Consider the following 144,179-nt stretch of genomic DNA (forward strand, 5'->3'; position numbering starts at 1 on the left):
GTGGTTGACTTGAGGCTAAATTTAATTTCAGTTGGAAGGCTAGATGATGAAGACTATGATAGCAGATTTCATAGAGGGCAATGGAAGCTCAGTAAGGGTTCTCTTGTTATAGCTAGTGGAAAGAAATGTCATATTTTGTATAGGTTGCAGGCCAAAGCTTATGGTGAGCAATTAAATGCTACAGAAAAGTTGTGGCATAGGTGACTGGGACACATGAGCGAGAAGGAGCTGCAAGCTCTTTCCACGAGAGAGGTATTGCTAGACCTCAGAGGTATACATCTGAACCCTTGTATTGATTGTTTGGTTGGTAAACAACGTAGAGTTTCATTTGCTAGTCTTGCTTTATCTAGAAAAATGCATGCCTTAGACCATGTTAATACAGATGTATGTGGTCCTTTGAGGACAAAAACTCCTAGTGGTTCTGTTGATGTTCTTGGTATAAGTTGTGCACTTTATTTTGTCACTTTTATAGATGATTTTTCCAAGAAAGTTTGGGCCTATGCTTTGAAGACCATAAATTAGATTATTAATGTCTTTAAAGAGTTTCATGCTAGGGTTGAAAGGGAGATAGAAAGACAATTAAAATGCATAAGATCATATAATGGTGGTGAGTATACAGGATTATTTAATGATTATTGTAGGTCACATGAGATCCAACATGAGATGACAGTTCCTAGTACACCTCAGCATAATGCAATTGTAGAGAGGATGAACCGTACCATAATGGAAAAGATCAGATGTATGCTTTCATAGGCCAAGCTACCCAAAAGGTTTTAGGATGAGGCTTTGAGGACTGCAGTTGATGTGATCAACTTATCACTATGTATGGCCCTAGATGGTGATGTTGCAGAGCATGTATGGTCATGGAAAGATATTTCCTACAGACATTTGAGAGTGTTTGGTTGTTATGCATTTGCATATATTCCAGACAATGAGAGGTCCAAGCTGGATGGTAAGACTAAAGAATGTATTTTCCTTGGCTACTCACATGATCATTTTGGTTACAGGCTTTGGGATCCAGAAAAGCAGAAGGTGTTTAGAAGCAGAGACGTAGTCTTCTTTGAGGATCAAACTTTTGAAGATTTGAAGAAGAAGGCACCAGCCAATACTTCTGCAGAAGGATTAGCATATTGTGACCCAATTACTCCTCCAGTATATTAGGGTGATGGGGGAGATGTGCAGGAAGATAGTGTAGTGCCTGGTGTTAATATACATGCAGGACATGTTGAGCAAGAAGAAGTTGGAGAGCAACTTCCCGCAGAACCTCAATTGAGAAGATCTTCTAGACAACGTCAACCATCCAGAAGATACTCTATAGATGAGTATGTGATGCTTACGGATGCAGGTGAACCAGAGAGTTACTAGGAAGCAGTTGAAAGTGAGTAGAAAGAGAAGTGGTTAGTTGCCATGCAGGAAGAGATGGATGTTCTTCAAAAGAACCACACTTATGATTTAGTGCTACTACCAAATGGAATGAAGGCCTTGAAGAACAAGTGGGTTTTCAGGTTGAAGACTCAAGAATATTGTTCTCAACCAAAGTACAAAGCTAGATTGGTTGTGAAAGGCTTTGGTCAAAAGAAAGGTATTGACTTTGAAGAGATTTTTTCTCCTATTATTAAAATATTTTCTATTCATGTTGCTCTTGGTATTACTGCTAGCCAGGACTTAGAGGTTGAACAGTTAGATGTGAATGACAGCTTTCCTTTATGGGGATTTGGAGGAGAAAATTTATATGGAGCAATCAGAAGGCTTCAAAGTCAAAGGTAAAGAGAACTTTGTTTGCAAATTGAAGAAGAGCTTGTATGGGCTAAAGCAAGCTCCAAGACAGTAGTATAGAAAGTTTGATTCATTTATGACAGAAAATGGATACAAAAGAACGGCTTCAGATCATTGTGTGTATATCAAATGGTTTGGTGAGGATTTTATTATTCTCTTACTTTATGTTGATGGCATGCTTATTCTTAGGAAAGATATATCTAAAATTGACAGATTGAAGAAGGAGCTGAGTGAGTCTTTTGCAATGAAGGACATGAGGCCAACAAAGCAAATACTAGGTATGCAGATTTTCTGTGATAGGAAAAATAAGAAAATTTGGTTGTCATAGGAGAAATACATCGAGAAGGTATTGGAAAGATTTAGTATGAGCAATGCAAAACCAGTTATTCTTCTCTTGCAGGTCACTTCTAGTTGTGCTCAGAACAGAGTCCGTTAAGTGACGAGGAAAAGGAGAAAATGTAAAAAGTTCCTTATGTTTCAGTAGTTGGAAGTTTAATGTATGCAATGATATGTACGAGGCCAGACATCGCATGTACAGTTAGTGTCACTAGCAGATTTCTTGCAAATCTAGGTAAAGAGCACCGGGTAGCAGTAAAGTGGATTTTTAGATATCTTAGAGGGAGCTCTAAGGTTTGTTTAAGCTTTGGAGGTGGACCACATATGTTAACAGGTTACACAGATGCAGATATGGCAAGAGATATAGATACGAGAAAGTCTACTTCAGGTTATGTACTTACTTTTACAGGGGAAGCTATGTCATGGCAATCCAGGTTATAAAGATGTATTGCTCTCTCTACCACAGAAGCAGAATATATTGTTGCTACAGAGGTATGCAAAGAAATATTATGGATGAAAGAATTCTTATAAGAATTGGGGCTGAAACAAGAAAGTTATGTGGTGCATTGTGACAGCTAGAGTGCCATCCATTTGTGTAAAAACCCTATGTTTCATTCCAAGTTAAAGCATATAGATGTCAGATATCACTAGATCCGAAATGTATTTGAAGAGAAGCAGTTGCAGCTTTAGAAAATTCACACAAATGATAACGGAGCAGACATGTTGACAAAGACTTTACCAAAAGAAAGACAGGAGATATGCCGACAGTTGGTCAGCATGGCTTTACATTGAGGAGTCATGGGACAACCTCCCTTATGGGCTGAAGGGGGAGGTTATTGGGCTGACAACCCATATTCAGCCCAATGTGGGCTTTATTAACCCATATCTCACCCCCTCTTAACCTAACCCTAATTAACATTAAGGGGGTGTGGGTGGCTACGTTTTAGAGGCAGAAAAAGGCTATAAAAGAGCAGCAATGTGGAGAGATCTTTGAAGTAGAAAAGAGGAGAAGAAAAAGGCAGAAAAACAAGAGAAAGAAAGGGAAGAAAACAAGGACAACGCAGAGAGATTGTTCTCAATCATCGAGCAGTGTTCTCATCTCAAGTTAGATCAAATCTATAGTAGACTCTTGCTGTGATTACTTGGGGATGTTTTAGATATTGTGGACAGTGACGTGATCCTTGTATCCCAATTATTCTCTTGTGATTGTTGCTAGGGTTTAGGGCAAGAGTTTGAGATTTGTATATTCATTATTCTCATAGTGGATTATCTTTAGTTTGTCCCGTGGTTTTTACCCTTTATATTGGAGGGGTTTTCCACGTATATCTTGATGTTCTATTTTATTATGATTTCATTTAATTCCGTTGCATATCATGGCCTGCTAGTATTTGTTCATATACAAAAGTTATTCTGCATTATATCCCATCAGCCGCGCCCTCGAGTAGGGGTGCTGGTTGGCGTTGGTCAGGATCCGGGTCGGTTGGCTGCTCTCCTTCTTGCACTGGACGACGATTCTCGGGCGGTTGGCAACTCGTCTTCGTGTGGTGGCCACGTTTTCCTGCAAAAATGGCCCTCGTTGGGATCACCCGACGAGGCCCCTCCGATGAGCAAGTCAATCGAGTGATCGATTCATTTTTTTCCTCCTCTGGCCAAATGTTGGCCAGGGGTCTCTATATTACTGTACGTGGGTCGATCGTACGTAGGTTGGCATAGTGGATGGGTCGAGCAGTGCTTTAATACGAATTCTGACCTGGCGTGTCTTAGGGGCCAAAATATGTCGTATCACATCCCATTGAACATAGGAGGATGAATGATAGAAAGACCATCTTGAAAGTTGAAAAAAATCATCTCTCTTGAGTGTTAATCTAACGGAGAGTAATTTGGCTCTGATACCAATTGTTAGGACCGTTATGACACTTAGAGCTAAGGGAGGGGGGAGGGGGGAGGGGGGGGGGGGGGGGGGGGTGTGCGTGAATTAGTACTTATGTAAACATTCGTCAACTTGGAAATTCTTGTTCGATGAAAACCAATATCGGAAAGATGTTAACTTGAAAACACGTTCATAAGTGTAGTGAAAATAAGAAATCAGTTTGCAATGAAAATGAAAAGCTTAAAGTAAATGCAAACCAGATTTATAATGGTTCAGTCGTCGTGACCTACATCCACTCTCGATTCCTCTTCACTCAAGGCCACTGGCTTCTACTACCGATCTTCTTTCAATGGGTGAAGATCAACTACACTTATAACTCTTTCTCATTTTCACAAGCTCAGGAGAGAACCTTTATACCTCTCTTTTAGACCTCATTCCTCCCTTAAAATCTTCTAACTCTAAGAGAAAGAGACTCTAAATCCTAAGAGACTTTCCAAATTTTCTCAGGTATTCTTTCTTCCCTTTCAACTTAATTTTATGTTTAGCTAAGCAGAAATATCAAGGGTATTTATAAATCCCAAATAGTTTCAATAATGGAGCATAAAAAGATCTCATTCCAGGTTTCTCGGGTCCTAACGGTACCATCGCCTATGTTGGGCTACAACATTGACACTAGGTGGTACCATCGCCTAGTCTGGTGGTACCACTGCTTGACATAGTTTGGGAGACTATGTCTAAGAGGTACCATCACCCAATCTGACGGTACCATCGCTAGACCCTGCTATAGGTTATTGAATGGGCCAAACAACAAGCATAATTCAGTCTTGATTCAAGCGTGATTGGCCTCTAATTGAGTTACTATTGTTTCATCGCAAAACTGACTCAATTAATCCTAAACTAACTCGATCTAGACACATGATTACAAGCATAAATCCTATGTTATCCGGCATGTCATTGGTTCATCCGGCGCTTCGTCTGATTCTTCGGCGCATCGTCCTCTCCTTCGACGTATTGTCCAATCGGCATGTTGACTCCGGCAACTTTCGATCTCCTTGGCGTAATGTCCGATCCTTCAGCTCGATGCCTGAACTCACGACATAAAGCCTTTTACCGATACGTCGATCGATCCTTCGACCCGACGTCCAATCTTTTGACATGTTCTACTCCGACCCGATTCCTCCTGCTTTAATCGATTTATCTTTTCTGATCAAAGTTAGTCTTACGTCATTAAAAATATAAATTAAATTATAAACTCATTAATTAATTTTATTAAAATTTGAGATTTAACACGAAAGATATGGGTGATCTAGAGGGTAATAATGACGAAGAGAAAGAGAATAAATTTTTAGCTAGAAGGGGCGAGGTGATATTAGCCAAGGTGAAAGAGTAAAGGTGACGTGCAACACCACTCACGGTGGATGTCCAGTGAAAGATGTTGAGGTATCTTTGTCGGTTTGATAACAAAAGAAAAGGAGCCTCTAAATAAATAAAATCTAATTAGGGACATCATAAGCTACAAGCCCAATAATAAAGGTTCTTTCTTAAAGTAAAATGCCCAAATTGACGGTAGATGATCGGGAAGTTTCCATCGCACAAACTCGATTTGACCCGCTCATGAACTAATTGAATAAATATGCAATTAAGTGATAACTTGGTGTAAAAATATAAAAATACAGGAAGAAATTTAAATTAAGCGGTATTTTTGTTATTGATTGCCCAGCCACTGTAACACGTGGGGCCCGTTGGGCAACGGTAACCCTTTGATTTATGAGGTAAGTAAACTGGTAGATTTCTTTTTTGAAAAATATTTGTCCAAGAGAGCAAATTCCATTCTCTTCTCTCCAACTTCGCAACTTCGACGCCATAATAATAGTTTTAATAGAAGAAGAAACAAGCACAGCAAACCAACGCCACCGTCGTCTCTTCGTGAGGGTTTGGAAGTGAAGAAGATGAAGAAGAAGCCGTTTTGAGGAGGGAGTGAGACCAGATGGTAGCAGAGAATTCGCCCCAGATTGGGAGATGAAGGCGGCCCTCAACTCCCTGCACGCGCGGCCGGCGGCGATGGGGGCGGAGCGGAAGTGGATCGCCCCCCTGGCCGTCGGAGCTACCGTCTCCCTTGTCCTCCTCCTCTGTCTCACCACCTTCTCCTCCCCGGACGACCCCCTCGCCCTCCTCCCCCTTTCCCTCCTCCCTTCCGCGCTCCTCTCCCATCCCTCCAATCCCTTCGCCGCCCTCTACGCTCCCGTCTTCGTCGAGCCCAAGCTCCGCCCCACCCCTCCCTCCTCCCATCTCCGCCCCTCTCCGCCCCCGCCCCGCCTCGCGTACCTTATCTCCGGCACCGTCGGCGATGGCAATATGCTCAAGCGTGTCCTACTTTCCGTCTACCATCCCGCCAACCTCTACGTCGTCCACCTCGATCTGGAGGCCTCCTCGGAGGAGCGCGACGACCTCAGGAATTATATTGCCGGCCACCCGCTTTTTGCGTCTGTCAAGAATGTGAGGATGATCACCAAGGCGAACTTGGTCACGTACCGTGGGCCGACCATGGTGGCCAACACTCTCCATGCTGCGGCTATTCTGCTGAAGGAGGGTGGCAACTGGGATTGGTTCATTAATCTCAGTGCATCGGATTACCCGCTTGTCACCCAAGACGGTAAATAAGCTTCTTTTCCCCTTTTTGGACAAAATGCTCCTCTTATCCCATGGACTAAAAGCAAATGCGTGGTTTTTCTGGCGTTTGGATTTAGATCTGCTGCACACTTTGTCGTACTTACCGAGGGATCTCAACTTCATCGATCATACCAGTAATATTGGGTGGAAGGCGTATGTTTGATAAAATTTATGTTGCATTTTTTCTTGACTTGCTTGGATTGGATAAGAATTGACTACTGTTTTGATCTGTGCTTGTAGGTTCCAGAGGGCGAAACCCATAATTATAGATCCAGGGTTGTATATGTCGAAGAAAGCTGATGTTTTCTGGATCCCTCAGAGGAGGAGTGTGCCTACTGCATTCAAACTATTTACAGGTATGATGAGTCTTTTAAGTCTAGGATTTTGATTTCTTGCATACCTGAATCAGACTATTTAATTCTCAGCAGTAATCAGTTCCAAGCTAAGGCTTTATTCGGCTGGTTTTGTGATCAATGAATGTGATTGTTCAATCTTTGTTACTAATAGAATTTCAAACTAGTTACAGTGACCATGGACAAATCCTGATGGGAAAATAATATTTGGTTAAACAAGTTTGATTAAGTTAGCATCCTGTTATTAATTTGCAGGCAGTTTTTGTTTACTTAACAAGTATCAGATTGTTGTCTTATGCCAAAATTATATATGAATCTGTTAGGAACGGAGTCGGCACTAAGAGGGGGGGGGGGGGGGGTGAATTAGTGCAGCGGTAAAACCATCGGTTCTGAAAAATCTCTTCGTACGATAAAAACCGATTTCGGAAACTTAACTTGAAAGCGTGTTTGTAAAAGTATTGAAGGCAGTTTGCAGTTAATGTAAATTGCAAGAAGGAAATGCAAACCAGATTTTATAGCAGTTCGGTCGTCGTGACCTACATCCACTCCGTCGATTCCTCTTCCGTCGAGGCCACCGGCATCCACTATCGGTCTTCCTTCAATAGGCGAAGATCAACCACCTTTTATACACCTCTTCTCCTTTTCCTGGGTTTAGGAGACAACCCTTACAAGCACTCACTTCTCTCTTACAGAATTTTAAACTTAGAGTGGAGGAGAGAATTTCTCAAGAGATTACAACAGCGTTTTCTCACTTTTAAATTCTCTATGCTTGTGTTCTTTAACCAGGGATGAGAGGAGTATTTATAGGCCTCAAGTTGATTCAAACTTGAAGCCTAAAAATATCTCATCCTGGGTTTCCTGGGCACGGGCGGTACCATCGCCTGCAGCCTCTCGGAGGCTGTGTCTGGGCGGTACCATCGCCCAGACCGGCGGTACCACCGCTTGACACAGTCTCGGAGACTGTACCACGACGATGCCATTTCTTGGGACACTGTTTGGGCCTCTCATTAGGCCCAACACAGTTCTTACATGGGCCCAACTGGCCCCTAATTGGGTTGGCCCAAATCCAAACCCAATTACGTGCGAACTACGATTCCTAAGACATATTCTAAGTTAAACAAGTCCGTAAGTCTAGTTTCTTTCGGTGAGCTTCCGGCGAACTTTCGGCGAACTTCCGACGATCTCTCGGCAATGTTCCAACGGACTCCCGGCAAGCTCCTGAACTTCATGACGATCTTCTTAGCGAGTTCTGACGAGCTTCTTTGGCAAGCTCTTGGACTTCTCGGTTGGTTCCTGCAGAACTTCCGATGAACTCTCGAACTATCAACGAAATCGCGTCCTTGACTCCGGGACTTCATTTTGCTTTATGCCTTGCTATTGTAGTTAATCCTGCACATGTAAAAACACACTTCGATCTAGACAATTAATACTAAGCATTAATCATATTGTCCGGCATGTCATTGGTCCCTCGACGCTTCGTCCGATTCTTCAGCGCATCGTTTTCTCTTGCCACCTTTTGCCCAATCGGCCAGTTGACTCCGCAACTCCGATATCCTTGGCGCAATATCCGTTATTCTTGGTTCGATGCCCGAATCTATGACTCGAAGCCTTCTGTCGATACATCGACCGATCCTCCGACCCGACGTCCAATCTTCTGACATGTTTTCCTCCGGCCCAACATGATTCTTCCTGCTTTAATTGTCTCATCCTGATCGAAGCATCCTGCGTCACTCAAAACGCAGATCAAATCATAAACACTTATTAATTGGTTTCATCATCAAAATCCGAGATTCAATAATCTCCCCCTTTTTGATGATGACAACAAATTGATGGCGGAGTTAACCTTAACTCCTGGAGTTTAAACAAACTCCCCCTATCAATATGCCATATTGATAGAACCTTGAATTCAAGCTGAATTCAAGTCATTGTAAATTTCATCATGAATATTTCCAACACTTCATCATGCATAACATGATCATACTTCTCCCCCTTTGTCATCAACAAAAAGGAGAAGTGTAACTTTCAAATATTTGGACATACAAGTTCAAATTGTTGCATAATAAACATCAACTTTTATCATCATGCAAGCTAGCAAAAATTTTACAGCATTTTAAAACATGCAAGCTAGCAATATTTCGAAAGCAAATGCAATATAGCTTTCTTGTTGAAGTGTGCAAGCTAGCGATTTTAAGATGTTCAAGAAGCAACTCTTGCTTCTTGAAATATACAAGTTTGTAAATCTTGCTAGATGTGCAAGTTAGCATGTTTTGCTTCTTAAGATAAGCAAGATAGCACTTCTTTCTCCATGCAATTTGCAAGCTAGCAAATTTTTGCTTCCTTTGCAATGTTTGAGCTAGCAATTTTAATTCCTTTGCAAAGTGCAAGTTTCTAAACTTTGCAAGATGAGCTAGCAATATTTCTCCCCCTTTGTCAATGTCAAAAAGAAGGGAAGAATACAATGTTGTAATTCTTTTCCCTTTACAACAATTTTCAAAGCATGACAAAGGTAAAAAAAAATGAATATCAAAAGATCATATATTATTTTTGACAAGAAAGCATGATAGGAAAATAATCTTGATTCAAAAAGAAGATTCAAGTTTAAAATTCGAGAAATCAAGATCATGATCCGAAAAAGAATGTATAAGGAGAGTTTATGCATTTTTGTAATTTGCCTAAATTTAACATTCAAACTAGCAATTTTCTATCTCCCCTTTATTGTAATCAAGGAAGAAGTAGAGTGGAAGAATACAATTTTTACATCAATACTCTACTTATAACATGAGGTTTATAACCACAAATACAAAGGAATTTACACATCATGTCATGAAAGATAATAATATCAAATCACGAATGTCACAAGACATGATTTATTTCATCAAATCTCTTCTTTTTATAAATGAATAAAAGAAACATAGGAGATCTTGATTCGTGCATAAGAAATCTCAAGTTATAAATTTTGAAAAATGATTCGATTGGATATATTATCTTATTATTAAAACGAATCATATGAAAAGAAATCTAAAATCATCATGTAAAATTATCAAAATCTTTTACATAGTCCAAGAGATTCATAGATTCATTATGATAATTTTCTTCTTTAGACGATAAAATCATATGAGAACAAAATGATTCATATAAAATACATCTCATGTCATAAACATGAATAAATTAAGTGTTTGGTTAAATATGAAAACAAATTGTCAAATCCAAAATGATCATCAAAATCATTTTTCGGATCATTTAATGAAAGCACTATAGATATATTAAAAATAGCTCAAGTTCTTTTAGTTCCAAATTTTATGATTGATTTCATGTTCAAGCCTTTCATACAAAGGCCATGCTTCATTATTTATAATAAAAAATAATATGAAAATCATAGAAATCATCAAGCTCAATAAACCCAAAACTTATTATTACTTCAAATCACCATGCATAATTATAAAATCGTCAAGCATGATATCAAGACTTTTTAACATTTCCATTACATCATTACATCATTATGCATCATTAAATCATTAAGCATGATTTCATTAAACATGAAGCATCTTCAATCAAAATCGAGAAACAATATGGAAATCAACATGATACATATTATTTCTTCTTGAAAAACATACATATGATTATCATTAGATTTAAATCTAACATTTTATTCCTTTAACATAAAACATGTAATTTTCATTATCATTTTCAAAATTACTAACATGATAAGCATGATTCCTAATTTTTTTTTTGCATTTTCATTTATTAAACATGCAATTTTCAAGAAAAATAATTATTCTAAACTAAATTAAAAGTAACTCATGAAATGCATTATGTAATTTCAAAATAAATTAAGGGCATTTTGATTACTCATCGTCGAAAGCCGTTAAGGCATAGTTTGCCACCTCGCATTTGTTTTTCTCCTCGTCTTCGGATGAGCTTGATTCGTCCCAAAGGGCTTCCTTCTTCTTGTGTTCATAGCAAGTAGTTGCGTTCTTTTTATTTTTGTTCTTTAACTCTTGTTTCATGAACCTTTTAAATTTCATAGTGAGGAGTTCATGTTCACCATCACTTGAGCTTATGCTCGAGTGGTCTTCAATTGTTCTAAGTTCAAAATCCTTCCTGTTCTTTGGAAGGTGGTTCTCATGTTCGTCAAGTGCCACATTAGTCATTTCGTAGGTCATTAAAGACCCGATGAGTTCTTCAATAAAAAAAGTATTTAAATTTTTTTATTCTTGAATAGTCGTTACTTTCGAATTCCAATTTTTAGAAAGTGATCGTAAAATCTTGTTAACGAGTTTAAAATTCGAAAAGCTTTTACCAAGAGCTTTTTAACCATTGACGACATTCGTAAAACGAGTGTACATGTCAACAATGGTTTTGCTCGGCTTCATTCGAAAAGTTCAAAATCATGCAATAAAAAGTTGATTTTTGAATCTTTAACTTTGCTAGTGCCTTCATGTGTGATTTCGAGAGTGCGCCAAATTTCGAAAGTCGTTTCGCACATAGAAATTCGATTAAACTCGTTTTTGTCTAAGGCGCAAAATAAGGCATTCATAGCCTTTGCATTTAGAGAAAAAGTCTTCTTCTCCAAATCATTCTAATGATTCATTGGAAGATAAGACCTTTAAAAACCAAATTCGACTATGTGCCATAAATCGAGATTTAATGAAAGCAAGAAAACTCTTGTTCGAGTTTTCCAATAAGTGTAGTCCGTCCCATTGAAAAAGGGAGGACGAATGAGAGAGTAACCCTCTTGAAAGTCGAAAAGAGTCATTTCTCTTTGGGTGTTAAACCAAATGAGAAAACGAGGCTCTGATACCAATTGTTAGGAACGGGGTCGGCACTAAGAGGGGGGGGGGGGTGAATTAGTGTAGTGGTAAAAACGTCGGTTCTGAAAAATCTCTTCGTACGATAAAAATCGATTTCGGAAACTTAACTTGAAAGTGTGTTCGTAAAAGTATTGAAGGCAGTTTGCAGTTAATGTAAATTGCAAGAAGGAAATGCAAACCAGATTTTATAGTGGTTCGGTCGTCGTGACCTACATCCACTCCGTCGATTCCTCTTTCGTCATGGCCATCGGCATCCACTATCGGTCTTCCTTCAATAGGCGAAGACCAACCACCTTTTATACCCCTCTTCTCCTTTTCCCGGGTTTAGGAGACAACCCTTACAAGCACTCACTCCTCTCTTATAGAATTCTAAACTTAGAGTGGAGGAGGGAATTTCTCAAGAGATTGTAGCAGCGTTTTCTTACTTTTAAATTCTCTGTGCTTGTATTCTTTAATCAGGGATGAGAGGGTATTTATAGGCCTCAAGTTGATTCAAACTTGGAGCCTAAAAATATCTCATCCCGGGTTTCTTGGGCACGGGCGGTACCACCGCCTGCAGCCTCTCAGAGGCTGTGTCTGGGTAGTACCACCGCCCAGATCGGCGATACCACCGCCTGACACAGTCTCGGAGACTGTGCCATGACGGTGCCACTTCTTGGGACATTGTTTGGGCCTCTCATTGGACCCAACACAGTCCTTACATAGGCCTAACCGGCCCTTAATTGGGTTGGCCCAAATCCAAACCCAATTACGTGCTAACTACGATTCCTAAGACATATTCTAAGTTAAACAAGTCCGTAAGTCTAGTTTCTTCCGGCGAGCTTCCGGTGATCTTCTGGCGAACTTCCGATGATCTCTCAGCAATATTCCAGCGGACTCTCGGCAAGCTCCTAGACTTCACGACGATCTTCTTAGCGAGTTCCGACGAGCTTCTTTGGCAAGCTCCTGGACTTCTCGGTTGGTTCCTGCAGAACTTCCGACGAACGTTTGGACTTCCAACGAACTCTCGAACTCCCAACGAAATCGCGTCCTTGACTCTGGGACTTCATTTTGTTTTATGCCTTGCTATCGTAGTTAATCCTGCACATTTAAAAACACACTTCGATCTAGACAATTAATACTAAGCATTAATCATGTTGTCCAGCACGTCATTGGTCCCTCGACGCTTCTTCCGATTCTTCGACGCATCATCCTCTCTTGCGGCCTATTGCCCAATCGGCCAGTTGACTCCGCAACTCCGATATCCTTGGCGCAATATCCGCTCTTCTTGGCCCGATGCCCGAATCCATGGCTTAAAGCCTTCTGTCGATACGTCGACCGATCCTCCGGCCCAACGTCCAATCTTCTGACATGTTTTCCTCCGGCCCAATATGATTCTTCCTGTTTTAATTATCTAATCCTGATCGAAGCATTCTGCTTCACTCAAAACGCAGATCAAATCATAAACACTTATCAATTGGTTTCATCATCAAAATCCGAGATTTAACAGAATCCATTAGGTTGTTGTTATTATGATCAAGAGAACTTGCTAATCATTTGCAAATTCCAACTTTTCATTCCTTGTCACCTTACATTGTTCTCCTGAATGATATTGGCATTGATGAAGGTGCAATATCATGTCTAAATGTTGGTCAATCTAAGATCGCAGTGACACGGGAAGTTATGGGAGCTTAAACTCACATTTTTGGAGTATTGATTTTTTCCATGGTTCTGCGATCCAATGCACAGTTGTTGTCTGTGTTTGTTGGAGTGGGAGATATCTGCTTATAGATTTGTGTAATTTGCAATTTAATGAAAGAAGTTTGCAATGTTTTGCAGTCAGCTTGAACTCGTATTATCATTACAAATGATAAATCTGTAACACATGGAGTTTGTGTAAGTAAACATTGTAACATGTAGGATAACAGTTCTGAAATTGCAACTGTCAAAGAAATAATTTAAGTAGCACATGATAGTGTGCCCAAATTTTGGTAACAAGAAATTATGAATAAGGCTTTTGTCAAATTCAATACTGGCTGAGATATTGCATATGCCTAGAGAATAAGAAAAAGAAAACCCTTGGTAAATAGAAATCTTTCTCTTTGTTGAAAGTTTATTCAAGTAGTTAACGTTCATTATAGGTACTCTTTATCTCTGTTGATTGGTCAGAAATTTGCCGGAATTTGATAAGATAAAAATTGCATCAATAACATAAAGGTAGCAAGTGCCTAGGAAGCATCCATATAAACTAATTGGTTAACTATTTATAATGATTTTTTTTTTAAATAACCACTATTAACAATATTTTAATAACTTTCTTTTTTCTTTTCTTTTTTTTCATTTCTTCACTTTTCCTTTGAATTCTCTTTCTTGTTTTCTCTTTAAAATGGGAATTTGACTCGATATAAAGTTTGTTAGAGTTTAAGTCTTTTATCATATTTTGTATCCAACTTTACTCCCATTACCGCCAGATGTCCTATCTCTCTCATGGGAAATGGCTGCTATTAGCAGCATGTGATGGTAGTAGAAATGGTAGTGACAATCAAGTGGTTCATGCGGTAGCATCAATGACAACAGGTAATGTGATAGAAATAGCAACAATGACAAGTGATGATAGTGAGTGACAACAGAGGCATGGTAACAGACTTGTGAAGTTCAATTAATTAGGTTTATCCTCCTCTCTTCTACTGTCATCTTCTATTGCCATGCACGTTATAGGATGCCAATTGTGAGTCAAATTACCAGTAGTTGTGATTCCTTTATGGTGTGAGATTACTAGTTTGGTATTTATGGAGATTTTAACTCATGTACATGTTTATGTATGACTCTGTTAAATTCACCTTACATGAAGGGTTTATAAACGTGGGTTTGAGATTGCCAATAACCTTAAGCATTCACTGTTCATTACTCCTGAGGTTTTAGGAACCCATGATTGGAGACAGTGTTCAAATCTAAATTAAGCATGACACTTAAGACGTAAAAAAAGTTTTATTGTTTGCTGCTTCTCTTTACATGACATGTAAATATTTTTGATAATATGCAGATAAGTACTCTTCTTTTTATGTATTCAAATATTGTTGTCAATTGTGTCCAGAAATGCCAGGGGCTCGCTCATATTTGACTTTACACTATGATGCATTATTTAAATCAAATCATATTTAAATTTTAAACTCAAATTAAGTTTTGAAAGATATACACATTTTCTAATAGGGACTGAATTTTGAAATATTTTCTGTGTGAATCTTGGGTGATCAGGATTCAAATATCATAGAAACCTTTCTGCTACATGTCTACTTATAGGAGTAAAACTAAGTACATCGACCTTTCCATACTTTGCATTGGTAGGACCTCGAGCAATGGGCAACTTGTATGTCTAAGAAAGGTAGAGGGATGTGTAACATTGCTCCTTACTGCTACCTTTTTTCTTTGGTGCTGCTGTTGCATTCTTCTTTTCCTTTTTCTTTTATCTTGTATATGCAAACAGCAGCAGTGGAGAGTGTGATTAAGCATGGCCACTGCTTCTCTTCTTTCCTTTTTTTCCTCTATTTCCTTTAAAGTAGTTGCTTGGGTATTTTACATGACTGAGTTCCTGTGCTCTGAACTCATAATGGTGCTCCAATGGTTGCTTGAAAGTTTCTGATTGTATTTTGTTCTCATTCTTATGCTGCATCATCAAAGTAATGGTTGCAAATTTATCATTTTTAGTGAGTCATCAATTGAAAATAGTGATCAGTGTGTTTTGATCCTTGTGTTAACTTTAGTGGGTAATCACCTGTTTCATTCTTTGTACAGTAGCTACTGATTTACCAAACAACCTATTTGCTGAACAGATAGCTATATGAAATGACTGTACATGTTGGTTTTGTTGCAGGTTCTGCATGGATGGCACTCTCCCATTCCTTCATCGACTATTGCATATGGGGCTGGGAAAACCTTCCACGAACAGTGCTCATGTACTATGCCAACTTCATCTCCTCACCAGAAGGTTACTTCCACACTGTCATATGCAACGCAAAGGAATTCCGCAATACCACTGTCAATCATGACCTCCACTTCATCTCATGGGATAATCCTCCGAAGCAGCACCCGCACTACCTCAGCATTAATGACATGTCGCACATAGTAGATAGCAATGCACCATTTGCACGGAAGTTCCGCAGGGACCATCCTATACTCGACAAGATCGACGCTGAGCTATTGTTCCGTCGGCCAAACATGATTGTTCTAGGAGGGTGGTGCGTAGGGAGTAGAGAAAACGGCAGTGATCCCTGCCTGGTCATTGGGAATACCACCATCCTTCGACCAGGTCCTGGTGCAATCAGGCTGGAGCGACTTATGCTGTCTCTCTTGTCGGAGGAGAATTTCCGCCTGAGACAGTGCAAGTAATCACATGATAATCGTTTTAGGTAAAAAGTATTTGGTTCAATTCACTTCCAGTATTTGGTTATTAGTGAAAAATATAATATAGTACACGGTCCAGGCCAAGGAGACCTGTGCCATGGCTAAAACAGAGTGTCTAAAGAAGCATGATTTGTGTCTGATGTTGTGAAAGGGACAGGATGCAGGTTTTATTCTGTGGTGACAGACCTTTGGAACACATCTTATACTAAAGTTTTATTTAATCTGAAAAGACTTTCCAGTGCATAGTAAATTTTGGTCTTTTAATGATCTTTTATTTTTTTTCTATTTTGCAAAGGATAAGTGATGATGATGGAGAGACCTTTAATTTTTACCAAAGAGACGAGCCGATGATTTCAATGATCATCCTCCGCTTACCACTGAAAATATAGCATTTGAGTGTGGCTTGTTTCAGTATGATTTAAAATCTTGATCCAAAATCAATATACATCGGTGTACAGACCGATACGGTTCGGTATGGGAAGAAAGAAAGAGTACATTTAGAAGGAGAGAGAGAAATAAATAAAGAGTAGAAATAACAGCGGAAGAGATATCTCAGATACTCGAGCCTTGTAACCCTGTTGTCAATTTTACTTACTCATGTCTGCATCTGCTGCTGTCTGCTGTAGAGAGCTGTGGGCCTTTTGCTCAGGCAGATGTTTCTGTCACCCGGTCCTTTTTTTATTTCTTCTTTCTCCAGAGACCATGCTGAGCTTATTAGCTATCCTTTTCCTGACGAGCATCTAATTAGATAGATCGTAACACAAGGAATGTAAAGGTAGGAGATGACAAATATATAGCCAACTGCAACCTCATCATCTGTTGACGTTAAATAGTTGTCATCAGTCCATCTAAGGTAAAATCAACTCTTAGATTACATTCTTGGCTTGTTTTTGAATCATTTAGAGTCTTGAAATATTTTATTTTTGGATCATTTGGTTATGGGTAATGAATGGCCACCTTAGTTCTCCATCCATTGGTCAAACATCGACCACCTTCGTTATATCATGTTTGAATAGAATGAACAAACTTTAATTTAATCTACTCAAGCAGTGAACGTTGGAAAGAAATCTTCCTCCGGTTTAATGAGATGAAGACACGGGCGAAGGAGATCTTTGTCCACTTAGGCCCCTCCGATGACGTGGCAGGTGTCCATTGAGTGCTCCGCGGAGCCCCACGTGGGGTCTAACGTCGGGATCCGTCGGCTCACTTTACTCCTGTCCGAGCACGAGCAGCTGAGCTCCGACGCGAAACCCGGGGGGCCCCACTTGGAATCCTAGTGAGTGACGCTCGAATCAGTTTTGTTCTTTTATTTTCATTTTGGGGCTGCCATTTATTTCCCTCATGCAAAGCTCTGCTACAAAAGTGTATCAGAATCGCCTCAACTCCAAAGAGAAGATAAAGAGAAGCTTCAAAAGGAAAAGACCACCACAGGCATATCCCCTCCTCCTCCTCCTCCTCCTCCTCCTCCTCAAGCACCACCACCGGATCCCCATATAAGAATTACCTCCACACACTCTCCCCCTCCCCCCCCCCACCTCTCAACCCACCACCACCACACCTTTCTTCCGTTTCCTCCGCCACCTGTTTGCTCCGAGGACAGGAAAGGGAGTGGAGGAGGAGGAACAAGTGAAGCAAGAATACAAGAAAGAGAAGAGGATGCGCAGTGGTAGGTCCATGAGGGCCTTCCTCACTGGCCTCGCATGCCTCTTGTGTCTCGGCCTCTTCATCTCTGTCTCCGTAGTCGGTAGAGGAGCAAATGCTACACCACCGCCACCAATACCAGTGACTGCTGCTGTCGTGGCTTCGTCAAGAGGTAATAGGCCAACAGGGGACAGCAGCTTCGACCCTTTCCATGCTAGTAAAAGAAGGGTGCCCAATGGCCCTGATCCCATTCACAACAGGTATCATTAACACTCTTATTCTTCGTATGTGGCTCTTCCAATCTTCACTTCTTCATCTCAATGCTTCGATGCTCTTGTGATTGAGGCTTAACTTGTTTCATTTAGAAATCACTATCCTCAAGCTCACAAACAGAAGAAGCTTCCTTTTCTCTCTCTCTCTCTCTCTCTCTCTCTTAGAATCTTGGACTACGGATTTGGACCTCACAATGGCTCAGTTATGGACAGGTTTCAAAGTAGATTTTAGTGGTTGTATCTCTTTTAGGACTCACTAGTACAGAACTGGCATGCTGGCTGTCAAGGACCCAATTGTAACTTTCACTCTTTGTCATTGATGTTTACTGTTCATCCAGGATACAGAAGACAAAGAAAAGAAACACATAATTCAAGCATAAACAGACACTTGTAATCTTTGAACAAACAAGCATAAGATGATCATCGCATGCATAGAAACTAGTCACCTTACTTCCAATTGTCTTCGATGGACGGTAGCACTGCGCCACGTTTAACCACCGTGGCTGTGTCTGTGGCTTTCAGGAGAGCAGGGAGGTTCGGGCGGCCGCCTGTGCGAGCGTAGCGGAGCGAGCGAGCGAGCGAGACAGACAGAGAGAGGAGTTCAGCTTGGGCGGTGGATTATTCTCAGCTTGCATGTAACCACGAAATGGGCCATCTTTAAACACTCCTAAGACATTAGCCGTAATATCCACGCTTTGCCAAAGTGCTCTGCTTTATGAATTGTTCTTGGTGGTGGTGGGGGAGTGTGTAAAGAGCGAGTCCCATTCCCGTCTTCCCTCGCAATTCAAACATTCTTCTTCGGCAGCAGTGGATTATCTACCATGGAAAGACGAGGAGGAGATGGAACAGAGACCGATAAATGTTGTTGGAGTTGTGTGAAAACTAAGCCACATCCTTGTCATGTATTGGTTTCTTTTGTCATTGTTGCACTGTAAGTAAAGCAATCCGACCAGTTAAAGACACTTTAATCTCTCACTTCTTTTGCTTTACCTCTCTCTCTCTCTCTCTCTCTCTCTCTCTCTCTCTCTCTCTTTCTTTCTGGCTGCTGTTGTGGATGCAAGCATGGTTCGAAGGATTGTTGACCGGGATCTGTTCAAAGGTTGATTAAAATATATGCATGGCGATGCATGAAGAGCGGTTTAACGATGGAAGGGGAGGAAAAGAAAAGATCGAAAGCAGCAACTCTTCTTACACGCTTTTCCTTTTCCGTCTCTCTTTATTGCTTCTTTTGCGGCACTACGGTGGGGCGGTGGGTGGGGGTGGGGGGGGGGGGGCGAGGTTTGTGAAGGGACCGAGGGAGGAGCAAAGGCTGGGTGGGGGGCTAAAGCAGCGGCCTGTTCATCACCGGACCAGACCTGAAACTTGTCACCATCTCCCAACCTTGGAGGTGCTTCTACCCTTCGCTTCTTTGTCAGTGCATTATTCTTAACCGGCCTCATCATCCTGCTTCGTTCTTTTGGAACAACATCAGATCGTTGTACTCTCTCGTTTGATCCTTTTTAGATTGAACGCCAGTAGACAAATCTGTCATGCAAAGTTGCAATTACAAGACTAATGAATGAATGCATTGCATGCATGATCCTCCGGTGCGCTGTTCATGGAAGCCTATTTGCTGTCAGGATCATGTCACTGTTCTTCCTGAACACGAGCGATACTGCTTTACCAAAATGGTTACTCAGATTATGGGAGCAATTAGGAATTAGCAAAAGGCATCGTTGTTGGTTAGATCTATCATCTATCATACTAAAATCTTACAGTGCAAGGAAGAATAAATAATTAATATTACACAAAAGAAATTTTGAGTGAAAAATAATCAATAAATTTCTTATCTCTCACGGGGACATCTCTCCATTAAAAATTTCAAGAACTAGAGAGGGCTTAAAGATTTTAAACAAGATCGTCTAAAGATATGAAGAGCGACATATGTTTTTATGAGATGGTATTTTTATTGTCGTAACTGTCTTTTTCTTCTTCTTTTTTTTTTTGGTGTAAAATGTAAATGATGAAAACTAGATAGGATTCAAATTCAAGACTTTACGAAAAATTATCAAAGTCTTTATTTGCTTGACACATTCAAAATTAAAATAGACGATGATATTTTGAATTCTTAACCTTTATTAAATAAGTTTAGTATATACCAATGTTATAGTGAGTTTTCAAAAAATATTAATCTGAATTACAATATCAAGAAAAATCTGCGCCTTTATTTAGGAGCATTTCTTTTTTCATAATTTACTTTGGGGTGCTCTGATACGCTCAAATGCCCAAAAAAGTTCAATGGATATATTTTAGATGAATTGAACTAAATGAATTCATCTTATATCAAACTAGACCTAGAAATATCTAAAATAATAAAAAAGAAATTATTTGTATTATATATTTTGAAAGTGTGAGATTAGTTGGATAAACTTTATAGTGTTACACTTGTAAATAAACAGTGTTGTAGAATGAAAATTAAAAAAAAAAAATCAAATTAAATTATAAAATCCCTTAAATATTTATATCAAAAGCTAAAGTCTGAGTTGAAGCCGAGAAGACAAACTTTACGGTGTTACACTCAAATTGTAAAATCGAATGTAATACAATTCATTTTCTTCTACAATTTAGTATTACACAATTCATCTAAGCATGCAACATCTTCTGACTCATCTTAATCGTTCAACAGTAGACAAATATGATGTAATCTTGATTCGATTAGCTTTTCTATTTTAAGATTATTTTAAGATTTGTAATGAGTATACCATAGTTATTATGAGTTTGTTAACTCTCCTCAATCTTTTACCTATAAATCATGAAGTAATATTTAAGGAATAAATCATGCTTATCCTTTTGCTATCTTAGCGACGCCTCTAGTAAATTTTTTAGATGCTTGGGAGCAAAATCGCAATTTTTGTAAGTAAATTGCTCAAACATGTGATTCCCACATCAAAGAGTTGACTTTAGTGGTCAATGTTGACTTTGGTGGTCAACATGGTGACTCAAGCGTACAGCGCGCGAGAGAGAGCGGCGGTCCAAAACCAGAGCTCCGAGAAATAAAGTAGTCATCCACATCTCCGGCCGCAGGAAGCACGAAAACACAAGCTTCCGCCTCCTTCTCTCTCTCTCTCTCTGTCGTCAATCCGGTGGGCGCCTCCGTAATCCTCCAACCACCGTCTTCGTGCCATCCCCGGGATTTTATAGCGTTGCAATGAAGCAAACACTTCCCCACATTTGGTCCGAGCAGCGTCTTCGCAATGGCCTACGGCTCTCCCCTCGCCTTCTTTTTCTCCTCCTTCGCCCTGCTAGTCGCCTCCATCCCCGGCCTCGTCCCCGTCGGGGTAGCCGAACCCAGCTTCTACGATCCCAACCGAGTCACCCAGCCCTCTTGGCGTCCCAGGTGCAGCTATTTTTTCTACGATACATAGTCACAGATTTTTTCTTGCCTTTCCTGGAGCTCAAGTGGAGCTGGGTTCGCGCAGGATCTTCCTGTACAAGGGATTTCTTTCCGACGAGGAATGTGATCACATCATTAAGCTGGTAGGGAGATCTTCCTGTCGAGGTTCCTGTGTGTCTGCTTCCTTTGTTGGTGTTGAGTGCAAGCAGGCGAGGAACAAGACGACGAGATCGATTGTGGCGAACAACGAGTCCGGGAAGAGCCTGACGAGCAACGTGCGGACGAGCTCCAGCATGTTCCTACGGAAGCATCGGGTACCCTTCAGTTTCTCTCTCTTGTTCATCGACTCCGTATCGTCGTGAGTTAAAGCTTGGCTTCTTGGTGGTTCTAATTGTCAAAACAACTAAACATCTTGATAGTGATCCTTTACGCCATGGCAGAGGGAGTCAGCACAGCTTGGTTCAGCCTCGGGTGTGCAGGATCATCCACGTCAACGCTCGAGTGGTGGGGATCGTCGTTCGATGAGGTCGCGCTCGGGCTTTGGCTTCAAGGTCTGAAAACTCCCCTTGGTCGATCGTCTCCTTTCTATCACCAGTCCCTGCACGTAGGTCGGTGTCGGGAAGGGGACTCTCGACTTCGACCCCTCCAAAGGTTTTGTTAGAACTAGGTCCCAAAAAGAACCTCCTCTAGTTGGCCCCGTAATGGGTTTTTATCACCCCATCGGGGGACTAGTCGTACTTATCATATTTATGACTGCCGACCTACCTGGAGGCGAACTTACTCTTGGGGTGAATGTTGGATGTCTTCGGCATTACGACATTGAGTGGCGGCGTCGTATTTGGTGCCATCCCAACCTTTATGGGACAGCATTGTACTTGGTTGGCGTTGCCCTGATCTTGGTGGGATGGTGCGGTACTTGGTCGGTATTGTTAGATATTTGTGTGTTGGCGCTGTACTGGATCAGTGCCATCCCGAATTTTGTAGAACGACGCTGTACTCGGTCGGTGCCATCCCAACTTTTGCGGAACAACATTGTACTCAGTCGACACTGTCCCGTCTTTTGCGGAACAATGCTGTACTCGATCGGCACCGTCCCAACTCTTGCTGAACAACGTTGTACTTGATCGGTTCCATCCTGACTTTTGCGGAACGGAGTTGGGGGGTGTGGTTCGTATGTTGATCTTGATGCTGAGGTGGCTGTGAATAGTGATAGGAGGGTAGGTTACCAAAATGTGCCCTATCATTCTCTCCCCCACTTAAGAGAGCGGCTTGTGCCGGGTCGCTCCTTGAGGGGCCTGGTGCATGGCGCGATGCGATCTTGTAAGTAGGGTCTGCCCGTGTAGTGACTAGTGGTAGGACCGATGGTTTGCTGGGAATCTCTGGGAGTAGAGATTGGCCATAGACGAGGTTCGTTGGAAAAGACTATCGGGATTTTGACTCGGCGAGTGACGCGGCTCGACGTAGGGCGTGGTGGTTCGGTCGGAGTCATCGTGCATCTTGGTTAGGATACTGAAGGATCAGTGCAGTTGTGTATCATGGCTCGGGTTATAGAAGGCCAGCATAGCCATGAAGCACGAGCTGGGCGCTGTAGGCTGGTGCGACCAAGTGGCATGACTCAGGCCCTGAAGTCCGACATGGTCGATTAGCATGGCTCGAGCGCAATAGGACTGATACGACTGAGTAGCATGGTCTGAGTGGTGTGACTCGGGAATTGTATGATTGGTGTGATCGAGCAAGACGATTCGGGCATTGTATGACTGATGTGGCCGAATGGCATGACTTGGGAACTATATGACTGATATGACTGAGCCGCACTATTCGAACACTATATGACTGATGTGACCGAGTGGCGTGACTCGGGGACTATTTGACTGATGTGATCGAGTAGCACAGTTCGGACACCGTATGACTGATGTGGTCGAGTTGCGTGACTCGGGGATGGTATGACTGATGTGATCGATGTTGAATCTCGGATTTTGATGATGAAGTCAATTGTCATTTGTTGTCTAATGTATGTGTTGAGATAAGTGTGCAGGATTAACTACGATGAAAGTAAGACATGCAGCAGGAGTTGCGCCGGAGTCATGACAATGATCACGTTGGGAGTTCGAGAGCTCGACGGAAGTTCGGACAGTCGTCGGAGGTTCTGCGGGAACAAATCCGAGAAGTCCAGAAGCTTGCCAAAGGAGCTCGTCGGAACTTGCCAAGTGGATCGTTGCAGTCCAGGAGTTTGCCGGAAGTCCACAGGAGCATCACCGAGGGTTCATCGGATGATCGACGGAAGTTCGCCGGAAACTCGCCGGAAGAAGCGAGTGACGTACCGAAGCAAGTTGCAGAATATGTCTTAGGAAATAATCATAGTTAGCACTTTGATTAAGTTAGAAATGGGAGGTGATCCCATTAGCTTAATCCTGAGGCAATTGGGCCCCTGAAGAACTCAAATTGGGTCGAATGGTTCAACCCATTCGGACCCAGGTTGTTGTGGGAGGTGCAACCGCCCAGGCAGGGAGGTAGCACCGCCCAGGCTATGTCTCCCAGCGAGACTTGGCGGTGCAACCGCCCCAGCCAAGAGGTGCAACCGCCCAGGGCTCAGTCTCCGAGCGAGACTGGGCGGTGCAACCTCCTCTGTCAGTAGGTAGCACCGCCAGAGCTCAAGTTTCGAGCTCTGCCAGGCGGTGCAACCTCTCCAGTCAGGCAGTGCAACCGCCTGAGCTCGGTCTTTGAGCTCTGGCAGAGAGGTGCAACCGCCCCTGACAGAGGTAGCACCACCCAGAGGCTCAGTCTTCGAGCTCTGCCAGGCGGTGAAACCTCTCCAGTCAGGAGGTGCAACCGCCTGATCCCGGAATTCCGAGATTTGATCGTTTTGAGCTCCAAATTTGAACTGGGTTGGGGCCTATAAATACCCCACCCATTCAGCACTGAAAAGATACAGACCTACACCGAATTCTTGATCTTTTATGTGATTCTAAGAGCTCAAATTTGTGTTAAGTCCAAAAGTTCTCCTTTTTCTGTTCTTCAAGTCTTGAGTTGTAAAGAGAGGAGAGAAAGGTTCTGTAAGGGTTGTCTCCTGAGCCCGTCAAAAGGAGTGAAACTGTAAAAGGACAGTTGGCCTTCGCCTATTGAAGGAAGGCCTCTAGTTGACGTCGGTAACCTCGTCGGTGGAGGAAGCCAAAAGTGGAGTAGGTCAAGACTGACCGAACCACTCTAAATCTCTGGTTTGCGTTTATTTTGAGCACTTTATCATTACTGCAAACCTCCTACATAGCTACTGCTCTCTGCGCTTTTACGAACAAGTTTCTAAGTTCTGATCTTTCCGAATCTACATTCAGACGTAAATCGGTGTTTTCGTACGATCTTTACATTGCAGTTTACATTTACGTTTTGATTCTATTTATAACTGCAAACTGTCTTCTGCGCTTTTACGAACGAGTTTCTTTGCAGTTTATGTTTACGTTTTGATTCCATTTATAACTGCAAACTGTGCTTAGACGCAATCTGCGCTTAGACGCAAACTGCGCTTAGACGTAAACTGCGCTTAGACGCAATCTGAGCTTAGACGCAAACTGCGCTTAGATGCAAACTGCGCTTAGACGCAATCTGCATTTAGACGCAAACTGTATTTAGACGCAAACTGCGTAAACTGCGCTTAGACGCAAACTGTGTTTAGACGTAAACTGCACTTAATCATAAGTAATCTTAGAATCGGCTTTTGCATCAAAATAGTTTTTATCGAACGAACGCAGCTTTCGTTTTTAATTGCTGAAAGATTTCCGCTGCACTAATTCACCCCCCCCCCCCTCTTAGTGTTCTCGATCCTAACAATTGGTATCAGAGCCCGGTTAACTCTCAAACGGATTAAAACCCAAGAGAGATGGCTTATGCCGGAAACCAAGAGGGCCATTCCATTACACGTCCACCCATGTTTAATGGGACGGACTACACCTATTGGAAGACCCGAATGAGGATCTTTCTTATTTCTATGGACGCTGAACTCTGGAATCTTGTCGAGAATGGTTTTTCAAAGTCTTCTCTTCCAATGATCGATTGGAACGACTCGGAGAAGAAGGCTTTCACTCTTAATGCAAAGGCTATGAATGCCTTATTTTGCGCACTTGATAAAAACGAGTTTAATCGTGTTTCGATTTGTGAAACTGCATTTGATATTTGGCACACACTCGAAGTGACTCATGAAGGCACAAGTAGAGTGAAAGAGTCAAAAATCAATCTTTTGTTACACTCTTTCGAACTTTTTCGGATGAAACCGAGTGAGACTATTGGCGACATGTTTACCCGTTTCACGGATGTTGTCAACGGTCTAAAAGGACTCGGAAAAAGTTTTTCGGATTTTGATCTCGTAAATAAAATTCTAAGATCCCTTCCTAAGAGTTGGGATCCTAAAGTCATTGCTATTCAAGAGGCAAAAGATCTAAACAACTTCCCTCTTGAAGAACTAATTTGGGTCATTAATGACCTACGAGATGACTTGCAAAGCTCATGAAGAGCAAGAAGACATCCTTCCAAAGAACAGGAAGGATATGGCACTTAGAACTTTGGAAGATCACTTGAAAGAAAACTCAAGTGATAAGGACTATGATGATGACTTGGCACTTCTAACAAGAAAATTTTAAAAATTCATTAAAAGAAACAAGTTTAAGAATGACACTAAAAGTAAACTTGAACCCAAGAAAGACCAAGTTATTTGCTATGAGTGCAAAAAGCCGGGACACTACAAGAGTGATTGTCCCCAAGCCAAAAAGAGAACAACAAAAAAGAAGGCGCTCAAAGCAACATGGGATGATTCGAGCGCGTCTGAAGAAGAGGAGTCCAACACCGAGCAAGTTGCTCATTACGCCTTAATGGCCATCGGAGAGGAGGTAACGAATTTATTAGATGCTGATTTATCTTTTGATGAATTACTAAATGCCTTCCATGACTTCTTTGATGAATGCAAGATTATTAATAGAAAATACAAATTGCTGAAAAAGGAGCATGATAGTCTTACTTGTGATTTTGATAAGTTAAAAATTAAATATCATGATAGTTTAAATTCATGTATCAAATGTCATGATCTAGAAACTCTCCAAAAAGAAAACCTGCTACTTAAGGACCCCTTGAAGAAATTCGAGGTTAGTAGCAAGTCATTGAACATGATCCTTGCAAACAAGGGTCACGTTCCAAAAACAAGTGGAATTGGGTTTGTGAGAAGTCCTCACCTAAATCCAACCACCTTTATAAAAGGCCCCATCTTACATGTTCAACACCAAGCAAAATGTAACTTTTGTTGCAAAATTGGACACAAGACACATTATTGTCCATTCAAGAAAATTAGTCCAAACAAATTGATTTGGGTTCCTAAAGGAACCATGATAAACTCTATGCAACATGATAAACAATGTAGATCTATCTTTGAGGCACCCAAAAGCAAATGGGTACCTAAAAATCATCCTTTCTTGTAGAAACCCACACCATCGCAAGCCAGGAGCAAGAGATGGTACCTCGATAGTGGATGCTCAAGGCATATGACCGGAGATTCATCTCAACTCTCTAAGCTCACTAGCAAAGACGAAGGCTATGTCACCTTCGGAAACAACAACAAGGGTAAAATCACAAATGCGACCTAGATACAATCCTGTTTAACTTTTCAAGAATTAGAAATGTATGATTCCCAAATTCACATATCCCTGGATTTTCGAACCCATCAAATTCATCCTTTCATAACCTTCTAATTTAACTCGTATCATGAAATGACTAACTCTGTCATGAACTTGCAAGACTTATCAACTTGAAGAAACTATCACAAACATGTGTACGACATTGAGAATGTGCACATTAAAAATCTACCTTGATCGTGCCAAAGTCCCTGTCTTAAAATGAAAATTCTTACGTAATTACGTAAGTAAAGTTGATTACTGGGAATGAAAACTCTCCTCAAGACAGAAAAATTCTCAGATCAGAACAAGTGTTCACCAGGCGGTGGCATCGCCCCAGCTGGAGGTAGCACCTCCAGCTGTCACATGTTGCAAGCGATTGCACCGCTCCAGCCAGAGGTGCAACCGCCCACAACTCTGCCCCTTTATATCTCAAGCTAGGGCCGGCAGTGAAACCGACCCCAACTCATTTCCTTCCCTCCTCTACTCTCCTAAGCCTCCTCCATCCCCATTTCCCCTATCTTAGCATCCCAAATACTCTTCATTTCGAAGCAAAGCATCAACATTCCTTCCCTCTCTTGAAGATCCCTCTCTTGAAGATCTCATTAAGGTACTCTCTAAGAAGCCCTTAAACTCTGTTTCTTGATTCGTTTACTTTTGCTCATCACTATTATTCTAAACAGCAGTAGTTATGGGATCTAGAAGATCCTCAAGGGACAAAGGAAAGAGGAGATTAGTAGGAGACTTTGATTCCACCCTTTTCGATTCAAAATACCATGCTGAAAAATTTTCCTCTTTTGAACTTAGGAATGTCAACAAGGGAAAATATGTAGATTTAAGTGAGCTAAGAGACTTAGAGACAATCCAGTGGTTTGCAAACTTAGATCTACTCCCTATCTTACAAATTAATGAACCCATCTATCCAAGACTAGTAAGATTGTTTTACAACAACATACTAGTAGATGAAGAAGAAAGGATGTCCACCTATCTCTTAGGACAACATATTTCAATTGCGGATAGATTCATTTGCGACATGATAGGCATTCCCATGAAAAGTAGAGGACTTTACTTTAGAGGATCATGGGATGATGAAAATGTTGGAACAACATACGTTGAAGCCCTACAAATAATTTTTGCCAATCCGAACTTAGAATTTGTTCCTAAAAGTTATGAACATTTACTGCCTCTAAACACTAAGGTACTTCATCACATCCTAACTAGCATCATTCTTCCTAAACAATATCATCATGATGAAGTAAGCCAATTAGAATTAGGAACTATGTATATGATCATGAAAGGAAATGACATCTGTCTTGGTTATCTTATCCAACAAAACATGTTGAAACTATCTAAGAAAGACATGATGCTCCCATATGGTGGTATAATAACTAGAATAATGAAAGCCTATGATATTCAAATACCATCGGAAGAAGAAGTAATGAAAGTAGATAGATTCAGCATAATTAATAAAAATCTACTTCACCGACTAAGATGTTTTTATAGAAACGACAACTGGGTTAGAATGGCAAGAAGAACTGATCCCCCTCAACCTGAACCAGAACCAGAAACACCAGTCTTTAGGGGTACCCAATCTCCTCCGATCTGTCCCTTTGAGGAAACACATCCGTTTGAGCAAACTCACACATCAGCTGTCGAAGATATTGGGATTTGGATGGACCGATTCGAACAAAGATAAGAACGGCTTGAACATCGACAAGATCAAATCCTAACTGAGCTGCAGCAAATTCATCGACAATTTGACTCTTTATTTAGGCACTTTAACCTTCCACCTCATGAATGAGCTTGTATGAATACAATCATCCGTTGTTGTTATAAACTTCTCATGGACTTTATCTTTGATATGGCATGTTGTAAACTCCTTATGTTACTCATCATGAAGGACTTTGTCTTTGATATGGTTACCTGATATGTTGTAAACTCCATATGTTACTCTTTACCTTGATCTGTAAGCATATGCAAAGTTACAAACATCTCTTGTTGTTTATCTCGGATTTTACATTGAAACTAAATGTTTTGAAAACCTTATGCCTTGATAAACATAAAGTGACATACCAATGTTGATGTGTCCGAATACTTAAACTAGTTAAAATTATTTTTCGGACGTTATTGATTACTACTACATGCCTTGGTATCACTTGATCAAATAACATGTTGGAAATTATGTGACAAATGTTTTTGAAAATCAGTAGCTTACTCATATCCGAATGCATGTAAGAAGATCATCTTATTTTCGGTTTGAATGCTAAAAATAGGATTTTCCTGTACACTCTTATAAAAACTTTTTTGAAAAATGAGTTTCCTCCTTCAAGCAACGAACTATAACATAACAAGGAGAAGATATATTCAAAGTATTATATGTGTCATGCCTTCCTTTATGTGCTTGATAACCTGCTGGAATCACATCTACCATGCTTTTTGATAATGCTACCATGCTTTTTGTTGATGACAAAGGGGGAGAAAAATATGAATTGATATGGTTGCTATTACTGATGTTATGATTAGGCCATACCTGCTATCACTGATAATGATTGCTTACTGATGTTGATATGGTTGCTATCACTGATGCTATGATTAGGCCATACCTGCTATCACTGATAATGATATGGTTGCTATTACTGATGTTGATATGGCTGCTATCACTGATGCTATAATTAGGCCATACTTGCATCACCAAGAAATATATGATTGCCATATGCCCTGTATCAAGATATCAAACAAAAATTTGCATCGTACGAACTGATATCTTACGTTGTGATGCAATGCTACACTTGCTAAAATATTCGAAATGTGTACATCATGTAATGATATCAAAATCTTGCTTCACAGCTTTACATGTCGATATCTTACAATATGATGAATTGCTACAATAACCATCATTCAAACTTGTTATATTTGAAAATGTATGTCAAGCCTTGACATCATCTTCAAAGAGATACATTATGATAGGAATCATGATGGGAATATGTCTCTTGAATTTATAAAGTTTTTAAATTCAAGAAGTATGACATATAGACAGGGGGAGTTAAGGTTAACTCCATTATCAATTGATTGTCATCATCAAAAAGGGGGAGATTGTTGAATCTCGGATTTTGATGATGAAGTCAATTGTCATTTGTTGTCTAATGTATGTGTTGAGATAAGTGTGCAGGATTAACTACGATGAAAGTAAGACATGCAGCAGGAGTTGCGCCGGAATCATGACAATGATCACGTTGGGAGTTCGAGAGCTTGACGGAAGTTCGGATAGTCGTTGGAGGTTCTGCGGGAACAAATCCGAGAAGTCCAGAAGCTTGCCAAAGGAGCTCGTCGGAACTTGCCAAGTGGATCGTCGCAGTCCAGGAGTTTGCCGGAAGTCCGCAGGAGCATCACCGAGGGTTCATCGGATGATCGACGGAAGTTCGCCGGAAACTCGCCGGAAGAAGCGAGTGACGTACCGAAGCAAGCTGCAGAATATGTCTTAGGAAATAATCGTAGTTAGCACTTTGATTAAGTTAGAAATGGGAGGTGATCCCATTAGCTTAATCCTGAGGCAATTGGGCCCCTGAAGAACTCAAATTGGGTCGAATGGTTCAGCCCATTCGGACCCAGGTTGCTGTGGGAGGTGCAACCGCCCAGGCAGGGAGGTAGCACCGCCCAAGCTATGTCTCCCAGCGAGACTGGGCGGTGCAACCGCCCCAGCCAAGAGGTGCAACCGCCCAGGGCTCAGTCTCCGAGCGAGACTGGGCGGTGCAACCTCTGTTGAATCTCGGATTTTGATGATGAAGTCAATTGTCATTTGTTGTCTAATCTATGTGTTGAGATAAGTGTGCAGGATTAACTACGATGAAAGATAGACAAGCAGCAGGAGTTGCGCCGGAGTCAAGTTCATGATCACGTTGGGAGTTCGAGAGTTCGACGGAAGTACGGACGGTCGTCGGAGGTTCTGCGGGAACAGATCCGAGAAGTCCAGAAGCTTGCCAAGCGAAGCTCGTCGGAACTCGCCAAGTGGATCGTCGCAAAGTCCAGGAGTTTGCCGGAAGTCCGCAGAAGCATCACCGAGGGTTCATCGGATGATCGACGGAAGTTCGCCGGAAACTCGCCGGAAAAAGCAATTGACGTACCGAAGCAAAGCTGCAGAAATTGTCTTAGATTTAATCGTAGTTAGCACGGTGATTAAGTTAGAAATGGGAGGTGATCCCATTAGCTTAATCCTGGGGCAATTGGGCCCCTGAAGAACTCAAGTTGGGTCGAATGGTTCAACCCATTCGAACCCAAGAAGCTGTGGGAGGTGCAACCGCCCAGGCAGGGAGGTGCCACCGCCCAGGCTAAGTCTCCCAGCGAGACTGGGAGGTGCAACCGCTCCAGCCAGGCGGTGCAACCGCCCAGGGCTCAGTCTCCAAGCGAGACTGGGCGGTGCAACCTCCTCTGTCAAGCGGTAGCACCGCCTGAGCTCAAGTTTCGAGCTCTGCCTGGTGATGCAATCACCGAGCTCAGTCTTCGAGCTCTGGAAGAGAAGTACGACCTCTCTGGCCAGGAGATGCACAGCCTAAGCTCAGTCTTCGAGCTCTGGCAGAGAGGTGCAACCACCTCTGGCAGAAAGGGGCGATCACCTCTGGCAGAGAAGAGAAACTTCTCTGGTCAGGAGATGCACCGCCTGAGCTCGGTCTTCGAGCTCTGGCAGGAAGGTGCAACCACCCCTGACAGAGAAGGTGCAACCGTCTGAGCTCAGTCTTCGAGCTCTGCCAGGCGGTGCCACCTCTCCAGTCGAGAGGTGCAACCGCCTGAGCTCAGACTTCGAGCTCTGCCAGGCGGTGCCACCTCTCCAGTCAAGAGGTGCAACCGCCTGATCCCGGAATTTCGGGATTTGATCGTTTTGAGCTCGAAATTTGAATTGGGTTGGGGCCTATAAATACCCCACCCATTCAGCACTGAAAAGAGATAGACCTACACCGAAATCTTGATCTTTTCTGTGATTCTAAGAGCTCAAAAGTGTTGTAAAGCCTTTAAGTCTCCTCCTTCTGTTCTTCAAGTTTTCAGTTGTAAAGTGAGGAGAGAAAGGTCTGTAAAGGTTGTCTCCTGAGCCTGTTAAAAGGAGAGAAACTGTAAAAGGGCAGTTTGGCCTTCGCCCATTGAAGGAAGGCCCCTAGTTGACGTCGGCAACCTCGTCGGTGGAGGAAGCCAAAAGTGGAGTAGGTCAAGGCTGACCGAACCACTCTAAATCTCTGGTTTGCGTTTATTTTTGAGCACTTTATCATTACTGCAAACCTCCTCCATTACTACTGCACTCTGCGCTTTCACGAACAAGTTCTAAGTGCTGTTCTTCCGAATCTGCATTCAGACGTAAATTCGTATTTTCGTACATTACAGTTTACGTTTACGTTTGATTCTGCAGAACTGTCTTCCGTGCTTTTACGAAAGAGTTTCCTTGCAGTTTACACTTACATTTTGATCCTATTGATAACTGCAAACTGTCCTCTACAATTTTATGAACGAGTTTCAACATTTAGACGTAAAACTGCATTTAGACGTAAATCGGCTTTCCTCTCACAATCATCAGTTCTCAGTTCACGTTTACGTCTTGATTTCAACTGCATACTGCCTTCTGCGAGTATACAAACGAGTTTCAAAGTTTAGACGTAAATCTGCGTCTAGACGTAAAACAGCGTTTAGACGTAAATCTGAGTTTAGACGTAAATTTGCGTTTAGACGTAAAACTGCGTTTAGACGTAAATCTGCGTTTAGACGTAAAACTGCGTTTAGACGTAAATCTGAGTTTAGACGTAAACTGCGCTTAGACGTAAAACTGCGCTTAGACGCAAACTGTGTTTAGACGCAAACTGCGCTTAGACGTAAACTGTGTTTAGACGCAAACTGCGCTTAGACGCAATCTGCGCTTAGACGCAAACTGCACTTAGATACAAACTGAGAATTAGCTTTTGCATCATAATAGTTTTTTTATTGAACGAACGCAGCTTTTGGTTTTTAATCGCTGTAAGATTTCCGCTGCACTAATTCACCCCCCCCCCTCTTAGTGCTCTCGATCCTAACAATTGGTATCAGAGCCCGGTTAACTCTCAAAAGGATTAAAACCCAAGAGAGATGGCTTACGCCGGAAACCAAGAGGGCCATTCTATTACACGTCCACCCATGTTTAATGGGACGGACTACACCTACTGGAAAACCCGAATGAGGATCTTTCTTATTTCTATGGATTTTGAATTATGGAATCTTGTCGAGAATGGTTTTTCAAAGTCTTCTCTTCCAATGATCGATTGGAATGATTTGGAGAAGAAGGCTTTCGCTCTAAATGCAAAGGCTATGAATGCCTTATTTTGTGCACTCGATAAAAACGAGTTTAACCGTGTTTCAACTTGTGAAACTGCATTTGATATTTGGCACACACTCGAAGTGACCCATGAGGGCACAAGTAGAGTAAAAGAGTCATAAATCAATTTGCTGTTACACTCTTTCGAACTCTTTCGGATGAAACCGAGTGAAACCATTGGCGACATGTTTACCCGTTTCACGGATGTCGTCAACGGTCTAAAAGGACTCGGAAAGAGCTTTTCGGATTTTGAGCTTGTTAATAAGATACTAAGATCCCTTCCTAAGAGTTGGGATCCTAAAGTCACCGCTATTCAAGAGGCAAAAGATCTGCGAAATTTCCCTCTTGAAGAACTAATCGGGTCACTAATGACCTATAAAATGACTTGTAAAGCTCATGAAGAGCAAGAAGACATCCTTCCAAAGAATAGGAAGGATATGGCACTCAAAACGTCAGAATGCCACTTGAGAGAAAACTCAAGTGATGAGGACTGTGATGATGACTTGGCACTTCTAACAAGAAAGTTTAAAAAGTTCTTTAAAAGAAACAAGTTTAAGAATGATGCAAAAAATAAACTTGAACCCAAAAAGGACCAAGTGATCTGCTATGAATGCAAAAAGCCGGGACACTACAAAAGTGATTGTCCCCAAGTCAAGAAAAGAACAACAAAGAAGAAGGCGCTCCAAGCAACATGGGATGATTCGAGCGCATCTGAGGAAGAGGAGTCCAACACCGAGCAAGTTGCTCATTACGCCTTAATGGCCATCGAAGACGAGGTAACAAATTCAATAGATGCTGATTTATCTTTCGATGAATTATTAAATGCTTTCAATGACTTATTTGACGAATGCAAGAGTATAAGTAGAAAATATAAATTGCTGAAAAAGATGCATGATAGTCTTACTTGTGAGTTTGATAAGTTAAAAGTCGAACATCATGATAGTTTAAATTCATGTATCAAATGTCATGATTTAGAAACTATGCAAAAAGAAAACCTGCTACTCAAGGACACCTTGAAGAAATTCGAGGTTGGTAGCAAGTCATTAAACATGATCCTTGCAAACAAGGGTCACATTCCAAAAAGGAGCGGGATTGGATTTGTGAGAAATCCTCACCAAAATCCAACCACCTTCATAAAAGGCTCCATCTTACATGTTCAACACCAAACCAAGTGCAACTTTTGTTGCAAATCTGGACACAAGACACATTGTTGTCCATTCAAGAAAATAAGTCCAAACAAATTAATTTGGGTTCCTAAAGGAACCATGATAAACTCTATGCAATATGATAGAAAATGTAGATCTATTTATGAGGCACCCAAAAGCAAATGGGTTCCTAAAGATCATCCCTTCCTATAAAAACATTAAAAGTCTAGGCCGGAGCAAGAAATGATATTCTGCTCCTTAACTCTCAATGGTCATAAACCAAGAATCAAAAAGGAACTCGCAACGCTTAAGTAACAAGTGGAAGTTGTGAAATCACAAATTCGATACAACCTTATTAGAAACGTATGATATCCAAATTCACATACCCCCCTGATCTTCAAAACCCGTTCATCTACGAATTAATTCTTGTAGAAACTAAATATGTCATGATCTTAAAAGGGATACCAAACAAACATATGTATGCACGTTAAAAGATCTATCTTGATCGTACAAGAGCTTCTTCCTTAAATAAAAAACTCATACGAAATCATGTAACAAACATTAATTGCTCTGAAACTCTCCTCAAGGCAAAAGCTCCCTAATCAAATCATATTAGGTGCTCACTGGCTGCAGGCGGTGGCACCTCTCCAGCTGGCGGTGGCACCTCCAGCTATCACGGGTTGCCAGAGGTTGCATCGCTCCAGCCAGAGGTGCAACCGCCAGCAGCTCAGCCCTTTAAACCCACACTAGGGCTGGCTGTGAAACCGACCCCAGCTCACTTCCCTTCCCTTCTCTACTCCCCCAAACCTCCTCCATCTCCACTTCACCCCGTTGAGCTTCCCAAATACCTCCCATTTCGGAGCAAAACATCAAGAATCCTTCTCTCTTTTGAAGAATCAACCAAGGTATTCTCTAAGAACCTCTTAAATTCTGTTTTGCTCTCCATTCACTCTTGCTCATCTTTATCCCTCTAAACTGTTGTAGTTATGGGATCTAGAAGATCCTCAAGGGACAAGGGAAAGAGGAGATTAGTAGAAGAGTTTGATTTCACCCTCTTTGATTCGAAAAACCATGCTGAAAAATTTCCCTCTTTCGAACTTAGAAGCATCCATAAGGGAAAATACGTAGACATACATGAACTTAGAAACTTAGAAACTATCCAATGGTTTGCAAACCTAGATCTACTTCCAATCTTGCAGATTAATGAACCCATCTATCCTAGACTAGTTCGATTGTTTTACAATAACATAAAAATAGATGAGGAAGAAAGGATGTCCACCTATCTTTTAGGACAACACATCTCAATCACTAATAGATTCATTTGTGATATGATAGGCATTCCCATGAAAAGCATAGGACTTTACTTTAGAGGATCATGGGTTGATGAAACTATTGGAACATCCTATGCTGAAGCCTTAGGAACAATCTTGGACAATCCCGACATAACATTAGTTCCTAAAAGTTGTGAACATCTACTACCTATGAACACTAAATTACTTCATCATATCATGACTAGTATAATCCTTCCTAAACAATACCATCATGATGAAGTGAGTCAATTAGAATTAGGAACTATGTACTTAATCATGAAGGGACATGACATCTGTCTTGGCTATCTTATCCAACAAAGCATGTTAGAATTATCTAAGAAAGATATGATGCTCCCATATGGTGGTATAATCACTAGAATAATAAAAGCTTACGACATTCTAATATCACCAGAAGAAGAAGTAATGAAAGTAAATCGATACAGCATAATAAACAAAAATCTACTTCACCGACTAAGATGTTACTATAGAAACGGTAACTGGGTTAGACTCCCTAGAAGGACAGATCACCCTCAATCTGAACCAGAACCGGAAACACCAGTATTTAGGGGTACTCAATCTCCTCCAATCCTTCCCCTTGAGGAAACACATCCAGTTGAGCAAACTCATACATCCGTCGAAGAAATTGGGATTCGAATGGACCGATTCGAACAGAGACAAGAACGGATTGAACAACGACAAGATCAAATTCTATCAGAGCTACAGCAGATTCATAGTCAATTCGACTCCTTGTTTAGGCACTTTAATTTTCCACCTCATGAATGAACTTGTATGAACATTTGTTGTTGTAAACTTCTTATGTTACTTCTGACATGCTGGTTGTAAACATCTATTGTGGTAAACATTTGACATGTGCTTTGTGGTAAAGGTTATCTCGAACTTTAATCATATCGTTTTTTTTGATATGTGATAAGAATATTGTGTTCTGAAACTAAAAGTTTTGAAAACCTTGTGCATTGATTAGGAATGTTGATGTGTCCGAATAAATAAACTTGTTAAAATTATTTTTCGGACTATATTGAATGATCAGATCACATGAATGCCATTTTCTATGATTATATGTGAAAATCTGTAACAAAATCTTGTCCAAATGCATCTTAGTTGTTCGAATGCTATAAAACAGATTTATTCGTACACTTTCATGAAAAATAAGTTTTTGAATTAAATCTGATAAAGTGATTCCTGAATATGTATTTCATTCTGTAATATCTTTACGGGTAAAATGAATTATAACAAAAGGGGGAAGAAGTTTTCAAAGCAATCTATGTAAAATCCCTCTATAAGCTTTCGTCTAAATTGGTCTTCCTTGTATAACAATGCTTTTTGTTGATGACAAAGGGGGAGAAATATATGAATTGATAAACACTGTGATTAGAAATACCTTGAGTGATGCTATAAATAATGTTTGCACAATGCCATCCTTGCATCACCAAGAGATATATGAAACATGTGCTATAGTTTGCATTATGTCTTGAGTTGATATCCTATTTTGTGAAGTAAATGCAAACTTGCTAGAATGATAATATGTGTGCATCATGTAATAGTCCTTCGAGCTTTAAATGATAATGTTCAATTACATGATGAATAGTCACAAACACTATCATACAAACTTGATGATGAATGTCAAGCTTTGACATCATCCTTGAAGAGATACATCATGATAGGTATCATGATGGGAGTATTGATAAGTTTAACTGATCTAACTTATCAATACGTCACTTGAATTCTTAGGTCTTGAATTCAAGGTTGACTTATCTCAACTATGGCATATAGACAGGGGGAGTTAAGGATAACTCCATTATCAATTGATTGTCATCATCAAAAAGGGGGAGATTGTTGAATCTCGGATTTTGATGATGAAGTCAATTGTCATTTGTTGTCTAATCTATGTGTTGAGATAAGTGTGCAGGATTAACTACGATGAAAGATAGACAAGCAGCAGGAGTTGCGCCGGAGTCAAGTTCATGATCACGTTGGGAGTTCGAGAGTTCGACGGAAGTACGGACGGTCGTCAGAGGTTCTGCGGGAACAGATCCGAGAAGTCCAGAAGCTTGCCAAGCGAAGCTCGTCGGAACTCGCCAAGTGGATCGTCGCAAAGTCCAGGAGTTTGCCAGAAGTCCGCAGAAGCATCACCGAGGGTTCATCGGATGATCGACGGAAGTTCGCCGGAAACTCGCCGGAAAAAGCAATTGACGTACCGAAGCAAAGCTGCAGAAATTGTCTTAGATTTAATCGTAGTTAGCACGGTGATTAAGTTAGAAATGGGAGGTGATCCCATTAGCTTAATCCTGGGGCAATTGGGCCCCTGAAGAACTCAAGTTGGGTCGAATGGTTCAACCCATTCGAACCCAAGAAGCTGTGGGAGGTGCAACCGCCCAGGCAGGGAGGTGCCACCGCCCAGGCTAAGTCTCCCAGCGAGACTGGGAGGTGCAACCGCTCCAGCCAGGCGGTGCAACCGCCCAGGGCTCAGTCTCCAAGCGAGACTGGGCGGTGCAACCTCCTCTGTCAAGCGGTAGCACCGCCTGAGCTCAAGTTTCGAGCTCTGCCTGGTGATGCAATCACCGAGCTCAGTCTTCGAGCTCTGGAAGAGAAGTACGACCTCTCTGGCCAGGAGATGCACAGCCTAAGCTCAGTCTTCGAGCTCTGGCAGAGAGGTGCAACCACCTCTGGCAGAGAGGTGCAACCACCTCTGGCAGAAAGGGGCGATCACCTCTGGCAGAGAAGAGAAACTTCTCTAGTCAGGAGATGCACCGCCTAAGCTCGGTCTTCGAGCTCTGGCAGGAAGGTGCAACCACCCCTGACAGAGAAGGTGCAACCGTCTGAGCTCAGTCTTCGAGCTCTGCCAGGCGGTGCCACCTCTCCAGTCGAGAGGTGCAACCGCCTGAGCTCAGACTTCGAGCTCTGCCAGGCGGTGCCACCTCTCCAGTCAAGAGGTGCAACCGCCTGATCCCGGAATTTCGGGATTTGATCGTTTTGAGCTCAAAATTTGAATTGGGTTGGGGCCTATAAATATCCCACCCATTCAGCACTGAAAAGAGATAGACCTACACCGAAATCTTGATCTTTTCTGTGATTCTAAGAGCTCAAAAGTGTTGTAAAGCCTTTAAGTCTCCTCCTTCTGTTCTTCAAGTTTTCAGTTGTAAAGTGAGGAGAGAAAGGTCTGTAAAGGTTGTCTCCTGAGCCTGTTAAAAGGAGAGAAACTGTAAAAGGGCAGTTTGGCCTTCGCCCATTGAAGGAAGGCCCCTAGTTGACGTCGGCAACCTCGTCGGTGGAGGAAGCCAAAAGTGGAGTAGGTCAAGGCTGACCGAACCACTCTAAATCTCTGGTTTGCGTTTATTTTTGAGCACTTTATCATTACTGCAAACCTCCTCCATTACTACTGCACTCTGCGCTTTCACGAACAAGTTCTAAGTGCTGTTCTTCCGAATCTGCATTCAGACGTAAATTCGTATTTTCGTACATTACAGTTTACGTTTATGTTTGATTCTGCAGAACTGTCTTCCGTGCTTTTACGAAAGAGTTTCCTTGCAGTTTACACTTACATTTTGATCCTATTGATAACTGCAAACTGTCCTCTACAATTTTACGAACGAGTTTCAACATTTAGACGTAAAACTGCATTTAGACGTAAATCGACTTTCCTCTCACAATCATCAGTTCTCAGTTCACGTTTACGTCTTGATTTCAACTGCATACTGCCTTCTGCGAGTATACAAACGAGTTTCAAAGTTTAGACGTAAATCTGCGTCTAGACGTAAAACAGCGTTTAGACGTAAATCTAAGTTTAGACGTAAATCTGCGTTTAGACGTAAAACTGCGTTTAGACGTAAATCTGCGTTTAGACGTAAAACTGCGTTTAGACGTAAATCTGAGTTTAGACGTAAACTGCGCTTAGACGTAAAACTGCGCTTAGACGCAAACTGTGTTTAGACGCAAACTGCGCTTAGACGCAAACTGTGTTTAGACGCAAACTGCGCTTAGACGCAATCTGCGCTTAGACGCAAACTGCACTTAGATACAAACTGAGAATTAGCTTTTGCATCATAATAGTTTTTTTATTGAACGAACGCAGCTTTTGGTTTTTAATCGCTGTAAGATTTCCGCTGCACTAATTCACCCCCCCCCCTCTTAGTGCTCTCGATCCTAACAACCTCCTCTGTCAGGAGGTAGCACTGCCAGAGCTCAAGTTTCGAGCTCTACCAAGCGGTGCAACCTCTCCAGTCAGGCGGTGCAACCGCCTGAGCTCGGTCTTCAAGCTCTGGCAGAGAGGTGCAACCGCCCCTGACAGAGGTAGCACCGCCCAGAGGCTCAGTCTTCAAGCTCTGCCAGGCGGTGAAACCTCTCCAGTCAAGAGGTGCAACCGCCTGATCCCGGAATTCCGGGATTTGATCGTTTTGAGCTCCAAATTTGAACTGGGTTGGGGCCTATAAATACCCCACCCATTCAGCACTGAAAAGACACAGACCTACACCGAATTCTTGATCTTTTCTGTGATTCTAAGAGCTCAAATTTGTGTTAAGTCCAAAAGTTCTCCTCTTTCTGTTCTTCAAGTCTTGAGTTGTAAAGAGAGGAGAGAAAGGTTCTGTAAGGGTTGTCTCCTGAGCCCGTCAAAAGGAGTGAAACTGTAAAAGGGCAGTTGGCCTTCGCCTATTGAAGGAAGGCCTCTAGTTGACGTTGGTAACCTCGTCGGTGGAGGAAGCCAAAAGTGGAGTAGGTCAAGACTGACCGAACCACTCTAAATCTCTGGTTTGCGTTTATTTTGAGCACTTTATCATTACTGCAAACCTCCTACATAGCTACTGCTCTCTACACTTTTACGAACAAGTTTCTAAGTTCTGATCTTTCCGAATCTGCATTCAGACGTAAATCGGTATTTTCGTACGATCTTTACATTGCAGTTTACATTTACGTTTTGATTCTATTTATACCTGCAAACTGTCTTCTGCGCTTTTACGAACGAGTTTCTTTGTAGTTTACGTTTACGTTTTGATTCCATTTATAACTGTAAACTGCGCTTAGACGTAATCTGCGCTTAGACGCAAACTGCGCTTAGACGTAAACTGCGCTTAGACGCAATCTGAGCTTAGACGCAAACTGCGCTTAGATGCAAACTGCGCTTAGACGCAATCTGCATTTAGACGCAAACTGCATTTAGACGCAAACTGCGTAAACTGCGCTTAGACGCAAACTGTGTTTAGACGTAAACTGCACTTAATCATAAGTAATCTTAGAATCGGCTTTTGCATCAAAATAGTTTTTATCGAACGAACGCAGCTTTCGTTTTTAATTGCTGAAAGATTTCCGCTGCACTAATTCACCCCCCCCCCCCTCTTAGTGCTGCAAACTATCTTCTGCGCCTTTACAAATGAGTTTCTTTGCAGTTTACGTTTACGTTTTGATTCCATTTATAACTGCAAACTGCGCTTAGACGCAATCTGCGCTTAGACGCAAACTGCGCTTAGACGTAAATTGCGCTTAGACATAATCTGAGCTTAGATGCAAACTGCGCTTAGATGCAAACTGCGCTTAGACGCAATATGCATTTAGACGCAAACTGCATTTAGACGCAAATTGCATTTAGACGTAAACTACGTAAACTGCGCTTAGACGCAAATTGTGTTTAGACATAAACTGCACTTAATCATAAGTAATCTTAGAATCGACTTTTGCATCAAAATAGTTTTTATCGAACGAACGCAGCTTTCATTTTTAATTGCTGAAAGATTTCCGCTGCACTAATTCACCCCCCCCCCCCCCCCCTTAGTGCTCTCGATCCTAACAATCGAGCAGCATGGTTTGGACACTGTATGACTGATGTGACCGAGCAGCATAGTTCAGACACTGTATGACTGATGTGACCGAGTAGCACGGCCTCACCCTCGGCAGAAACTAGTCAGACCAAAATCTTCCCGCCTCGTTAGTTTTGGCAGGAAACTTTTGTGCCGGTGAAGGATTTCTATTGTGGCGGGAAATTTTCGCCTTGCAAAATGTTTTTGCCTTGGCGGGAAGTTTCTACCTTGGCGGGAAGCTTCCACCCTGGTGAGAAATTTCCCACCAAGGCGAGGGTGCTTGCCTGCTTGTCCTGGTGATCGAGGCCTGCTTGTCCTGGTGGCATATTTCGCCATCACATGTGGCCCCGAACTCGTGGAGGTATATGGTGGCCTTCCTCGGGGAGTGCCGAGGAGAGACCATCACCTTGACCCATTCTCTTTTCCTGTCCTATTTTCATTTTTCTAAGGGGCTCGATGGCTACTTCCTATCTTCCCGTGGTGGCTCTAGGGTGCGTGGGGCACCCTCTAACAATAAGGGGTGGAAGAGTCGTTATTTTTTTGTTAGCTGTAGTTGGGGGTGGTGTTTTAGCCTTAAATGGTTGGCTCGAGTGATCAACAACAACTGCCCCGGGTTGTTCGACGAGGAGCACGAGCAGCTAGGGCACTTGAAGAGGATTCTCGCGGCATCAAGGGCCATTAGGAACATGACTGAGGAGTGGTTGGTCGAGGCCGGCCTTAGTCTGGCGCCTCGGGATACGGCCCGAGCCAATCCCCCCTTTCATTAGTCGTTTTGGTGTTTGCTTTGCGTTTTTGACGCTTTTGTTTTCTTGGGCAGATATGGTGAATCTCAGGCACCTGTGGGGGATGCCCCATGCTTCTTCACCCCCCTAGACTAATCCTTCTACCGCACAACCCGTAGGAGGTTCGGGCCGGTCGGGAAGCTCGAGGTCCGCTCGCCCGCGCAAGAAGCCGAAAATCGGGACACCAAAGATGCCTGAATCTGCTGCAGCTCGGATGTCCACCGCCCAAGCTGACGGTGCCTTGAGCAGGCGGTCCCGGGGCCCTACCCCCGATTAGATTGCGGAGAGCTCATAGGGCTAGGAGCGCACCGGGAAGGCGAGGTTAGGCAAAGCTACCCGACCCATCATGGTGCATGATCTCTATCGCACTCGAGCCCACTCCAAGGATGAGCCTTTCCAAGCTCTTTTCATAGGGGGGCTGCCCGATGGGGAAGCGTCTGATCATCTCGTGATGCATAGGCCAGGGTTGACTCTCGGGAGCCAGGTCTAGACGGATGGTGTGGCCTTTGCGTCTTACGCTTGGGGTGCCCTTATTCTCGACATCGCCAAGCAGTTGTATGGTTCACCTTCTTAGGTGTTGATCGAGAAGGCTTCCAAGTCTTTGGTCTAGGTATTTATATCTTCTTTCCTTTTGGTCCTCGTTCGACCTTCTTGGTTTACATCTGATCGTTTCTTTATGCAGAACTTGCACTATTACACGGTGCTTGTGGACCATGTTCAGGACGTTGGTCAGGTAATCAGTAGCCTGGGGGATAAGAACGCTGAGCTCTATGGCCAAATTGAAGAATTGAAGGCAAGCGCAAGGTCGGAGGCGGTGGCAATGACTGAACAACGGGCCGTCGACCTGGAGGGGGAGGTTGCTCGGCTCAAGCTGGAGCTCAAGGGCACTGGGCAACAGCAAGCGAGTCTTTGGGAACAACTGAAGGAGTCCCATGGATGGGTTCACTTGATGGAGGGCGAACTGCTAGACCTATCCCGGAGCCAAGAATAGGCTCGCATGTCGACGAAGAAGGCTGAGGAAGCTCTCATGGAGGAAACCCGAGCGGCCCCTACGAAGAACTAAAAGCTGATTGAAGAATACAAGGAGTCCCACAAGTTTCAGCTTGGGCTGCATAGGTCGAGGCAGGTCTCGTAGGAGTACAAGTGCCGAGTTGCCGTGTCACAATTTCGGGCTCAGTTCCCCGACCTGCATTTTGACATGGATCGCTTCTTGTATTTTCCTGAGGATGACGATGTCGAGATGCCCAAGGAAGTTCCCTTTGACGACAGCGTTGATCTTCCCGGGACCTAGACTGTGTGTCCCCCCCTTCTTTTTTCTATCTTTTTTATGACCGCTCGCTGCTATTTTGTCTTGTATGCCACGATTGGTCAGGCGATGTAAAAAAAAATTTATCAATGAAAATCCCTTTGCCACTTTCGCATTTTTCCTTCTTTCTTTAGCGATAGGGCTCTTGCTCGACAGACTTTTCAAATATAGAACTTCTTTAAATTCGATATGTGCCATATCCTTGACACTGGTCGGCCTTCTTGGGTTGCCAAACAATAAGTACCATCTCGGACTACCGTCGCTACTCGGTAGGGACCTTCCCAGCTCGGAGCTAGCTTGCCTCGCGAGTGAGTCGGGTCACTAACCTTGGCCTTTCTTAGGACTAAGTCATCAAGCTTGATCGGCCGAGGGCGCACCCTTCGGTTGTAAAGTCTTGTGATAGCTCTTTTATAAGAGAGGGCACGAAGATGTGCGTTGGCTCTCCATTCTTCAATGAGGTCCAAGTTGGCTCGGAGCCCACTTTTCGACATGACGATATTGAAGTTTTCGACTCGAGGGGTCAGGAAGACTACCTCGGGTGGAAGCACTGCCTCAGTACCGAATGTCAAGCTAAAAGGGGATTCCCCCCTAGTAGTCTTTAGTGTTATTCGGGAGGCCCATAGTATGCTCGAGAGTTCATCGACCTAGGTACCTTGAGCTCTCATGACCCTTTTCTTCAAACCCTCCAGTATCACCCGGTTAGTCACCTCGGCCAGATCGTTGGTCTGCGCATGGGCCACCGAGCTAAACCTCAATTGTATTCCATAGCCCGAGCAAAATATTTTGAACCTTTCGTTATTGAATTGGGTGCCTTTGTCGGTGATGATGGCTTTTGGGATGCTGAAGAGAGTAATGATGTTCCTCCATAAGAATCCTTCTACATGCTTCTCAGTGATGGACGCCAGCGGCTCGGCCTCCAACCACTTGGTGAAGTAATCAACTCCGACAATAAGGAATCTTCTCTGCCCCAAAGCTAGTGGGAAGGGGCCGAGGAGGTCCATTCCTCATTGCGCGAAGGGCCATGCGCTATCCAGAGGGGTTAGGGGAACCGCGGGTTGATGAGGTGCCTGAGAATGCTTCTAACACTATAGGCATCGCTGTACGTAGTTCAAGGCATCTCAACACATGGTCGCTAGTAGTACCCTTGTCGGATGACTTTGAATGCTAAGGTCTGGCCACCTATATGCTCCCCGCAGATTCCTTTGTGAACCTCAATCAACACCGACTAGGCTTCCACAGGGTCCAAGCAGCGCATGAGTGGCTGGGTGAATGACCTCCGATAAAGTTGCCCGTTCATCACATAATACCATGCCTATGTGTGCTGGAGCCGTCAGGAGGCCACCTTGTCAGCTGGCAGTGTCTCGTCCTTTTTGTAGTGGAGGATTTCTTCCACCCAGGTCAAGGCTGCGTTCACGGTGGCCACCTCTTGGGCTATAATGGTGCGGTAAGGAAGTTGTTCGACTTAAGGAGACAGTTTGGCATCCTGAGCCTGTAACATCCCTCATTTTTGAAAATTTAGTAAAATATTTGTTTGTAAAAATAAGGATTATTTAATAATTATTTTATATTAAATAATATTATATTAAAGTTTATGGCTAAGGACCTAAGAGTAAATATTAAAATTTTGATATGATTTATAGAATATTCAGAATTGAGTAAATAAAAATAAAGTAAAATAAAATGGAGGACATGTGTCATTAACAAGGATGAGCCACTTGTATTTATTCTAAAGTTGACACCTAAACCCCATGCATGCTTGCCACCTCACTATTTTAACATGAGCCAAACCTAAGTAATTTAAGGCACCATTAAAAAGAAACTTTGCAGCCAACGTTAGTTTGAGGAGAATAAGAAGAAGAAGAAGAAGAAGAAGAAGAAGAAGGAGAAGGAGAAGAAGAGGAAACTTTGTTTGAGGTTTTGCATCAACTCCCTATATTTGGGAATCAAACTCATCTAAGGCAAGTGTTCTAACCTTTTCCTACAGAATTCCTAATCTCTGTTTTCCTTTTAATACTTCATAATTCAAAAGATTTCAGCTTAGTACCAAACCTTTCTTTCCTTTTGATACAAAGCCATGAATCTGAAATTTTTCGGTAATCTGACTTCTATACATTGTTTTGGATCTAACTTTTAGCACTAAACTCTGATTTAGGCAAAGCCTAATCCATTTGAAAGTATACTCAAATATCTTTCTTTTGATACTGAGATTGAATGATTTGGAGTCTAAATGCCTACTAAGACTTCTATTTCAATTAACCCTACAAATTCTACAAAATAGGGACTAAAATTTCTGACCTTCTGTTACTAAATTGCTCGTAACTCTCTAGTGAAAATTCTGAATTATGCAAAACTTAGTTCTTTTGAAACTAGATTCGTATATCTTTCTTTTGATATTTAATTTAGTAATTTTGAAGTATGTTTGCCTTCTAAAACATCTATTTAAATTGACTATATCAATTCTACAAAACAGAGATGATCAATTCTGACCTTCTATTACTAAATTGCTCATAATTCTCTAGTGAAAATTCTGAATTATACAAACTTAGTTATCTAGAAAATAGATTCACATATCTTTCTTTTGACATATAATTTAGAAATTTTAAAATATATTTGCCTTCTGAAACATCTATTTAAATTGATTCTATCAAGTCTGCAAAATAGGGATGATCAATTCTGACCTTCCTTTACTCTATTTGTTGTAACTTCCTATTAAAAACTCAAAAAAATTATAAATCTGAGTTCATCCGAAAATAGATTGATACAGCTTTCCAATGACATCTATTTTTAGTGATTTGGAGCATGCTTGGTTACTCAAACAATTCAGGAAATGTACCATTCAAATTCTATCAGAATTGAAAACTTTGTTGGGTTTTGCCTATTCAATTTTCATCCTATTGGAAAATTGATTTCTGCTAAATTCTTCTTCAATTGAGCATTATACTAGTCCTTTGAAATTCTTATATTGTTCATCCTAAAGTTGTTATATATCTGAAATTTATTATGTAATGCTTTGTTTGCATTACCTTGTTTGATAAAGGCACAAGCATATCTTCGTTGTTCCGCATGTGCTTCTGATATGTGCCAATGTTATTATTCATACTACCCTTTTTGTACTCTGGTGTCTTGTGGGATATTGTGAACCTTTGCCAAAAATGGTAAAGGGAGTTATGCTTAGAGCCCGCGATTGTTCTACCGGCCCCATTGATTTCACTCAGACGTGGGTGGATGGAGCTCCCAGACGTGGGAGACTTATGCTTGGTGGTCATCCAGAAATGGATGAATCACATTATGTATGTGATCCCATAGCGCCCTCTATGTTTATTGATATGATATCCAAAGCTTTGTTTATGAGTTCATATTATGCTTTCGATAAAAAAATGGAATGCATGCTACATCAAAAATGTCATACAAGCTTGTGTTTATTATTCGGTTCACTTATTATACTTTGAAGTGTTTCGTTTGTCATTATCATGCCCCCAAACACTCTTACACCTTTGATATGCGCCTAAATGCTTCATGCGCTATTTGATACATGCCTAAATGCTTCTTTTGCCAATGAAATGCTCCAATTTCCCTTCTCTTATTGTTATGTCTAATGCTTGTTTTTGAATGAGGTAAACCTTTGTGATTTTATATCACATGCCATCACTCACGTGATTGGCTTGCTGGGCACCTATGACTAGCAATCTCCCACTTGACCTAACGCCAATCACCTTTGTGTCTGATCCCCATCAGACCCCTGTGACGCTCAAAGACAATTTGAGACAACGACTTTGTCAGTGGATCTACAATGTTATCTTCGGATGGAACTCTTTTCACTGCTACATCTCCTCGGGTTATGATCTCTCTGATAAGCTGGAACCTCCTCAGAACACTTCTGATGAGACCCGAGTTCCCTTATTTGAGTAATCGCCCCATAGTTGTCGCAATATAAGGAAGTCGACTCCTCGCTACTCGGCACGACTCCCAAATCTGTAATGAACTTCTTCACCCAAACTCCCTCCTTTACTGCATTTGATGCAGCAATGTACTCCGCTTCTATGGTCGAGTCAGCAGTGGTATCTTGCTTGGAACTCTTCCAGCACACTGCTCCTCCATTTTGGGAAATCATTGAGGGGCGACATCATATGCGCAGCGGAAGAACAAGAAAACAAAAATCCCCGATTCCCAAAAAGATGTTCGTCGTCGTGCGAAGATTGGTGTGCAAAAATCCGCAAAACACAAAACTGCATATAGAGATTGTGTTACCTAGGGAGATCGTATATCCCTGTTTCCTTGCAGATCCTTAGGAGAGGGTGAAGGAGGGCAAGCGTCCTCCTCTCTAGCGGTGATCCACACAGTAGGGTTGCGACGACGCTCCTCAAAACTCCATGCCTGCTCTGAGGTGGAGAGGGAGAGGAGAATAGGAAAGGCAAGCAAAGACTCTAGCTTATGAGGCTGTGAATCCCTCCTATTTATAGAGATCCCGTGTCAAACCCTAATGGGTCCTTCCCTAGTGGGTATTGGATCTGCATCTAATAAGACAAGGGCTCCGTCGGATATCTCATATCCGAACCTCTACTCATCGCAATGCCTACCATATGTGTGTGACCCTCTAGGCCCAATATCGAGCTGGCCATGAGTCATACCTGTCAGAACTCCTTCTAACTCAGTGAATTATTATCTCTGTAATAATTCACTCGACTCATCGACTACGGACGTACTAGGCCACTACGCCATAGTCCCCAGACGATACAGGGGAATCCAATCCATTGGACCTGTCTGTCCTCAGTTACCATGTACCTATAATCCCTCATCCATCTAATATCCCAGAGACCGTATATCGAGCATGGTGCTGTCAGACCCATACGGTTTCTACTCGAGTCTTGCTCTAATCGGATTCTCCCGGAGAACTCTTTCTCTCTCAACCCGAATGACCCTGGCCAGGGATTTGTCTGAGCAAGAACACATAGGATATTCCTCTCATGACGCCGATAGTGGATGATCCTCTATTGACACTCAATAGCCCTCGTAAGGTCGACTACCACTCCCAATGACCAGCTGTACTAGATCTGGGAACAGCCAAACCTATAAGTCTGGTATCAAAGAGTGGAGCACTCATACAGGACATCCTTGGTGTCTCAAGTCTAAGGACCAGATACACCACTAAGACTACGGAATTGCTGTCTGACAATAAGGCATCATCAACCATCCAGCATTCCGTAAGCGGATCAATTAGTGAACTCATTCTCCAATGAGCACCTGTACTGTATCCCTAGTGTCCCTACACGAGCAGCTATGAGACCAGCTACATGTTAGGATCGAGAGCACTAAGAGGGGGGGGGGTGAATTAGTGCAGCGGATATCTTTCAGCGATTTAAAAACGAAAGCTGCGTTCGTCCGATAAAAACGATTTCGATGTAAAAGCCGATTCTAGGATTGCATAAGATTAAGCGCAGTTTACGTCTAAGCACAGTTTACTTCTAAATGCAGTTTGCGTCTAAACGCAGTTTTGCGTCTAAACACAGTTTTGCGTCTAAACTCAGTTTACGTCTAAACGCAGTTTTACGTCTAAACGCAGTTTGCGTCTAAACGCAGTTTTACGTCTAAACGCAGTTTGCGTCTAAACGCAGTTTTACGTCTAAACGTAGTTTTACGCTTAAAAGAAGTTTACGTCTAAAACACAGTTTTATGTTTAAACACAGTTTGCACAGTTTACGTTTAAACGCAGTTTTACGTCTAAACGCAGTTTGCGTCTAAACGCAGTTTCAAAGGGATCTAAACTTAGAAACTAGTTCGTAAAAGCGCAGAAAACAGTTTTGCAGAATCAAAACGCAAACGTAAGCTGATCGTACGAAAAACACAGATTTACGTCTGAATGCAAATTCGAAAAGATCAGCACTTAGAACTTGTTCGTAAAGGCGCAGAGAGCAGTAGTTATGTAGGAGGTTTGCAGTAATGATAAGGTACTCGAAATAAACGCAAACCAGAGATTTAGAGTGGTTCGGTCAGTCTTGACCTACTCCACTTTTGGCTTCCTCCTCCGACGAGGTCACCGACGTCAACTAGCTGCCTTCCTTCAATGGGCGAAGGCCAACTGCCCTTTTACAGTTTCACTCCTTTTGACGGGCTCAGGAGACAACCCTTACAGATCCTTTCTCTCCTCTCTTTACAACTCAAGACTTGAAGAACAGAAAGAGGAGAACTTTTGGACTTTACACAAATTTGAGCTCTTAGAATCACAGAAAAGATCAAGAATTCGTTGTGGATCTATATCTGTTCAGTGCTGAATGGGTGGGGTATTTATAGGCCCCAACCCAGTTCAAATTTGGAGCTCAAAACGATCAAATCGATCAAATCCCAGAATTCTGGGATCAGGCGGTTGCACCTCTTGACTGGAGAGGTGGCACCGCCTGGCAGAGCTCGAAGACTGAGCTCAGGCGATTGCTTCTCTCTGCCAGAGCTCGAAGACTGAGCTCGGTGATTGCATCACCTGGCAGAGCTCGAAGACTGAGCTTGGTGATTGCATCACCTGGCAGAGCTCGAAACTGAGCTCGGTGGTTGCATCACCTGGCAGAGCTCCAAACTGAGCTCAGGCTGATGCACCTCTCTGCCAGAGCTCGAAGACTGAGCTCGGTGATTGCATCACCTGGCAGAGCTCGAGACTGAGCTCAGGCTGATGCACCTCTCTGCCAGAGCTCGAAGACTGAGCTCGGTGGTTGCATCGCCTGGCAGAGCTCGAAACTTGAGCTCTGGCGGTGCTACCTCTTGGCAGAGGAGGTTGCACCGCCCAACCCCCACAGCCCAGGCGGTTGCACCTCCTGGCTGGGGCGGTTGCACCGCCCAGTCTCGCTGGGAGACTTAGCCTGGGCGGTGGCACCTCTTGCTGGGGCGGTTGCACCTCTTTCACTATTTCAGCTCACTTGGTTTGGCTCCAAACTTGGCCCAAACCAATCCGAACTTGAGCCTAATTGGCCTCTACTTGGGTTATAGGATTAACACCTAATCCTAACCCTAATTAACGTGCTAACTATGATTTTAAAGACATTTTCTAAGCTATTACAAAGTCCGCAAGTCAAGACTTCTTCTGGCGAGCTTCGGGCAAACTTCCGGCGGTCTTCCGATGAACTCTTGGAAACCATTCTGCGGACTCCCGGCAAGCTCCTAGACTTCACGATTTGATCTTAGCGAGTTCCAACGAGCTTCTTCGGCAAGCTCCGATCTTTCTCGGCGAGCTCCGCGAACTTCCAACGAACCTTCTGGCGAGCTTCCGAAAAACCCTTCGGCAAGCTCCCAACTCTTTCTTGGCTGGTTCCGGTAGCATTCCCGACGAACCTTCGGACTTCCGTCGAACTCTCGAACTCGCAACAAATCCTTCGCGCTTGACTCCGACACTTTGTTTCGCTTTATGTCTTCATCGTTATCATAGTTAATCCTGCACAACAAAACAAAACTTCGATCGAGACAATTAATCCTAAGCAATTAACCAAGTTGTCCGGCATGTCATTGGTCCCTCGACGCTTCGTCTGATTCTTCGGCGCATCGTCCTCTCCTGCGGCCTATTGCCCAATCGGCCAGTTGACTCCGCAACTCCGATATCCTTGGCACAATACCCGCTCTTCTTGGCCCGATGCCCGAGTCCACGGCCCGAAGCCTTCTGTCGATACGTCGACCGATCCACCGGCCCGACGTCCAATCTTCTGACATGTTCCTCCGGCACAACATGATTTTCCTGCTTTAATTGTCTCATCCTGATCGAAGCATCCTGCGTCACTCAAAACGCAGATTAAATCATAAACATATATCAAGTAGTTTCATCATCAAAATACGAGATTCAACAATCTCCCCCTTTTTTATGATGACAACCACTTGATGACGGAGTTAAACTTAACTCCCGGAGTTTAAACAAACTCCCCCTATCAATATGCCATATTGATAGAACCTTGAATTCAAACTGAATTCAAGCCATTGCAATATTCATCTTGAATACTTGCAACACGTCAACATGAACATATGCATAAACTTATGCATGACATGTCATGTCATCAACATACTTCTCCCCCTTTGTCATCAACAAAAAGGAGAAGTATCACAATCAAGTGTTTGTGATATTGGTTCAACTTATTGCATGAAAATCATAATATCAAGTTTTATCATCATGCAATCTTTGGAGCTAGAAGATTTAGCAAGTATTACATCATGCTTAGAACATTCATGCTATCAAGTTTTAGATATGCAAGTTTTATAGCATATAAGATAGCAAGTTCTACATCATGTAAGCTAGCAAATTATAGATGTTCAAGAAGGCAACTCTTGCTTCTTGAAAATTTTGCTCACTTTGCTAGATGCGCAAGTTAGCATTTTTGCCTCTTTTGAGATAGCAACTTTTTGCTTCTCTTTAGACCAACAAGCTAGCAATTTTTACGATATACAAGTTTCACAATATATAAGCTAGCAAAAATTTCGAAAGCAAATACAAGATAGCTTTCTTGTGTAAGCTCATGATTCTTGCTTCCTATTGCAATGTGCAAATTGCAAGTTTTGCTTCAACTGGGATATTCAAGATAGTGATGTTCAAGAAGACAATTTTTCTTCTTGAAATGAGCAAATTAGCAATCTTTGCTACTTAAGATAGGCAAGCAAGCAATCAAGTTTTTGCATCTTCTTGACCTGTACAAGCTAGCTATCTCCCCCTTTGTCATTGTAAAAAAGGAAGAGAGAATACAGTTTTGTAGTTCTTTTTTCCTTTTACAACGATTTCAAAATCATGACAAAGGATGAATAATCAAGTTATGAATGTCAAGACAATTTTTCATCATGAATATTTTATCATTGCATGCATCATTATCATAAGTTGAAGTATTACATGCATGATATCATATCACCATTCATGATTACATTAATGTTTCAATATAGCAATTTCTTCTCAAAATGTGTATCTTGGCACTCATAGCATTTTAGATCATGATTTACATCATATGCAATACATCACATCATAATTAGAAAGCACAAGTATTGCATGCATAATTGCACATCATAAATGTTTCATATCATGATGGTATCAATTTTGTCAAATTATATCCTACCATGCATGATCAAAACTTCTCCCCATTTTATCATTGAAAACAAGAAGAAGGTAGGGGGAAGAGCATAAAAGTGTTAAATATTTCAATTATTTCAAGGCATTTACATCATAGATCAAGTCATGATTCATGATTCATCATAAAGCAAGTTAGTTTTCAATCATCACATAAGGCATTTAAGGAACATAGGAGAATGATTAATTTAAGCATACAATGTTTCAATCCAATTCAAGTCATGAATATCAATGCTTTCATATTGTGAGTATTAATTTATGAATACCACAAGATATTATTTGTGACTTCAATTTTGCAAGATCAAGATTATGATTTAGATAAAACTTATTCAAATCAAATCATTAACTTGAAATTCATAATCTAGTCATTAAAATTAATTTCGAGATTCACAAAATATCATGAAATCATTAATCTCGATCAGATAGGAAAAGCATTTTTTTAAGAGATTCTTTTTTATCTAAGCATGCCTTAGTCTTTATATGCCAAATTAAGATAAGCATGAAAGTTCAAGACATAAGGCAAAGAAATCTTGTATTATGAAATATATGATATCAAGGCTCATGATTCATTCGAAAAGATATAGTACAAAGAGCAACTTGAAACATTCTTATCAGGATCACATTTTAAAATATTCCAAGTTTCAAGATATCAATATGACACTTCATTGAATTGCATTTCATTTGAAGAACTCCTTTTTGATAAATGTAGGGAGCATAATGAACGATCTTGATTTATAAAGAGCTTCATGTTATGATTATCAAGATCATGATTTTAATAATTATTCTCTTTAGCAAGGAATCACAAAAGCACTTTATTTTTGCATAAGAAATCTCATTGTATTATGATTTATAAATTCTTTTTCTGCACATGAATCATAGGAGATATGAATGTGAAACAAATCTTTGCAAGCAAAAACACTATCATTCATATTTCAAGATGGAATTTATAAGCATGAATCATTTCCTCAAATCCATTTTAGAAAAATATTTTTCATAAGTGTACGAGAAAATCTTGATTGTTAGGATACCAATTGTTAAGTGAATCCGAAAATGAAATTAACACTTTCATATATTCAGACACGATTTTTGCTATAGATCTTGAAATTAAATCAAGAAGATCAAACAAGCTCATGATCATGGATAACTTAAAATCACATGCATAAAATTGTTAATAACCATTTAATATTATATCTTTATGCATTACTTTAAATCAAACGTGATTTCATTCAACAATGTTAATCAAACATGATACACATTATTACTTCTTAACCATGATCAAAATCATTTCGTTTGTTTATCATAAAATATGCAATATTATCATTTTCGAAATTATCAGCATGATCATAATTTTTGTATTTTTATTTTTAAACATGTAATTTTCAAGAAAATTAATTCTAAACTAAAAAAGAAAATATATCATGAAAGCATCAAGTAATTTCAAAATAAATTAGGGGGATTTCGATTACCTCATCATTGTAGGCTGTTAAGGCGTAGTTTGCCGCCTTGCTTTTGTTGACTTTCTCTTCTTCGGAGGAGCTCGATTCATCCCAATTTTTGTTCTTCTTCTTGCGTTTAAAGCAAGTAGTTCGATTCTTTTTGCTTTTTAATTTTCGTTTCATTTGTAGTTTAAGTTCACCATCACTTGAGCTTATGCTCGAGTGGTCTTCAAATGTTCTATGTCCCAAATCCTTCCTGTTCTTTGGAAGGTTGTTTTGTTCATCATTGTCCTCATCACTTGAGTCATCGCTCAAGTGGCATTCATTTGTCCAGAGTTCAACATGTTCATCATGTGCATTGTGCACCATTTCATATGTCATCAATGAACCAATTAGTTCTTCAAGTGGTAAGTTGTTTAGGTTTTTAGCTTCTTGTATTGCAGTTACTTTTGAATCCCACTTCTTAGAAAGAGAACGCAAAATCTTGTTTACGAGTTCAAAATTCGAAAAACATTTTCCAAGAGCTCTTAAACTATTGACGACATCCGTGAAACGGGTGTACATGTCGTCTATAGTCTCGCTTGGTTGCATTCGAAAAATCTCAAAATCATGCAATAAAAAGTTAACTTTCGAGTCTTTGACTCTACTAGTTCCCTCATGCGTGATTTCAAGTGTTCGCCAAATGTCAAAAGCTGTTTCGCACATAGAAATCCGATTGAACTCATTTTTGTCCAAAGCGCAAAATAAGGCATTCATAGCCTTTGCGTTTAAAGAAAAATACTTCTTCTCCAAATCCGACCATTCGTTCGTCGGTTTAGAGGGAAGTTGAAAGCTGTTTTCAACGATATTCCATAAATCCAGATTTAGAGAAATCAAGAAAACTCTCATTCGAGTTTTCCAATAAGTATAGTCCAATCCGTTAAAGAACGGTGGACGAAAGACCGAAAAGCCCTCTTGAAGAGCCATTTCTCTCGGGTGTAAATCCGAAATGAGAAATACCCTGCTCTGATACCAATTGTTAGGATCGAGAGCACTAAGAGGGGGGGGGGTGAATTAGTGCAGCGGATATCTTTCAGCGATTTAAAAACGAAAGCTGCGTTCGTCCGATAAAAACGATTTCGATGTAAAAGCCGATTCTAGGATTGCATAAGATTAAGCGCAGTTTACGTCTAAGCACAGTTTACTTCTAAATGCAGTTTGCGTCTAAACGCAGTTTTGCGTCTAAACACAGTTTTGCGTCTAAACTCAGTTTACGTCTAAACGCAGTTTTACGTCTAAACGCAGTTTGCGTCTAAACGCAGTTTTACGTCTAAACGCAGTTTGCGTCTAAACGCAGTTTTACGTCTAAACGTAGTTTTACGCTTAAAAGAAGTTTACGTCTAAAACACAGTTTTATGTTTAAACACAGTTTGCACAGTTTACGTTTAAACGCAGTTTTACGTCTAAACGCAGTTTGCGTCTAAACGCAGTTTCAAAGGGATCTAAACTTAGAAACTAGTTCGTAAAAGCGCAGAAAACAGTTTTGCAGAATCAAAACGCAAACGTAAGCTGATCGTACGAAAAACACAGATTTACGTCTGAATGCAAATTCGAAAAGATCAGCACTTAGAACTTGTTCGTAAAGGCGCAGAGAGCAGTAGTTATGTAGGAGGTTTGCAGTAATGATAAGGTACTCGAAATAAACGCAAACCAGAGATTTAGAGTGGTTCGGTCAGTCTTGACCTACTCCACTTTTGGCTTCCTCCTCCGACGAGGTCACCGACGTCAACTAGCTGCCTTCCTTCAATGGGCGAAGGCCAACTGCCCTTTTACAGTTTCACTCCTTTTGACGGGCTCAGGAGACAACCCTTACAGATCCTTTCTCTCCTCTCTTTACAACTCAAGACTTGAAGAACAGAAAGAGGAGAACTTTTGGACTTTACACAAATTTGAGCTCTTAGAATCACAGAAAAGATCAAGAATTCGTTGTGGATCTATATCTGTTCAGTGCTGAATGGGTGGGGTATTTATAGGCCCCAACCCAGTTCAAATTTGGAGCTCAAAACGATCAAATCGATCAAATCCCAGAATTCTGGGATCAGGCGGTTGCACCTCTTGACTGGAGAGGTGGCACCGCCTGGCAGAGCTCGAAGACTGAGCTCAGGCGATTGCTTCTCTCTGCCAGAGCTCGAAGACTGAGCTCGGTGATTGCATCACCTGGCAGAGCTCGAAGACTGAGCTTGGTGATTGCATCACCTGGCAGAGCTCGAAACTGAGCTCGGTGGTTGCATCACCTGGCAGAGCTCCAAACTGAGCTCAGGCTGATGCACCTCTCTGCCAGAGCTCGAAGACTGAGCTCGGTGATTGCATCACCTGGCAGAGCTCGAGACTGAGCTCAGGCTGATGCACCTCTCTGCCAGAGCTCGAAGACTGAGCTCGGTGGTTGCATCGCCTGGCAGAGCTCGAAACTTGAGCTCTGGCGGTGCTACCTCTTGGCAGAGGAGGTTGCACCGCCCAACCCCCACAGCCCAGGCGGTTGCACCTCCTGGCTGGGGCGGTTGCACCGCCCAGTCTCGCTGGGAGACTTAGCCTGGGCGGTGGCACCTCTTGCTGGGGCGGTTGCACCTCTTTCACTATTTCAGCTCACTTGGTTTGGCTCCAAACTTGGCCCAAACCAATCCGAACTTGAGCCTAATTGGCCCCTACTTGGGTTATAGGATTAACACCTAATCCTAACCCTAATTAACGTGCTAACTATGATTTTAAAGACATTTTCTAAGCTATTACAAAGTCCGCAAGTCAAGACTTCTTCTGGCGAGCTTCGGGCAAACTTCCGGCGGTCTTCCGATGAACTCTTGGAAACCATTCTGCGGACTCCCGGCAAGCTCCTAGACTTCACGATTTGATCTTAGCGAGTTCCAACGAGCTTCTTCGGCAAGCTCCGATCTTTCTCGGCGAGCTCCGCGAACTTCCAACGAACCTTCTGGCGAGCTTCCGAAAAACCCTTCGGCAAGCTCCCAACTCTTTCTTGGCTGGTTCCGGTAGCATTCCCGACGAACCTTCGGACTTCCGTCGAACTCTCGAACTCGCAACAAATCCTTCGCGCTTGACTCCGACACTTTGTTTCGCTTTATGTCTTCATCGTTATCATAGTTAATCCTGCACAACAAAACAAAACTTCGATCGAGACAATTAATCCTAAGCAATTAACCAAGTTGTCCGGCATGTCATTGGTCCCTCGACGCTTCGTCTGATTCTTCGGCGCATCGTCCTCTCCTGCGGCCTATTGCCCAATCGGCCAGTTGACTCCGCAACTCCGATATCCTTGGCACAATACCCGCTCTTCTTGGCCCGATGCCCGAGTCCACGGCCCGAAGCCTTCTGTCGATACGTCGACCGATCCACCGGCCCGACGTCCAATCTTCTGACATGTTCCTCCGGCACAACATGATTTTCCTGCTTTAATTGTCTCATCCTGATCGAAGCATCCTGCGTCACTCAAAACGCAGATTAAATCATAAACATATATCAAGTAGTTTCATCATCAAAATACGAGATTCAACAATCTCCCCCTTTTTTATGATGACAACCACTTGATGACGGAGTTAAACTTAACTCCCGGAGTTTAAACAAACTCCCCCTATCAATATGCCATATTGATAGAACCTTGAATTCAAACTGAATTCAAGCCATTGCAATATTCATCTTGAATACTTGCAACACGTCAACATGAACATATGCATAAACTTATGCATGACATGTCATGTCATCAACATACTTCTCCCCCTTTGTCATCAACAAAAAGGAGAAGTATCACAATCAAGTGTTTGTGATATTGGTTCAACTTATTGCATGAAAATCATAATATCAAGTTTTATCATCATGCAATCTTTGGAGCTAGAAGATTTAGCAAGTATTACATCATGCTTAGAACATTCATGCTATCAAGTTTTAGATATGCAAGTTTTATAGCATATAAGATAGCAAGTTCTACATCATGTAAGCTAGCAAATTATAGATGTTCAAGAAGGCAACTCTTGCTTCTTGAAAATTTTGCTCACTTTGCTAGATGCGCAAGTTAGCATTTTTGCCTCTTTTGAGATAGCAACTTTTTGCTTCTCTTTAGACCAACAAGCTAGCAATTTTTACGATATACAAGTTTCACAATATATAAGCTAGCAAAAATTTCGAAAGCAAATACAAGATAGCTTTCTTGTGTAAGCTCATGATTCTTGCTTCCTATTGCAATGTGCAAATTGCAAGTTTTGCTTCAACTGGGATATTCAAGATAGTGATGTTCAAGAAGACAATTTTTCTTCTTGAAATGAGCAAATTAGCAATCTTTGCTACTTAAGATAGGCAAGCAAGCAATCAAGTTTTTGCATCTTCTTGACCTGTACAAGCTAGCTATCTCCCCCTTTGTCATTGTAAAAAAGGAAGAGAGAATACAGTTTTGTAGTTCTTTTTTCCTTTTACAACGATTTCAAAATCATGACAAAGGATGAATAATCAAGTTATGAATGTCAAGACAATTTTTCATCATGAATATTTTATCATTGCATGCATCATTATCATAAGTTGAAGTATTACATGCATGATATCATATCACCATTCATGATTACATTAATGTTTCAATATAGCAATTTCTTCTCAAAATGTGTATCTTGGCACTCATAGCATTTTAGATCATGATTTACATCATATGCAATACATCACATCATAATTAGAAAGCACAAGTATTGCATGCATAATTGCACATCATAAATGTTTCATATCATGATGGTATCAATTTTGTCAAATTATATCCTACCATGCATGATCAAAACTTCTCCCCATTTTATCATTGAAAACAAGAAGAAGGTAGGGGGAAGAGCATAAAAGTGTTAAATATTTCAATTATTTCAAGGCATTTACATCATAGATCAAGTCATGATTCATGATTCATCATAAAGCAAGTTAGTTTTCAATCATCACATAAGGCATTTAAGGAACATAGGAGAATGATTAATTTAAGCATACAATGTTTCAATCCAATTCAAGTCATGAATATCAATGCTTTCATATTGTGAGTATTAATTTATGAATACCACAAGATATTATTTGTGACTTCAATTTTGCAAGATCAAGATTATGATTTAGATAAAACTTATTCAAATCAAATCATTAACTTGAAATTCATAATCTAGTCATTAAAATTAATTTCGAGATTCACAAAATATCATGAAATCATTAATCTCGATCAGATAGGAAAAGCATTTTTTTAAGAGATTCTTTTTTATCTAAGCATGCCTTAGTCTTTATATGCCAAATTAAGATAAGCATGAAAGTTCAAGACATAAGGCAAAGAAATCTTGTATTATGAAATATATGATATCAAGGCTCATGATTCATTCGAAAAGATATAGTACAAAGAGCAACTTGAAACATTCTTATCAGGATCACATTTTAAAATATTCCAAGTTTCAAGATATCAATATGACACTTCATTGAATTGCATTTCATTTGAAGAACTCCTTTTTGATAAATGTAGGGAGCATAATGAACGATCTTGATTTATAAAGAGCTTCATGTTATGATTATCAAGATCATGATTTTAATAATTATTCTCTTTAGCAAGGAATCACAAAAGCACTTTATTTTTGCATAAGAAATCTCATTGTATTATGATTTATAAATTCTTTTTCTGCACATGAATCATAGGAGATATGAATGTGAAACAAATCTTTGCAAGCAAAAACACTATCATTCATATTTCAAGATGGAATTTATAAGCATGAATCATTTCCTCAAATCCATTTTAGAAAAATATTTTTCATAAGTGTACGAGAAAATCTTGATTGTTAGGATACCAATTGTTAAGTGAATCCGAAAATGAAATTAACACTTTCATATATTCAGACACGATTTTTGCTATAGATCTTGAAATTAAATCAAGAAGATCAAACAAGCTCATGATCATGGATAACTTAAAATCACATGCATAAAATTGTTAATAACCATTTAATATTATATCTTTATGCATTACTTTAAATCAAACGTGATTTCATTCAACAATGTTAATCAAACATGATACACATTATTACTTCTTAACCATGATCAAAATCATTTCGTTTGTTTATCATAAAATATGCAATATTATCATTTTCGAAATTATCAGCATGATCATAATTTTTGTATTTTTATTTTTAAACATGTAATTTTCAAGAAAATTAATTCTAAACTAAAAAAGAAAATATATCATGAAAGCATCAAGTAATTTCAAAATAAATTAGGGGGATTTCGATTACCTCATCATTGTAGGCTGTTAAGGCGTAGTTTGCCGCCTTGCTTTTGTTGACTTTCTCTTCTTCGGAGGAGCTCGATTCATCCCAATTTTTGTTCTTCTTCTTGCGTTTAAAGCAAGTAGTTCGATTCTTTTTGCTTTTTAATTTTCGTTTCATTTGTAGTTTAAGTTCACCATCACTTGAGCTTATGCTCGAGTGGTCTTCAAATGTTCTATGTCCCAAATCCTTCCTGTTCTTTGGAAGGTTGTTTTGTTCATCATTGTCCTCATCACTTGAGTCATCGCTCAAGTGGCATTCATTTGTCCAGAGTTCAACATGTTCATCATGTGCATTGTGCACCATTTCATATGTCATCAATGAACCAATTAGTTCTTCAAGTGGTAAGTTGTTTAGGTTTTTAGCTTCTTGTATTGCAGTTACTTTTGAATCCCACTTCTTAGAAAGAGAACGCAAAATCTTGTTTACGAGTTCAAAATTCGAAAAACATTTTCCAAGAGCTCTTAAACTATTGACGACATCCGTGAAACGGGTGTACATGTCGTCTATAGTCTCGCTTGGTTGCATTCGAAAAATCTCAAAATCATGCAATAAAAAGTTAACTTTCGAGTCTTTGACTCTACTAGTTCCCTCATGCGTGATTTCAAGTGTTCGCCAAATGTCAAAAGCTGTTTCGCACATAGAAATCCGATTGAACTCATTTTTGTCCAAAGCGCAAAATAAGGCATTCATAGCCTTTGCGTTTAAAGAAAAATACTTCTTCTCCAAATCCGACCATTCGTTCGTCGGTTTAGAGGGAAGTTGAAAGCTGTTTTCAACGATATTCCATAAATCCAGATTTAGAGAAATCAAGAAAACTCTCATTCGAGTTTTCCAATAAGTATAGTCCAATCCGTTAAAGAACGGTGGACGAAAGACCGAAAAGCCCTCTTGAAGAGCCATTTCTCTCGGGTGTAAATCCGAAATGAGAAATACCCTGCTCTGATACCAATTGTTAGGATCGAGAGCACTAAGAGGGGGGGGGGTGAATTAGTGCAGCGGATATCTTTCAGCGATTTAAAAACGAAAGCTGCGTTCGTCCGATAAAAACGATTTCGATGTAAAAGCCGATTCTAGGATTGCATAAGATTAAGCGCAGTTTACGTCTAAGCACAGTTTACTTCTAAATGCAGTTTGCGTCTAAACGCAGTTTTGCGTCTAAACACAGTTTTGCGTCTAAACTCAGTTTACGTCTAAACGCAGTTTTACGTCTAAACGCAGTTTGCGTCTAAACGCAGTTTTACGTCTAAACGCAGTTTGCGTCTAAACGCAGTTTTACGTCTAAACGTAGTTTTACGCTTAAAAGAAGTTTACGTCTAAAACACAGTTTTATGTTTAAACACAGTTTGCACAGTTTACGTTTAAACGCAGTTTTACGTCTAAACGCAGTTTGCGTCTAAACGCAGTTTCAAAGGGATCTAAACTTAGAAACTAGTTCGTAAAAGCGCAGAAAACAGTTTTGCAGAATCAAAACGCAAACGTAAGCTGATCGTACGAAAAACACAGATTTACGTCTGAATGCAAATTCGAAAAGATCAGCACTTAGAACTTGTTCGTAAAGGCGCAGAGAGCAGTAGTTATGTAGGAGGTTTGCAGTAATGATAAGGTACTCGAAATAAACGCAAACCAGAGATTTAGAGTGGTTCGGTCAGTCTTGACCTACTCCACTTTTGGCTTCCTCCTCCGACGAGGTCACCGACGTCAACTAGCTGCCTTCCTTCAATGGGCGAAGGCCAACTGCCCTTTTACAGTTTCACTCCTTTTGACGGGCTCAGGAGACAACCCTTACAGATCCTTTCTCTCCTCTCTTTACAACTCAAGACTTGAAGAACAGAAAGAGGAGAACTTTTGGACTTTACACAAATTTGAGCTCTTAGAATCACAGAAAAGATCAAGAATTCGTTGTGGATCTATATCTGTTCAGTGCTGAATGGGTGGGGTATTTATAGGCCCCAACCCAGTTCAAATTTGGAGCTCAAAACGATCAAATCGATCAAATCCCAGAATTCTGGGATCAGGCGGTTGCACCTCTTGACTGGAGAGGTGGCACCGCCTGGCAGAGCTCGAAGACTGAGCTCAGGCGATTGCTTCTCTCTGCCAGAGCTCGAAGACTGAGCTCGGTGATTGCATCACCTGGCAGAGCTCGAAGACTGAGCTTGGTGATTGCATCACCTGGCAGAGCTCGAAACTGAGCTCGGTGGTTGCATCACCTGGCAGAGCTCCAAACTGAGCTCAGGCTGATGCACCTCTCTGCCAGAGCTCGAAGACTGAGCTCGGTGATTGCATCACCTGGCAGAGCTCGAGACTGAGCTCAGGCTGATGCACCTCTCTGCCAGAGCTCGAAGACTGAGCTCGGTGGTTGCATCGCCTGGCAGAGCTCGAAACTTGAGCTCTGGCGGTGCTACCTCTTGGCAGAGGAGGTTGCACCGCCCAACCCCCACAGCCCAGGCGGTTGCACCTCCTGGCTGGGGCGGTTGCACCGCCCAGTCTCGCTGGGAGACTTAGCCTGGGCGGTGGCACCTCTTGCTGGGGCGGTTGCACCTCTTTCACTATTTCAGCTCACTTGGTTTGGCTCCAAACTTGGCCCAAACCAATCCGAACTTGAGCCTAATTGGCCCCTACTTGGGTTATAGGATTAACACCTAATCCTAACCCTAATTAACGTGCTAACTATGATTTTAAAGACATTTTCTAAGCTATTACAAAGTCCGCAAGTCAAGACTTCTTCTGGCGAGCTTCGGGCAAACTTCCGGCGGTCTTCCGATGAACTCTTGGAAACCATTCTGCGGACTCCCGGCAAGCTCCTAGACTTCACGATTTGATCTTAGCGAGTTCCAACGAGCTTCTTCGGCAAGCTCCGATCTTTCTCGGCGAGCTCCGCGAACTTCCAACGAACCTTCTGGCGAGCTTCCGAAAAACCCTTCGGCAAGCTCCCAACTCTTTCTTGGCTGGTTCCGGTAGCATTCCCGACGAACCTTCGGACTTCCGTCGAACTCTCGAACTCGCAACAAATCCTTCGCGCTTGACTCCGACACTTTGTTTCGCTTTATGTCTTCATCGTTATCATAGTTAATCCTGCACAACAAAACAAAACTTCGATCGAGACAATTAATCCTAAGCAATTAACCAAGTTGTCCGGCATGTCATTGGTCCCTCGACGCTTCGTCTGATTCTTCGGCGCATCGTCCTCTCCTGCGGCCTATTGCCCAATCGGCCAGTTGACTCCGCAACTCCGATATCCTTGGCACAATACCCGCTCTTCTTGGCCCGATGCCCGAGTCCACGGCCCGAAGCCTTCTGTCGATACGTCGACCGATCCACCAACCCGACGTCCAATCTTCTGACATGTTCCTCCGGCACAACATGATTTTCCTGCTTTAATTGTCTCATCCTGATCGAAGCATCCTGCGTCACTCAAAACGCAGATTAAATCATAAACATATATCAAGTAGTTTCATCATCAAAATACGAGATTCAACACTACATCCATCATATGGACGGGTATACAGCACACCAGTCTATCCGGTTATCACGATGTCCCTCTCGAGTAACCTATGACCGGGATTATTTAGGATGTGTGTTTAAAGGTGAATCGATCTCATTATCGTGATCTCATCACGATCCGATTCCCATTGCACAAATCCAAGGACATCACAATATATGTATGCATTTATGCAATATTTATAAAGTGATATACGCCAAAATATAATAAGCAAAAAGATTCTGTATCAAGTCACACGTGCCATCACTCACGTGATTGGCTTGCTGGGCACTTATGACTAGCAATCTCCCACTTGACCTAAAGCCAATCACCTATGTGTCTGATCCCCATCAGACTCCTGTGACGCTCAAAGACAATCTGAGATAGCGGCTTTGTCAGTGGATCTGCAATGTTATCTTCGGATGGAACTCTTTCCACTACTACATCTCCTCGGGTTACGATCTCTCTTATAAGCTGGAACCTCCTCAGAACACTTCTGATGAGACCCGGATTCCCTTATTTGAGTAATCACCCCATAGTTGTCGTAATATAAGGAAGTCGACTTGTCGCTATCTGTATCGACTCCCAGATCTGTGATGAACTTCTTCACCCAGACTCCCTCCTTTGCTGCATCTAATGCAGCAATGTACTCCGCCTCTATGGTCGAGTCAGCAGTGGTATTTTGTTTGGAACTCTTCCAGCACACTGCTCCTCCATTCAAGGTGTACACATACCCTGAATTCGACTTGCTATCATCGACATCAGACTGAAAACTTGAGTCAGTGAAGCCTTCAACCTTAAGGCTATTACCTCCATATAGTAAAAGATCCTTAGTCCTTCTCAAGTACTTAAGGATACACTTTACTACTTTCCAGTGCTCCAAGCCTGGATCCGCCTGATACCTGCTCGTGACACTCAGAGCATGCGCTATATCAGGCTTAGTACATAGCATGGCATACATGATAGACCCTATTGCTGAGGCATAAGGTATCATATTCATGTTTGCCCTTTGGAATTTTCCATGCCAAACCTTTTGACAATGGTTTCTATGTACCTGGACTGGGACAAGCCAAGCATCCTCTTGGATCTATCTCTATAGATTCTAATCCCCAAGATATAGGATGCTTCCCCTAAGTCCTTTATGGAGAAGTGTCTAGATAACCAAGTCTTTACTGTGGATAGCATTCCTACGTCATTCCCAATGATGAGGATGTCATCCACATATAACACTAAAAAGGTGATAGCGCTCCCACTTACCTTTCTGTACACACAAGGCTCATCTTCGTTCTTAACGAAGTCATAAGATCTGATTGACTCATCAAATCTTATGTTCCAACTTCGGGAAGCTTGCTTTAGTCCATAAATGGATTTAAGCAACCTACACACCTTATCTAGGCAGTTCTTGGACACGAATCCCTCAGGTTGCATCATATACACCTCCTCCTCGAGGTTCCCATTGAGGAATGCGGTTTTCACATCCATCTGCCAGATCTCATAATCATAGTGTGCTGCAATAGCCAATAGAATTCTGATGGATTTTAGCATTGCTACGGGTGAGAAGGTTTCGTCGTAGTCAACACATTGTCTTTGACGATACCCTTTAGCCACTAGCCTTGCTTTATAGGTCTCTACCTTTCCATCTACTCCGATCTTTTTTCTTAAAGATCCATTTGCAACCGATGGGTACAATACCTTCGGGCGCATCAACTAGGTTCCAAACCTTATTGGAGTACATAGAATCCATCTCAGAATTCATGGCTTCTTGCCACTTCCCGGAGTTTATACTCATAATAGCCTTCTCGTAGGTCTGAGGATCAATATCCTCAGCATCCTCTCCTCTAATATGTCCCACATATCTCTCAGGAGGATGAGATACTCTATCAGACCTGCGTAAAGTTGAAAATTGTGTATTAGGTACCTGAACAGACCCGGGCTGTAGAGTGGTGCTTGAGCTTGGTTCTCTAACTTCGCTCAACTCTATCATTCTCCCACTGTCTCCGCCAAGAATGTGTTCCTTCTCAAGGAACACTGCTCTCTTAGCTACAAAGACCTTTTGGTCCTCGAGATGATAGAAATAATACCCACAAGTTTCCTTGGGGTACCCCACAAATATGCATTGCTCTGTCCTTGATTCTAACTTATCGGGGTTGTGTCTTTTAACGTGGGCTGGGCAGCCCCAAATCTTAACAACCTTAATATCAGGCTTCTTCCCTTTCCATATCTCATATGGTGTAGACACTACCGACTTAGTTGGAACTCTGTTCAGAAGGTAAGCTGCGGTTTCTAGGGCATATCCCTAGAATAAGATGGGTAGGTCAACGAAACTCATCATGGACCGTACCATATCTAATAGCGTACAATTCCTCCTTCCAAAGACACCATTGAGCTGAGGTGTATAAGGAGGTGTCCATTGGGATAATATCCCATGGTCCTTGAGGAACTGAGTAAACTCTGTACTTAAGTACTCACCTCCTCGATCTGATCGAAAAGTTTTGATACTCTTTCCAGTCTGGTTCTCCACCTCATTCTTATACTTTCTGAATTTCCCAAAGGCCTCGGACTTGTACTTCATTAAGTACACATATCCATACCTTGAGAAATCATCAATAAATATAATGAAGTAGGAGTAACCTCCAATGGCATGAGTTGACATGGGTCCACATACATCACTATGTATGAGTTCCAACAACTCAGTGGCTCTCTCTCCAGTTCCACTAAATGGAGAGTTGGTTAGCTTTCACGAAGGTAAGGTTCGCAAGTTGCATATGACACATAGTCGAATGGATCTAAATATCCATCATTTAGCAACTTTTGAATCATTCCCTTATGGATATGACCTAGCCTACAATGCCATAGGTATGCACTGTTCATCTCATCTCATTTCCTCTTAGACACTTACATTCATGATATGTGGAGTAGTGTCTAGCATAAACAAACCTTTATGTAATATTCCTCTCGTCAATCTCCCCTTAGCTTTGTTAGAATTTACAATAAATTATAGATGTGATAAGCAATATTGGTATCCAATACCAATGCACTATCACAAAAATCTAACAATTGGAGATTGATCATGAATGTACCTGAAGCTTCTCCAAGCTTCTATTTCGCCCTTTCTGCAAGGTACTCTTTGCAGTTCCTCTTCCAGTGCCCATCTTTACCACAGTGGAAGCACTGGCCTTTGTCCTTTGTTGGGTCTTTCTTAGCAACCTTTGCTTTACCTTGTTTGCCCTTGCCCTTTCCCTTCTTAAGGGACCTTTCTGCTTTCCTTTTCTTTCTAGTCTCACCAGTGTAGAGAACTGGCTTTTCTTTCTTAATAGTACTCTCTGGCTCCCTCAACATATTGAGGAGCTCTGGAAGAGTCACCTCAAGCTTGTTCATATTAAAATTTATTATGAACTGTGAAAAGGAATCTGGTAGGGACTGAAGCACAATGTCCACACACAAGTTATCCTCTAGGACCATTCCTAGACCTGTGAGTTTCTCTATCCACTCAATCATCTTTAGGACATGGTTCTGAACCGGTGTCCCCTCAGTCATCCTAGCGCGGAAAAGGCTCTTGGATATCTCATATCGTTGAGTCCTTCCCTGTTCCTCAAACAATTTGCGGACATGTAGGAGAATGGATCTGGCATCCATCTTTTCATGTTGTCTCTGTAACTCTGGAGTCATAGAGCCCAACATATAGCACTGAGCAAGAGTGGAGTCATCAATGTACTTCACGTAGCGAGCGATCTCATCCTCGCTTGCCCCTTCTTCGGGCGTAGGCATCACTGTATCAAGGACGTACACGATTTTCTCCGCTATGAGAACAATTCTCAAGTTACGGAGCCAATCTGTATAATTTGGACCAGTAAGGCGGTTGACATCAAGTATGCCACGTAAGGGATTTAAAAGCGATATTTTTTGAAAATAAAGATGCAGCAAAAATGAATAACATGCAGATTTTGTAAGAAATAAACTATCAAGATATGAACTTCTATCTTAATATGCTCCCACTATTTTACAACGAGTCACGCGACACCCTCAACACGTGAAACGGAAGTCTCCGGCAGACTTCTAGTGGGGATCAGGATCCAATCAGCGTCTTAGTGTAACCTCGAGGGACTCGACCAATCACACTAAGCCTAAAAGGTAGGCAACTCTTGCCGATCACAACTCCTTGTGATTCCCGTCCTGTTCGGCCTCCGAATCACCATGGCCTCGAGGGACTCGACCAACCATGATGCTCGATTAAGTCAACACCTTCATTACAAGATGAGTCTGATTTGATGATATACCCTCGAGGGACTCGACCAAGCATACCATGTCCTCAGGTCACCGGTGACATCTCTATGTCGTAAGCAAGATAGCGAATCGCGATATAGGTGAGTCTCGAGGGACTCGACCAACTCAACCTATACCGGGATTCGGTTCCTACTCATAACGATGGAAGGCCACGTGGGTCAATCTAATTGCCTCACGTTTACCGACTTAATATTATCGAGAGATGTTTCTATAATTTGGTCTCCTAATATGACATGTCACACATATGCATATTTAATATATATCTACATCGCATGCAAATATATATACATATCTAGTATGTGTATAAGCAATCACACCAGATGATCATGGACCACAACCTAATATGATTAGGCCCGAGCCAGTAGGCCTAATCACTCACATCAAGATCTATGTGTGCAACGGTGCATCTCCATGCCCTGTGATCGTCCATCTCGTCCTCGTCGGTTTCGTCGACATCTTGATGCATCTCCATGCATCACGATCGTCCGTCTCGTGGGTCCGGCTATCGCATCCACGCTCCCGCTGCGCCTCCTCATGTGATTACAACTTAATCATAGGCACGCAGGCCCGACAATAAACGAGAAATATAATGGAGGTTCGCAGACCTCAATAATAATAATCACAAGTACACACATCACACGGTCCATGATCATCCGTCCACACATCATACATCACATGTATAAATAATCATCATTATGTAGGACTACTAGATAATAATAAAAAATAATAATCAACTAAACCTTTTAATTAATTAATATTTTCTGAAATCTAGAACATGTAGGGAATTTATCAATTCCTAAGGGTATTTTCGTAATTTGGACAAAAGACAGAAACTGGAATTTCACAAATTCCGAGGGGCAAAACTATATTTTTCTCAGAAAACTCTAAAACGCTTTCCTCCTTTCGCTGCTGCCGCCGCCGCCACCCTGCCGGCGGCGGCCTGTGCGGCGGGGCGAGGGCACTGCCCTCGCCTTCAGGCGGCACGCCCGCTGGCGGCGATGCCACTGCAGGTGGGCTCCCCTTTCGGGCGTCGCTGCCTCCGCAGGCGGTGCTGTCCCGCCGGGCGGCCGCCCCTGTGGGGGGGGGTTTCGCCCGCGGGAGCAGCGGCGGCAAGCGTCGCGCGTCGCTGCCCTACGGCGGCAAGCGCCGCTTCCTTTCGGCGGCAGGCGCCGCTGCCCTGCGGCGCCTCTGCCCGTGGGTTGCCAGCCCCGCCGGCAGCAAGCCTGCTGCAAGCAGGCCGCCGGCCGGCTGCTGCAGACGCAGCCCCTGCGCTGCCCGCCTTCGGCTGCGCTTCATGCACGCAGATCGAGGGCAGCAACTATTGTTGCCCTTTCTCGCTAAACACAACATACGTAGTTCAAAACCAATCATTCGCACGAACAACCTGGCTCTGATACCACTGTTGGGAAATCATTGGGGGGCGACATCATATGCGCAGCGGAAGAACAAGAAAACAAAAATCCCCGATTCCCAAAAAGATGTTCGTCGTCGTGCGAAGATTGGTGTGAAAAATCCGCAAAACACAAAACTGCGTATAGAGATTGTGTTACCTAGGGAGATCGTATATCCCTGTTTCCTTGCAGATCCTTAGGAGAGGGTGAAGGAGGTCAAGCGTCCTCCTCTCTAGCGGTGATCCACACAGTAGGGTTGCGACGACGCTCCTCAAAACTCCATGCCTGCTCTGAGGTGGAGAGGGAGAGGAGAATAGGAAAGGCAAGCAAAGACTCTAGCCTATGAGGCTGTGAATCCCTCCTATTTATAGAGATCCCGTGTCAAACCCTAATGGGTCCTTCCCTAGTGGGTATTGGATCTGCATCCAATAAGACAAGGGCTCCGTCAGATATCTCATATCCGAACCACTACTCATCGCAATGCCTACCATATGTGTGTGACCCTCTAGGCCTAATATCGAGCTGGCCGTGAGTCATACCTGTCAGAACTCCTTCTAACTCAGTGAATTATTATCTTTGTAATAATTCACTCGACTCATCGACTACGGATGTACTAGGCCACTACGCCGTAGTCCCCAGACGATACAGGGGAATCCAATCCATTGGACCTGTCTGTCCTCAGTTACCATGTACCTATAGTCCCTCATCCATCTAATATCCCAGAGACCGTATATCGAGCATGGTGCTGTCAGACCCATACGGTTTCTACTCGAGTCTTGCTCTAATCGGATTCTCCCGGAGAACTCTTTCTCTCTCAACCCGAATGACCCTGGCCAGGGATTTGTCTGAGCAAGAACACATAGGATATTCCTCTCATGACGCCGAGAGTGGATGATCCTCTATTGACACTCAATAGCCCTCGTAAGGTCGACTACCACTCCCAATGACCAGCTGTACTAGATCTGGGAACAGCCAAACCTATAAGTCTGGTATCAAAGAGTGGAGCACTCATACAGGACATCCTTGGTGTCTCAAGTCTAAGGACCAGATACACCACTAAGACTACGGAATTGCTGTCTGACAATAAGGCATCATCAACCATCCAGCATTCCGTAAGCGGATCAATCAGTGAACTCATTCTCCAATGAGCACCTGTACTGTATCCCTAGTGTCCCTACACGAGCAGCTATGAGACCAGCTGCATCCATCATATGGACGGGTATACAGCACACTAGTCTATCCGGTTATCATGATGTCCCTCTCGAGTAACTTATGACCGGGATTATTTAGGATGTGTGTTTAAAGGTGAATCGATCTCATTATCGTGATCTCATCACGATCCGATTCCCATTACACAAATCCAAGGACATCACAATATATGTATGCATTTATGCAATATTTATAAAGTAATATACGCCAAAATATAATAAGCAAAAAGATTCTGTATCAAGTCACACGTGCCATCATTCACGTGATTGGCTTGTTGGGCACTTATGACTAGCACTCCATTCAAGGTGTACACATACCCTGAATTCAACTTGCTATCATCGACATCAGACTGAAAACATGAGTCAGTTTAGCCTTCAACCTTAAGGCTATTACCTCCATATACTAGTAAAAGATCCTTATTCCTTCTCAAGTACTTAAGGATACACTTTACTGCTTTCCAGTGCTCCAAACCTGGATCCGCCTGATACCTGCTCGTGACACTCAGAGCATGCGCTGTATCAGGCCTAGTACATAGCATGGCATACATGATAGACCCTATTGCTGAGGCATAAGGTATCATATTCATGTTCGCCCTTTCTTCTGGAGTCTTTGAGGATATACTCGTAGAAAGCGATATCCCATGTCTCATCGGTATGAGACCTCTCTTGAAATTTTCCATGCCAAACCATTTGACAATGGTTTCTATGTACTTGGACTAGGACAAGCCAAGCATCCTCTTGGATCTATCTCTATAGATTCTAATCCTCAAGATATAGGATGCTTCTCCTAAGTCCTTCATGGAGAAGTGTCTAGATAACCAAGCCTTTACTATGGATAGCATTCCTACGTCATTCCCAATGATCAGGATGTCATCCACATATAACACTAAAAAGGTGATAGTGCTCCCACTTACCTTTCTGTACACACAAGGCTCATCTTCATTCTTAACGAAGTCATAAGATCTGATTGCCTCATCAAATCTTATGTTCCAACTTCGGGAAGCTTGCTTAGTCCATAAATGGATCTAAGCAAGCTACACACCTTATCTGGGCAGTTCTTGGACACGAATCCCTCAAGTTGCATCATATACACCTCCTCCTCGAGGTTCCCATTGACGAATGCGGTTTTCACATCCATCTGCCAAATCTCATAATCATAGTGTGCTGCAATAGCCAATAGAATTCTGATGGATTTTAGCATTGCTACGAGTGAGAAGGTTTCGTCGTAGTCAACACCTTGCCTTTGACGATACCCCTTAGCCACTAGCCTTGCTTTATAGGTCTCTACCTTTCCATCTACTCTGATCTTTTTCTTAAAGATCTACTTGCAACCGATGGGTACAATACCTTCGGGCGCATCAACTAGGTTCCAAACCTTATTAGAGTACATAGAATCCATCTCAGAATTCATGGCTTCTTGCCACTTCCCGGAGTCTATACTCATAATAGCCTCCTCGTAGGTCTGAGGATCAATATCCTCAACATCCTCTCCTCTAATATGTCCCACATATCCCTCAGAAGGATGGGATACTCTATCAGACCTGCGTAAAGTTGAAACTTGTGTATTTGGTACCTGAACAGACTCGGGCTGTAGAGTGGTGCTTGAGCTTGGTTCTCCAACCTCGCTCAACTCTATCATTCTCCCACTGTCTCCGCCAAGAATGTGTTCCTTCTCAAGGAACACTACTCTCTTAGCTACAAAGACCTTTTGGTCCTTGAGATGATAGAAATAATACCCACAAGTTTCCTTGGGGTATCCTACAAATTTGCACCGCTCTGTCCTTGATTCTAACTTATCGGGGTTGTGTCTTTTAACATGGGTAGGGCAGCCCCAAATCTTAACAATTTTAAGATCAGGCTTCTTCCCTTTCTATATCTCATATGGTGTAGACACTACCGACTTAGTTGGAACTCTGTTCAGAAGGTAAGTTGTAGTTTCTAGGGCATATCCCCAGAATGAGATGGGTAGGTCAACGAAACTAATCATGGATCGTACCATATCTAATAACGTACGATTTCTCCTTTCAGAGACACCATTGAGCTGAGGTGTATAAGAAGGTGTCCATTGGGATAATATCCCATGGTCCTTGAGGAATTGAGTAAACTCTGTACTTAAGTACTCACCTCCTCGATCTGATCGAAGAGTTTTGATACTCTTTCCAGTCTGGTTCTCCAGCTCATTCTTATACTCTCTGAATTTCTCAAAGGCCTCGGACTTGTACTTCATTAAGTACACATATCCATACCTTGAGAAATCATCAGTAAATATAATGAAGTAGGAGTAACCTCCAATGGCATGAGTTGACATGAGTCCACATACATCACTATGTATGAGTTCCAATAACTCAGTGGCTCTCTCTCTAGTTCCACTAAATGGAGAGTTGGTCAGTTTTCCACTAAGGCAAGGCTCGCAAGTTGCATATGACACATAGTCGAATGGATCTAGATATCCATCATTTAGCAACTTTTGAATCATTCCCTCATGGATATGACCTAGCCTACAATGCCATAGGTATGTACTATTCACCTCATCTCGTTTCCTCTTAGACACTTACATTCATGATATGTGGAGTAGTGTCTTGCATAAACAAACCTTTATGCAATATTCCTCTCGTCAATCTCCCCTCGGCTTTGCTAGATTTATAATAAATTGTAGATGTGATAAGCAATACTGGTATCCAATACCAATGCACTATCACAAAAATCTGACAATTGGAGATTGATCATGAATGTACCTGAAGCTTCTCCAAGCTTCTGATTCGGCCTTTCTGCAAGGTACTCTTTGCAGTTTCTCTTCTAGTGCTCATCTTTACCATAGTGGAAGCACTGGCCTTTGTCCTTTGTTGGGTCTTTCTTAGCAACCTTTGCTTTACCTGGTCTGCCCTTGCCCTTTCCCTTCTTAAGAGACCTTTCTGCTTTCCTTTTCTTTCTAGTTTCACCAGTGTAGAGAACTGGCTTCTCTTTCTTAATAGTACTCTCTGTCCCCCTCAACATATTGAGGAGCTCTAGGAGAGTCACCTCAAGCTTGTTCATATTAAAATTCATTATGAACTGTGAAAAGGAATCCGGTAGGGACTGAAGCACAATGTCCACACACAAGTTATCCTCTAGGACCATTCCTAGACCTATGAGTTTCTCTATCCACTCAATCATCTTTAGGACATGGTTCTAAACCGGTGTCCCCTCAGTCATCCTAGCACTAAAAAGGCTCTTGGATATCTCATATCGTTGAGTCCTTCCCTGTTCCTCAAACAATTTACGGACATATAGGAGAATGGATCTGGCATCCATCTTTTCATGTTGTCTCTATAACTCAGGAGTCATAGAGCCCAACATATAGCACTGAGCAAGAGTGGAGTCATCAATGTACTTCACGTAGCGAGTGATCTCATCCTCGTTTGCCCCTTCTTCGGGCGTAGGCATCACTGTATCAAGGACGTACATGATTTTCTCCGCTGTGAGAACAATTCTCAAGTTACAGAGCCAATCCGTATAATTTGGACCAGTGAGGCTGTTGACATCAAGTATGCCACATAAGGGATTTGAAAGCGACATTTTCTGAATAACATGCAGATTTTGCAAGAAATAAACTATCAAGATATGGACTTCTATCTTAATATACTCCCATTATTTTACTAACGAGTCACGCGACATCCTCAGCACGTGAAACGGAAGTCTCCGGCAGACTTTTAGTGGGGATCAGGATCCAATCAGCGTCTTAGTGTAACCTCGAGGGACTCGACCAATCACACTAAGCCTAAAAGGTAGGCAACTCTTGCCGATCACAACTCTTTGTGATTCCCGTCCTGTTCGGCCTCTGAATCACCATGGCCTCGAGGGACTCAACCAACCATGATGCTCGGTTAAGTCAACACCTTCGTTACAAGATGAGTCTGATTTGATGATATACCCTCGAGGGACTCGACCAAGCATATCACGCCCTCAGGTCACCGGTGACATCTCTATGTCGTAAGCAAGATAGCGAATCGCGATATAGGTGAGTCTCGAGGGACTTGACCAACTCAACCTACATCGGGAATCGGTTCATACTTATAATGGTGGAAGGCCACGTGGGTCAATCTAATTGTCTCACGTTTACCGACTTAATATTATCGAGAGATGTTTCTATGATTTGGTCTCCTAATATGGCATGTCACACATATACATATTTAATATATATCTAAATCGCATGCAAATATATATACATATCTAGTATGTGTATAAGTAATCACACCAGATGATCATGGACCACAACCTAATATGATTAGGCCCGAGCCAGTAGGCCTAATCACTCACATCAAGATCTATGTGTGCAACGGTGCATCTCCATGCCTTGTGATCGTCCATCTCGTCCTCATCGGTTCCGTCGACATCTTGATGCATCTTCATGCATCACGATCGTTTGTCTCGTGGGTCCCGCTATCGCTTCCACGCTCCCGCTGCGCCTCCTCATGTGATTACAACTTAATCATAGGCACGCAGGCCCGACAATAAACGAGAAATATAATGGAGGCTCGCAGACCTCAATAATAATAATCACAAGTACCCATATCACACGGTCCATGATCATCCGTCCACACATCATACATCACATGTATAAATAATCATTATAATGTAGGACTACTAGATAATAATAAAAATAATAATCAAATAAACTTTTTAATTAATTAATATTTTCTGAAATCAGGGACATATAGGGAATTTCTGAATTCATAAGGGTATTTTCATAATTTGGACAAAAGACAGAAAATGGAATTTGCAAATTCCGAGGGGCAAAACTGTCTTTTTTTAGAAAACCCTAATGCCCTACTCCCCTTTGCTGCCGCCGCCGCCACCCTGCTGGCAGCGGCTTGTGCGGCGGGGCGAGGGCGCTGCCCTCGCCCCCGCAGGCGCCGCCGCCTCCGCGGGCGGTTCTGCCGGCAGGGCAACGCCCGCAGGCGGTGCTGTCCCGCCGGGCGGCCGCCCCTATGGGGGGGGGGGGGGGTTTCGCCCGCGGGAGCAGCGGCGGCAGGCGCCGCTGCCCTGCGGCATCTCACCCCGCGAGCAGAGGCGCCCAATCTGCCCGCGGGCTGTCAGCCCCGCCGGACGCAAGCCTGCTGCAAGCAGGCCGCCGGCCAGCTGCTGCAGACACAGCCCCTGTGCTGCCCGCCTTCGGCTGCGCTGCACGCACGCAGATCGAGGGCAGCAACTATTGCTGCCCTTCCTTGTTTTTGCATCAACGATTTTGACGTCAAAATTCTTCCTAAACACAACACATGCAGTTCAAAACTAATCATTCGCACGAACAACCTGGCTCTGATACCACTGTTGGGAAATCTTGGGGGCGACATCACATGCGCAGCGGAAGAATAAGAAAACAAAATCCCCAATTCCCAAAGAGATGTTCGTCGTCGTGCGAAGATTGGTACGCAAAATCCGTGAAACTTAAAACTGCGTATAGAGTAGATTGTGTTACCTAGGGAGATCGTATATCCCTATTTCCTTGTAGATCCTTAGGAGAGGGTGAAGGAGGTCAAGCGTCCTCCTCTCTAGCGGTGATCCACACAGCAGGGTTACGACGACGCTCCTCAAAACTCCAAGCCTGCTCTGAGGTGGAGAGGGAGAGGAGAATAGGAAAGGCAAGCAAAGGCTCTAGCCTATGAGGCTTTGAATCCCTCCTATTTATAGAGATCCCCTATCAAACCCTAATGGGTCCTCCCCTAGTGGGTATTGGATCTGCATCCAATAAGACAAGGGCTCCGTCGGATATCTCATATCTGAACCTCTACTCATCGCAATGCCTACCATATGTGTGTGACCCTCTAGGCCCAATATCGAGCTGGCCGTGAGTCATACCTGCCAGAACTCCTTCTAACTCAGTGAATTATTATCTCTGTAATAATTCACTTGACTCATCGACTACGGAAGTACTAGGCCACTACGCCGTAGTCCCCAGACGATACAGGGGAATCTAATCCATTGGACTTGTCTGTCCTCAGTTACCGTGTACCTAAAGTCCCTCATCCATCTAATATCCCAGAGACTGTATATCGAGCATGGTGCTGTCAGACCCATACGGTTTCTACTCGAGTCTCGCTCTAATAGGATTCTCCCGGAGAACTCTTTCTCTCTCAACCCGAATAACCCTGGCCAGGGATTTGTCTGAGCAAGAACACATGGGATATTCCTCTCATGACGTCGAGAGTGGATGATCCTCTATCGACACTCAATAGCCCTCGTAAGGTCAACTACCACTCCCAATGACCAGCTATACTAGATCTGGGACAGCCAAACCTATAAGTCTGGTATCAAAGAGTGGAGCACTCATACAGGACATTCTTGGTGTCTCAAGTCTAAGGACCAGATACACCACTAGGACTACGGAATCGCTATCTGACAATAAGGCATCATAACCATCCAGCATTCCGTAAGCGGATCAATCAGTGAACTCATTCTCCAATGAGCACCTGTACTGTATCCCTAGTGTCCCTACACGAGCAGTTATGAGACCAGCTGCATCCATCATATGGACGGACGGGTATACAGCACACCAGTCTGTCCGGTTATCACGATGTCCCTCTCGAGTAACCTATGACCGGGATTATTTAGGATATGTGTTTGAAGGTGAATTGATCTCATTATCGTGATCTCATCATGATCCGATTCCCATTGCACAAATCCAAGGACATCACAATATATATATATATATATATATATATATATATATATATATATATATATATATATATATATATATATATATATATATATATATATATATATATATATATATATATATATATATATATGCACATATGGAATAGTTATAAAGTGATATACGCCAAAATATAATAAGCAAAAAGATTCTGTATCAAGTCACACGTGCCATCACTCACGTGATTGGTTTGCTAGGCACCTATGACTAGCATAAAGCAGTGAAAGGCTAGAAGATTTTTGAGCTAATCTTTGTTGGATGATAGGTTTTTGTTATATAGTATACTTTACTTCTGATGTAATATTAAGGATCTATTGATACTTATGTATTGTAAAAGTTTAACGGACCGCTCATATGTTTGGAATGATAAGTTTAAGTTGTATAAGGATAAGAACCCATGGTAAATAATTATCGTTTTTGTGATTGTATATATTTCTATGATTTTGGATTTGTGTTGTGGTTGATGTTTAGTTGAGTTGCTTTTAGATTTTGTGAATATTGATTTTGAATGATTCTTAGTATCCTCAAATTGTTAGATTGGATCCGGGATTGAATTGATGATGAATTATAATATTATTGATTTTAGACAGGGTCACACCTCCTGAATATGAAAACTCTGGGGGGCGTGACAGAGCCAAGGCGAGCTTCACCAAAGCGTCGGCTTGTGCGTTCTACGCCCGTGGCACCCTTGTTATGGCGAAGCGTTGGGCAACCAACGAGTTTCTTTGCCTCAGATAGGTATTTTGTCATGGTAGCATCCCTAGCCTTATAGTCTCCATTGATGTGGCCAACCACTAGCTGGGAGTTGGTGAAGACTTCGAGGCCTTTGACTTGTAGCTCGAGGGCCAGCTTGAGGTCGGATAGGAGCGCTTTGTATTCGGCCTCGTTGTTGGTAGCCTTAAACTCGAAGCAGAGTGCGTGACTGAACGTTCGACCATCGGGGCTTTTGAGGATGAGGCCAGCCCTCCTTTGCGTTTGCCGAGCCGTCGACGTGTAGGGTCCATTGTTGCTCGACATGTTTGCCATCGCTATTGCCGAGGGGAGTCAATTCTGAGATGAAGTCGACCACCGCCTGGGCCTTGATGGCCGTCCTCGGGACATATTGTATGTCGAATTCCTCGAGTTCAACCGACCACTTAAGCATTCGTCCGAACATGTCGAATTTGCACAAGATTTGTTGCAATGGCTGGTCGGTTATTACTTTGATAGGGTGGGCCTGGAAGTAGGGTCGTAGCTTTTTGGCTGTCTGAACGAGTGCTAACGCCAGTTTCTCTATCGATTGATACCTCACTTCAGGCCCACTTTGGATGTGTCTCACGTAGTAGATCGACTGTTGCACTCCGGAATCTTCTCGGGTTAGGACTGAACTGATGGTGTGCTCGAAAGCTGCGAGGTGGAGGCTGAGCGGTTCTCCTAAGGAGACCGAAGCGAGTCGGGGTAGGTGCGCTAGGTGCTCCTTCAGTCGGCCAAAAGCCTCTTGACTTTATAAGGTCCATTCAAAGTTCTTCGGGCTCTTCAGGATGCGAAAAAAGGCCGACTAAGACAAGAACCGAGCTAGAGCAGCGAGTTATTGAATCTCAAATTTTGATCATGAAACCAATTGATAAGTATTTATGAATTGATCTGCATTTTGAGTGACGTGGGATGCTTCGATTAGGATGAGACAATTAAAGCAGGAAGAATCATGTTGGGCTAGTGGAACATGTCAGAAGATTGGACGTCTAGCCGGAGGATTGGATGACGTATCGACAAAAGGCTTTGGGCCATGGTTTCGAGCATCGGGCTAAGAAGAGCAAAAATTGCGCCAAGGATATCAGAGTTACGAAGGTCAATTGGCCGATTGGGCAATAGGCCGCAAGAGAGGACGATGCATCGAAGAATCGAACGAAGTATTGATGGACAAATGACATGCTGGACTATATGATTCATGTTTAGTAATAATTGTCTAGATCGAAGTGTGTTTTTACATGTGCAGGATTAACCACGATAGCAAGGCATAAAACAAAATGAAGTCCCGGAGTCAAGAACGTGATTTCATTGGGAGTTTGAGAGTTCATCGGAAGTCCGGACGCTCATCAGAAGTTCTGTCAGAATTGATCAAGAAGTCCCGGAGCTTGCCAAAGAAGCTTATCGGAACTTGCCGAGAGTCCGCTAGAACATTGCCGAGAGATCGTCAAAAGTTCATCGGAAGATCGCCGGAAGCTCGTCGGAATAAACCTAGACTTACAGACTTTGTTTAACTTAGTAAATATCTTAAAATTTATAGTTAGCACATAATAGGGATTAGAATTGAGCCAATCCAATTAGGGTATAGTTGGGCCAAGAGAAAGGCCCAAATAGTGACCAAATAGGTGAAACTATCGTGGCATAGTCTCCGAGATTGTGTCAGGCGGTGGTACCACCAGTCTGGGTGGTGGTACTGCCCAGACTCAGTCTCTGAGACTGTCTGGGCAGTGGTACCATCCAGTGTCAGGCCGTAGGCGATGGTACTGCTCGTACCTTAAAATTTCGAGGGTTTGAATTTTGGGCTCCAAATTTGGATACTCATGATATTATGTTGATTCATACAAATGAGAAGCTAAGATCATGCATGGTAGGATGTAATATAATTTTACATTTTGATACCATCATGATTTAAATTATTTATGATTTGGAATGATGCATGCAATACTATGATTTGTTGCTAAAATGATGTATCATGAATGCTTGAGTATCATATATGATATGTCATAGTGATGATTTATTTTTGGTCTTATGCATGAAGTAAGGATGAAATATAAGGTTTTGAAATTGTGCATGTTTTAATTTGAAACTATAATGATGCACAAACATATTGAAATAAGATTGATATTTTACCTTTGTCATAATTTAAAAATTATTGTAAAGGAAAAAATAATTACAAAATTATATTCTTCCATTCTTTTTGACAATGACAAAGGGAGAGATGAAATTTGCTAGCTTGCATAATTCAAGAAGCAAATCACGCTAGCTTGCACATCGCAACAAGAGGCAAAACTTGCTAGCTTGCTCATCTCAAAAGATACAAAAATTTTTCCAACCTTCGTATATGTGTAAAATTTGCTAGCTTGCATGTTCCAAAACTATGTAAAACTTACTAAATTTGCTAGCTTGCAAATTGCATGAAGAAAGAACATGCTATCTTGAACATCACCAAAAATTGCTAGCTTGCCTAAGAAGTAAAAATGCAAACTTAGCAATCATGCACATCTTTAAAATTAAATAATGATTTGGTGATTATGCATGTTGTAAAGTGATGAAAAAGTTTGCTAGCTTATATGTTGTAAAACTTGTATATCTCAAACACTTGATAGTCGCACTTCTTTTTGTTGATGACAAAGGGGGAGAAGTTATGATGACAATCATGCATGGAATGATATATTAAAATTTTAATTATGCATGATTTTATGATGATATGATTAAATTGCTTTAACTTGAATTCAACTTGAATTTAAGGTTCTATCAATATGACAATCATGCAAATAATGATGTATTGAAAATTTGATTATGCATGATTTTATGATGACATGATTAAATTGCTTTGACTTGAATTCAACTTGAATTCAAGGTTCTATCAATATGACATATTGATAGGGGGAGTTAAGGTTAACTCCGTCATCAATTGGTTGTCATCATCAAAAAAGGGGAGATTGTTGAATCTCAGATTTTGATGATGAAACCAATTGATGTGTTTATGATCTAATCTGCGTTTAAAGTGACACAGGAAGCTTCAATCAGGGAGAGACAATTAAAGCAGGAAGAATCATGTTGTGTCAGAGTGGAACATGTAAGAAGATTGGATGTCGAGCCGAAGGATCGGTCGATATATCGGCAGAAGGCTTCGGGCCATAGGTTCGGGCATTGGGCCAAGAAGAGTGAAAATTACGTCAAGAAAATCAGAGTTGCGGAGGTCAACTGGCTGATTGAGCAATAGGCCGCAAGAGAGGATGATGCGCCGAAGAATCGAACGAAGCATCGATGAACCAATGACATGCCGGGCAACATTTGATTCAAGCTTTGTAATAATTATCTAGATCGAAGTAGGTTTGAAGTATGTAGGATTAACTACGATAGCGATTAAGACAAAATAAAGTCTCGGAGTCAAGGAGACTTTGTTGGTAGTTCGAGAGTTCGTCAGAAGTCCAAACGTTCGTCAGAAGTTCTATCGGAATTGACCGAGAAGTCTAGGAGCTTGCCAAAGAAGCTCGTCGGAACTCATCAAGAAGATTGTCGTGAAGTCTAAGAGCTTGCCGGGAGTCCACTGGAACATTGCCGAGAGATCGTCGGAAGTTTATCGGAAGATCGCCAGAAGAAACATAGACTTACCAGACTTATTTAGCTTAGTGTATACCTTAAAATTCGTAGTTAGCACATAATTGAGTTGGAATTGGGCCAACTCAATAAGGGGCCAATTTGGCCCAAGTTTAGGATGTGTTGGGCCAAGTGAAAAGGCCTAAACAGTGACTCAATAGGTGAAATCATCGTGACATAATCTCCAAGACTATGTCAGGCAGTGGTACCGTCGGTCTGGGTGGTGGTATCGCCTAGACTCAATCTCCGAGACTGTCAGGCTGTGGTACCGCCAAAACATAGTCTTCTAGCTAGTGGTACCACTAGACTGGGTGATGGTACCACCCAGTATCAGTGCTACAAGCGGTGTACCTCCCAACACAAGCGATGGTACCACCAGTACATTGAAAACCGGGGATGAGACATTTTTAGGCTATAAGTTTGAATCCACTTGAGGCCTATAAATACCCCTCTCGTCCTTAGTTAACATAAACAAGCACAAAGAGCTTAAAAGTGGAAAAATACTATTACAATCACTTGACATATCTCCTCCTGTAGTTCCAAGTTAAGAATTTTGTTTAGGGAGGAGTGAGTGCTTGTAAAAGGTTATCTCCTAAACCTGTGAAAATGAGAAGAGAGCTATAAAAGGATAGTTAATCTTCGCTCATTGAAAGAAGATCGTTAGTGGATGTTGGTAGCCTCGACGGAAGAGTAATCGATGGAGTGGATGTAGGTCACGACGACCGAACTACTATAAAACTTGATATGCATTTTTATTCTTGCAATTTATCTTTACTGCAAACTACTTTACCTACTTACTGCTTTCACTACGTTTACGAACGAGATTTGAAGTTATCTTTCCGAGATCGATTTTAATCAAAATAAAGAAATTTTAAAATCGATGATTTTATCCGCTGCACTAATTCATCCTGCCAGTGCCCACTCGATCCTAATAAAAATATGGTGTTATTAGTTGATCTTTAAAAGCTTTGGAGGTGAATTTACCACTTTGATATAAGTTGGTTTTGATGTAGAAGTCATTTTCATTCTTCACAAAAGTTTTAAACTTCTTATATACTAAAACCTTCTCCTTTTATTTTTTAAAAATAAATCTAAAATTTTCTTATATAATCATTACTAAAAGTTAGAAAATAACAATGCTTACCTGGAGCAACAAAACCACAAACATTGGTGTGAATAAGTTGACTTTTTTGCTTTAAAGTTTATCACATGTGAAAAGTTTCTTCTTAATTAATGTACCCTTCGTATTAAGTATTATATATAGAAAAGGTCATTCACCATCTTCTTAGTTAATAATATATTATCTTCAAAGTTCTAGTATCCAAGTCTCAAGTATCATCTATGAGGAATCCTTCACATAAATATTTAAATATTATATCATATCATGGTTAATATTTAAAATAAATAATTTATTTTTTGATATCACTTCAGCAATTAAGTGATTTATGTTACCTCTAAGAGAGAGTTATTTGTCTTTTCATATATTTGAAAGAAATTGATGACTTTCATATTTAAGAAGAATGAAGATGTTATCTTTTTTATCTCTCGTTGGTACTTTTGAGGAGTCTATAAAATAGACTTTTCCTTTCATTTGTTCTATCCAACTCCATGAACATATTTTTGTAACCACACGTATGTTTGCTAGCTCCGATGTTCAAGTATCACTTGTCGTATACGATGATATCTTCTTCTGCTAGCAACAAAAGAGATTTTTTTTATTTTTAATATAGTTAGTATTTTTATTAATTTGATTATTTTTGTTATAATAGCATTAAGAAGCATAATAACCATATTTGTTTTGTAAGAATATAATTAAATTTTGGAACGATTATATCTTTGGGCTTTTGCATCTTATTTTTCTTATTCTTATTTTGAACTTTGGTTTTTCTCATTATTTTTTCTCTTTTTCCTTGGCCATGTCCTCTAGCACGACCATAACCTCTTCCACATCTTCGGTCTCTTGCATAACTACAATCACTAGAGCTATTATTCTTTTTTTTCAAAGTGAGTTTTGTTTGGAGGATTTGTTCCATTGCATCCCATTTTTTTTTTAACTAAACATTCATATGTTTGCAAAGAATTCATTAGATTATCAATATTTATTTAGTTTAAATCCTTTGATTCTTGAATAGAGATCATGATAAAATTGAACTTCTAATATAGTGATAGAAATACCATTTCGATCACACGACCATCTTCTAAATTCTCATCAGTTGTTTTGGTTGATTGACAATGATGAGAACTTTTGTAAAATAATTTGAAATAGTCTTAGACTTATTCATTTGTAAAGTTTGAATGGGCTGGCAGTGATTGAAGTTACAATTTTCTCACATTCTCAACTATTTTGAAAAAAAATTGAAGAATCACCTAAGCATCTTCGGAGGTGTTTGCGGTAACTTTCTCAAAGTTGCTTTTGTGTAACTCTCAGTGAATGAGGAATAATATCTTCCTATCCTTCTTCCTTATATCTAATCTCTTTGGCTCATCGTCATAAGGGTGACGTTTGATAAGGCATATTTTAGTCCCTAGATAAGTCACCACCGATGTCACACGCACGTCCCAACCAATATCAGAATCCGATGCCACACGCCATCAGAACCCCATGACGCATGCCAAGTCGGGTTTCGTACCAAGACACTATGCGACACGACTATCCCGAAGAGCTTAGGGTGGTGCCGTCTAACGCCGCTTAGGCATCCCCCAAGACGCCAACTCGTCAGAAAGGCTGTCCCATCCCGCAAGGGTCAGCAGCCACACCAAACCGACGCACAATCGACCCTTGCACAATAGTATATAAACCCTTGGCCGATGCCCAACCGGGGGGGAAAAAGATATTAAAAAAAAAACACTCTACGGACTTACTCGTCGGAGGGGCCAAAGTCAGGAAGCACTCGACGAAGGCCATTTTCGCAGGAAAGCGGTCGCCCATGACCAGCGAGCATCTCAACCCGGGAATCGCCATCCAATGTATAAGGACGAGCCGCTAACCATCCCGGAGATGGAGAGACGTGACCCATCATAGACGGTGCCCGGAGCGGCAGACCGAGGAACGCTGATCAACACCCCATCGCGAAGGCCCGGTCGACCTCACTAGCCCAGCTCTTGCCTAAGCCACTCTAGAACGTCCACCAGTGAGCGACGAGTGTCTCAACCCAAGAGACACCTTCCACCACGAAAAGGAGAGTGGCGAGTCGGCCCTGATCTCGACCAATGCCAACCAGCACTCCTTCCCGAGGGCACGACCACCTCATCATCCAACTCACTTTACAAGGAGCTCCCAACATCGACCCATGGACCCAACCGTACTGACTCATCAACCACGGTACTTTTGTTCACTAACATTTTGGCGCTAGAAGGAGGGCCCGATGTTGCAGGAGCATTTGGCAGGAGTTCTCCTCGAGGAAGAACCACCGACCAGCCTCCATTCCGTCGAACCTGAAAGTTAGGCCCTCCCCGCCCCCGGAGATGGGGGGATCCCAGCTTCGACGCCAGATCGCTACTAGCGCCTGTTCAACGACCCGGGGTTGTCACCCCCGGGGCTCACAACAAGGCCCTCGGTTGTGATGCTCGAGGCGTTCCTTCACCTAACCAAGCAAGTGCAGGCCATGGCAGGCATGATGCAGATGCTTGCTCCGATCATTCCTCAGATCATGTGGCTAGCAACACCCCCGATCGACCTGACCCGGAAGCGGTCGAGCGAGGAGCAAGTCGGGACCGGAGAAGCCCGAGAGCAAGCAACGAACCCGAGAGGTCCACCCGGGTAGAATATACCCACACCCTGCCGAGTCACGCTACCTCATCTCGAGCCTGACACTATATCATTCGACTCGACAGACGACTCGCTTAAGGCCCAACCGTCTCGAGTCAACCAACGCTTGGATGCGTTCCAGTGTGAGTTTCAAAAATTGTGGAGCGAGTCTGGCGAAGGTGGCTCGGGCGGGTCTCCTTTCACTCAGGAAGTATAGGACAAGCCAGTACCCCTCAACTTCAGGCTGTCGACATTGGAGACATATGATGGCAGCTCCGATCCCATGGAGCACATCTCCATATTCCGAGCTCAGATGACCCTCTATGATACCTCTGATGCATTGATGTGCCAGGTATTTTCGACCACTCTAAGGGGATCGGCACGAGCATGGTTCAGCCCGCTATGCTAGTCCTCAACTCATCCTTCGACCAACTCGCCGGGGAGTTCGAGCAGAACTTCCTCGCCAGCGCGCGACCTAGGCCTTCCATGGCCACCTTGCTCGTGCTATCCCAGCATGAAGACGAGTTGCTCTCTCAGTTCGTGACACGTTTTGCCATCGAGATCCAGGGATTTTCGAATGCTCACCCCTCTCTAATCTTGCAGGCCTTTCTGATGGGTTTGAAGCCTTCGAGGTTCTTCTAGTCATTGATCAAGAAGCCGCCCATGACCATCTCCGAAATGCTCCAGCGCGCCAACCAATATGTCGCTGCTGAAGCGTTGGTGGCGGGGAGGCGCATAGAGCGCAAGAGGCCTAGGGCAGAACTATTTTGGGGAATGACCTCAGCAGCCCCGGCACCACCCCGCCGAGGGCCCGACCGACAAGAGCTACCGCTCCCGAGGCCCCCGCCTCTCCCCCTGAATACGTCCTGTACTGAGATCTTCCTCCAAATCAGGGAAACGGGTCTCTTGTGACAACCTCATCCTATGAAGGCCACTCACAAAGATCGGTCCAAATATTGTAGGTTCCACCAGGACTACGGTCATGACACGGAGGACTGCCATGACCTCCATAATCAAATAGTGGCACTGATCCGGAGAGGCCACCTCGGATGCTACCTCAAATCTCGGGAAGTGACTTCACGCCCTAGGGGACTCGTTGAGAGAAAAATCGATGTCATCTCTAGGGGACCAGTGGTCGACGGTAGCAGCTCTACGGCGAGAAAGGCCTATGCCCACAGCACGGTCGAGAAATGTCCCCGGCCCGAGCTCAAGCTTGAAATCACCTTTAGGGCGGGGGAAGCCGAGTGATCCCATCATGATGACGCTCTAGTAATCTCCATCTAGATCGCCAACGCTCGAGTCAAGAGGGTGATAGCTGACACCAAGAGTTCCACCGATGTTCTTTACCTTGACGCCTTCAAGAGGCTCGGCTTGACTGAGGGAGACTTACCCCTATGGCGTCAGCACTCACAGGATTCACAGGGGATTCCATCTCCCCACTCGGGACCATGGTCCTCCCCATCACCATTGGGGAGGAGCCGAGAGCAAAGACAATAATGACCACCTTCATGGTAGTCGATCTGCCCTCGGCCTACAACGTCATCCTCCGACCGACACTCAACAAGATAAAGGCGATAGTTTCCACCTACCACAGGACCATCAAGTTCCTGACTTCGGCAGGGATTGGGGAGGCCTGAAGTGACCTAGGGGAGTTAAGGCGATGCTACCTCACCACGGTTACTCTCCCAAGAAAGTTGCACCCAACTCAGGTTCCCGATCCCCATGAAGAACCCATAACATAAATGCCGCTGGAGCCTCCCAAGCCACTCATCGAGGTACCCTTCAAAACGAGCTGACCCGACCTAACCGTCAAGGTCGGAACCAAGCTCCTCAAAGCAGATCAGCTCCACCTCATTGATTTCCTGAGGAAGAACGCCGACATGTTCGCGTGGTCCCCAAAGGAGATGCTCGAGATCGACTTAGAGCCTAGCACCGACTCAACATTGACCCCAAGGCTCGGCCAGTAAGACAAAGACCAAAGAAGTTCACCCCCAACCGATAGAAGGCAATCAGTGATGAGGTCGATCGCCTTATAAAGGCCAGATTCATTACTGAGGTTCAATACCCCCAGTGGCTGTCGAATGTAGTCCTCGTTAAGAAACCTAATGGAAGCTAGAGGATGTGTGTTAATTACACCGATCTCAACCGGGCATGCCCCAAAGACTACTATCTGCTCCCCAGGATAGACTAATTAGTCGACGCCACCGTGGGCCACGAACTCCTTACGTTCATGGACGGATTCTTGGGCTACAACCAAATCCGGATGGTAACCCAAGATCAAGAAGGCACTGCCTTCATCACTGATTGAGGGGTGTATTGTTACAAGGTGATGCCCTTCGGCCTGAAGAATGCTTGGGCGACTTACCAAAGAATGGTCGACAAACTTTTCAAGCACCAGCTCGGGAGGAATATGGAGGTATACGTAGATGACATGATTGTAAAGAGCAAGGCCACAAGCACACACCTGGCCGACCTGGTGGAAACATTCCAAACGGTCAGGCAGTTCAACATGCGCCTGAACCCTGCGCAGTGCATCTTCGGGGTCAGCTTGGGGAGGTTCCTCGGCTTTATCATTCACCAGCGGGGGATTGATGCCAACCCAGAAAAGGTGCGAGCCATAACCGAGATGCACTCCCCCCGCTCGGTCAAAGAGGTGCAGCGACTTGCCGGGAGATTAGCAGTGCTCAGCAGGTTCGTGTCGCGTTCAGGCGATAAGTGCCTCCCCTTCTTTCGGGCTCTGCGATGGCCCAACAACTTTACATGGACGCCGGAATGTGAGGAAGCCTTCGAAAAGTTGAAGGCGTACCTCGCCCGCTTGCCTTGACTCACCTCGCCCGAGCCGGGTGAAACCCTTGGTCTCTACTTGGCGGCCTCGGCACAAGCCGTTAGCTTGGTGTTAGTTCGGGAGGTGCCACCAGTGCAGCAACCCATACATTATGTCGGTGATACCCTCGGCGGGCCCAAGGCACGGTACTCCCCGATCAAGAAGCTAGCTCTCGCTCTTATCAAGACGGCTCGAAAGTTGCGGCCCTACTTCCAAGCCCATACAATCAAAGTAATCACCGACCAACCACTGCGACAGGTCCTTTCCAACTTTGATGCATCAGGTCAACTGCTGCGATGGTCGGTCGAGATCAGCGAATTCGATATTCAGTACTCCCCCAGGACTGCCATCAAAGCTCAGGCGCTAACTGATTTCATTTCTGAGCTAACTCTTGAAGACCATGCTGTGGGGTAGGAGAACAATCAGAACACGTGGACCCTGCAGATGGATGGCTCGTCCACTATCAGAGTGGCTGGGGTCGGGCTTATCCTCAAAGGCTCGTTAAGAGAAACCTATGAGAGGTCGCTCCAATTATAATTCCGAGCCACTAACAACGAGGCTGAGTACGAGGCGCTGCTCCACAGCCTACGCCTCGCTCTGGAGATGCATGTAGATGACCTTGAGGTCTTCAACGACTCCCAGCTGGTGACGGGGGATGTCAATGGGAGCTATGAGGCCCGGGGCCCAACGATGGCATTGTACCTGATGGAGGCAAAACGACTCGCCCACCGCTTCAACCACCTTTCAATCGCCAGAATACCTCAGGCGCAGAATGTGCGGGCTGACGCGTTGGCCAGATCATCCTCCACTTGTAGCCCGGGGTCAGCCCCAGTGACTGAGTCCGTAGCAACACCAACGGTAATGACTCACAAGGTCGCCAAAATGAATTTACCACCGAGCTGGATAGAGGAGATCCTCCGCTACAAAGCGGGCGGAGAGGAGCCCGACAACCCGGTGGCTACGAGACAGTTAAGGCAAACTCAAGCCTGGTATTGCATCATCAGCGGAAAGTTATACCGAACGGCCTTCTCTCAACCCCTCCTACACTGCCTTGCGCCATCAGAAGCCGAGACGGTCCTCGCCAAGCTCCATGAGGGGAATTGTGGAGAGCACATCGGGGGATGAACCTTGGCCTTTAAGACTCTCCGGCAAGGGTACTATTGGCCAACCATGTGCCAGGATGCCATGTGCCTGGGTGGACGAGCTTCCTAGCGTCCTGTGGTCAATGCGAACGACTCCCAAAATTGCCTCGGGGGAGTCTCCGTTTAGCCTGGCATTCGGGACCGAGGCTGTCCTTCCGCCCGAGATGTTATTCCTGACCTTGGGCACCTCCAATTACGAGCAAGGAGACTCCGAGAAGGGACTCCGAGCAAACCTGGATATCCTTAAGGAAAGGAGAGCCAAGGCACATCTGCGGGCCTTAGCAGACAAGAAGGCGGTAGCTCAGATATACAACCGAAAGGTCCGACCGCGGTCGATCAAGGTCAAGGACCTCATCCTCCGAAGAGCAGAGGTGAGCGACCTGACCCGAGCAAGGGGAAAGCTCGCACCGAACTGGGAAGGCCCCTATCGAGTCTATGATGTGGTCCAAGAGGGGACCTACCAACTCGAGACTATGGAGGGAAGTCCCCTGCTGAGAACATGGAATGCGACAAACTTGAAGAAATTCTACCCATAAAGGAGGCTGGTCAGGACGTAGAGAAGATATACGAGGCCCACGCACCCACAGTTGGGGAGAAGAGCAAGTTAGAATTTCAAAATAAAAGTGCTTCTTGAGGATAGAGGAGATACACATGGCGGTCGGGCGGTACGATCCCAAACCCGACCAGAACAAAAGAAAAAAGGAAAGGGGGCACAGCCCCTAGCTAGGAGAGGGGGGGGGGGGGGGGTCTCAGGCCCACATCATCGAAGGGGACGTTCGCTGGCATGTCGATGTCCTGATCCGCCTGGTTGTCAACAAACGGGTCCGACTCCAGCTCCAGGTCTGGGTACTTCGCCCGGAAGCGAGCCCAGGACACCTGGTACCCATACTTGTACGTGACCCGGCTCGACCTCACCAAGCCACGCTCAAACCCGATGGACGCTTTGTACCCAGCGATTGCCTCCTCGACCCTCTTGGGCAACCCCAACTGCTCCTCCTTCAGGGCCTCCTCGGCATCCCAGGCCATGGACTTAGCGGTCTCGACATCTTGGGAAAGGGTCAGCAGCTCGTCATCCAACGATTGGATGTGCGACTAGCTTTCTTCCAGCTCGGTCTTCAAATGAGCCACCTCCTCACCCAGTGCCATGATGCGCTCTTCGGTCATGGCAACGACCTCTAGCCCCCCTAGCTTGCAGCTCCAGGTTCTCCAGCCGGAGGGCGGCGTCGATCTCCAACTGGCGCCCGATCACCCACCTGGCGTCGAGGACCCGGTCGATCAGCGCCATACCATAGTGCTGGCTCTGCATGAGGATCCATGTCAGCACCCAAGCAAGAGGGGATCGGGTAGGGAAAAGAAGCCACCACTTACCCAGACGAGCGATTTGGCCGCCCGCTCTTCCAGCACTTCGGAGGTGGAGCTGTAGAGGTCCTTACCCAAGGCTGGGTGCAGCGCCCCTCGGATGAACTCCTGGGTAGTTGTCCCATCTCCCCAGAGGCAACTGTCGACCTTGAGGGACGGCCAATGAGCGGCGTAGGGGGCCCCCGACTCCCCAATCGGAAGATCAGCCATATTCTGGGCCTGGTACTGTCCACCATCGGCCCAAGAATAGATGGGCACATCGGCGCCCTCTTGGAAGGGTCACTACCGGACGACCCGGCTGACCCTTTCCCCTTCACACTCCCCGAGCCGTCCCCTTGGGCAATGGCCCCGTGCAATTCCAGGGAGGCACTCGAGTGGGTGGCCTGGCCAGCAGGCTTCTTCCGAGCCACCATCTTCGTCTTCTTAAGAGGGTGCCCCGATGCTGGAGATGCCGGTGCCCTCTTCGGCGTGCCCTCCAGCAGGACAACCCCCCCTCTGGGACCCTCCCCATCCCGAGACGGGGGCTCGACGACCTTAGCACTGGCTGTCTTCTTCATCGATCGTAGGTCCACTATTTCTGCACAAATAGGCAGCGATCAGATGGTTTGGGATGAGCGAACAAGCCATCATATGCGAATGGCCATACCCTCGATGGCGGGGCTCAACTCCGCTTCGACCATCCACTCCTCGGTCATCTCCTTAATTGCCCAAGAAGAGGACAGGATGCTTCTCAGACGATCCATGACCACTATGTCTCCATCAGAGAGCGATGGGGGGGGGGGCATTATTGATGGTTCGAAAGGCCCACCCGGTGCTTAAGCCCCACTCTTGATCACTACTAATATAGAAGAAATGCCTCTTCCAACCTTTGTTGTTGGAGGGCGCACCGCTAATCTTGAAACTGCTACAAGCGGTCAAGTAATACTTGCCTGGCCCCATGCCCAAGCGGAAGCAAGCCAGAAAGAGGGCCCGGGATGGCTCAATCCCAGCTCCCCGACACTCCCAAATGAAGGCCACTAGGTAGCGCCATGAATTTAACGACACCTGGGATGGTGAGATCCCCCAAAAGCAAAGACAATCACTGATGATAGGGTGCACCAAGAACTGTAACCCTGCCTCAAGCGACCCCACGGTTAACTTGAACCCATCGGGAAATCGATCGTACGGCCATTGCCCAGGCCAAGGAGCATGCAGGTTGTAACACTCCGGGATGCAGTAACGATCCCGGAGCACTCTCAAAAGGTCCTCGGTTACCACAGAGTCCACATCATGCCACGACTTGAGAGCCTCAAGGGCAGCCGAACTCTCTGAGGCCTCCGAGGAGGCGCTGCCTGAAGACACACACACCACCTCGTCCCGGGAACTCCCCGAAGGAGAAGGAGAAGGGGATGGGGAAGGAGAAGAAGACGAAGATGAAGAAGAGGACGAAAACGAAGATAGAGACATCCCGACCTCAAAGTTGCAAAAAGAAGCCGGGGCACGGGATGAGGGATTGAAGCAAAGAGGACGATAGAGTTGCAAGAAAGGAGCAGAGGCGCGGGACGGAAGACTGATGGCAAAGGTGAGGGCAACCACCCTGGATGGGGTTTATAAAAGATGGGTTGCCCATGGTGAGGCGGCGATTGGGGCTTCCCGAAGAGAGGAATAGTCGCAGCATTTAAGACCCGTCACAACCCCTCGGATCTGCTAGATTCGCCCACCTCGGAGCTCCCGCCGGAGGTATCCCGTCACCCGAGACCCCCTGCCAAAGTCTATTCAAAACAAAATTTCCCGCTAGGCCCCGTGACGATCCACTCGGCCCGCCACGTGGCATGACGACGTCCTGGTATAAATCGATGTTTAGGTACGCTCCAGATCACTCCCGACTTACGACTCGTCGGCATCGAAACTGGAACTGAGCTTAGTCACTCAACCCCCAGGTTCGTTTCTTGCCCGGGTTGCTCCAGATCACTCCCGACTTGTGACCTGTCAACACCGAAACCAGAACCAAGCTTAGTCACTCGACCCCTAGGTTCGTTTCTTGCCCGGGTCGCTCCAGATCACTCCCAACTTGCGACCCGTCAGCACCGAAATCAGAACTAAGCTTAGTCACTCGACCTCCAGGTTCGTTTCTTGCTCGGGTCGCTCCAGATCGCTCCCGACTTGCGACCAGTCGGCATCGAAACCGGAACCGAGCTTAGTCATTCGGCCCCCAGGTTCGTTTCTTGCTCGGGTCACTCCAGATCGCTCTCGACTTGCGACCCTTCGGCACCGAAATCGAAACCGAGCTTGGTCACTCGGCCCCCAAGTTCGTTTCTTGCCCGGGTCGCTCCATATCGCTCCCGACTTGCGACCCGTTGGCACCGAAATTAGAACCGAGCTTAGTCACTCAGCCCCCAGGTTCGTTTCTTGCTCGGGTCGCTCCAGATCGCTCTCGACTTATGACCCGTCGGCACCGAAATCGGAACCGAGCTTAGTCACTCAGGCCCCAGGTACATTTCTTGCCCGGGTCACTCCAGATCGCTCCATACTTGCAATCCATCAGCACCGAAACCGGAACCGAGCTTAGTCACTCGGCCCCCAGGTTCATTTCTTGTCCGGGTCATTCCAGATCGCTCCCGACTTGCGACCTATCGGCACCGAAACCGGAACCGAGCTTAGTCACTCGGCCCCTAGGTTCGTTTCTTACCCGGGTCGCTCCAGATCACCCCCGACCTGCAACTCGTCGGCACCAAAACCGGAACCAGACTCGATCACTCGGCCCATAGGCTCGATCCAACGCCCAAGCCACACCTCACGGCCAATCTGATGCCCGAATCACGTCTCGATCGATCCAGTGCCCGAATCACCGGCCTAGTCCATTATCCAAGTCGCTCCACGTCGACCCCCGACTCGCTGCCTATCAAGTCTCTAAACCGAGCCGCTCCGACTCACTCGCCGGCTTGCAAACTTAGTAGTCGTAACTCCGAGTTGTGCGAAACCTGTCATCTGAACTGAGACACGTCGGGTGCGCCATGCAGTTCTCACCTCGCCAGTTTCAATACTTTGGTTTCATCTCATCTGACCCCTATCGTTCGATCAGCAGGGTTAGTCCTGCCCGAATCACGGGGCACCGCCCCTCTAAATTGCCCCCCGACGAGTCAATCCAGCTTTCCCGCGGGCAACCAACACAATCGCATCATTCGGACCCAAGCATGCCTCCCGGTCCATTAGGGACCCCGCGGCACGCCTTGGAGGGGGGGGGGGGAGAAGTGATAAGGCATATTTTGGTCCCCAGATAAGTCATCACCGATGTCACACGCCACGTCCCAACCGATATCAGAATCCGATACCACACGCCATCAGAATCCCATGACATATGCCAAGTTGGATTTCGTACCAAGACATCATGCAACATGACTATCCCGAAGAGCTCAGGGCGGTGCCGTTTGACGCCACTCAGGCATCCCCCAAGACGCCAGCCCGTCAGAAAGGTTATCCCATCCCACAAAGGTCAGCGGTCATACCGAACCGACGCGTAACTGACCCTCGCACAATAGTATATAAACCCCTGGCCAACGCCCAGCCGGGGGGGGGAAAAAGAGATTAAAAAAAAAACACTTTACTGACTTGCTCATCGGAGGGGCCAAAGTTGGGAATCACCCGACAAAGGCCATTTTTGCAGGAAAGCGGCTACCCACAACCAGCGACCGTCTCAACCCGGGAATCGCCATCCAATGTACAAGGATGAGCCGCCAACCATCCCGGAGACGAAGAGACATGGCCCATCATAGACGGTGCCCGGAGCGGCAGACTAAGGAACGCTGATCAACACCCCATCGCGAGGGCCCGGTCGACCTCACCAGCCCAGCTCTTGCTCGAGCCATTCCAGAACGTCCACCAGCGAGCGGCGAGTGTCTCAACCTTGGAGACACCTTTCATTGCGAAAAGGAGAGTGGCGAGTCGGCCCGGATTCTGACCAACGCCAACAAGCACTCCTTTCCGATGGCGCGGCCACCTCATCTTCCAACTCACTCTGTAAGGAGCTCCCGACATCGGCCCGTGGACCCAACCGTACTGACTCATCAGCTACAGTACTTTTGTTCAAGTTGTTATCTCGAGGCTTCTCGAAGTCTCTCTCTCTCTCACTTCCTATATATTTTATAATCCAAACAAAACCTTCATCTAAATGCTTCAATCTTTATAGTTATCTTTTCTAAGGTGAGGCACTTGAAGTTGTATGCTATCAGCTATTTTGAGTTAACTCTGACATCACATCACTTTGATGACAAAAGATGAGAAAAGATAAGAGAGAAAGGGAGAGAGGAAGAGTGGAGGAATGATGCGAGAGACAAAACAAAATTTTATTTTTTAAAAGACAAATCTCTATATTTTTCTCACTTTTTTTAATACTTTATTACGATAAATCTCATCTATTTACAAGGTTATGGATAAGAATTATAAGATTCAATTATTAAGACTATATTCATATATTTTTATTGTATGTAACCTATCAAATTTACTAATGATTCATTATTTTCATAATCTCTCTCTTCATGATATTTATCATTGTGCAATCTCTTTATTCTCATTGAATTCTAGAGATTGTAATTATTTTCACGGCTACAATCATGATAAAAGTTTCGATTCTTTTAATTAAATTTAATCCTCTTAATATTATTACATTTCTGACGAATCCCACTAACTCATTTTGTTGATGTCAGTTTGGCAAAGTTATTTGTCCAAGGTTAAAGATAAACCAGATGAGGGATGCAGGTCATAGAAACAGTGAGTCGCAATAAACCCTTTGGATAAACTGCCAATCTAATCTAAATTTATGAATGTGTTGTCAAGAATCAAGCTGCTTCGTGCTGAATATATCTCTTTACAAGATAAAATTCAGAAAATAACTGAAAGTATCTATCACACATTGTACTGTTTTGACTAGAAGATTGCAAGGCAGTGATGAGGATCATAACATGCCCTTGCATAGCGGAGATCACCACAGTTTAATCCTCAGTCATGGACTCAAATAATGGAAAGAGAGAATGAGGACCATAACATGCCCTTGCATAGCGGAGACCACCACATAGTTTAAGCCTCAGTCATGAACTCAAATAATGGAAAGAGCGAATGAATATGGTTACAGCGCCCAACAGGGTGAGTAAATTATGACAAAGTATTTGTATGCAGTCGCTCATATCTGCCTAATTGGTTCTTGATTCAAGTTGCGAGATGACTGATGCTTGCAAGGTAACAAAGAACACAAACAAGTGCTTCTCTTTCGACTCAAGAAAACAAACTCCAAAGTCTCATGGTTAGAGTATATTCCATATGATTTAGAGTCGGTAGTTATCATAAAACCAATAATGAGAGAGAGAGAGAGAGATGAGGGCTTATGTTTCCATCTTTGAAGCATCTTTTCTCATCATAGGAGACTAGACTTGGAACACTGATTCTGAATGTTTCATAGACGACGTTGCTAGATGCTGGTTATTTTGGAAAAAGATGGAAGATAACATGTCTTTTGTCTTTGGTTCAAGGATGAGGTAATTGCAAGAATCGAGACCTTCCTTCCAGAGGGTAATTCCGTACGACATTTTGACATTGCGGTGATTTCTCATCCTCCTTGCATCTTCTTAATAACTCCGGCGACAAGCAGAAAATGGTGAATCCATTCAAATACTACGCTACCGGGACGGTCAGAAGTATGAACCGCATTTTGACTATTTTCATGATCCAAAGAACCAAGCGCTTGGCGGCCATCGATACGCCACTGTGCTCATGTATCTTTCTAACGTGAACAAGGGTGGGGAAACCGTCTTTCCAAACGCCGAGGTAAATAATTGTATCTTCACAATTTCTTTATTTCGTTCGTTTCAAAGCAATGATAATTATGTTCAACACTGTTGCAGGGTGCTTCCTCTCAGCATAAGGATGATAACGTGGTCCCAGTGCGCTAGACATGGCCTTGCAGGTAGGTACCAGTCGCTATGTTTTGCTTTCAGACAAACTTTAAAGCTCAAGCTCAGCTTTAAAGTTCGTTGTATTCTTTAACACTCTCTCTCTCTCTCTCTCTCTCTCTCTCTTTGCGCGCAATGGGCTGCCGCAGGGGACTGCGAAAAGAACCCATTGTACAAGGTTGGAAGCCATGAGATCGCTGGAAATTGCCGCAAGACCTGCATGGTCTGTGACTTGTAAACCTTTTGTTCATGCTGTGCAGTGTCTTGTTGTTCTCAATCAATCCTATGCCTCGGTTATTGTTGAGGTGTAAATAGAATTCTCGTGACGGCAGAACACAGTTTCAGACAACATTGCTGTCACAAATGAATAAGGTCCTCTTCCTGTTTACAGAAGAAAGAGATTGGAACCTTGAGTTTTGTTGTTGAGAGGGCATAACTTCACATATAAAAGGAAAATAAATAACAAACACACATTGCGGAGAGATGAAAAGAGTTAAATTTCTTTAAATAAATAAATTATGCTACTTTCAAATTAAGAAATTTTGGAAAATAATTTATTTCTTTAAATAAATTATACTCAAAATTTTGGTTTTTTTCGTTAAACTTGAGAATTTATGCGCCTTGCCATATGAACGCATGTGACGATGCTTGCTTTGTGTGGCTGTGCAGCATTGCATTACATTGCTTCCAGGTTGGATTTGACCACGCGGAGGTATCGTGGAACGAAGGCATGTCAGGAATACACTTAACACGATCAAATTAAAAAGCATAATCAATCTATCATATACAATAGAAAATTATAGGGAATTTATGGAATCGGAACACAAAATTCAACCTGTAGTAGGGCCCATTCCCACTTCCAAATCAACCAAAAACAATAGTCTTATCAATTGGACCCCACAAGGCCGACTCAATAGCGACACAACACGTTTCTTCTCACGATTTGAGTCACCACCGATGCTCATGGCGTGATGTTTGTTGGCCACTCTTAGTCGGCGCGGCCAAGTCGTGCCCGAGTCAACTAGACTCAGTAACGAGACGTACCTGGTTGAGTTACTCTACTGGCAGCTGCGCGTGCCGATACACGTTGAGATCATCAGGTATAACCACGAGGGAAGGGCCAGCCAGCGGAACCAACTTGCGGTGGCGGCTAGCCATGGTGGCGAAGAGCTTCAGGTGTCTCTGTGTTCTCATCAAGGACAAGAATGAACCCAACCTCAGCTTCAGGTTCAACTTCACTCGCGCTCTTCTTCTTTCTCCCAAGTGCGATGTTACTGCTAATCTTTCCGAGTTCCCAAGTAAGTAAGACGTGCTCAGCTCTCACCGTTCTCATTAAGTTCATCATTCATTATAATCTTTTTTATTTATTTATTATGATTTAAATATTTCGGTTTTTTATTCTAAATGTAACTATTATTATTAAATATTTAATATTATTAAGATTTTTCATTATGATTTAAACGTTACAAATTCGAATTAATTCTTGAATATTATGAGTTGATGATAATAAATATTCTTGATGGGAGAACATCTATATAAACAAGGATTTTAGTCTCTAGGCTCAACATTTCTTTGAAGTCAAAAGGATTTCTTAAACCATCTAAAGCGAGAGTTCTGAGTTGAGAAGTACCAAAGTTTAAGAAGAAACCGTTGCTGAAATTCTTGACAACGATGGCTGGAGGTACACTATTTCGTTTCAGCATCATTTTTTATTGTGTTTCTATTATAATGATTTAGAAACACACTTTGGTATCAAAAGATTTCTAATATTTGGTATGAAAGCCGACCTAGCATTTGGGCATGGTGAGGGGGCTCGAGTAGGAAAGGGCTACCTGTAAACGGAGTCAGAGGACTCGTCACAACGTGGAGCCACTATTGGGCTATGCCTAACATGCACTATGCTAGGGCTTGATCTGTATTATGCTGGGCCTTGACGAGAACGTCAAGCCTTTGAGTGGAGGAGATTGTAACACCCCCGATTAGTCCCATATCGGAAGTAGATAAGATTAAAATCGACTTATAAAGGTCTGATGAGTATATTATTATCAACTTTAGTTTAAGCATTTTAGTTAGTGGTTTAGATCAAACGAAGTTGATCGGTCAATTAGCCCATCAAACCCGGGTCATGCCATAAAGTTTCTTTTTGAAACTTCTTGATTTATTTCATGTTGAAAATCATGAGAGTATAATATTTTCAATATTTTTCAGTCAATAAAATGCTATGCATATTTGGTTATATTAATTATGCTTGTGAGTCAATTTTATATGTTTAAAATGTCTAGTGATCCATATAATCTTAATTAATTAAGAATTAACTACAGCATCCTTAATTAATTAAAATTATATATAAAGTTAAAATAAGGATATCATATTGTGACTGATTATATTTTATATAATAATTGTTATCCCACATGATCTTTTATTATATTCAATATAATTAATCAGGATAAAATATCAAATTATTTTCATAATTTACCCACAAGTATTATGAATTGAAATATAATTTGATAGTTTTATCATAAAGATTATTTGAATATATTTTAATTAAAAATTTAGCCCACAAGCAATTTTTATGTCATCAGATTCATATTTTTGGCATATTTCATATTGGTAAAATATGTAATTTAAACTATTAAACCTCAAATTTTGATATAAATATGTTTGATTTTATATCATTTCTCAAACTGTTAATTTTTATGATATTCGATGTGACATTCCCGAACTTAGGGGTGATAACTATAAGATATGGAAGGAGAGGGTTCTCCTCTATTTAGGGTAGATGGATATTGATTATACTATTAGGAAAGACGAATCACCTATAGTCACTAATATTAGCACTCCAACTGAGGTCGCGTTATATGAGCGATGAGAGTGATCCAATCGGCTCAATGTGATGTTTATCAAGACTAAGATAACTGCTGGTATATGTGGTTCTGTTGACCAGCATGAAAAAGTCCGAGACTTGTTGCAAGCTATTGATGAGCAATTCGTTACTTCGGAAAATGTACTAGCAAGTACCTTAATAATGAAATTTTCATCCCTTAGACTCACCAACATAAAGGGTGTGCGTGAGCATATAATGTAAATGCAAGATATTGCGGCTCAACTTAAGAAACTCGAGGTTATATCTGAATCTTTCCTAGTGCACTATATTCTGAATACCCTTCCACATCAGTACAGGCTTTTTAAGATTTCATACAATACACAAAAGGATAAATGGTGAATCAATGAATTATTGACCATGTGTGTTCAAGAAGAAGAGAGGCTAGTGATGGAACTAGATGAGAGTGCATTGGTAGTAACCACTCACGGGAAGAATAAAACTGACAAAAATCAAGCCAATCAAAAAGCTCATTAATAGGGAAAAGATAAAATACCACCCCATGCTAATATCAAGAAAGAAGCAAGGTGTTTCTTTTGTAAAAGAAAGGGACAAATGAAGAAGAAATGCACGAATTTCCAACAATTGCTTGAAAAGAAAAGTAAACCAATCTCATTTGTGTGTTATGGATCTAATATGGTTAATGTTAATATTAACACCTTGTCACGGATAAAGTTCTAAACAGGATGTTTAATGTAATACTTTTGTATGTCCATATCTTTCTGTTTGTTCATGCTTTGCATAACATGTAGAGGAACGGTCGAAGGCTTAACAACCCCATTTTAGTTGGGTTTGGTGGCCTTCTTATGCTTGTAAATAAATATTGTGTCATGTGGACACTTGTGAGAGATATTTGATTTGTAGTGGACCATTTTGACCCTTTATTATGAAACTGTTCAGAGCTTGTAAAGTCTATTTGTAATTTGCATTGTTTATGAAGTGTTTTCGGAAATGTTTGTTTGTGGATCCCGAGTGAGGCGCTTTCTCTAAACCGTTTTCTCTTTTGTAGGTCCTAAAGGACCATGGGAGGTTTCGGAGAGATTGACCTTGGCAGACGGACATGCAAGGGTGCCGTACGACTTAGGCAAATTCAGCTAAGTTCGTGACAAATGGTATCAGAATGGGACAAGCACTCATAAAAACACTTAGCATGCAAATGTGAGGGACCTAACGGGACTACGTTGAGGGTAGTCAGCACACATATGACCATTTGGGGGAAAACGAGCATAGAGATGTAGGAAAAAGGAGTTTCTCTGAGGAGCGAGCATCTGAGATTGGCATTCAGAGGAATGGCCAACCCTTCACGCAAGAGGTACCACGAGAATAAGCAAGCTTTGAAGAATGTGTAGCGTACAAAAGTTGGGATAGTTGAGTTTGAGCTACGGCTCGACGTTGACAATAACACTTGATGATGCTCAAGGCAAGTGAGGCGCTTGGTTAAGAATGAGACCATGCAAGGTGAAATGAGTTGCTTAGCGACCGAAAAAGTTGTGCAAAGCCCACAGAGGTGAGGGGAATTACTAACTCGAAGAATTCGGTACTCATGCAAGGGCTTATATGCGGATGATGGAATGTTCTCGGCCATCCCAAGGCAATCGAAACTCGACGCCATGGAACATTAAAACTTTCTCTTCGGCATGTGAAGGATACGTCCGTAGGAGGTTGAAGTGTGCAATGAGTTTAGCATGTTGCTAGGCCTTGAGTGGTGTAGCGGGGGTTGTATTGACGTGGAGTCATAATCTAGCAAGTGCGTTTGCAGGAGGTAGAACAATACATAGTTTGTTCAACAAATCGGAGTAGTCCAAGGGGATGGTGGTCTCCGAAACTTTCAAAGAGAAAGAAGCATAGAGAGATGTTGCTCCAATGAGATAGTTATCCAGGAGGGATAGATCTCGGTTCTCCAGAGGGAGAATCATGTGCAATAGACCAGACATGTTGAGGAGGAGTACCTCAAAAATAATAACTCCATGAAGCTCAATGGACCGAGTGAGTGGCGAGGAGTCGTCGCATGATCTCGCTTGAGAGAATGTATTGGTGGATGCATTGTGAGATCAAGTGGGGGAGTGACCCAAAGCAACACAAATGAAGGCACACTTGTAGTCGATATGGAGATCAGACTCAAGGGAGGGCTGACCCATTGAATGGTGGACGCAAGGGCTACCATCAACTCAATGCAAAATGAGGAGTGGAGCAACTTGGGTGTAACTTGGTGAAGTACCCAAACCGCATGAAGTGAGCTGGTATAGAAGATGAAACATAGAGCAGAGGCATAGAGCTTTCCTTGGACAGAGGTCAAGGACATAAACTCTTGCAGAGGAAAGAGCAGGATCATGTTGTTCTATAGGTCCTTCATTCTGATGAAGCGGACTCATCTTGCATGGTGCCAAAGATGAAGTGAGTTTCTGGGCACATGCACCTTATCTTGGAAAAGCATTTGATGGAGGAACTAAGGTGACTCAACTTGCGGAGGCAAAGTTGGGTTCAGAAGGCCTTGGCACGGGGCAAGAGGATGCGCAGGTGGGTACTCTTGAAGAATATGTTATAGTGTTGCCATTCAAGTAGCTATGAAGGAAGCGGTGCGCAGCGGAGATTGTGCTGGTAGGGGCAGAGGCCTAGGATCCAGACAATGGTGCACTAATTGCAACAAAGTCGGTGGACTTCGGGAGCTAATAGGCGACGGACTATCCTAGAGCGGTGCTTCATCTAGGTATTGTTAGGATCGAAGCGGCACTAAGAGGGGGGGGTAAATTAGTGCAGCGGATTAAAACTTCGGTTTTGATAAATCTTTCGTACGATGAAAAGCAATATCAACGGAAACCGATTTTAGAAGCTTGGTAACTTAGAAACGTATGGAAGCGTAGTAACTAAGTAGAGAAGTTTGCAATATGTAAATGGCAAGAGTAGGATGCAAACCAGATAACGCAGCAGTTTTTAAAGTGGTTCGGTCAAAATGACCTACATCCACTTGCGAAGCCTTCTTCGAAGAGGCTTCCAACTTCCACTAGCAAATTTCTTGTAAGGGAAGGACTAATACCCCTCTTAAAACCTTTACAAGTGGTTCACACTCTTACAATTCTTTTCAACAAGATGGGAGGAGGTGAACACTTAAGCAATATGAAAAACAAGGCTTGCAAAGACTATTCTAAGGCTCTTAACTCAAACTATTACTTTTCAAAAGGTTGTGATCTCAGTTGAGATTTGAGGGGTATTTATAGGCCTCAAGAGGATTCAAATTTGGGCTCCAAAATTTGAATTCTCTTTGGTTCCCGATGCTGGCGGTGCCACCGCCTAGCTCTCGAGTGCTAGGCGGTGCCACCGCCAAATCTAGCGGTGCCACCACCTACACTATTTCAATTCACTGGTTGGGCTCCAAAATTGGCCCAAACCAGTCCGAACTAGAGCCCAATTGGCCCCTACTTGGTTTATAGGATTAACACCTAATCCTAACCCTAAGTAACGTGCTAACTACAAATTTAAAGATATTTTCTAAGCTATTACAAAGTCCATAAGTCAAGACTTCTTCCGGCGAGCTTCTGGCGAACTTCCGACGGTTTTCCGATAAACTCTCGGAAACCATTCTGCGGACTCCCGACAAGCTCCTAGACTTCACGATTTGATCTTGACGAGTTCCAACGAGCTTCTTCGGCAAGCTCCGATCTTTCTCGGCGAGCTTCGCGAACTTCCAACGAACCTTCTGGCGAGCTTCCGAAAAACCCTTCGGCAAGCTCCCCTACTCATTCTCGGCTAGTTCCGGCAGCATTCCCGACGAACCTTCGGACTTCCGTCGAACTCTCGAACTCGTAATGAATCCTTCGTGCTTGACTCCGACACTTTGTTTTGCTTTATGTCTTCGTCGTTATCGTAGTTAATCCTGCACACACAAGCTAAAACTCTACTCCGATCTAGACAATTATTACAACGCGAATTGACATTCTGTTGCCCGGCACGTCATTGGTTGGCGCTTCGTCCGATTCTTCGGTGCATCGTCCTCTCTTGCGGCTTGTTGCCCAATCGGCGGTTGACCTCCGCAACCCCGATATCCTTGGCGCAATTTTGCTCTCCTTGGCCCGATGCCCGACGTCCGAAGCCTTTTGCCGTCCAATATCTTGATATGATCTCCTCTGGTGCAACATCAATTCCTCCTACGTTAATTGTCTAATCCTGATCGAGTAGACCTGCATCACTCAAAATGCAGTTTAAATTATAAACACATATCAAGTGGTTTAATCATCAAAATACGAGATTCAACAATCTCCCCCTTTTTGATGATGACAACCACTTGATGATGGAGTTAACCTTAACTCCCGGAGTTTAAACAAACTCCCCCTATCAATATGCCATATTGATAGAACTTTGAATTCAAACTGAATTCAAGTCATTGCAATATTCATCATGAATACTTGCAACACATCATCATGAACATATGCATAAACTTATGCATCACATGTCATGTCATCAACATACTTCTCCCCCTTTATCATCAACAAAAAGGAGAAGTACCACAATCAAGTGTTTGTTATATGGGTTCAACTCATTGCATGAAAAACATAATATTAAATTTTTATCATCATGCAATCTAGCAATTTTACAACATTTTAGAACTTGCAAGCTTGCAATTTAGAGATGTTCAAGAAAGTAACTCTTGCTTCTTGAAATATGCAAGTTTTATAAGCTAGCAAATTCAAATATATGCAAGTTGACATATTTGCTTTTCTTGAGATAGGCACGATAGCACATTTTTGCATTTTCTTGATGTTTCAAGCTAGCAATTCTCGGTGATGTTCAAGATAGCAATTTCTTCTCTTTTGAGAAATGTAATTTTTGCTTTCTTCTTGAATTGTGCAAGCTAGCTATCTCCCCCTTAGTCATTGTCAAAAGGAAGGGAAGACCCTTTATGTCAATTTCTAAATCATGACAAAGGTGAGTAATCATTCTTATTTAAAAATTCCATAATTGAGATAAACCTTGAATTCAAATTAAGGCAATATTAATCATGATTCACATCATATGTAATACATCACATAAAAAGCATAAGTATTGCATGCATCATTTTAGCAACAAATCGTAGCATTTCATCACATTACAAGATATCAGCAAGTAAAATTACAATGCAAGTTCTTGATATCTTAACATGGCATATGGCAATCATAGCATTTCGATTATCAATTTACCATATATTTCGATGCAAGCTTCTTTTGATATCTTAACATAATTCAAATTCAAATATGACACTTATAGCATTAATTCATATATTTATTATTCAAATATGGCACTCGTAGTATCAATTCATATATTTCTCCCCCTTTGTCATTACCGAAAAGAAGGGAGAAATCAATGGCCAAAAGATTTTAATCATTATACAAGCCAACTTACAAAATCATGTCATGATATCAAGAAAATTCAAGAAGGACATGATTCATTCAATAAATCCTTTTAATAGAGCAAAAGAATTATACAACCAATATATCAATATCATAGATCAAGTCATGATTCGTGATTCATCATAAAGCAAATTAATTTTCAGTCATCTCATAAGGCTTTTAAAGAATTTTTGAAACATAGGAGAATGATTAATTTAAGCATGCAATGTTTCAATCAAATTCAAGTCATGAATACCAATACTTTCATATTGTGAGTATCAATTCATGAATACCAAAAGATATTATTTGTGATTCCAATTTTGCAAGATCAAGATTATGATTTAAATAAAACTTATTCAAATCAAATCGGTAACTTGAAACTCATAATCAAGTCATCAAAATCAATTTCGAGATTCATAAAATATCATGAAATCATTAATCTCGATCAGATGGGAAAAACATTTTTTAAGTGATTCTTTTTCATCTAAGCATGCCTTAGTCTTTATATGCCAAATCAATATAAACATGAAAGTTCAAGACGTAAGGGCAAAATCTTATAAGACAACTCATTTATGAAATATTCATCATGTTTATTTTCATGAGATTCACAAGATTGGTAAAATAAATTCATTAATGTCAATAGGATAGAAAATTATTTCCATTTCATACAATTGATTTCATGTGAGGGTATTCAAGTCTTTTTGTGAAAACAAGTATCCTCATTTAAAATTAAAACATAAGTTTCGTCATGAAGCCGTTAAGACCAAACACATCATGATATCACGTCTATCATCAAAAGACTATCAAGAAATTCATACATAGATGTACATGCACTATGTCATCTTAATATGTCATAAGAATGTCATCTTAATTCATCATAAAAACGATTAGACCAAAAGCATATTAATCTAAAATGAGAGGTTCAAATCAACATTTACTTCAAAAACTCATGCATGACGTATACATATTTATGGATTAATCCTAAGCATTATCACATATCATATTATCATCCCTAATATTGCATCATTCAACATTTCAAAACATAACATGCATGAAACCTTTGCAATATACTTTTCATGATCAAGTTTTTTAATTTTTCAAAGATGCTACAAAGAAAAACATGATATGATTTTTGAAAAATAATTTTTTTATTTCCTATTCCTACTATCTAAATTAAGCACTCATGAAGGGCTTTAAGTAATTTCAAAATAATTCAAGAGAGTTGAGTTACTCACCTTGTAGTCGAAGCCCGTCAAAGCCCAATTCGTCGTTTCGCCTTTGGAAGTTTTTGATTCATCCTTGGTTGCCTTCCTCTTCTTTGACCTCTTCCTCCGTTCAAGTTCATTGTTTATTTTAGATTTTTGTCTAATAAACTTATTAAGATTTAGTGTTCGAAGTTCAAGTTCAACATTGTCCTCATCACTTGAGTCATCGCTCAAGTGGTATTCATTTGTCCGAAGTTCCAAATCCTTCCTGTTCTTTGGAAGGTGATTTTGTTCATCATGTGTATTGTGAACCATTTCATATGTCATCAATGAACCAATTAGTTCTTCAAGTGGAAAAATATTTAAATCTTTTATTTCTTGTATTGCGGTTATTTTAGGATCCCACCTTTTTGGAAGGGATCTTAAGATCTTGCTCACAAGATCAAAATTCGAAAAAGATTTACCAAGAACACTTAGATTATTGACGACATCTGTGAAACGGGTGTACATGTCGCCTATAGTCTCGCTTGGTTGCATTCGAAAAAGCTCAAAATCATGCAATAAAATGTTAACTTTCGAGTCTTTGACTCTACTAGTTCCCTCGTGCGTGATTTCAAGTGTTCGCCAAATATCAAAAGTCGTTTCGCACGTTGAAATCCGATTGAACTCAGTTTTGTCCAAAGCGCAAAATAAGGCATTCATAGCCTTTGCGTTTAAAGAAAAATACTTCTTCTCCAAATCCGACCAATCGTTCATCGGTTTAGAGGGAAGTTAAAAATTGTTTTCAACGATATTCCATAAATCCAAATTCATAAAAATCAAGAAAACTCTCATTCAAGTTTTCCAATAAGTGTAGTCCAATCCATTAAACAACGGTGGACGAAAAACCGATAAGCCCTCTTGAAAGCCATGAAGAGCCATTTCTCTCGGGTATAAATCCGAAATGAGAAATATCGAGCTCTGATACCAATTGTTAGGATCAGAGCGGCACTAAGAGGGGGGGATGAATTAGTGCAGCGGATTAAAACTTCGGTTTTGATAAATCTTTCGTACGATGAAAAGCAATATCAATGGAAACCGATTTTAGAAGCTTGATAACTTAGAAACGTATGGAAGCGTAGTAACTAAGTAGAGAAGTTTGCAGTATGTAAATGGCAAGAGTAGGATGCAAACCAGATAACGCAGCAGTTTTTAAAGTGGTTCGGTCAAAATGACCTATATCCACTTGCGAAGCCTTCTTCGAAGAGGCTTCCAACTTCCACTGGCAAATTTTTTGTAGGGGAAGGACTAATACCCCTCTTACAACCTTTACAAGTGGTTCACACTCTTACAATTCTTTTTAACAAGATGGGAGGAGGTGAACACTTAAGCAATATGAAAAACAAGGCTTGCAAAGACTATTCTAAGGCTCTTAACTCAAACTATTGTTTTTCAAAAGGTTGTGATCTCAGCTGAGATTTGAGGGGTATTTATAGGCCTCAAGAGGATTCAAATTTGGGCTCCAAAATTTGAATTCTCTTTGGTTCCCGATGCTAGCGGTGCCACCGCCCAGCTCTCGGGTGCTGGGCGGTGCCACCGCCAAATCTGGCGGTGCCACCGCCTACACTATTTCAGCTCACTGGTTGGGCTCCAAAATTGGCCCAAACCAGTCCGAACTAGAGCCCAATTGGCCCCTACTTGGTTTATAGGATTAACACCTAATCCTAACCCTAAGTAACATGCTAACTACGAATTTAAAGACATTTTCTAAGCTATTACAAAGTCCGTAAGTCAAGACTTCTTCCAACGAGCTTCCGGCGAACTTCCGACGGTTTTCCGATAAACTCTCGGAAACCATTCTGCGGACTCCCGGCAAGCTCCTAGACTTCACAATTTGATCTTGACGAGTTCCAATGAGCTTCTTCGGCAAGCTCCGATCTTTCTCGGCAAGCTCCGCGAACTTCCAACGAACCTTCCGGCGAGCTTCCGAAAAACCCTTCGGCAAGCTCCCTACTCATTCTCGGCTAGTTCCGGCAGTATTCCCGACGAACCTTCGGACTTCCGTCGAACTCTCGAACTCGTAATGAATCCTTCGTGCTTGACTCCGACACTTTGTTTTGCTTTATGTCTTCGTCGTTATCGTAGTTAATCCTGTACACACAAGCTAAAACTCTACTCCGATCTAGACAATTATTACAACGCGAATTGACATTCTGTTGCCCGGCACGTCATTGGTTGGCGCTTCGTCCGATTCTTCGGTGCATCGTCCTCTCTTACGGCTTGTTGCCCAATCGGCGGTTGACCTCCGCAACCCCGATATCCTTGGTGCAATTTCGCTCTCCTTAGCCTGATGCCCGACGTCCGAAGCCTTCTGTCATCCAATATCTTGATGTGATCTCCTCCGGTGCAACGTCAATTCCTCCTGCGTTAACTATCTAATCCTGATCGAGTAGACCTGCATCACTCAAAATGCAGTTTAAATTATAAACACATATCAAGTGGTTTCATCATCAAAATACGAGATTCAACAGGTGTGACCTAAGAGTGGGTGGATGAATGTCAATTACCAAAGGAGCGAATAAAATCAAAGGTGGAAGAGACCCTACGATGTATTGGTAAAGGCCACACATGGAGGGTTCACAATTCGAGTTCATCCCATAAGGATCAGAATGCAATAGAGATGTCACTAGGAGGTGACATGGTGTAGTGGATCGTGGTGAAACAGTTCGTGGCAATGCGATACACATGACATTGCCCCGTGAGGGACTATATCATACGGAGGTATGATCGGGGGGCTACTGGGAGCTTCACTTCAGTGAACAACATGACAGCAAGAAGGGCTATGGATTCAAGGAGTGAAGACTATGGTACCGCAGAGGCGGGTCTTCGGTGCATGCATCGAATTTTACATTAGATGAAAGCCTTGGTCATTACCATATGGGGGTTGTGTACCATTGAGGGAAAAGTTCGAATGTAAGTACCAGTGAGTCTCATAGGAGGGACTTGATCATGCAGAGGTATGATCGAAGTAGTTGGAGAGTTGGACTGCTCTAGAGCCCATATTCGCTTAAGGGAGCTAAGCAAGTCAGAGGACAAGGTCGAGTAAGCGAACGTTGCTACCAAGGAAGCTAAGGAGAACAGAATCGATGTAAACCCTACAACGTGATGGTAGAGGCCATGCATGAGAGTTACAGTCTGTCTTTCCATCGACCAAAGGGAGCTGCTTGGAGAACACAGAGGTGTTGAAGCAAGGGGTTGAAAGGGGCGAGGAAGCGACGATGAGTCCAAAGGGACTTAGCTACCCAAAATCAAGCATCAGTTAGAATAGAGGTGGACTCGGAGGAGTGCCACAAAGACATATCTACTGATCGTGAAGAAAAGGGATGTAGATGCGAGGCGACGGATAGTAGGGTCATGGGCATGGCAGCGCCATGGTACCACAGAGGCGGGACTTTCGTGAAAGTCATTGATCCCTTGCTCTTATGGAGGGAGGGCACTTGGTCATGAAAGGGGCCGAGGAGGTGGAGCATGTAGAGGCAAACTCTAAGTACCGAGACAAGGTTAAAGGGCAGAGAGGTCAAGGAACTTCATAAGACCGATGTCAACGAGCTTCTCATCAAGATAGTTGAAAGTGAAGGACTTTGGGTCATGCAAGAGTGCATGACCAAGGAATGAAGCAGACAGTATGCGGTGCTGTACCTTTGCTACTCAATGAAGTAGGCGGTCGGGTTGATGGAGAAGACGGTATAATCCCAGAGGCAACCAAAACTATTAGAGACTTACTCCAAATTGGGGTGAAAACTTTCTGCATTCTAGAAGTTCGATGGCATTAAGAAGGTGAATCACAGTAGCTAACTCAATGCAGGGAGTGCAAACACTTCGAGTGCTTCAGAAGTATGAGCAAAGAGCAGGCGAAGGCCAATAACCAGCTCGATGCATGGAGTACAACCCTTGAGGAGGCGGGCGAAGTCAAGTAACCATTGCCTTCTCAACTATTAAGAGAATGGGCGAAACCAAGTACCTCAATTCCCTTATCTATCTAGTAGAGGAGCTCTGCACAGGTTCAAAGACTGTTTGAAGATATTAGAAGACAATAGTTGTCAAATCCTCACCAATGGTGATTAGTGTTACTGAGAGTAGATTATCCATTTCATTTCCCAACAGAATGCCAATCGAAAGCGGAAGTGATGCGAATCTACTTGGAAGTGACAACTAAGTGAAAGAAGAGTCGATGGATAAATTTTGTGAAGGAAGGATCTAAAACTTCATAAGTTTGCGAGGCGATGCTCATTAAAACTCTAATAAGCATCCACCCAATTCAAGCAGCATGAGGTATTTGAGAGACTAACGCATAGTAAGGATGGTCTTTTCCTTCATCTGGAAGATCTGTAGGAACCAACAGGGATCAACACAACTCAGCTAACCCTACACTAGAGTCAGAGTCATTGGCGAGTTGAAGTAGCATGGCGAATCAAAGGTTCAACTACTCAAAAATAATAGCGGAGAGTAGCTGGGAGCCAAGAGGCGCATTGCAGTTGGAGCAGAAGATTGAAGACTTAACAAAGGCGATGAGTTGTAGTGTCGACAAAGGCTTCGACGAGGACGTCGAAAGAATAAGTGGGGGAGAATGTCACGGATAAAGTTCTAAATATGATGTTTGATGTAATACTTATGTATGTCTGTATCTTTCTATTTATTCATACTTTGCACAACATGTAGAGGAATAGTCGAAGGCTTAACAACCCCATTTTTGTTGGGTTTGGTGGCCTTCTTAGGCTTGTAAATAAATGTTGTGTCATGTGGACACTTATGAGAGATTCAGTTTGTAGTGGACCATTTTGACCCTTTGTTGTGCAACCATTCAGAGCTTGTAAACTCTGTTTGTAATTTATATTGTCTATGAAGTGTTTTCGGAGTGAGGCGCTTTCTCTAACCCGTTTTCTCTTTTGTTGGTCCTAAGGGACCATGGGAGGTTTCGGGGAGGCTGACCTTGGCAGATGGACACGCAAGGGTGCTGCACGACTTAGGCAAAATCAGCTAAGTCCGTGACAACCTGGTGGATTGACTCTGGATCAACAATCCATATTGTAAACTCTTTACAAGGTATGCAAAACCTAAGGAAGCCAATGGGAAGTGAGCAAAACATCTTATCAGGAAATAAGATGAGCTCACATGTGGAGGCAATTGGAACATGCATTTTAACTTTAAGTAGTGGTTTTGTTTTAAAATTCGAAAGGACCTTTTATGTACCAAGTTTCTCACGAAACTTCATTTCTATTTCCAAACTCGTACCATTTGGGTATTTTTTTAATTTTAAAGATACATTATTTTGTTTATTATATAAATCTTATTATGTTGGGAAAGATATTTTGTCTGATGATCTTTACCATATTTTATTACAAAATGATGATACTCAAAGTTCAATGAATGTTCACAATGGCATTAAAATGTGTAATATTAATGAGGACTCCTCTATATTATGGCATCGGAGATTAGGACATATCTCCATAGAGAGAATTAAGATATTAGTTAATGATGGGATACTTAGTACTCTTGATTTTACTAATTTTAAGACTTGTGTGGACTGTATTAAGGGAAAGCAAATCAATAAGTCCAAAAAGGGTGCAAATAGGAGTTCAGACATATTAGAGATCATTCATACTAATATATATTATCTAGACATGGACATACATGGTCAAAAATACTTCATCTCCTTTATAGATGATTATTCACCATATATGTATATATATTTGCTTCATAACAAAAATGAAGCATTGGATGCTTTTAAAGTCTTTAAGGCTGAAGTTGAAAACCAGTGTAGTAAGCAAATTAAAATTGTGAGATCAGATAGCGGTGGAGAATATTATGGTAGATATACTGAAAATGAACAAGCACCTGATCCTTTTACTAAGTTTCTTCAAGAACATGAGATTGTTGCCCAATACACTATGCTTGGTTCTCCAAACCAGAATAGTGTTGCATAAAGAAGAAATCGAACATTATTAGACATAGTGCGGAGTATGCTTAGCAACTCTAATCTTCCTAAGTTCTTGTGGACTGAAGCACTAAAGACGGTTGTGTATATATTAAACCGAGTTCCAACTAAGGCTGTCCAAAAGACACCATTTGAATTATGGAAAGGTTGGAAACCGAGTTTGCGACATATGCGCATTTGGGGATGTCCGTCTAAGGTCAGGATATATAATCCACAAGAGAAGAAACTAAACCCGAGGACTATTAGTGGGTATTTCATTGCGTATGGCAAAAAGTCCAAAGGTTATAGGTTTTATTGTCCATCTCACATAACTAAGATTGTGGAATCAAGAAACGCTAAATTTCTTAAGGATGACGTGATTAGTGGGAGCGATCATTTCAGGAACATAGTTTCTGCACACGATCATATAGAATCTCAACCTTCCACATCAAATGATAGATTGGTTATAGTTCATAGCACTTCTCGAGTACAAACTAGTGCTGAATAATCAATCATTGAAATTCCACAAATTACTGATAGTATTCCAATAGATTAAGCAGTTCAGGAATTATAACAAGCTTTTGAACAACTAGTTGAACCACAAGTTCCTTAGAAAAATATTGGTACAACATTAAGAAGATCTATTAGAAATAAAAGATTAGCAATTCCTAGTGATTATGTTGTATATCTACAAGAATCTGACTATAATATTGGAGCCAAAAATAATCTTGAAACATTTTTACAAGCCATGAGTTGCAAAGAGTCAAATTTGTGGCATGATGCCATCAAAGAAGAGATAAATTCCATGATGAGCAATGGAGTCTGGGATCTTATAGAGTTGCATAATGAAGCAAAGGCCATTGGTTACAAATAGGTCTTTAAAACTAAGAAAGATTCATTAGGCAACATTGAGAGATACAAGGCAAGACTTGATACAAGGCAAGACTTGTTGCAAAGGGATTTACTCAAAAAGAGGGAATCGATTATACGAATATATTTTCTCCTGTATATAAGAAAGATTCTCTTTGTATCATTTTGGCATTAGTTGCCCATTTTGACCTTGAGTTGCAACAAATGGATGTGAAAACAGTATTTCTTAACGGAGATCTAGAGTCAGAGGTATATATGAAATAACCTGAAGGTTTCTCCTCTAGTGTTGGTGAACACTTGGTTTGTAAGTTTAAAAAGTCTATATATGGATTAAAACAAGCCTCCCACCAATGATATTTTAAATTCTATAAAGTGATTTCTTCAATCAGATTTGTTGAAAATCCCATGGATCAATACATATACCAGAAGGTCAGTGGGAGTAAAATATGTTTCCTTGTTTTATACGTAGATGATATTTTGCTTGCAACCAATGATAAGGGTTTGCTGCATGAGATGAAACAACTCCTTTCTAAAAATTTTGATATGAAAGATATGGGTGAAGCATCTTATGTCATTGGCATTAAGATCCATAGAGATAGACCTCGAGGCATTTTAGGTCTATCACAAGAAACCTATATCGATAAACTTTTAGAAAAATTTTGGATGAAGGATTGTTCACCTAAGTGTTGCTCCCATTGTGAAAGGTGATAGGTTCAATTTGAACCAATGCCCAAAGAACAACCTTAAAAGGGAATCAAAGAAAAACATTTCATATGCTTCTGTCATAGGAAGCCTTATGTATGCTCAGGTCTGTACTAGACCTAATATTGCATTTGTTGTGAGGATGCTAGGTCGATATCAGAGTAATCCATGTATGGACCATTGGAGAGCTGCAAAGAAAGTGATGAGGTATCTACAAGGAACCAAAGATTACATGTTTATGTATAAACATATAAACAATCTGGATGTGATTGGTTACTCAGATTCAGACTTCGCCGGTTGTATTGATTCCCGTAAATCAACATCAAGATATATTTTTATGATGGCTGGTAGAGCTATTTCTTGGAGAATCACCAAGCAGACCTTGACTACTACTTCTACCATGGAAGCTGAGTTTGTCTCTTATTTTGAGGCTACTTCACATGATGTATCGCTTAAGAGTTTCATTTATGGGCTTAGAATCATAGATTCTATTTCTAGGCCATTAAGAATTTTATGTGATAATTTAGCTGCTGTCTTTATGGCTAAAAACAATAATAGTGAAAGTCGAAGTAAATACATTGACATTAAGTATTTAGCTATAAGAGAACATGTAAAAGAAAAGAAAGTGGTCATTGAGCATATTAGCACTGAATTGATGATTGCTAATCCTTTGACTAAAGACATGTCACCTTTGAAATTCAAGGATCATATAGAGAAAATTAGACTTGGTTCCATTTTGTAATTATATTAAAACTTTTATATACTGGAATAAAAATAAATATAAGATTTATTCATTAAGTAATGATACCACATTAAGATTAAGAAACTAAATACATCGTGATACATGGATGATAATACTCGCTCTTAGAGGATTTATCACTATGATTCATGTATTTATTTCTTAAGAAAGTTATTCGATAAAGTTTAATTCAAATTATTAAGCTAAACGTATGGACCAAATCGAAGAATGTAACCGTTATTATTAAATATTTTATTTAATAATAATATAACCATTCTCATTAAGTTTATCATTCATTATAATTAATTTCTTTATTTATTATGATTTAAATATTTTAATTTTTTATTTTAAATATAACTATTATTATTAAATATTTAATATCATTAAGATTCTTCATTATATCCAAACGTTATAAATTTGAATTAATTCTTGAACGTTATGAGTTGGTGATAATAAATGTTCTTGATGGAAGAACATCTATATAAACGAGGATTTTGGTCCATCAGCTCAACATCTCTTTGAAGTCAAAATGATTTCTTACACCATCTAAAGCGAGAGTTCTGAGTCAAGAAATGCCAAAGTTTAAGGAGAAATCGTTGCTAAAATTCTTGACAACAATGGCTGGAGATACTCTATTTCGTTTCCGATCAATTTTTATTGTATTTCTATTATAATGGTTTAGAAACACATTTTGGTATCAAAAGATTTCTAACACTCTCTCCTCTTATAACACATCGAGATTACTATATACATGGATCAAACATTTGTGGATTTGGTGTAGGGCTGCTGAACCTTGCGCCGAATTCCGCAGAAGCAAAGTTGTTCGAGCAATTTGGGAAGGATATCCAAGCGAATGCTGCAAGTGCCGGTGTTGGTGCTGGTAATGGCTTCGCATCTGAGTCTTTATGGAAAGGTTTAGAGCTATTGATTCATATGGACACTAATGGAAGCTTTTGTGATGTCTTCCGAGGCAACTCAACCGGAAATGCTAGCCCTAAAGAAAATAAAAATGGTGGAAGGGACAAGACCTTATCAAATGCAAGTGATGGTGAAAGCAACAAAAGCTGGTGTAGATTGAGCACTGGAGGTGGGTTTGGGGTTTGGAGATTACCTCTTTCTTATTCTCGATTCTCTCATGTTAATGCTGGTCAACTAAAACACTTGTATCCCTTGACATTTCACTAGCAAACTATGATTAAACTCGCCTTTTGTCATAGAATTGTGCTCCATGCATCCTTTACTTGCTGCAATATCAGTTACAATTTCCATGGATATTCTTAGATTTACTATGTCAAAGGGATCAAATATACCTTGTTAATTTTGCCATAGATAGATATACGGGCTTTGGTATCGTATCCTTGATATGTGTAAATCCCATAAATTTATGGGGTTGAATATTCTTAACCACTTTAGTTGATTTTTAAATGTATAAATAGGATTTATCATATGCATTATAAATATATAAGAATTTATATAAAAAAAATTCTGATTATATATATATATATACAAATTCTTGAAATCTATCTCCTTTCCGATAGATGTCATATGACTTTTGAATATGATTTGATGACAAATATATTATAAATAAATTTAAAATCATGTGTTCTGAGCATAAGCTATTTATCGATCTATTTTGCACAATTTATTAAAAAATTGATAAACATGAAATACATGAACGTGTGACTAGAATTTTTTGTGCTAAAAGAGCATAAACTATTTGACTTTTGTTAATAAAAATCTGAGAATTATTTTATGAAAATCATGTAATTAATTAAGTCGGTCTTGATTTTTTTTTTATTTTTCAATCCAAAATTTACCAACAAAAACAATCGTTCAGATCATTTGATTCAAAGGCAGGACATAAGCAATTTCTTACAAATGCAAATCTAAAGAAGAACAGAAGAGAAAATGATTAGCATTACCATAATTGCTCATGTGATGCTGCTATACACCACTACTTATTATTATTATTATTATTATTATTATTATTATTATTATTTTCATCAATGCTTGCGGAAACCCGTCACGGAAATGTACCAACTCAGCTACCAATGCCGCCGCCATGGCCGGAGCCACCACCACCACCACCTCCGAACTCTCCTCCTCCGCCTCCACCAAACTCGTCGCCGCCACCAAAAAGCCGACCGCACCTCCCAAGCCTCGTCCATCGCCGTGGCCCCGGTCGACAACTTTGTAGAACCACTTCTGCTTCTCCAAGGGGTCTTTGCCAGCAATCGTCTGGCGCAAACCGAGCAGAAGAGGGCACCCACTAGCAAGAGGACGAGGAGTTTGGCCATCTTCGGAGTATCACATGTCACGGACTTAATTGAATTTATCTGAGTCGTGAAGCACACTTTCGATTATCATCCGAAAAGAAACAATCTAAATGCAATCTTATATGGTCCCCAAGGATTTGCAAAATGAGAAATTTAATGATTTCGAAAGCATAAGTCTCGATGTCTCAAACAAAACACAATATTTCAAACGATTTCATAAACATTTGTCATGCACTTTGAAAACCAAAAAAAAAGATAAAAAAAAAATATGGAAGAATTTGAATACCTTAAAGACAACAGTCAGCCGCTTTCTGCCACCTTCCTGACTGCCCAAGGAAGAAGATCTCATGAGTTAACTGCTGTGTCTTGCTTCATGAGATAAAGATCATAATATATGATAGAGAGAAGTAAGTATATATGGATCAAGAGCTGTGATATTTTTTGACTTATTGGTCAATGTATTGAAGGATTTATTATATAGATGGTTATTCGGTTATCACTTTTGGAGCCTCAATTTGTCACAAACAAAATGTTATATATTATTGGGGTGTATAATTAATTACTTTTGAAATTCCAAAGCTATAAGGAATCTAAGAATAGAAAGACAATTTATAGTATTATTTTACGATAATCACTCTAGAGAATAATGTTCAAAAATATACCAACAAAAAAAGTCCAAGCATGTAAATCTTTCTTATAAAAGTCACTAAGATCATGGATCTAATTGGAAGTGATGGAGATATATCTAATATTCTTCTTGCAATCATAGAGAAAAAATTTTTTTTTGATTTAAGATGTTCTAAGCCTTGATTCTTCTTTATGAGGTGGACTGAGATCGAGTTTAACATTTTATTCACCGAACTTTGACAAGCGACTCTTAAAAAAGCTCTCTCAAAAACCAATCCAAAACATAAAGAGAAGCAAATATTATATCATGTAAAGCAATATTACAACCAAAATTATCGATTGATATGTCGATAGAGAAGAATTATGAATTTGTCATACTTTTGATCTCTCTTCAAATGTAATTTATTTCTGCATGCAACCGAGAAAATAACTCACACAATTCTCTGAGATTCTCCTCCAAAATCTCAATCAAACAAAACTTTACAAGTCAAAAATGAGAAGTTTACTTTTAGTAGAAAAAATGTTTTCTATAATTTTTAACGATCCTATTTAGAAAAAAAAATATATTATTTTAAAAAATAAATCATCTATAGAAATTAATGTTTAAGGATCATTTTCCTTTTTTGGAAGAAAGAATCTTATACTACATTAATTTCAGTACAAAAATATAACATGTTCGACAAGCGAAGTCTTTACGATATTTTAAAACACATCACAGAATAATATCTAAAACTCTCAACCTATTGTGAATGAGTAATGGATGAAATATAACAAGAAAAAAATTTCTTGGACTATAAAAATGGAATGAGAAATGCATCACAAACCACACAAAATGGTGATCAACCAAGTACACTCCAGCTTGATCAAAAGAGAACCCACCACTTTCCAGGAAGTTTCATCAGCCCATGATTGACTAAAAGAGTCCCCAATGTGATCCACACATTGGAACATGGACATCAATGTTTAGGTACATCAGCCAGTAAAAACAATTATATTACTGGTCTTCAAGCACACTTGTCCTGCTATCATTGGTTCAAGTCTTTCCTTTCCTTGGTACTTCATGTGAAGCACCTACAGCTTTGCTCACTGACAAACTACAAACCATATCAATGAAGTGAGAGGAACAAATGAAAGCAAAACGAGCAAAACGCAAGCACAAGTATGTGTTGTTGTATTCACTGGCATCAATGTGTATTAATACCCTCCCTCTATCTGCAGTTCCTCAAACAAAGCTGGTTTCATATCTGTAGAAGCCTCTCTCTCTCTGATACTGCTTTGAGCTTCCTCTATTGTTGTAAAAGGGTTTTATTTGGTCTTTGCAATTTGTTGTTGTTCATAGTTCACTGACTCACCCTTGCCTTGTTAATTATGTGCTAAACATCTCTTTTTTCCATGTCAGACTCTAGTTTAAAATTACATGTTTATTGTTATTTGCAAGCCTTTCAACTCATAAAATCTAGTGATTATATTTTGCCCCTGATAATTATGACTATGACTCTTCACTTTAGTCTAACATCGATTGATTGGTATATTATTATCAACTTTGATTTATGTAATTTAGATTAGTGGTTTAGATCTGATAAGTTAATATATTAATTATTCCATTCTATCGAATCCTAACAATTGGCATCAGTAGCTATTTTCACTACTGTATCAAACATGTTGGACATGTATACATATGGATATAGTGCATCATAGAAATGGAGATTTGCATTGAATCAGTCTAAATTCTCACTTTTATATAACATTGTTTCTTCTTCTTCTTCTTCTTCTTCTTCTTTATTTTGATGACAATTAAAGAACTTTCTGATATTAATCCTTTTTTTTTTTTTCCTTTACTTTGTGAAGGTGAGCAAGTGATGGAGATGAAAACTGTGACTTGCTTCATTCTCCTATTTGTTACATTAGCTCATGTGGATGCCAGGCTTGGGTTGGATACCACATTGATGGATCAAGGTGACTGCCAGTGAAAAGAACGTGAATCATCTTCTTTATTCAGACAAAAATGCACATTACCAATTTCATATAATTAAAGATGATTATATCATGCTGAAGTTTTATCATGAAGCAGTGTTGTATACAATGATATCCACAGGAAACATGGATTCCTACATGGAGGAACAGCCACAGGAATCTGCATGTGGTTCATGCTTGGAAGCATCTCAGAGAGCTAAGAAAGCTTTGGATGACCTAGAAACGTTTGGTGAGCTACAAAAGCTGTGCCTTCCTTTGCCTTCTGACATCAAAGATAAGGTGTGTCGAGAGACCATCCACAACATACTTTTAAAAGCATTTCATTTCTTCCTTCTCCTTCACTTGTTCTTCTCTGGTTGCAGTGCTTAGAAAGGTCGAGCGCATACATACGACAGACCAAGTTGCTTCTACGAGACCTTTTCGATCAAGAAAACTTGTGCAAAAGCACAGGTCAATGCACTGATGAATCCATGTCCCCGAGGAAGGATGCTATCACTCCACTGTTGACCGAATCGGCTAAGGTAATTAAGAAATAGTATGATAATGGATTCATGTATATAAACCCAGAGGCTGAGACAGTGTTATGTGAGTTCGTAGAAGGTAGAAGAATGCGGAGAATGCAGCGAAGCTGTCAAGCAAATATTTGCTGGATTGCAGACACCGAGAATGATAGTATGGGGTTATAATTAAGCTCTCTTTTTCATGATCCTTTTGTTCTCTTTCTTTTCCGATTTTGAATTAAACTTTTTTCCGCAGAAAAAGATGAAACAGATTCTTGGTGAATACTGCGAAGAAGTGGAAAGCGAAAAGCATGTAAATATTCTCTCTCTCCGGTTCATCTTATAATCTTCATTTACGTCCTAGATTTTTGGACGGCTGATGCTAATCTATTCCCTCTGGTAGTGCGAGGTAATATTGCATAGGTATGTCCCAATTATCATGCTGCAACTTGAGAAGCTGAAACCCGAGGAGATGTGCGGCATGCTGGGCTTCTGTGCTGTCGGGATACCTCTCTAAAGATCACGTCTCAGACTATATATGGTGGCATCCTTTCTTCCATTTGATTTGTTAGGAATAAAGATGCAAGCACTTGCTAAATCAGATCTAATTGAATAAAGCCATACATATTGTGACTTTGGAACTTTTTTGTTCTCTACGGTAAATTATATTCTCTGGTAAATTTTGTTCATGCACATTTCATGTATTCACTTGAGAAGGACATGAGAAAGAAAGGATTCAATCCCCCCGAGTAATAATAGATGGCAAGAATGACGACACAGTTTTGACTTCCGAATCATGGAAATACAATGAAACAAAGATAACAACATTCTATGGTGGTTGGAGAGAAGTGGATGACAAAGATTTATTACTCATTCAATTATTTAACCTCCTGCTTACTTGAGAGACCATATTACAAAATGAGATAATCTCAATCACATGCCACTAATTTTTAAATATCGAGCGTATCGGTATGTACATGTAACTTCGGTTGGATTTGATTTTAGATGACGTAATATAAACACGAAATCTTTCAGTAATCGGTACCGAATCCCCGATATCGACACCTCTAATTATGATCGTCCAACGAAGAAACATGCATCAGCATCACTTGTACATATACTCCTTAAATGCATGAAATCCCTTTGTAATGGTGGTGTGCGTCTGAGTTGATTTACAACAAGATCTCCTATCACACAGCTTTACATCTCACATCATTAAGGTTATATCTAGATGAGACCGTGAGCATTACAAGACTCCACACATGCGAGAGCTTAGCTGAACTCGAATGGAGAGGAAGAAACGCAAGGAGAAATGTGTGAGGCCCGACCATGGCTTATTGCTCAGCGTATCTAACAACAGCTCGGTTGCGACACCTGCGACCCATCCTCTCGTGTTCTGCTGCAACTACTGCAGCAAGAAGTTTAGCAGCTATCAAGGGCTCGGTGGGCATCAGAACGCGCACAAGCTCGAGCGGGAAGAAGCCAAGGAAAGGAGTCAAAGAAAGGCCTTAGGGTTTATCCTCGTGCCAGTGGGGTTGCACGATGGACCAGGAAATAAAGCATCAGCCGTCGTCGATGAGGAAGACGATGCTGCCCGACCAAGAACGCAAGATCTTCTCTCCAAGATCGGTGAATCCTCGACCAAGGACAGTGATCCTGGTGTCGATGAGAGCGAGTTGCTTGAGGTTGATTTGACCCTTAGGCTTTGAAGGATAGCGACCGCGTTCGTAAGCAATGAGCAAGTAGTCCATATAGTTTTACTAGTTGTGGTGTTGTTTCTCCATTCCGTCGGATGTCTATTTTGTTTTGTTAGTCCATTTTGAGGACATTTAATTTCGATGAGAAAGATATGGAAATAAGAAGCATGTATATGTCGTCAACATGATCGGACATTTAATTTTGATACATACCGTGTCGGACATGTATATGTCATCAACATGATCGGACATGTGTGAGACCACATGTTTAACTGTCTGTCTTTTTTATTTATTTATTTTTATTTTTCTATTTATGAGGAGATATGCCTAAGTATGTTTTTTTTTCATTTATTTTTATTTTTATTTTTATTTTTATTTTTATTTGTTGGACATGGACAATGACAACACTCGCACTTCAATCCGGTGGCCCCCACATACTATACTTACATCACGTGAGTATTGTCACGTGACTTAGACATATCCAAAATGATTATCACAGTTATATAATCATTTCAAATGATTATCACAGGAAAATCATTTGTTGGATTATCACAGGAATTATCTATGAATGAAGATTGTTAAATATTATTTGATATATTTCATCTTTATTTTGCATATTAAATATTTACATTTAGATGTGTTTGATTGTTTAAACCTGTTGAGTATTTATTAGTTCTAGTTTATGAAGTCTTTTAAGTATAAACATCACAAAACGCATATCAATTATATATTATGTCCTCAACGTGTCCCCTATCACGTCAATAATATAATGTAACGAGACTTGTAACTAATTAATTATATTATCTACTAGAGTTTAAGGCATATTCTGCATGTTATATAGAGTTTTGATCTGCTAAATATTAGTGTTGTTGTCAATAGTCTTCATGGTGAATAGCATCAATTTGACACCTCCATGGTTACTAAAATTGAAATTTGATCTTCAGTTCATTTGGATCTAATTTGCTCAGCAATAATCTTCAGAATCAAACTTGTTCTGATTGTTTTTGCAAAAATAAATTATATTAAGTAAAACGAGTAGAACACTCCCAATTACATCGGAGTCAAAATCGGGTGGTCGAACAAGAAAAATGAAAAAAAAAAAAAAAAAAACTAAATCCTTAATTGATCTGATTCTATTCGATTGGTTATGAACCAATTGATTCGATCGATGTTTGGATAATCCACAAACCGATCGAGTAAAATAAAATTGGTCCAATTTTAAGATATAGTTAGAACATTTGTATTCTGAATTACGGTTTAGATAAAGAAAGAAAACAACTTTTCTTCTATGGTATCTCTCTTCCTTGAGCCATCTCTCCCCTCTACTTCATCTACATCCATCACCCTTTTCTTTCCAGCCGTCCTATATGTTTTAACAAGAGATAAATGATGAAGACACAAAATTCAAAATCATACGATATACTACCAAAGTTTTTATCAACAAAACTAACAAACACCTTATTTATCTCCGTAAGTTTTCACTTGAGTTCATCTTCTTAAAACTTTTTACATCTTCTAAGTTGTTTTTCTTAAATCTTTTTACATCTTCTAATTTGTTTTCTTCTATTAAGTAATCTCCGATGTGCTTCTCTTTCCCCAATTCGACTAGTTGACCCAAAGATCCGACACCCAATGACCCTCCAGCGCTATTACCAAATGTGAAAAATCTAAATCCACATGTATTTGAATAATAGCACAAAATTTATTTACTAGGATTGAAAAATTCATAGAGAAAGATTATAATAAAGGGAAAAATATAAGAGAAAACAAATTAGTTTGTAATCCTCTATTATTTACATCAGAGGAAAAGATACTGATAGAGGATTGAATAATCCGCTGCTCTTTTTTTTTTTAAATAAAGGTAAAATACATTACTCAATCAAATGATCACAAACATAACAAAAAGGACAGCTCAATAAAATAATTTCTTCTTCAGATCCTATCATATCATCTAGTTGTAGCAAAATTAGCAAGCCAGTTTGCCAGTCTCCTTTCCTATAACCTTATAGTTAGTTAAACTATTTAAGGTTCAACGAAATATTCTAAATTCCTCTGTATCAATTTACTAAGTGATATGCCAACCCACGGCTGACTAAACTAAAGCATAGTCCAGTATAAATTAACAAAGTGATATGTCAATCTGTGTCGTCTAATATCATCAGGAAACTAATAAAAAAAATTAAAGTGTGAATCAACCTATATGGTTCAGTATTAGTCCAATACCAATTGGTACACACGGGACTATCTGGTAACGGAAACCTAGCAAGCAACCATTGCGATGTGATTCCTGTCTATTCTACAAGTGGACAATCCTCCCCTTCAATAGTAGAAAATTTGGTGAGCACAATCAACAACAATTTAATTTTAAGACAACAAGACTTAGTCAACAAATTAAATGGGATAAGACTTAATAATTGTGGTCAATTTAGTAACGAGAATCACATTACCGTCTTCTTCAAGCTTCTGGATCAGTGAAGTATACGGGACTGTCAGTCTCACCCATGTTTGCTGAAGCAAAAGAATCTACGGACTCAATGATAGATGGACTCGAAAGGCTTTCATCAGAATCAGAGATCTCACTATTAACAACCATGTGCTCGTCAGGTTCAGACATTTCGGATTCTGACGTTCCCAGCATAAGCTTGCTTATTGCCGTCTTAGCAGCATCGACAAACCACTCATCCTCAGGAAGTGCACTGAAATAATATTTTGGCTATAATCAGGGAATGAATTAAAAAAATCAAGCGTAAATAAAACGCATACCAGAATATAAAAATCATACCTTTGTGGATCTATGCCTTTAGCAGAGAAAGCTCCGATTGCTCGTGTTATAACAGCTGAGACAAGCTGATGGACGTTTCTGGATGAGTATCCCCCACAAACCGCAATTTCAACTATGAAGTGCATATCAAGTATTAACTGAAAGAGTGTGAAATGATATTTAGAATTAACAGTTCATAGAATCCATAAAACACAATTGCTCGTGAGAAAAGACATGCCTGCTGCAATCCAAGTGGCTGAAGTTGAGCAGAATCATCTTTAAATACATCCCAGAATTCTTGCTCTTCCGAAAGCCACATAACTACGGTCTCTGTTAGCCGTGAAAGTAAAATCTTTTGTATCTTTTCCTTCCCCAGGAGGACATCCCCTGCCACACTAGCTAATTGTTGCAACCTTGCAAACAATGCCTGAAGCAATAATGTATAAGTGTAATGGTTGATATTTATGTGATCAGAAGCAATTAGTTGCAAACAAAGTGATTTATAGAGCAATATGTGATGGAAACAAAAGTTGCAAAAGACATGGAAAATTTGGCCAAGAAAGAAGATATCTTCTTTTGGCCTCTTTATAAAGACATGACCGGCTAAAATCAGTCTCATGCAATAATTATTCAACTGCCACTGAGTGAGGAATTGTATTTCCTACACAGTGTACCAGTCACTCAATTAGGCTAAGAAAAGTATGATAGAAATTACAGATAAATAACAAAAGTACAGTTGGATCAAAGTCCAAAAATACATCATACATTCTTCCAAGCGGAATGCCTTAAGGACCAACCCATGAGATAGCAAAGCTTAAAAGATACAAGGATGGTTGGTTTTTTGACGTGGGTGCCAAAGGCATGTTTACAGCCTATCCACTAGTTGGGATAAGGTTGCATACAGAGACCTTATCAGGCATTCATAAGCAAGAAACTTGAGCCTTTTTAGCTACTGAAAAAGATACCACCAATTTTAACACAAAATTGAAGATTCAAAGAAATGGTATCACCTGAAATGGCAACGATGGTAGTGGGTCCGAGTCCCAGAAAAGGTCATCTCCTTTTCCTTCCAAATACATCCGAGCATCTAATCTTGCTTTTCCTTCCCGCGAGTAAATGAAGGTCAAGACATACTGTCTACAGAAATGGTCCCTAAGCTTTTCCAATGAATGTTGCAATTGTCGCCTCCAATCTTTGTATTCCACAGAACTAACAGCAACAATAGATATGCTTTCAGAAGATCCACCACCCACTTCTTTGTTTTCAATTTGCGGGGTAATTATTTTTGATACAGCCATCGGTAGAAGTTCAAGAGCAACTGTATATGCAGTACCTAAAAGACCAAGCTGTTCAGCATCAGTTTCAGCCCTATAATCTTCAGATTCTCTCTGTTCAATGAGGTTATCATCTTCAGAAGGACCAGGTAGAGCCTTGATTAACAATTCTACGTACTTATCAAAAAGTTGGAGGAGCTTGCTTAAAATAGTCCTTCCAAAATGCAATACCACCATTGGTGTCAGTTTATCCAATATATCCTGTAAAAGGTGATTAAAAGAAGAAAAATCATGTCAACTGCTTCATTGGTATACCAAATATTGCATACAACTATCTAATAAATAAAAGAATCAAGCTCGAGCACAGGGAAGATCATCCACACATTCTCGCAATTTCATTTAAAAATTCATCAGTGTACATCAGAAAGAATGATATTTGCAGCGAGCAAATTTGGCTAAGCAACCTGCAATTAACTAGTCAAAAATGTCTAGATGTATTTAGATATAATATCTTGGAAATATAGATCTAGTTACTTCTTACTGATATAACTAACCAAGATTCGTGATAATAGATCACGAAAAATAACTACAAATTACACACATCTATCTGAATCAGATCATGGCAAGCTTCAAAGTTCAAATTGACCAACAATGCTATAGTCTTTAAAGCGAATAATATGATTGTCAGGTAAACAATAGAAAGAGTGGAGATTCCATGCCAGCCCTCAACACATGGATACGCTGTCTGACTGACACAGAGCAAGGGAGAAAGAGTGCCATCATGGCTATCATGTGTGAGGAACTTCAAATTGATTCTCAAGCAGAAATCATTGGATTTATACAGCAATTACATAAAGAAAAGGAATTGGAGAGCAACAACCCAAAAAGCCTACAAACATGCGCAGAACAAGCTTTAACCAAATGGCCCAAAAAAGTCCAAGCACAAGTTACTAGGAGCAAGCTGCAAGCCCATTAAATCATATACCAATTGTCAGATCCATCATCATCTCCCAATGTGGGGCTGTAGGGTATCATAGTCTAACTGCCTCAAAATTGTCAAGATCCAAGAGTCATCGCATATGATATAGCATATAATTTGTATTCCAATGGGGATCCAGCCTGAGGAAACATCCATCGCAATGTGTAAAAGACAACTCCTGCCACCACTCATGTTAGTTCCAGATGGATAGCTCACATAGAGTTACTCTAGCACAACTAGAACAATCTGATACTATCATAGTACCACTAGCCAATATAATTTAATGCAGCTTAACTATACAGTCCAGAAAGCTAAAACCTAAGTTATTAGCGGTAGGCATATACTTATTACTTATGAACCAATTTGCTAAAATCTCTTGATGTGGACTCATTAGGATGTCACATCAGTTGGGCCTGGACACCATTTGCTAGGCTGAATTAATATTTCAACTAAACCATCAAACTACTAAGCATATTCTCAGGAAAAAGACTTAATAGCTACTGTCCATCCACTTTGGCTGAGCGAGTGATTGGCCATATATTTGCTCTATGAACTAAGACTACACAATGGACATTGACTTTAGAAGATTACGAGAAATTTCGAACTACTATGAACTGGTTTCTATGGCATCTATAAACTAAGATCAACTACAAGAGATTATTGAATCGGGATGCAAGCCACTAGAAAATTTTCAGGAAAAAATTACAATAACTTAGGTCCAAGAAAGTTGGCTTTTCCTCCCAATTTGCTTCTTCCTTCACTGAGAGATCTGTTCAATAAGAGAGGTTTGGTCAGTCCTTGTAAACTTTTTATCAAATCATGCTCAGTATTGCTTCAATAAAAATAATCCTCCAAACTGTAGCAACTAAATATACAAAAGAGTTATATCAGAAGCCAATCTCTTCTGGCCAGTTCATTTCCTTTTTCATTACCCTTTTTTGAGCACTTATAGTATTTTTTCTATAATACACCATACTAAAACAAATATGTGACACTTACTTACAATTATTGCAAATTACCACGAAATTTAAAAGAAATTGCATCTATTTCTTGAAAATTATCCATCCAAAAGAAAATGGAAAAGAAAAAAGGAACATCATAAGCTTCATTAAATATGCATAACAAGATGAAGTCCATTTGATATGAAAATAAATGCAAATAGTGGTGGAGCCAAGGGGAACCACCATGGGGCTACAACCCCTTGCCATTGTAACTTCTCTCATGCACAGTGCAAAGGTTCTACCTTATTTCACAAAATATAATATCATAGTCTTACAACAGAATGGAGCTCCTCTCCTAGAAAAAGTAATTGAAAATATTCAAAATGTACTAGCCATGTGTAGATAACCTTGTGCATTTTCCTTTTTCTTTTTGAATATATAAACCAATCCATAGGTGACATGCATATCATACTCTAGATTCATCTGAAAAGGGGTAAAATCACATGCAAGAAAAACACAGTTAGACAAAATTTTCAGTAAAATATTTTAATATCCGGGTGCCCTCTCTATCCAGATATCCCAGCGTCATCACCAAAGATAGGTACTTAAAAGCTTATGCATATAGCACAGGTCTTATATCCAAGCAAAACTTGAGTTTCCAGAAATCAAGACACATGGTTATAAGCAGCAAAATCCAACTCTTGGTTGGTGCCTCACAATAGAAGTAAACATTTCAGATATGCAAAAAAATAGTGCTTACTTCTACTATAGACATGAACTTCTTCCCAATGCTTGAAAATATGATATTTGATGGTGTAGTGACAGAAAGTAGTGAATCTAACTGAGAAGACATAAGTGCAACATTCTCATTCCTTGTCAAGTCAATAATCCTTCTTCTGGCTCGCCTAAAATTCATATCAAGAACCTCATCTATATAAGGATGCAAGAGTACCATAATCAACTTCGAGAATTTTAATCCTTGTGACTCCAGAAGTGAACAGTGACTAAGACTAGCTTGACTACAAACACTGGCAGAACGAAGGGCAGCAGCAGTTTCAGGTGACGGGGAGTTTTCTTTCACCAAATGGACAAAAGACTCTATTTCATCCTCAGCCCATTGCACAATTCGGTTCATATAGGTAGACATGTCTCCAACTATTAAGGTGGATTCTTTTGTTGCCACTGATATTGTTGAGAAAACAAGCTGAGAAAGAATTGCAGTGTATGTCTCTGAGTAAATGGAACATGACGGAAGAAAAGCCTCAATGTTTTTCTGAAGACGGGAATCATATGCATTCAGCATTAATTTAAGTGCCAGAGAACTTTTCCCTAGTTTAGCTAAGCCAGACACAGCTTTCCTCAGTTCAGCAGTGCATATATATGGTTGCTCAGCAATCCGTACGATTTGATCAACAAGCATTTCCTTCTTTTTAAGAAATGCTAACCTATATGAGGAGCCATCAGCAGATGGATTCCCCTCCAAGTCATGCAGCTCTGGTGAGTTACTTTCCTCTGTTATTATAACTAACAGTGCTTCTTCTACTTTATGCTCTGCCAAAAGGACATCTATGGTATCCAGAAAGCTGATCTTGGGATCCTCCAGATCATTATGCAGCAACCGATTGATTTCAGTAAGCTCTTCCTCAGAATCAGGTTCTTCACCATTACATTTGTTCCATACTTCTAATTCTCGACAAACACCACTCATAAGATCCTGTACAAGGATTCCTTGAGCAGAAACGTGCTTTTGTAGTTCCATCAACTCCTGCTCCATTTCAATAACCTCTTCGGATAATCTGCAAACACAGGATGAAGTCACCAATAAAATCACAATTTAAGGAAAAATAATTCTTATGATCAAATAGTTCTCATATGTTATAGTTTCTTTTGGTGTATATAATAGATTTTGTCTAGGTACATCTCATTCAAAATTTTCCAAAAGAAAATAAATAAAACAGACCTTTGTTCTTGCTAATCATTTCCAAGCATTACTCCATGATCTGATTTCTGTTAGAATAAATTATTATTTTTTATTTTCCAGCTGATGACTAATGATTTAAAACTTAATTTAAGATCATGCATACATAGTTGGACATCGGTGCTGAGATACATGTAAGTGTAGCATGCTTTTTATACATTGGCCAGCCAAGGACTGATGATTTAAAACTTACTTTAAGATCATACATAGATAGTCAGACATTGGTACTGGAACTATCATATTAAACCAATTCAGCATTGTTACCAACCAGAACACAGCTCTCACATTCAAAATTGGTTTTAAGGACACAAGTGGGGCTATAGGAAGAAAAAATACTAACAGTTAACAGGAGAAAAGGTCACTGCCAACTTGTAGATTGAAAGAAAAAAGGTGTGCATCAACATGGCACCTAGGTAATAGATTTATTTGTTCCAGTCAGCATGAACTGTACAATCCTGAAGCAATTTGTTGCAGTTTGAAAAAACTAGCTATCAAGTTGATAATGCAGCATGATGCTCTGGTTTTCATTGCCAGAGTGACAGCATGTTGAACCAAGCATTTCTTGTTTAAATTTCCTTACAGCTGCCATCACCATAATGTCTTTCTACTATTAGCTCTCAAAATGCTCTAGGTTAGATCAAGAATAAGTTACCTAATACTGAGGTGACAAACCTACATGAATTTAGCAAATTCTTATCCGATACAGCTCATAAAGAACAAGAGAAATCTTGTCATCTAAAATAGATAATCCTCATGCCAGTTGAAATAATCCATACTGCAGCAACTTAAGTCTTCCATAAAACAACTCTTTTAGAAGGTTTAAGTGCTCAAGTACATGAGAATTTTTTTAAAATCATTTTCAGGAGGTGGAACTGGTCAACTCTTATTCCTCCCATTGCTTTTATAAAGATATCAGTTCTTGCATCGAAGGACCTATCCTATTAGTCCTTTTGTTTCTTACATCTAGTTTTAGCTACTTGTTCCTTTGTTTTTCTTTTTAGCTTCAGTGTCTCTAACAGTATGAGTCTCTAATACATCCTGGTCAGAAACAAACTATGGGTGCTACTAGTTTACCTATTGATAAATAACTATTTAACTATTGTTGGTTTTTTTTATTAAGTATTATCCTCACAATATTATACAAAGATTGAGGGCTAGGTTGGTGGCAAAGGAGTTGCAACCAAACTTGTAGTATGGATTAGTTTGAGGTATTTTGTGCTTGATTTTTTTTTAAGTTTACTTTGTGTTTTGATCTATTTAACTGTAAAATCAAGATGAGCCTTTTCTCCAGCCAGATTAGAAGTTCATTTATTTTATTGCTTTGTACAGAGTTTAATGGCAGAAAAGATCCATGTAGCTGACCCTAAATAGTTGGGGCATCATGGCTTGTTGTTGTTTGTATAAGAAATGCAGTTCTTTGTGGTGATTAGGAAGAAGTGTATATGGAATAACCCCTGGATATGTAGCAGAGTGATAAAATTGCAGTCAAGTTTAAAGGCGTTTTAAAGCTATTCAGGGCCTCGAGCAATCCAGAATAGCATTGATTGATAAACTTAGGAGAGATATGACTATGGGTATGCTATTCTGATACTTCTTTTTTGTTAAAGAATTCAATCTGGTGAACAGTCTTCGCTGTCTATGTCACGAATGATAATTTCATAGATGTCAACATAATTAGTTCCAAATAGACATATGTTCACAAAGATAATGGAAATTTAAGTAATTGGAAGCAAGAAATTAACCTAACTCAACACATGTATTAGATTTACTAATTGGCATATTAAAGCAAGGTTTGTCATACCATAGCATACCGCCTGGTATGGACGGTATATACTAGTCCAACAAACGACCAGTACAAGCGATACATAACTGTTTGTCAGTGCATCCCACCATACCGTGTGTTGGTATATCAATATGATTCAGTAAATACCGTACCGACGACCGGTCGGTACACCAGTATGGACCGGTAAGGCGAATCATGTATTAGAGTACTCATTTTATATATCTTTTGCAGTTGATATTGCAAGTCGATTGATGGAAAAGCTAAGCAAGTTTAAATCCAATCTGTAGCATTTTAGTCTATCTTAAAAGTGCTCCAGGGAAGATCTTATTTATATATCTAATCATCGACACTTAGAAATTATTTGTTATTCCGATACAAAAGGGCTCGTTCACAAAATGATAGAAGATCTATCACTCTTACTGTTTGTTTGTTGAAGATAATCTTACATGTAAAAAGGCAAGAAAATAAAAAGAGCAAACAATTGTAGTTTGGTCCATTGCAGAAGCTGAATATAGGGCTATGGCTCAAATAGCTTGTGAAATTTTGTGGTTAAGATTGTTGATACATGAACTTGGTTTTTCAATCGATAAACCTAAGAATATGTTTGTTAAAACCAAGCAGATATTTGTATTGAAAGTAATATTGTATTTCATGAAAAACAAAGCATATCAAAGCAGAAACCATTTTTGTTCAAGATGCAGTGATGAGGAAGTCGGCTTCTAATTCATATGTTAATTTGGCAAATCAGTTGGTGATCTATTTCCCAGATATTTGTTCAAATCTACCTTTTTATAAAATAGTGTTTGTGCTGGGCGTGTGTGATTTACATGCTCCAGCTTGAGGAAGAGTGTTTTAGATGATTTATTTGCTGAGGTACAAGTGCACTTTGATTTGGTACTTTCATGAATTACATAGGATGTCAAAACAATTCTTTAAAGCTAGGTTATCAGTCGACTCATGCCACATCAATTTAGTTTTAGTGGAGAAAATTTTTACAAGGATCATAGAGCACAATATTGGAAGGATATGATCTTGACTATAAGAAACATCAGTTAACATATTATTATTTTCATCCTGTGTTAGGTGTTAATAGAGATCTTTATTTCCGCTTATTCATCCAAAAGAACCAACAAAAAAAATTACTATTAGTCAAGATCAAAATGCCACAGAGTATTATGACGTATCATCCATATCTTTTCCTCATTCATGAAACACTTGAATGCATTACTAGACTTGTGAGGATGAACTGTCTTGATTTTGAATGCATACTGATTATCAATGCTTTGATATGCAGTGACTACTGAATGGTATTTCCGATATCATTACCTGAGGAAGGCTAGATACTTTGACTGCATGTTCCCAGATAGGTTTTCAACAGCATCCTTCAATTCCAGGAGCTCAGAACAAGCTTTCCTGATACCCTGCATATACATCCATATTAACAGAGGATACGAAATTACATAAATCAAACACAAACAAACTTGAGGCAGTAAATATCAGCCTTACACAGTACAAGGGTAAGTAATTTATGCCCATTAAATTGTAACATTTGTGGGATTAACCAAGTTAAACCCAAAATCTCCTAATCTTGCAACAGATTAAAAATGAAATTGTCCCAACAAACTCGGTTCCTAAGTAATTCTTAGCCCTCTATAAGTAATTGCAATCAAGTTCCAACAGATCCTAAGCCAAGTTCCGATTGCCTCAAAAATGACGAAAAAGATATCCAAATCCAATTTGATCGATCTAATCAATCCGAATCTTCAGTCCTACAATAACCCAAAATTTGGTCTCAAACCTACAATCCTCACAACAGCATGTAAAACTGACTGATCTTGCTTACAATTATAGATCTACAAGCAAAATTAACTTTAATATGATACAATTTAATAATCTGAAATAAAATGTGTCGATGAAAGTTATTAATGTCAATCTAACCCATCATTAACTTCTAATGGGAAACAATGTTATGTGCATTTTCTGACCCCCAGTATTATACAGCATTTGAGATGATAATTATATTCCAATACTAATCTTTTATAACCAATTATCACAAAATTAATTCCATCTAATTTCATAGTAAATGACTGTAATCCACCTTTCTTGTCCATTAATATTTTTGTTTTTTTTTCCCTTTTTGTAGTTGATAGGATCATTACTTGGAAATCATGCCATTTTACCTCGAGTTCCAGAGCATGTAGTTCTTTTACAAAGGAACCCATAAATCTTGATGTGTAAGTGGACAGGCTATGGTCTAGTTGGGTTGGGTCAAATCAGGTTGAGACCGGCTAACAAGGGTATATAGGTCTACTAGAATATAATTTGACCAATACATCTAACCTTCTGTCTTAGGCCAAAACATGATAGTTCACAGGCTAACCGATTTAGGTAGCACATGTCACTATTGAATGATAGAAGGGACAGGTACTGCCATCGACAAATAGTTAGTGCCTTCAAGTAGACTAATTTGAAAGGTTTATTAAAAAACTAATTGTCTTGCTAAACTATGATACTGATTCCACACTTTACTAGCTTCGTATATTACAGTATTTAAAAGCATTCAGCAACAATGAACAACAACAGCACCATAATCATCGTGCTTATTCCTGATGATCTGTTTATTATTATTCATTGAATTAACTAATGAAGTAATTGCCAAAATATTTAGCATATTCTTATTTGGCATGTTACTGTTTTGCTGATGTAGTGATATTCTTGAGGCTGCAATGGATGTGAATGAGAGCAGAATGATAGCCTACCCACTTATGTACATGTCAATCCAATTGAAAACCTCGATTTAAATTTTCTATCTTTTTATGCATTATGATGATAAAATAGGAGGTTCAGATGGCAATAAAACTTTCAGTAACTGATCACTTAATTACACGTTTGAGATTCTGGCTTATTAGTAACTGGAGGCTTCAGCAGAATGTGGCATCAAAAATCACTTGCATGCTCCTACGAGCAAAGGCTAAGCTTCTCAGAGCATGATAGATCGATAGATTGGTTCTTAGATCAAAGGGTTCGTTGCGATCGACCTCAAGGACAGATTCGTTTAACTGGCATGTTGATCTAGCAACCAAGTTGCTACACGTTCAGTAATGTTATCTACCAAGTCGGAAGCAAGACAAAAGGCAATGATTTTGGTCTATCTCTAATCACACCATCAAAGATGGATAAATAAGATACATGGCACATGAGAACGTGGTGGAACTAGAAACCAAAGGTGGACGGCAAAATCGAACAAACAACGAGGCCCTTGTCACTGAACAGAAACAGATCGCCACCGCTGCTGTACGACGTCGCAGATTACCGATCATTTAGTAAAGGGATGTACGAAATCATAGAAGGGCAGACGAAACGTTTAGATTTTGTTTAACCTTTTCGGTATGGGATTGGTAGATGGAGTTGATGCTGGACTGCGGAGTGATCCACTCATGCGTGGGGAAATCGTCGTCGTCCTCGCTGCTCTCCATCTGATCTATTCCCCTGCTTCTTCCTCTTCCTCTTCTTCTTTCTCTCTGCCGTGGGAGTCCGTCGTCACAGACGAGGACGGAAAGCTTGCATCTTGGTGACAGGGAGGATTCCAAGAAAAAGGTAGGGCTCGCTTTCAGGGCGAATTGCTGGGTCGATTTCGGGCGTGCGTCAATCAAATTAGTCGTGGACTTAGAGTGGTCGGCCGGGGATTTCCTGTTTTAGCTAAAGCAGCATCCAGGGTTTCCTTCTCCTAGACCGGTTTTACCTGAAGTATGGCCCGCATCTCCTCCGACGGGACCCATTATTCTCTCAGTGGCCAACCGCGTGCCGGAGATTTCCTGCTACCACTAGAGGAGCGTCCAGGATTTCCAAACCTACACCCAACCATCTGACTATGCCCCACACGTCGGTTCGAATGGGACCCGTTGTTCTCTCAGAGGCCAACTGCGAGGGTCTGCCTGGGATTTCGTGTTACCGCTTATGGAGCATCCAGGATTTCCTAGTCCTAACCGCATCTACCTGAACCAAGGCTCGTCTCTCGCTGGCAAGTTTGTCAACTCCAAACGTTGTCTAGGGCGTGTAGTTTTTATTCAAAATCAAATCCTCTACCAAAATTAAATTGGTCCTTCGAGTTTCTCCACGAGTTTTTTTTATTGATAGGGTCTGGCACGAGGAGAATCAAAAGGATCAATAGTGCACTAACTCGAATATCTGATTAGCGTGACATTTTAGCCGATCATTTCACTAGATTAATACGGCATATAATTGTGTTAATTATAACAATTAATAGAATAATAATTCTATTGGCTCTTCACTATTTGAGTATCTTGATGAACTCCTACCACTATAATGTAAATTAAACACTCAATTACAAAAATTATTATAAAAAATCTTAAGTATATCACTTGAGAATTCTCTAACCAATATTACACTTGTTAAAGAAAAATTGATAATGTTCTGGTCAACTTAAGGTGGTTCGGATATGCATGCGAAGGAATGATAAAATGTCGTCAAGATGTTTCTACAATTTTTGTCGGGTCCGAGGTGGATATGCTCACATTCTTCGAGGTGATCTATATAAAGTTCGAGGTCAAGTATCAGTTTCTTGACCTGATTCCTCCTACACACGTGTTACTTTCTGGATGGATGAGTAAAAATATATTTAACCTTAATTATTATGATAAAAATAGTTTTTTATTCTTTGTAAAAGTGGGTGAAATATTCTATAGAATATTTCTCGAGTGGACAACATGTAATCATCCATTTTTGACTTATATTTGTGTAGGTAAACCAAAAAGAAGGTTTTGTCTCCTTATGTCAATTTAGTTGTCATGTATATAGCCAAAGTGTCAAATGATAATTGATTGATAATATTTTCTTTATTATTCGGGGTGACCTATATAAGGACCGAGGTCGAGGGTCGATTTCTTGACCTAGTTTCTTGGACACATAAGTTACTCTCAAGACGGATGAGTAAAATAATAAAAATATATCTAACCTTGATTGCTATGTAATCATCCCTCGTTGATTTATATCTATGTAGGCAAACTGAAAAAAGAAAGTCTTGACCAACTTGGAGGGGAATGAATTAGTGCAGCGGAAAGATTACGTCTCGAATAAAACTTCGTTCGATAAAAACTATTTCCGACGAAAATCTTTTAGTAAATATCTTAACTTAAAACCCATTTGTAAATATATTGAAGGCAGTGAGCTATTAAAGAGGTTTACAGTAAAGATAAATTACTCAAAGTAAAATGCACACTAGATTTTTAGAATGGTTCAGTCAACGTGACTTACATCTACTTTCGGCTTCTTCCTCCGACGAGGTCACCGACGTCCACTAGAGGCCTTCCTTCAATAGGCGAAGGCCAATCACCTTTTACACCCCTCTTCTCCTTTTACCGAGTTTAGGAGACAACCCTTACAAGCACTCACTCTCCTCTTTAAACAAAAATCTAAGTTTAAGCTAGAGTAGGGAATACACTTATGATCGCAGCAGCGTTTTCTCTCTTTTAATATCTTTGTGCTTGTGTGCTTTAACTAGGGATGAGAGGGGTATTTATAGGCTTCAAGTTGATTCAAACTTAGAGCCTAAAATTTTTCCATCCCAGGTTCCCCAGGCACGGGCGGTACCACTGCCTGTGTTGGGCGGTACCATCGCCCAGTGTCAGTCTGACGCTGACACTGCCTTGGGTGGTACCATCGCCCAGGTTTGGTGGTACCACCGTTTAGGGGGCAGTGCTAGACGGTACCACTGCCTAGACTGGCGATACCACCGCCTGGCACCCTGCTAGGGGTGGTACCACCGCCTGACACAGTCTCGAAGACTGTGCCACGATGGTGAGACTTCTTGGAGCACTGTTTGGGCCTCTTATTGGGCCCACATAGTCCTTATATGGGCCTAGCTGGCCCCTAATTGGGTTGGCCCAAATCCAAACCTAATTACGTGCTAACTACGATTCCTAAGATATTTACTAAGCTAAACAAGTCCCAAAGTCTATTCTTCCAGTGAGGTTCCAGCGATCTTTCGGCAATGTTCCGGCGGACTCCCGGCAAGCTCCTAGACTTCACAATGATCTTCTTGGCGAGTTCTGACGAGCTTCTCTGGCAAGCTTCGAGACTTCTCAGCTGGTTCTTCCATAACTTCCGACGAACATCCAAACTTCCGACGAACTCTCGAACTCCCAACGTAATCATGTCCTTGACTCTAGGACTTCATTTTGCTTCATGTCTTGCTATCATAGTTAATCTTGCACATATAAAAATACACTTCAATCTAGACAATTAATACTAAGCATTAATCAAGTTGTCTGGTATGTCATTGGTCCCTCGACACTTCGTCCGATTCTTCGGTGCATCGTCCTCTCTTACGGCCCATTGCCCAATTGGCCAGTTGACTCTGCAACTCCGATATCCTTGGCGTAATATCCGCTCTTCTTGGCCCGATGCCCGAATCTACGGCCCAAAGCCTTCTGTCGATATGTCGACCGATCCACTGGCCCGACGTCCAATCTTCTGACATGTTCCTCCGGCATAACATGATTTTTCCTGCTTTAATTGTCTCATCCTGATCGAAGCCTCCTGCGTCACTCAAAACACAGATTAAAACATAAATACATATCAATTGATTTCATCATCAAAATACGAGATTCAATAATCTCCCCCTTTTGATGATGACAACCAATCGACGATAGAGTTAACCTTAACTCTCGGAGTTTAAACAAACTCCCCCTATCAATATGGCATATAGCTCTTGGATTCAAAATTCCAAGCAAATATGTCATGATAAAATCATGCATGATATCAGCATACTTCTCCCCCTTTGTCATCAACAAAAAGGAGAAGTCCAACTATTCATGTGTTTGGAATATTCAAATTCAAATCATTGCATAATAAATCTCAAGTTTAATCATCATGCAATCTAGTAAAATATTTTGAGTTTTACATCATATAAGCTAGCAATATTTAAGATGTGTAAGTTGACATATTTGCTTTTCTTTGCGATATACAAGATAGTATATTTTTGCATCTTTTTGAGATTTTAAGCTAATAATTTCTTGGTGATGTTCAAGATAGCAATTTCTTCTCTTTTGAGAAGTGCGATTATTTTTGCTTCCCTTGCAAAAACGCAAGCTAACAAAATGTTACATTATTTTACAACATGGAAGCTAATAATTTGAGATGTTCAAGAAACAAATTCTTTCTTCTCTTTTGAGAAGTGTAATTTTTGCTTTCTTCTTGAATTGTGCGAGCTAGCATCTATTATCTCCCCCTTTGTCATTGTCAAAAAGAAGGGAAGAAAATAATTTTGTAATTCTTTTTTTCTTTACAATAATTTTTAAATCATGATAAAGGTAAATAATAAAGATAAAAAATCAAGCCATGAATGTCAAGATCATAGTATTGCATGAATTCATATCATCATATGGAGAATATCAAGAAGAACTTGGTGATGAGATAAACATTTCATGAATACAATGAATTTTACATAATAACATTGAAGTAATAAATTATCAAGATGTCAAGTAGCATATCATGGTTGATTTGAATATATTCTTTTTAGTGAATATATCCAAGAAGAGTCATAGTATGAAAAATCTTGATTCATAGAAAAATATCATGTATCAAATATCGAGAAATCAAGATGATGATATAGATGAAGACATTCCTATAGCAAAAAGATGTCATGTAAATGATCTCGATTCATGTATAATATCTCTCAATTTATTATAAATCATAAAAGTTATAATTCTAAAAAAATCATGATTCATTTCGATAAATTTCAATAAGAAGATACAAGAACACATAGTAGGAGATCTTGATTCATAAATGATTTCAAGTTATAAATCATGAGAAATCAAGATCATGATTTCGATAAAACCTATTAAATTCAAATCATCAAAATCATCAAAATTATTTTCAAGAGATTCACAAAAGTAATACATATAGATTCATTAATCTCCCTTTTTGGAAAACACGATAAAGTAGGAAAAATAAAATTTTCAAGGTGAAACCTTTCCTCTTTTTAGTTTTTTCAATTCATGTGATTTATTTCATTCATGCATGTCCTTTTTCATTTATGTCAAATAAAAACATACATCAATTGTTTAAAAAATAAAAAAAGAACTTTCAAAAGATCGCAAAACTATCATGCATAATTTTGAATTATAAAACCATTAAACATGATTTCAAATCAATATACTCAAGTTTCTGTATGAAAACCATCCATCTTGTTTAAAACGGAAAGATAAAAAATTATCAAGATCAAAAGTGTAACACAATTCCAAGACATATGATTTCAAATTATTATTTCAAGTCCTCATGCATAAAAATCATCAAGCATGATACAAACATCATTATGATAAGGTATACAAGCCAAAGAAATTATTAAACATAAAGCATATTCATCAATCATGGTGTCATTAAGCATAAGACATTTTCAACCAAAATTATTTTGTTATTAAACATATAATTTTTATTATCATTTTCGAAATTACTAGCATGATCCTAATTTTTTTTCATTTTCATTATATATTTAAACATGTAATTTAAAAAATAAATTTTCTAAACTAAAAAAAATACATCATGAAAAGTATTATGTAATTTCGAAATAAATTAAAGGCATTTTGATTATCTTATCGTCGAAAACCGTTAAGGCGTAGTTTGTCACCTTGCCTTTCTTGGATTGTCCTTCTTCTTCAGATGAGCTCGATTCATCCCACTTTGTATTCTTCTTCTTGCGTTCAAAGCAAGTAGTTGCGTTCTTTTTGTTTTTGTTCTTTAATTCTTGTTTCATAAACTTTTTAAATTTCTTAGTGAGTAGTTCATGTTCACCATCACTTGAGCTTATGCTCGAGTGGGCTTCAAATGTTCTCAATACGAAATCCTTCCTATTCTTTGGAAGGTGGTTCTCAAGTTCTTTACGTGCATTATACGTCATTTTATAGGTCATTAAAGACCCTAATAGTTCTTTAATCAGAAAGGTATTCAAATTTTTTGATTCTTGAATTGCTGTTACTTTTAAATCCCAACTTTTATTAAGAGAACGCAAAATCTTGTTTACAAGTTCAAAATTTGAAAAACATTTGCCAAGAGCTTTTAAACCATTGACAATATTCGTAAAATGGGTGTACATGTCAACAATAGTTTCACTCGCCTTCATTCGAAAAAGCTCGAAATTATGCATTAAAAAATTAATTTTCGAAGCTTTCACTTTGCTAGTTCCTTCATGTGTGATTTCAAGATTGCACCAAATATCGAAAGTCATTTCGCAAGTAGAAACATAATTAAACTCATTTCTATCTAGGGCGCAAAACAAGGCATTCATAGCTTTTGCATTTAGATAAAACATATTTATCTCCAAATCATTCCAATGGTTCATTAGAAGAGAAGACATTTGAAAACTATTTTCGACCATATTCTATAAATTTAAATCAATCGAAAGCAAGAAAACTCTCATTTGAGTTTTCCAATTAGTGTAGTCTGTCCCATTGAAAAAGGGAGGATGAATGAGAGAGTGACCCTCTTGAAAGTCGAAATGAGCAATTTCTCTTGGGTGTTAATCCAAATGAGAAATCACGAGGCTCTAATACCAATTGTTAGGATTGGGGTCGGCACTAAGAGGGGAGGGGGGTGAATTAGTGCAGCGAAAAGATTACGTCTCGAATAAAACTTCGTTCGATAGAAACCATTTCCGACAAAAACCTTTTCGTAAAGATCTTAACTTGAAACCCATTTGTAAATGTATTGAAGGCTATGAGCTATTAAAGAGGTTTGCAGTAAAGATAAATTGTTCAAAGTAAAATATAAACTAGATTTTTAGAGTGGTTCGGTCAACGTGACCTACATCCACTTTCGGCTTCCTCCTCTAAGGTCACCGACGTCCACTATAGGCCTTCCTTCAATAGGCGAAGGCCAATCACCTTTTACACCCCTCTTCTTTTACTAGATTTAGGAGACAACCCTTACAAGCACTCACTCTCCTCTCTAAACAAAAATCTAAGTTTAAGCTAGAGGAGGGAATACACTTATGATCGCAGCAACGTTTTATCTCTTTTAATCTCTTTGTGCTTGTGTGCTTTAACCAGGGATGAGAGGGGTATTTATAGGTTTCAAGTTGATTCAAACTTGAAGCCTAAAACTTTTCCATCATGGGTTCCCCGGGCACGAGCGGTACCACTGCCCAGACTGACAGTTCCACCACCTGGCACCCTGCTAGGGGTGGTACAACCGCCAAGACTAGTGGTACCACCGTCTGATATAGTCTTGAAGACTATGCCACGATGGTGAGACTTCTTGGGGTACTATTTGGGCCTCTTATTGGGCCCAACACAGTTCTTATATAGGCCTAGCTAGCCCGTAATTGGGTTGACCCAAACCAAACCCAATTACGTGCTAACTACGATTCCTAAGACATTTGCTAAGCTAAACAAGTCCCTATGTCTATTCTTCTAGCGAGCTTCTAGCGATCTTTCGGTAATATTCCGACGGACTCCTGGCAAGCTCCTGGACTTCATGATGATCTTCTTGGCAAGCTCTGACGAGCTTCTTTAGCAAGCTCGAAGACTTCTCGGCTAGTTCCTCCATAACTTCCAATGAACGTCCAGACTTCCAACAAACTCTCGAACTCCCAACGTAATCGTATCCTTGACTCCAGGACTTCATTTTGCTTCATGCCTTGCTATCGTAATTAATCCTGCACATGTAAAAACATACTTCGATCTAGACAATTAATATTAAGCATTAATCAAGTTGTCCGGCATGTCATTGGTCCCTCGACACTTCGTCCGATTCTTCGACATATCATCCTCTCTTGTGGCCTATTGCCCAATTGGCTAGTTGACTCTGCAACTTCGATATCCTTGGTGCAATATTCGCTCTTCTTGGCTCGATGCCCGAATCCATGGCCCGAAGCCTTCTATCGATACGTCGTCCGATTCATCAGCCCGACGTCCAATCTTCTGACATGTTCCTCCGGTACAACATGATTTTTTCTGCTTTAATTGTCTCATCCTGATCGAAGCATCCTGTGTCACTCAAAATGTAGATTAAAACATAAACACATTTCAATTGGTTCCATTATTAAAATATAAAATTCAACATTAGGCTCTCCAAGGAGATTAAGTCGGGCTTTGCCAACCTACACTCCTCGAGTTCTCTGAGTAAGTCAAGTTGGGCTTAGTTGACCTACACGTCTTTGTCTCTCCAAGGTGGTTGAGTCATGCTTGGCTATCCTACATGCCTCAAGCTCTTCGAGGAGGTCGAGTTGGGCTTGGTCCACCTATGCACCTTGGGAGTTTGGTAAGCCAACTATATTTCTGAGATGTACCTTGTGCCATTATTAAACGCTCTCTACAAGAGGGGCATGTCAAGTATTGCTGAGATGCTCAACTTCGAGAATAACATATTGTTGAATCTTAGATTTTGAAGATGAAACCAATTGATAGTGTTTATGATTTGATCTGCGTTTTGAGTGATGTAGGAAGCTTCGATCAAGGAGAGACAATTAAAGTAGGAAGAATCATGTTGGGCCGGAGAAAAATATGTCAGAAGATTGGATGTCGAGCCAAAGGATCGGTCGACATATCGATAGAAGGCTTTAGGCCATGGGTTCGGGTATCGGGCCAAGAAGAGCTAAAATTACACCAAGGAAGTCGGAGTTGCGGAGGTCAACTGGCCGATTAGGCAATATGCCGTAAGAGAGGACAATTCGCCGAAGAATCAGATGAGACGTCGATGAACCAATGACATGACGGACAATATTTGATTAGCCTTGTAATAATCATCTAGATCGAAGTAGGTTTTAAGTGTACATGATTAACTACGATGGCGATCAAGGCATAGAGCAAAATGAAGTCCCGGAGTCAAGAACGAGATTTCGTTGGGAGTTCAAGAGTTCGTCGGAAGTTCTACCGGATTTGAATGAGAGGTCTAGGAGCTTGCCAAAGAAGCTCGTCAGAACTCGCCAAGAAGATCGTCATGAAGTCTAGAAGCTTGCCAGGAGTTTGCTAGAATATTGCCAAGAGATCGTCGGAAGTTCGCCGGAAGCTCACCGGAAGAAACCTAGACTTACCAGACTTATTTAGCTTAGTATATGTCTTAAAATTCATAGTTAGCATATAATTGGGTTGGAATTGAGTCAACTCAATTAGGAGTTAATTGGGCCCAAGTTTGGGTTGTGTTGGGCCAAGAGAAAGGCCAAAACAATGACCCAACAAGTGGCAACGTCGTGGCATAATCTCTAAGACTGTGTCAGGTGGTGGTACCGCCAGTCTGGGCAATGGTACCACCCAGACACAGTCTCTAAAAGACTATCGGGCAGTGGTACCGCCATACTAGGTGGTGGTATCGCCCAATGTCAGTGCTGCAGGTGGTGGTACCGCTAGTACCCGAAAATCAAGGATGAGACACTTTTAGGCTCCAAGTTTAAATCCACATGAGGCCTATAAATACCCCTCTCAACCCTAGTTAACACACACAAGTACAGAGAATTTAAATGTGGGAAAATTCTGTAGTAATCACTTGAGAGATCCCCTTCTCTAATTCTAAGTTTAGAATTCTATTTTGAGAGGAGTGAGTGCTTGTAAAAGGATGTCTCCTAAACCTATGAAAAGAAGAAGAGGGTAAAAGGATAGTTGATCTTCGCCCATTGAAGGAAGACCAGTAGTGGAAGTCGATGACCTCGAGTGAAGAGGAATCGAGAGTA

At 41.2% G+C, this 144,179-nt stretch overlaps 4 protein-coding genes, 1 long non-coding RNA gene and 1 pseudogene across 6 annotated transcripts; 5 read left to right on the forward strand and 1 right to left on the reverse strand.

Moving 5' to 3' along the window:
* The first annotated feature begins 5,841 nt into the window (after window positions 1–5,841).
* LOC135629701 (beta-glucuronosyltransferase GlcAT14B-like) lies at window positions 5,842–16,446 on the forward strand. The gene is made up of 4 exons (XM_065137494.1): window positions 5,842–6,635; window positions 6,730–6,805; window positions 6,893–7,008; window positions 15,667–16,446. Exons 1-4 carry the CDS (start codon window positions 6,002–6,004, stop codon window positions 16,179–16,181), a joined length of 1,341 nt encoding a protein of 446 aa, XP_064993566.1. The 5' UTR covers window positions 5,842–6,001; the 3' UTR covers window positions 16,182–16,446.
* A 4,896-nt stretch (window positions 16,447–21,342) lies between these two features.
* On the forward strand, window positions 21,343–97,308 carry LOC103992045 (probable prolyl 4-hydroxylase 7; annotated as a pseudogene).
* Window positions 97,309–98,177: 869 nt separating this feature from the next.
* On the forward strand, window positions 98,178–115,769 carry LOC103992046 (uncharacterized). The gene is made up of 3 exons (XR_672239.2): window positions 98,178–98,295; window positions 115,489–115,581; window positions 115,678–115,769. It is a non-coding gene; the product is annotated as an uncharacterized LOC103992046 (long non-coding RNA).
* A 3,080-nt stretch (window positions 115,770–118,849) lies between these two features.
* Window positions 118,850–120,725, forward strand: LOC103992043 (uncharacterized). Its single transcript, XM_065134748.1, has 7 exons — window positions 118,850–118,904; window positions 119,459–119,566; window positions 119,706–119,863; window positions 119,947–120,105; window positions 120,185–120,256; window positions 120,341–120,397; window positions 120,488–120,725. Exons 2-7 carry the CDS (start codon window positions 119,470–119,472, stop codon window positions 120,599–120,601), a joined length of 657 nt encoding a protein of 218 aa, XP_064990820.1. The 5' UTR covers window positions 118,850–118,904; window positions 119,459–119,469; the 3' UTR covers window positions 120,602–120,725.
* Window positions 120,726–121,370: 645 nt separating this feature from the next.
* On the forward strand, window positions 121,371–121,793 carry LOC103992047 (uncharacterized). The gene has a single exon (XM_009411619.1). The coding sequence runs from the start codon at window positions 121,371–121,373 to the stop codon at window positions 121,791–121,793; it is 423 nt and encodes a 140-aa protein (XP_009409894.1).
* A 2,282-nt stretch (window positions 121,794–124,075) lies between these two features.
* Window positions 124,076–135,075, reverse strand: LOC135629569 (exocyst complex component EXO84C-like). 2 transcript variants are annotated; one of them, XM_065137111.1, is made up of 7 exons: window positions 134,878–135,072; window positions 132,824–132,918; window positions 128,497–129,532; window positions 125,553–126,077; window positions 124,781–124,969; window positions 124,564–124,700; window positions 124,076–124,477 (listed from the first exon to the last, which is right to left on the reverse strand). In XM_065137111.1, the coding sequence occupies exons 1-7, from the start codon at window positions 134,971–134,973 to the stop codon at window positions 124,237–124,239; spliced, it is 2,319 nt and encodes a 772-aa protein (XP_064993183.1). In that variant the 5' UTR covers window positions 134,974–135,072; the 3' UTR covers window positions 124,076–124,236. The 2 variants fall into 2 exon arrangements, with proteins under 2 accessions (XP_064993183.1, XP_064993184.1); XM_065137112.1 differs by having other exon boundaries at window positions 124,337–124,477; window positions 124,564–124,675; window positions 134,878–135,075.
* Window positions 135,076–144,179: the final 9,104 nt, after the last annotated feature.

Source organism: Musa acuminata, chromosome BXJ3-1 (genome assembly GCF_036884655.1).
Source record: "Musa acuminata AAA Group cultivar baxijiao chromosome BXJ3-1, Cavendish_Baxijiao_AAA, whole genome shotgun sequence".
In the NCBI taxonomy this organism is placed as follows: domain Eukaryota; kingdom Viridiplantae; phylum Streptophyta; class Magnoliopsida; order Zingiberales; family Musaceae; genus Musa; species Musa acuminata.

What these genes read in the sequence shown, in the direction of transcription:
- LOC135629701 (XM_065137494.1), top strand. Translation starts at nt 6,002, where the DNA reads ATGAAGGCGGCCCTCAACTCCCTGCACGCGCGGCCGGCGGCGATGGGG. An exon ending in CCCGCTTGTCACCCAAGACG is followed by an intron (nt 6,636 to 6,729) that starts GTAAATAAGCTT and finishes GTTTGGATTTAG; the next exon opens with ATCTGCTGCACACTTTGTCG. An exon ending in AGTAATATTGGGTGGAAGGC is followed by an intron (nt 6,806 to 6,892) that starts GTATGTTTGATA and finishes CTGTGCTTGTAG; the next exon opens with GTTCCAGAGGGCGAAACCCA.
- LOC103992043 (XM_065134748.1), top strand. Translation starts at nt 119,470, where the DNA reads ATGGAGATGAAAACTGTGACTTGCTTCATTCTCCTATTTGTTACATTA. An exon ending in TACCACATTGATGGATCAAG is followed by an intron (nt 119,567 to 119,705) that starts GTGACTGCCAGT and finishes TGATATCCACAG; the next exon opens with GAAACATGGATTCCTACATG. An exon ending in AAGTGGAAAGCGAAAAGCAT is followed by an intron (nt 120,398 to 120,487) that starts GTAAATATTCTC and finishes TCCCTCTGGTAG; the next exon opens with TGCGAGGTAATATTGCATAG.
- LOC103992047 (XM_009411619.1), top strand. Translation starts at nt 121,371, where the DNA reads ATGGAGAGGAAGAAACGCAAGGAGAAATGTGTGAGGCCCGACCATGGC.
- LOC135629569 (XM_065137111.1), bottom strand. Translation starts at nt 134,973, where the DNA reads ATGGAGAGCAGCGAGGACGACGACGATTTCCCCACGCATGAGTGGATC. An exon ending in AGCCACTTGGATTGCAGCAG is followed by an intron (nt 124,701 to 124,780) that starts GCATGTCTTTTC and finishes ACACTCTTTCAG; the next exon opens with TTAATACTTGATATGCACTT. An exon ending in AAAGGCATAGATCCACAAAG is followed by an intron (nt 124,478 to 124,563) that starts GTATGATTTTTA and finishes ATATTATTTCAG; the next exon opens with TGCACTTCCTGAGGATGAGT.